Raw genomic sequence first — 113,899 nt, forward strand, 5'->3', positions numbered from 1 at the left:
CACCTCTTCAGCCCATTTGTCCCACTTTCAATGGCCCAAGAGGCTGTGGTGCCAGGTGAGGGATAGGAATGGGCCTGCGGATAGCTTAGAGCCACATGGGGAGCCCAGCTGTGGGCTCATGAGGAATTGGAGAGGCTTTGAGGTAAGGTAAGATCCTATCCAGACTTGAGTTGAGCCATTCCAGTGGCTCTGGGGACATGAGCCTAAGGGGACAAACCCAGCAGGTCACACCCCTGGATATCCCAGGAGTTCTGCTCTAAGAAAAGGAAGACCTGGGCCACAAAGGTGGCTGGACAGAGAGGACTGATTCCGGAAGAAGGTGGTGGTGACTCAGCGGAAGAGGTGATGAGGGGTCCTGAGCCTCTGAGAACAGGAAATATCCCACAGTCCTGACTTCCCGTGCCAGTGTCCAGCCCTCAGAAGAGAGGAGGAGGAGGAGGAAGAAGAAGAGGAGAAGGAGGAGGGACTAAAGAGCATAGAGATGGGGGGAGGGGCTCTGCTGGGGTCAGAAGGGGTCACGGTCCCCAAATGTGGTAATGAGTCACTCAGTTTCTCTGTTGGGGCCTGACTATCTCAGTCATGGATGGGCCAAGAACTGGCTACAGTGGGTGGGAGGGAGGGAGGCTCCATAATTGGGGTGTTGAGTCATTTGTTTGGTGCCTTCAGCTAATGGGAACTGGCCAGGGCAGGATGGGTGTGGTTAAGGAGGAGGGGCTCAGTGAGTGGAAGAGAGGAGGGAGCTGTCTGGTGACCCTTTGGGGATATGGCTGGTTTAAGGACAAGTGGGCTCTCCAGGCTACTAAGCTGAGGGGAGGTTAGCACTGGGTGACTCTGGAAAATGCTCCATGGTGTCTTGGAAGGGACAGTAGTAACTAGAGTCTAAAGGCATCCTTGTAGAGCTTCAGCTGTGAGCTGTCCTCGGACTACAGATGTGAAGCCGTCTTCCCTACTCGTCGATAACCTTCACAACTCAACAACGAGTACACTTAAAGTAACAGAATTGCAAGCAACACCCTGTCAGTGTAACCTTTAATTAAATTACCTCTTCCTGGAATGTGTCAAGTGGAGGGAGCTCAGCCAACAGAGTCTCTTGAGAAAGCTGAAGTTTGGACTAGCAATCCCCCCCCTCCCCAGACTCTATGTAGCCCTGGCATTCGATGTGTAGACCAGGCTGGCCTTAAATTCACAGAACTCCACCTGCCTTTCCTGAGCGCTGGGGATTAAAGGCATGTGCCACCACCATGCCCAACAGCAGTTGTATTTTGCTGACTGTAAGCGTGGATCAGGGTTGTCCAGAGTGACACTCGGAAGGAGAATAAACAGCCCCTAGCAGTTTACTTTGTTCATGTGCTGTGCTTCTTTTATATTTTGTTTTGAGACAAGGTCTTACTGTATAGCCTTGGTTGGTTTAGACCTCATGATGGTTTAGACCTCAGCTTCCCAGGTGTGTACCCCCATGCCTGGCTTACCTTTCAGTTTTTATTTACTATGGGTTAGCTTCTTGGGGCCTACAAGGATCATAACTTTTGGGGCTCTTGTTTCCCCCTCTCCCCCACTCCTGTGGGGCCCTTGAGGAACTGGCAATGTGGCTTCCAGCTCAGGCTGAACTCCTGCCATTTGGTCATAGCTCATGGACACTGTAGGCTCGCCATTCACCGGTGTGATGATGCCTCCTGTTGGTAGCCCGGCTGGATGCTGGGTCACTGGGGAGCACAGGGCAGATGTGGGTGCTGTTAATGTAGAAACACAGCTCTTGGGGCTGAAGAAATGGATTAGCACTTGCTATAAAGCTTGGCAATCTATGTTAGTTATTCACTGATCTCCACATATGCATGCCATGGCAAATACAAAGACACATGTGAGCACATGCGCATATACACACACATACACATGTGTGCATGCACATACATATACACACCAAAACAAAACACCATAGCTCTCACATCAAAGGGAATAAGAGACAGTTTATTTAGGTTACCCCAAATTCCATGGAGTCACATGACGTTTCTATAGTAACAGAACAAAGAAAGTCATGAATGAAGACGTTTTCCAAATCCATTGGTGGGAACATCAGCTAGTGAGGCACAAAGGTGCTTATGTGACTGTTAGGAAGTGGCCTAGATACTGGATGATGAGGCACTGCTGGTCTGCCAAGGGAGGAAGCTGCCTGCCTAGGAGGTGGGCCTGTTATGGGAACAAAAGAGGCTGGGGAAAGCCATGAAGTGTGGGAGGGGCTGAGCTGGGGTTGATTCTGTGGAGCCTGTGAAATCGCCACAGGCTTAAGTAGGGGTGAGAATTCCCTTTCCAGAGCCTGAGGTTGGGCACCTGATGGCTACCATCTGCCAGGGCCAGGGCCAGGGCCAGGGCCAGTCTGGAGGCCGAGCCTGCGAGGCTGGCACTCAGCAGGGTATGGTGACTCAGAAACCAATGCTCCTATGGCTACTTGCCCCCCAAAGAAGAAGGGGGTCCTGCACCACAGACTGTAAAACCTCAAACTCCAGCTGCCTGGGTCTCAGGCCCTGCCTGCCTCTGAGTCACCTAACTCTCGCGGGGCTCTGAGAGGCCCTCAGCCACCCAGCTCCTGACAGGCAGCCATGCAGCTAGCTGCAGATGCCAAAGGGGATAGTTAGAACCTCTTAGGCTCCAAGCTTGTGTTTCTAGGTGCACCCTTCAGGTTCCCCGAACGCTGGCAGGTCCCCTAGCTGTCCAGGAGGGGGCAGACATCTACCACATGAGGGCTGCTTACCGGCATGATCCTTCTGGGCCCAACTTTTCCACCTATACTTTTCTGTCTCTTGAAATTTGAGGGCAAATTTTGAGGAATTTACAGAATTGTGTTTTAATTTAATTCAATGGCATTTACAGAATGTCGTCGCATGCACCAAACTGTTAGAATAACTTTATATAACACTTCTTCAAGCAAACCTCAAACAAGAAAACACCGAAGAGCCCCCAATGCTTGAGTTGTTAATGAACCCCCAGTTTTTCTGGAGCCAAGAGAGGGAGGAACTTGGCACTGGAGGCTGTGACCTCCACCATGTATAAGTGGAGGGGTGGGGGACGACCCAGGGAGCAGCGTGCTACGTCTTTAAATAGTCCACTCCACAAGTGTGGGTGGGTTGGGTGGGGTGAGAAGGGACTGGTGAATGTACCATTAATGAGCCGAATTCCATTTGAAATAATTCTCCCATTGTGTCCCCAGCACCTCCCCATCTGCCGCCCATGCAAGCCTTGCTCCTCCGGCCTCAGAACGTGCAGCCTTAGTTTCCGCCACAGATGGCCATGGAGTAGAAGCCCCCACTGTCTCCTGCCAGCCCCTGGCCAAGGGCATAAACAGGTAATCTACAAGCACTTCTTTCCCCTGTAGCAGCTGCCCAGGAAAACACAAGGCTGGGTGGTCTCTCCCTGTGCCCTGAGGAGAGCTGTGTTTAGGATGTCGCCAGCGAGGCCCTGACGCCATGTCTGTAATCGCCTGGCTTCTAGCTTGTTCTTCTATAGCAGGGGAAACAGTGTGTAAGGCGAGGACTCCCGAAAGACAGAATCAATAGCATGTGAGTGAGAATGTTCCCTCTGCAGGGTCCACTCCTGGGAGACTGTGGGAAAGGCAAAACTAACAAGGACCGGGAAGTATTATGGTAGCCGGGGTGAGAACCGGAAGATCTCTACTATAAGATCATAGCTCGCCCTGCCCTGCATCTCGACTGTGGTCATGCGACTGTGTCGAGTTTATCCAAGGGTGACTGTTTCTGCGTCCCAAGGGATGCCAGTGCTTGCCTCTTGCTTTCTGGGGCCCAGTAAAAGTGAGAGCTGCCCATTTATTCTGCGTCCGAGGCTCCCGGGCCTCTCATGTGAATGGCGCTAAGGTGACTGTGCTGTGCCTTGGCGTGAGTATTTCCTGGAAGCTCCACACCAGCACTTTTTGAGTCTTGTTCATTTGTCCATCCGAGTCCCAGCAGCGTGGGCTTGAGCTACTTTCACCAGGCACCATGCCAGAGACAGAATACAGGTCTAGAACACACAGGCTGCCTGGCCCTCTGGAGCCTTGAGGTCTCTGGAGATGAAGAATGAGCAATTAGATTGTGATGCAACCCCCCTTGCTTCCCCCACTCCCCCCCCCCATTCTCCCCCCCACCTCCCCCCACTTCAGCAGGTTGAATTCTGTGTGAGCTGAGGGCACTGGGGGAAGGAGTAGATATTGCGTCGGGAGTTTCTGCATGTGTGAGGATCCTGGGGTGGTGGAGGCATGCATGGCCAGGGAGCTGAGCTGAAAGGTCTGTAGAGTGTAGAAGCCGGAGCCTGGAGCTGCTCGTGGGGAGTGGACTGTGGCTTAGCCTGCAGGGCTGGGCAGTTACCACAGGCCATAAGAACCAGGGTCTTTATCTTTGTTTCCTTCGGTGACACTTTTATTAATAGTTTTTTTTTTTCCAATACAGTTTTGATTTACAAAAGAATCTAAAAGACATTCCGTTTATCTAACCCAGGCCCATAGTTCCTTCTGCTAAGACCCTAATGGTAGTGTAGTAATGTGGGACTGGGACTGACCCTATTTCTTGTTAACTGCCGTCTCCGTTACTTGGAGTTCTGGAGTTTGTCTTTAGTGTCCTTTCTTGGTCTCAGATATCACTCAGGTGCCCCTTGGTTCTGGCAGTTTTCAGGCCTGTCTTATTTGGAGACTTTGATAATTACAAGAGTTTTGCTTAGAGTGGCACTCAGCTGGAACTTGGCTGGCATCTTTCCTATGGCTGGACTGCAGCTGTGTTTTGGAGGAAGAAGATGAAGGGGTTAAAGTATCTTTTTCTTTAAAAGTAATTTTTTTTTCTTAAACTGAGGCTGGAGAGATGGCTGAGCAGTTAAGAACACAGGCTGCTTCCGCAGAGGCCCCCAGTTCAGTTCCCAGCACCCACATACTGGCTCACAACTGCCTGTAATTCCAGTTCTAAGACATCCTCCACCCCATGTTGGTGTTACATGAACATGGCTCACTTCCATGCAGGCAGAACATTCACAAGCGAAGCAGAGGCAGGTGGATCTCTGAGTTCGAGGCCAGCTTGGTCTACCAAGTGAGTTCAGGCCAACCAAGGCTACACAGAGAAACCCTGTCTCGAAAAAACAAACAAAATAAAAATAAAAATAAAGCCTGGGGCTGGAGAGATGGCTCAGCGGCTAGCAGCAATGACTGTTTTTCCAGAGGACCCAGGTTCAATTCCCAGCAACCACATGGCAGCTCACAACTGTCTGTAATTCCAAGATCTGACACTCTCACATAGAGGCATACATACAGGCAAAAAAACACCAAATGCACATAAAATAAAAATAAGTTAAAAAACAGACAAACAAATAAGGCTTTTGTTTTAAATGTAAAGCATATACCATGGTGTTTATGTGGAGGTCAGAGAACTGTTCCGTGATGCTGTTTTTCTCTTTCCACATTTACATGGGTTCCAGGGATTAAAGTCAGGCCCCCAAGCTTGTGCCATAGGCGCATTTGCCTGATGAGCCAACTCTCTGGCCTAAAGGTATTGTTGTTGTTGTTGTTTTTTATAAAACGGAGGGTCCTGGTGTCAGCACAGTGATGGCTGTTGGTGCTGACTTGGCTGTGTGACTGCATGGCCTGCCTCCCCTGTCCTGTAGCTTCAGGGAGGATGTTACTGTGTGCAGCCCCCATTGAGGGTAGGGAGCCACTCTCCCTTCTGTCAGGGGGAGACCTACATGAATTATTTATGATCCCTTAGCATGGGAGGCTAGCCTCTTCTCCCCCACTTACTAATGTACTTAATCACTTATTTATGTTCAGTGCAGACTCCTGGGTATATATTTTATACTTTGGGCTCCAATCCAAGGCTGCTATATTTTTGTTGCACACAGCTTTAGCCCTGGGCTTCCTTGCCTGTCTTTTTAAGTGTGTTCAGAAGCCCCTGGGCAGGACAGTGATGTGATCAGATTTGCATTTTTAAGAGGCCTTGGGAGCTGCTTGTCAGAGCAGCAGAACACTTGAGGATTGATGGGTGATGTGTCCTGAGGCTCCATCCTTATCCTGCCTCTTGGCTGTACCAGACACGGGCCTGCTGTGCTTCCCTCACCTGTCTAAGTGTGCTCTCCATCGTCTCCTATCTCCATGTTGTTAGTCAAAAAGCCAGGGCCTCCATCCAGCTGTCCATGTAAATCATGCCGTCCCCCTTCCGATGGGTCCTTGGATGGGCCAATTCTGGTTGCAACAATATACAGATTAGCACTTCATCTCACTGAAATGGGAGTCTCGATTCACCAGCCTGGCCAGACTCTGAGGTTCTCTTGGCCACAGGGTGGGGGGAGGGAGGCTATCACCCTGTTCTGTTCCCATTTTCCATGTCGATTCTTCTGCTAGGGCCAGCTGCCTCCTGTGTTCCCATGATCCACAGGCAGCTGCAGGCACCGTGGCTGTGGCTTTGTTTTCCATGTTAGGGCTTGGAGGCAGGAGAGGCAGCAGTGAGACCTGGTGTCCTGGAAAAGGCACAGCTCATGAGCTCTGCGGATGCTCTATTCTTGCAAGCCTGCTGGGTACCTTCTGCAGCCTCTCATGCTTCTGGAGGCTGCTGTGGACATGCTGTCACAACCCCACACTCGAGGCTAAATGGCTTGCTTCCCACTCCCTTGTGCCCACTGGTGAGCATTTGGCCATATGCTCGTGGAGAACAGATGTGCCTGGAAGAGAGAGGAAGGGGAGACCACTTAAGAGAGGGCTCGGTGCTCTGCTGAGCAAACCCTCCTGAAGCCGTGACTGCTACATCTTGCTTCTGGCCACACTCCTGTCTCCTCAGGTATAGCCCTCTTGAGGCCTTTTCCTGACCTTCCAGTGCTGTTGGGAGAGCTATGAGAGGCTGAGGCGAGGCAGGGAGCCCAATCGTCAGAATCTCCAGGAATGCAAGTTGAAAGCCCTTGTTCATGCTAGTGCAGTCTGAGCCAGCCTTGCAGACCTTGGGTCAAGAGCTTGATAGATTGACACGTAGGCCTGACTGAACTTCCCTGACCTCAGACCTGACCATCTCACTGTCCCTTCTGGGGACAGCTATTTCTTAAGAACCAGTGGCTTGGAAACCTGGCCTAGGACTGCCTACCTGAACAGGCCCGGAGAAAGCAGTCGGGAGAAGCAGCTCAGCTCTCTTGGGGACAAGGTTGGTTTCTCGGTGTCAATGCAGGAGGCCCAGAGAGCAACACGCCATGGAAAACGCTGCCCTGAACCATGGCTGTGCGCTTGCCAAGCTTTCTGATAAACTGTTCCCACATGGCCCAAATAGCTTCCATCCCTCAGGAGCTTATCCTGGCCACTAAGCTGAGACTGGAGCTCCTTGGGAACCAGTGTATAGCTTCACGCTCAGCCCCTTTGCCAGCTGCCTACCTCAGCAACTCATTTTGTAGCTAGAGTCTAGATTGGGTTTTGTTGTTGGTTGTTATTATAATGATATAAGGCAGGGTAACTTTATAAAGAAGAGACATCTATTTAATTAACCATTTTAGAGGCTGAGCGGCCAAACAGCAGGGCACGGGTTCTGGAAAGCACATCCCCCAACCCCCTTGGCTGCTATAGCACAGAGCATCACATGCAAAGAGTCTTGTCTGTGTGGTCTCTGCCCCTCTTAGGAAACTACCAAGACTTAATCAGAGGGCTCTCGACACTAATATCTGAGCCTAAGTACACCCCAACGGCCCTACTCTCTAATTCAGCGTCCACTTTCTTCACACTGCTAACTGTGGCTTTGAGGATGAAGCCCGTGTGTGGGTTTGTGGGGACCTCACACAAACCATAGCAGACCCACACGATCCTCTCGTGCCAGGGGAAAGGCTAGGTTGCTGTGGATGAGGGTCTCTGTAGGCTAGAGTCTGTGCCCTCCAGACTGGTAACTACTCCAGTGTGCCATAAGCCAAGTCCTAGCCCATGGCCTGTACTGAGCTCCTCTGTTCCATAGCATCCTGGGCGTGAACATACAGTATAGTCTGTCTGTCTCCCCCCCATCCCCCCGTGTACTCCCCCCACAGAGAGAGAGAAGGGGGTTAGGGTTAGGTTTAGGGTTAGGGTTGGAGTTGGGTGCTGGTTTGGGGTTGGCGTTAGGGTTAGGGGTAGGATTAGGTGTAGGGTTAGGTTTAGGCTTAGGGTCAAGATAAAGGTTAGCATTAAGTTTTGTGTTAGGGTTAGTGTAAGGGTTCGGTTTACGGTTAGGCTTAGGGTTAGGGTTAGAGAAAGAGAGAGAGACAGACAGACAGACAGACAGACAGACAGACAGACAGACAATCCATCCAGGCTCTCTGTCTCCTGCTTGGTCTCCTGTACATGATCAGGGAGACACTAGGTACCTAGTATTTGCTGGGTAAGTCTTCCCTGGCTGGGTAGCTCAGTCTCGCTGGCTTCAGCTGGAGGCTTGGGGCAAAGGGAAGTTTTGCTTCACTCCCTAGAAGAGGTCAAGTTGAAAGCATCTTCTTCTCTCTGGGTGAAAACAGTTATAAGAGAGAGTGGCCTCAGGATCCCTCCCCTGCCACTGTCCCCTTCTTCCGGGAGGAGACAGGAAGCACAGAGACCATGGCACCTCTTGGCCCTGATGGGTAGAGCACAGCTGGAGGAAAAAGTGTTGAACTTCTATTCCATAGTCTTCTGTGCTGGATCCTGAGGTTGTAGAGGAGCCTGGAAGGGAAGTTGCCTCTCTGCAGACTCAGTGAAGAGATGGTGTGATGGGGCTTGGGGGAATCAGGAGGGACAAAACTGGAAGTTCTAGGGGGCAGTGTGGGATCCCTTGTCTTGAGTGGAGGCAGCTGAGGTTCAGAGTCCACCTCCTATTCTGGTATAGCTACTCAGCCATCGCCCTTGTGATGTGTGTTGGAAAGTCATGTTGTTATTCTTCCTCTTCTTCTTCCTCTTTTTTTTTTTTTTTTTAAAGATTTATTTATTTATTATATATACAGTGTATACAGCTGCATGGGTGCCTCCCCACCAGAAGAGGGCACCAGATCTCATCATAGATGGTTGTGAGCCACCATGTGGTTGCTAGGAATTGAACTCTTGACCTTTGGAAGAACAGACAGTGCTCTTAGCCACTGAGCCATCTCTCTAGCCCACTGGAAAGTGCTTTTCTTCTAAGCCAAGTGTGTGCTCTTGAGCCCTCAGACCCAAGTGGGTGGTATGGAAAAGAGGGTCACCAGAAGAGGCCTGTTACAGCCCAAAGGAGGTGAAGAAATAGGCCCCTAAACAAAGGGCAGGGCCTGGACAGAGGCAGGGAGGTAAGGAAGACACGGTGTTCTCTCCAGGTACGCTTGGCCTCACCAGCTAAGTGCTGGTGCTGTATGCTGGCAAATCGGTTTCGGTAGTATCTTGCTGCTTGTGAGGCGGAGTGGTCAGGAGCAGGAAGTGACGAGTGGTTATGTCTAAGTGGGTCCTGCCTTGCTCTGATGGGCTTTCTGGCTTTGGTAGCATCTTTAAAATCCATCTCATTCTCTATATATCCATCCACTGCTTCATCCTTCCATCCTTCTACCTACTTAACATACCCATCTATGTGTGTATCTGCCCATGCATCCAAGCATCACTCCATCTATACATCCCTCTATCAATCTACCATTTCATCCTTTTATCCTTCCATCGACCTACCAACCTACTCCACCACCCATCCACATATGCATCCATCTGTCCATCCATCCACCCGTTTATCCATCCATCCATCCATCCATCCATCCACTCACCCACCCACAGATCAACCTACCCACTGTATCCTACTTGAGTCTGTTCTTTGGTACCAAATTTGAAGGTCACAGCTTGGGCCTTGATCCATGTCCAGCCACCTATCCTCAATAAGCTTACTAAAAGAGCCAAATTAAAAGTGGAAAGTGGGGGGGTGGGGGTGGAGAGGAAGGGTTGTTCATTGTGGCACATTGGGAAGAGAGACAAGATACCCACTGAGCATTTCTACCTCGCCCCAAGTCTGTCTTTGGGCTCCTGGAGTGAGATTGTAGTTTAAATCAAGGGCCTAGGACATGCACATATGAGCCGTCCCAGTCAAGGTTCTGCCCACCACTGACCCATCACCGTGTGGTCTCATCCTGTGTGGCGGTCTGAAAAGTCTACAGAACTGTGTAAGATCTCTTCCTGGGAGGCCACTTCTCTCTCTTCTTTCAGCATGAGATTCCTGGGGGAACATCCTATTTCTTTGGGGCTCTTTGTTTCAATAGCCTGATTCGTAGGTGTGTCTCTTAGAATGCCTTCATTTCTGTCAGGCCAGTTACAACCCTATGCATAAAGCTAGAGGAACATGCCCCTTGGCCTGTTTCTGATCTGTGTGACATTAAACAAGTTACTTGACCACTCTGGGCCTTAGTTTACCTATCCTTTTTTTTTTTTTTTGCGGGCGAGGGGGGGGGGGTTCAAGACAGGGTTTCTCTGTGTTGCCTTGGCTGTCCTAGACTCACTTTGTAGACCAGGCTGCGCCTCGAACTCACAGCAGTCCACCTGCCTCTGCCTCCTGCTGGGATTAAAGGCGTGCGCCACCACGCCTGGCCTAGTTTACCTGTCTTTAACGCGAGGGTAGTAGTAACCAGCTTGGAACAGTTAGTGTGATAAGCGAATATATCAAGGCAAATAGCTTAGAGGGGTTTGCGGTGTGAATAGGATCTGGTGAGGGCAAAGAGTGAAGAGAGGCAATTTGACCAGCAGTGGGGGTATGGAGCAGCCCCAGATCCAGTCAGCAGATCAAGGAGAAGCCAGAGAGGCTTGATCGAGGGTGTAGTTGGCCATGGACAGAGTTGCAGGCTAGTTCTCGAATGGCAGGGGGCTTGCACTTGGGCCTGGGATCACTGGGACCCAAGATGCTGAGAAAGGAATTGCATCTCTTCTCTTCAGTGAAGGGAGACTTGGGATGGGATGTAAAGCGGGGTAATTTCCGCTAGAAGGGGAGGGTAGATGGAAAGGAAAGGCCAGAGGTCAGAGGATCGTTTGGCTGTCACCATGGGCCAGGCAGGAGGCAGTGTCAGCCTGAACTACTGTGGTAGCCATGCTCTAGAGAGGGCCTGAGTCTGTCTTGTGCATCATCTCTTCCTTCATCCAGCCATTCTTACGTCTGTGGAGTGTTTCCTCCAGCCAAGCCTGAAACCAGGTGCTGGTGATGTATGGTGACCCTGCAGATGGTGGCCACATACTGAGACTTAGCTTGGTCATGTCTATGCCTTGGTGGTCTCTCCCAACATTTCCATCAGGTCAGCAAGATAGGGCAAGGCTCTGGTCTGGCTGAGGTCGCAGGACAACTGTCTTCACGGGTACAAATCAATTCCTAAGTATTTAAGGGGGAGCAAAACCGCCTGCATCCCCAGACGAGCAGTTGAGTGCTGGTGCAGCCAGCCATGGGGAAACTGGTATGGAAAGAATTACAGATAGGGCTTCTGGGATTTTTATGGAAAGAAGGTGATATTTTTAGGACTTGGTCACACACACACACACACACACACACACACACACACACACACGCTCACACGCTGACACACTGATTCAGTATCTTCTCATGTCTACTATTTCTGGTCCTGCACTCCAGATTTCTGCTTCTTCTCAAGGAGCCTTGAGTCAGCAGTTCTAAGCCTGGTTTCTCCTGCACTGCTCACCAGGAGGGTGGCAGTCTGCCAGAGTGTGTCGATGGCCTGTGTGGCCGGAAAAGGAATTTACCCCAGAGTGAATATAGGCTCTTTGCTCTCACTGGGGTTTGGGGGCTTCTGGATTTGCTGTTTAGCGTGCTCATCGATTGGGGAGGCCTTTCCATCCTGAGTGGCTTCCCTGCAGTCCCTAAGGACTCGCTGTGCTGGAGGTCGGCAGGTGAGCGTGCTTAGCCTGTTTCTCCAGTCTGGCTGGGGAAACCAGTCTTGCATCCATTCTGGCAGTATCCATTACCCTAATGTTCTTCTTCTAAAAGACCTTTTTATTCCTAGTACAAAGTAGCCTCCAAGACCAGGAGGCTTAAGGGCCAGAGGACCCACACAGCAGCAGTGAAAGCAGACACACTAAGGCTCTCTTGAAAACCCAGGCCTTCTAACTGTGCATATGAAATTTTCCATCCTTACTGTCAAAGGCTACGGAGGAGAAAGATGCTCAGCACTGGTTGTGTTTTTGGACCTAGACAGAAGCCATCACCTGGCCCAGGTGAGTCCACTGGTATAGGAAGAAACTTGATTTTATTTCTAAGTACGAACCTGAACTTAGGAGGGTGGATTTTACTGAGGCAAAAGCTTGTCTTGAGTCACTCTGCTCTTATTTATGATCGGGTCTATAAAGTTAGTTTCAGGAAAGGATGGATGGTAAGGCCTGAGGACAATTAATTACCCGAGAGGAGGCTGTTGAAAGTAAGTCCCCTGAATGAATCCAGACCTGACCCTCTATAGGGGAACGTTTGAGTCTTTACTTCGAAAAAGGAAACGGAAAGAGTGACAGTGACTTGTTTTAACAAGCTGCAGAGCAGTGGTCCTCAAATTTCCTGATGCTGTGACCCTTTAATACAGTTCCTCAAGTTGTGGTGACTCCGCCATCCAACCATAAAATTACTCATTGCTACTTCATTACTATAATTTTGCTACTGTTATGAATCATAGTATAAATCTCTGATATGCAGGACATCTGATGTGTGACACCCCCTTCTCCCCCCCCCCCCAATGGCAATCACGACCCACAGGTTGAGAACTGCTGTAGATTTTGATGAAGTCGATCTGTTAGTGCTTACAATGGACAAGGAATTTGAACCAGATTTTTTTTTTTTTCTGCTAGCTTCAGGGCTGCACATTCCTTACTTTATCCTGACATTTGCTGTGCATGCAGGTGCTTTTCTATAAATTCCACGGAGTTTCTTGGTTCTTGGATGCCTCTGTTTTCTCTCTGAAGTTGCCTTTTGGTCGTCACCCTAGCCAGGTTCCCCTCTTCACACTCAGGCCTGTGTCTGCTTGTTGCTGTTTCTCAGGACTTTGGTGGACACTGACTGAGTCTTTTACCAGGATTTCTTTCCTGCCTCTTGTGCCAGGCTGTGGCTCTCTGTCTTATGATCACTGGCAAAGACCATCTCCCTGCCAGTCAGCAGGAGGCTAACTGAAAGGAATGAGTAGCTGAGACGTGATCTGCTGACAAAAATGTGGCCCTGTTGGTGTCCTTTGCTTCCCTGTATGTAACTGTGTTGCCAGGCAGACATAAGAGGCGGGGCCTTTCGGTCCAGGATGAAGCAACTAGTCAAGCATCATACCTTGTTGCTACGGAGACATAGCCAGAAGGACTCTCAGTACAGGATGGAGCAACTAGACCTACCTCCCTAGGAGACTTCCTAGTTTGTTGATGCGGGTTTGCAGGGGGCAGCTCATTGGCTCCTGGTGTGCCTGATGAACACTGGGTTGGTGGGAGAATATTGCAGAAGTCATCTTTCACTGTATGCCTTCAGTCTCCTGCCAGAGGACTTGGGAGAGAGTGAGTCAGCAATGTCCATAACAAGAAAAGCTGTCCACCTGTGGCATGATTTTGTTGTTACTTTTTAATATTTTTGCTTACTTAGTGTATATGTCTGTGTGTGTGGTATACATGCATGTGAGTGAAGGTACACATTTACCCAGCCTCGGGGGTGGGTTTGAAGCTAACCTTGAGGGTCTTCCCAAGTTACTTTGTACCCCATATATTCAGACCGAGTCTCTTACTGAACCAGGAGCTTACCATTTTGGCTGGTCTGGCCAACTGCTCTGGGAATTCCTGGTCTCTGCCTCCTGGGTGCTGGTGTTACAGATAGGCTGCTGTGCATGCCCAAAATCAACATGGGTTCCAGTGATCTGAAGTCCAGTCCTGAGACTTGTGTGGCAAGTGTTTGGTCCACTGAGACCTCTCACCTATCTCTTTTAAAAAAATGTTTAAAAAAGTTCTTAAGGAAAAGGTTTCAACTGGTGTGGGCTAACCTTGAGCTTGCTATATAGCTGGAGATGACCTTGAACTTCTGACCCTCTTGCCTTTACCCTCAACCAGGGTGCTGGGTTATAGGTATACGCCATGATGAGTATATGAGGTGCTAAGGATTAAAGCCAGGGCTTCAGGCATGCTGTGCAGTCACCTGCACCTGAGCCGCAGCCCTAGTCTCTAACTTTAGTCTCCTAGATTCTTATGAATTGCAGAACTGATGACTCTGTTTGCTTTGCCTGTTGGGAGCTTAGAACCAGCCCTGTAGTTACCTCCAAGGGTTTAGGTGAGTATTTCAGAGCCAGCCTCATCTCCTCTCCCAGCGGCTGCCCACCTTTTCTCCCATGTTCCCTTTCGCTTGGATGGAACATTTATAAGCTTTCCAACATCAGGGAGGCTATATTTTCTAAACAGTTCACTCAAGAAAGCTACCTACCATTTCCTTCTCAAAAGAGCAGAATTGGTTTATACAAAAGAGGATTTGGGGATGTGTAGTTTTCTGTGGTGTTTGTGTTACTGATTTCTTCTTCACATCCGAGTGGCTTAACTTGTTGCTCAGCCCTGTGATTTTTCATGACCAATTTCCGTTCTTCTTTTCTTCTCTTTCCCTTTCTGCTCACTCTCCTGCTCTATAGAAGCTGGTCAACATTGTATTCTGGCTTCTTAATTTTAATTAATTAATTTATTTATTTATTTATTTTGGACTAGCTTTGTAGACCAGACTGGCCTTGAATTCACAGCCATCTGCCTGCCTCTGCCTCCCAAGTGCTGGGATTAAAGGCATGTGTCACCAGTGCCCAGCTTGGCGTCTTAATTTTAAGATAAGAATGAATCTCAGAGCAGGACATGGTGAGTTCGAGGCCAGCCTGGTCTACAAAGTGAGTCCAGGACAGCCAAGGCAACACAGAGAAACCCTGTCTCGAAAAACTTAAAACTCAGGGCTGGACGGATGTCTCAGTGGTTAAGAGCACTGTCCATTCATCTGGAGGTCCTGAGTTCAATTCCCAGCAACCACATGGTGGTTCACAACCACCTGTAATGTGATCTGATGCCCTCTTCTGGCATGCAAGTTACATGCAGATAGAGTACTCATATACATAAAAATAAATATTAAAGCTGGGCGTGGTGGCGCACGCCTTTAATCCCAGCACTCGGGAGGCAGAGGCAGGCCGATCGCTGTGAGTTCAAGGCCAACCTGGTCTACAAAGCAAGTCCAGGGCAGCCAAGGCTACACAGAGAAACGCTGTCTCAAAAAACCAATAAATAAATAAATATTAAAAAAAAAAAAAAAAAAGAATGAATCTCATCTCTCTTTACTGAGTTCTTTGTTAGTGTGTTCTGGTTTCTCTCCCTGGGCCTAACAGTAAGACCTCCAACCCCAGTTTCTGTCACAACTGCATTAAAGTGATGTTTTCTTGGGAAGAGTAGTCTGGCGGGAAATGTGAAAGGTCTCTTGTGGAATTAGGGAACAGGTAGAAAGGGAGACATAATAATCTACTTTTCAAGCAGAGAGCAAGAGAACCCTTGGGAAGTGGTAGAGCATTTGCCTAGAGTACAAGGACCCAGGTGCTGTCCCGAGCATTGGAAACACACACACACACACACACACACACACACACACACACACACACACACACACACACACACATACACACACACACACATGCACACACACACATACACACACACATACACACACACATACACACACACATACACACACACACACACACACACACACACACACACACACACACACACACACACACACACGAGAAGAAAACAAAAAATAAGGAGAAAGCCTTTTGGAAAAACTGCAGACTCACCTAAGCTTGCATTCAACCCCCAGTAGCTACCCACAATCCCCTTGTGAGCTGATACATAAAAGATGAAGGTAACACCTGTGGCCCTGGTGTAAGAGACTCAGTGACCTTCTTTTGTCTCTCTAATCATGGTGATACTGAAGACTCCCGTGACCCCCCCAGGGCTTCCTGCAGCATCTCGCTAGGGGCCTGTGGTATGCAAAGGCATCATGCATTGCTAGAGAGTCACACAGGTAGCTTGTGACTCCTGTGTGAAGTTGTAAAGACACTTGCAAGCTGGGCATGGTGTCGCACACCTTTAATCCCAGCACTCAGGAGGCAGAGGCAGGCGGATTGCTGTGAGTTCGAGGCCAGCCTGGTCTACAAAGTGAGTCCAGGATGGCCAAGGCTACACAGAGAAACCCTGTCTCAGAAAAAAAAGAAAAAAAAAAAAAAAAGACACTTGCTGGTGCAGCCTTCAGGCTGGTGTGGAACAGAGCCTTCCCAGGATCTGCTTGGGGTCAGCCTTGATGCTTCTTGCCAAGAAGGCCACGCTGAAGCCTCTTTGCCCCTACTCAAACACAGGATGGGACAAAGTGATAGATCAAAGCCTGGCGGTAGAATGGGGACTTTGCCTTTAAGGTAGTTGTTGTTTTTAAATTATCAATATGGGCCTAGTAATGTTTATTATCAGGCCTCTAATTATTATTACTTTAGTACAACCCGCTAGCGATCAATCAAGACACCGACACCTGCTATATTTTAAAATAGCCTTAGTTAACCTGGGACAGGGCAGACATTAGTCCTCTAAACTACTTCCCTTAGTGGGGCAGGTATGGATACCGGCCCTAGCTACATGCCATCTGTTTCTAATAATTTCTATCAAGCTACCTCCCATCCATAATCCCAAATACTTGCTAATGTTCTTCATCTGGGCCAAATCCCCATCCACGCCGGCCATGTGCTTCTCTTCCATCTAACCCATGGCGGCCTTCTTCTCCTCCCGTCTCTCTCTTCTTTCTTCTCCTTTCCAGGATCCTCTCTATCTCTCTCTAAGCCTGGGAACCTTAGCCACACCTATCTTGTTTGCCCTACCCAGGTGGGATGGCTTTTTACTAATTATCATAAAAATATATCAGACCAACCCCCAATAGGTAGTGGAAACCTTTTTGGACTTGAGTGAGTGAGGTTGAGTGACAGGAGAGCATCTCTTTCCTGTCCAGGAGCAAGGAACCCAGATCTGTAAAAATCTGTATAGAGAGATCAGCACTGTGCCATTCCTGACCACAGTCAGATGTCCCCAGTTGCTGTGTTGCCTTGCTGGCCTCCTGCTCACATGACTATGGAGTATCAGACTTGGGCTGCACAGCTTCCCAACTCTTAGTTAGGCAAGCCAGTAAGTGTGCTGGGGACAGGGCATGGGCCCCCAAAAGTGTGGGGCACCATGCTGTGTTGTGGAGCTGTATGTGTGGGGCTGCAGGTGGAAGGGCCAGCTGGGAATGGGTAGCCCTGGTGCCATCTGAATGACAGCCTGCATGAAGAGGCCTTCCTGGAGAGAAGGCCCTTGTGGTCTGCCCAGCCACCTCACTGCCTATCATGGTGGAGTAGGTGTCTAGGCTAGGCTAAGAGAAACAGAACCTTACCCAGCCTGCCCACTCTTTAGCTGTATTTACATCCTTAGCATTCTCCCCTGGAGTGTTTGGTGATCTGACCTACTTTCCTTTCCCACATGCTTGGGTAATTAGCGGCTCAGGGGTCCACAGCATTGCTGGGTAAGGAATGCTGTTATGGCAGCTGCAGTCTTCCCTGAAACCTGAAACCAGGACAGGGAACTTAGGTTTGTTTCTTGGAATGTTAGAGGCACTTCAGACATGCTTTTTAAAAAAATGTCCTCTGTAGTCCAGGCTGGCCTTGAACTCCTGATCCTCATGCTGCTGTGATCCTCATACCCGAGTGCTGTGATAATAGGCACAAACCAGCATGCCTGGCTTAGCTCTCATTTAAAACACAACAAAACTATTTTGGGTGTGATAGAGCACGCCTTTAATCCCAGGATTTGGGAGGCAGCGGCTCTGAGTTTGAGGCCAGCCTGGTCTACAGAGTGAGTTCTAGGATAGCCAAGGGCTACACCGAGAGACTCTGTATGGAAACCAGGCCCAATTAAACCAGTGTGTGTGTGTGTGTGTGTGTAACTTATTTATTTATATGTATATGTGTGAGTCTCATGAGTCCATGTATACCACATGTGTGTAGGACCCCAAAGCGGTCAGAAGAGAGGGATTGGTTATGAGCTGCTGTGTGGGTACTGGGAAGCAAACCCCAGTCTTCTGCATGAGAAGGACCACTGAGCCATCTCTGTAGTCCTTAATTGCATCCCAACCTTTGTTCCCTGTGGGATGCGGAGCCTGGATCACACGGTTTCTCTTGTGGTGACAGGGCTTTGCCAGGCTTGCTGCCCATTAGTAACACAAGAACAAATCATCCGAATCCCAGTGCATAGGCCATGCCTGTAATATTATAGGGGTATTAATATACAGTGGACTGCTAGTTACTTTAGAAACAGTGGAGGAGGCATTTCCTGTTGTATCTGTTGCTCTCTTGGAACATCAGTAGCGTTGGTGACAGTGGAGCCTACCTGTGTGGGCGTGGCCTACCTTCAGGGCCCTGGACTGTGCATGTGTACAGGACGCAAAGACCCTCAGAAGGCCTGTCTGAGGTCAGGATCTTACTGGGATTGTGTCTGAAAGTGGTGGGCACCAGTGATGTATTCCTAGAGAGGGCATACTCTGTTGTTCGTCAGCGGGAGGCCAGAGTGGAGACTGGACCAGGAGTGAGGACCGGAAGGATGCAAGGAGGAGCTAGCATGTGAAAGTTGGGAAGTCGGGGGTACTAAGAGCCACCTGTGTGGGCTTTATATGTGACTGGGGGCACAGGAAAGGACAAGGAACTCCACTGCAGCCTCAGCTCTGGTCAGGGCTCGACAAGAGCCATAGTGCGTGTTTGAAAAAGTCGGGGAGCAGATTCACCAGATTCTTGGTGAATCTGGGCTTTCTTGTCATACAGATGGATATGGATCTGTGATTTGAGCTCAGATGGTTTGGGGGCAGGAGGTAGGAAGGGGATCAGGAGTTGAGTATGTACTCATAGCCATTGTGGGAACTGTGCCTGGGTCCAGCCTCTGTGTCTTCAGGCGTCTGGATACCAGTGTCGAGCCATCCCAAGCTGTCACTGTTTGGAGTCTCCTTAGCATGAGTTCAGGTTTTCTGTCTTTGCTCTCCCCCCCCCCCCCCCATTCTTGGTCCAATCAGTGTATCTGAAGCAGCATGCCTTAGTTTGGGCTGCTGTAATAAAGGCAGCAGAGACTCAGGGTGCAACAGCAAACATCTTTTCCTCATAGTTCAGGGAGCTGGGAGTCCCAGGCCAGGGTATGCATATGAACAAACCCTTTGAGGCGGCTTCTGGCTTAGACATAGCTGCCTTCTCTCAGTGTTTTCATGGGGATGTAGGAGATTGCATGACTCTTTTCCTTTTTATAAGCGCACATTATGAGGGGACCCATCATGATGTTCTCTAACCCTTACCATCTACTATAGGCCCGTCGTCGTCTGAATTCCAGCACACCAGGGATTAGGGCTTCCTTAGGAATTTCAAGAGACACGTGGAGGCTGTTGAGCTAGCCTTTCCCTCCCCTACTTTCTTCAGCTTTGCATTTTCTGTGAGCTAAATTACCAAACCTGGTCCAAATCGCGGGCATAGTCAGAATCAGAAAGTATTGATTAAAGGGTCTGAGTGGCTCTTCAATAGAGACTCACACAGTGGAAGTTTAGCCGTCGTCAACTTTAAAGGTGCCCAGCTCTGTCTACCATGATTAGGGGCACAGTTTTAATATCAGTGAGGCGATGTTATCCACCATGCAGTATGCCACTGTATTGTAACTGTGTGGTTGTTGAGGTTCTAATAGAAGCACTTGACTGTGTTACTGTAATGGTCTTCCACCCGGGTAACATGGTCCTTAGAAAGGAGGACCTGGTCCCAAGAGTTCATGGATTGTGTTTAGCTTAATTTCCCAATGCCCTCTCAGAGTATTATGTCCACTTTTCTGTGTCAGGCGGTACTTGCACGCAGCCTGCGGTTACCACCTTCAGTTCAAGAGCATATAGCATATAGCCACTGGGGGCGGGATTTGAACTCTGTTGTCAAAGCCTTCACTTTTGGCAGAAACCCCCTACTCAGGGTCAATTCATTCTGACAGCCCTGTTGTGCCATACACAAACCAACCCCAACAGGTTCTGGTTGTGACCCTGTCACCCTAGCTCTGGGAGTCCCAGCACACCAGTCAGAGACAAGGAGTGGCGAAGGACGGAGTTAATTGACGTGGCGATGTTGGGCAGAGCAGAGCAGATAAAGGATTTGGTATCTCCAAGCCTGTCCTTGTTGGATTGGTGGGGACGTTGATATTTTATAAAGAAACAAAAGGGAGTGGGGAGTGGCCAGGAGAGGAGGGCTGAGTTCCCCTCACTTGTCAGGCCAGGAGGCCATCACCTCAGTTCTTCCTGCCTGGGGCTCTGAAGACCTTGCTATCACTGTTGTCCCTTGAGAGTGACAGTCTGGGTCCCATGAAGTGCTGCCCTCTCCCTTTGAAGGGAACAGTCTGGGTCTCAGGAAATGACCCCCCATTCCCAATGCAAGCTCACCATTGGGGACTGTCCGCTTCTTTAGAGGGAGATGTGTCCGGAAAGCCCCACCCGTGCTTGGGGGTCATTTGTCATGAAGATATCAGTCGATCCAGACTGTAGGGTCTTTGTGGCAGAGTGATTATAGAAGCAGAAAGTCAAAGAGGCAGAATAGAGCCAGCGAGCGACAAAATGGGGTTAGTTCAGCCTGGGGCCTGGTACTCTCTTTCTGCTCTTGTATTTTCCTAGTGTAACCCAACTGAAGTCTGTACACTACATGCCCAGGGAAAGGTCCCTTCCCCAAGAAGACTACATTAGCATTCATGATTTTTTTTTTTTAACTACACACTGTAAGCAGCCGGGTTGAGAGGACCGTGACCTTCTCTCCCTGTCGTGACTTGTGCCTGTCCCCCTCATATCGGTATACTCTGAAAAGGGGGAGTCATCTGGCAAGAATGTCACATTGCCAGCTGTGTTCAACACTCCCATTCAGCCGGATATCGTGAACTTTGTTCACACCAATGTGAGGAAGAGCAACAGACATTCATATGCCTGTCAGTGAACCAGCAGGTCATCAGACCAGTGCTGAGTCTTGGGGTACTGGCAGCGCTGTGGCTCGGATTCCCAGAGTTCGAGGTGGTGGGACCCACCGTTCTGGCCAGGGTGCCTTTGGAAATGTGTTGTGGGGGCTGCATGTTCGTGCCAACCAAAACCTGAAAACCTGGCGTTGTTGGCACCGCAGAGTGGACACAACCCAAAAACGATAGGCCATCTGTTCTGCTCTGGCTGCCTCAGCCTTACCACCTTTGGTAATGTCTAAAAGCATTGAGGAAGTTCCTGAGCTACCTATGGTGGTTGAAGATGAGGTTGAAGATTACAAGAAGGACCGAGGAGGCTGTTCAGCTTCTTAAGAAGCTTGGAACGAAGCCGGGCGTGGTGGCTCACGCCTTTAATCCCAGCACTCGGGAGGCAGAGGCAGGCGGATCGCTGTGAGTTCAAGGCCAGCCTGGTCTACAAAGCGAGTCCAGGACAGCCAAGGCTACACAGAGAAACCCTGTCTCGAAAAACCAAAAAAAAAAAAAAAAAAAAAAAAGAAAAAAAAAAAGAAGCTTGGAACGACATCAAAAAGGTCTATGCCTCTCAGAGAATGAGAGCTGGCAGGGGCAAAATGAGGAACCAATGATGAATCCAGCGCAGGGGCCCCTGCATCATCTATAATGAAGCTAATGGTGTCGTCAAGGCCTTCAGGAGCATCCCTGGCATTACTCTGCTTAACGTGACCAAGCCCAACATTCTGAAACTGGCTCCTGGTGGCCATGTGGGGCGTTTCTGCATTTGGACTGAGACTGCTTTCTGGAAGTTGGGTGAGTCGTACGGCACTTGGCGTAAGGCTGCTTCCCTCGAGGGTAACTCTAACCTTCCTGTGCCCAGGATGATGAACGCAGACCTTAGCAGAATCTTGAAAAGCCCAGAGATCCAAAGAGCCCTCCGAGCACCACGCAAGAAGATTCAGAGTAGAGTTTTGAAGAAGAATCCACTGAAGAACCTGAGACTCACGTTGAGGCTGAACCCTTACACAAAGACCGTGCACAGGAATAGCACTCTTCACCAGGCCAGAAATCACACACTCCGAGTGAAGAAACTGGAAGCAACAGCACGGGCAGCCACGTCTGAGAAGTTTGCTTCAGAGAAGGGGACTGCAGACAAGACGGCTGCCCCTGCTAAGAAACCAGCAGCTGAGAAGAAACCAGCAGAAAAGAAACCTGCCACAGAAGAAAAAAAAGCCTGCTGCATAAACTATTAAAATTTGTTTCATTCCATAAAGAAAATAGAGGCAAGCCTATTTGAATAAAGACCTAATCAAAGATGCAGTGGAGAACAACAAACAAACAAACACCTTTGGACACTAGGATAAGACTCACTAGGATAGATAGTGGAATAATTTCTCCAAGATTTCCAAATACAAATGGACTGGTCCTTGTAAGTGTGACTTTTACTGGTTAATTCTCTCATAATTATTGTATATTGTTTATTATATTTAATAGAAAGGGGGAGATGTACGGAGATAAACCTGTTTTTGTTTTGATCCCAAGTATGGGATGGGGGAAGAGAGCAGGATGTTTACTACTTAGATGTGAGAGAGCAGGATGTTTGGAGCTTGGTTGTTGCCAGCTGAAAAACATCCTTGAACAGACTGAGAGGGTACAGGAGCCTGGGTGCTTTGTTGGGGCTTGGTATCGTCTGACTGACCATCACTCCACTTCGGGGCTCCTAAAGAGAACTGCTCCAGGGAAGGCTTCATGGCTTTGGGCTCCGGCTGAGGCTCCAGGTTCCGGTTGCTCCACGTTCCAGCAGCAGCTTTGGTGGGACTTGCTGGTCTGCTGAAATCCTGTTGACTACACCAGGAGAATTGTTCCTAGGAACTGACACCCAGGTTTCACTCTTGTTTTCCTTGATCTCCTGTTCCTCTTATTTATGCTAGTTGGGTTATAAGGGAGGTACGCTCGTTTAGTAAGTTCGTAATAAAGTAAACTTGTTGAGGTAATTGAGCCTACACCACTACAGATGTGGGGGTGGCGGTTGGGATCTGTTTCAATAATACAGAGCCCCTCCTCCTCCTTAATATTGGATAATTAAGTTGCAGGATCCTTGCCACCAGATTGACGCCAGGGAGGCAGGTTGTGGGGGTGCTGCCTTGCAGACAGTCACCTTCCCCACAAGACTGGCAGTATCTTTTGCTACTTTCATTTAAATACAGACGAAACCTTAGTGTTTCTGGGGATCTCATGTCACTGATTTCTGGGAAGCCGTTTTGATAGGGTAGTGTTTTGACACAGAGAAGAAAGGTGAGCCCAGGAAACTCAGCTGGCCCTCGGGCTTTTTACAGCTTGTCATGAGCAAGCAGGACCTCTAGCTGTGCTGGCCTGGGCAGACGTCCTTAGCCACACTTTTAGAAAACAGGCAGCATATTGCATGGCATCTTAAAATGTGTTGAGCCGCTTGATTTTGATTTTCTTGGGTGTGTTGATCAGTTTTTCTTTGCTCTTATTCTGGACCAAAATGTACACATTTGCTTGTTATGAGCTAAGTGGTACGGGCAGAGGAATTATAAAACAGAAGAATCCTTCCACTTTCCCATAGGCAGTTGTGTTGGAATTTGGTTGCAGTTGTTTAGGGCTCAGAAAGCTGTCCCACCAAACGGAAGGCGGAGTTTGCCGGGTGCTGGTGGTGGTGGTGGTGGGTGGCTGCTGGAGGTGGTGGTAGGTGATGGATGTTCCCAAATCGCCAGCACCAGCAGGTACAGGAAGTTGGAGTGCTTTTCTACTAGTCTCCAGTGAGAAGGTTCAAAGCTCAACTGTGGAGACTTTCAGAGCTGGAGCCGGGCCTGGCTAGGTCCCAACAGGGAAATGGGGTCTGGCTCCGGGTGTCCCCAGCATTTATTTATTTATTTTTGCTTTTTTTGTTTTTATTTTTCGAGACAGGGTTTCTCTGTGTAGCCTTGGCCATCCTGGACTCACTTTGTAGACCAGGCTGGCCTCGAACTTACAGGGATCCGCCTGCCTCTGCCTCCCGAGTGCTGGGATTAAAGGCGTGCGCCACCACGCCCGGCCCCCAGCATTTAAACCAGCCTGTGTTTAGGATCAGAGACAAACCTTTTATATGTTTCTCGCAGCTACCTTGCCCCTGTACATTCTTATTATATGAGGGGCCTGACTCAGTAGTGCCGCCTGCAGAGTGCAGGGCATGTCTTTGTAGAAAATTCTTCTGGGGCCAAAGTGTGCAGATGCAGCCCTGAAGGTGGCCCTGCCTTTTTTTTTTCTATCCAGCTTTCCGAACCTCCGCAGACGTTGTCAAACTATGAAGGTATCCTAGGAGGCCTGGCTTCGATGGGTTGGATCATGCCAGGTCACTGCTCCTGGGACAGACTTTGGTCCTTTCCCTGATCTGTGGTCTGAAGAAAGTTTAGGTGTGTGGTCCTCAATTTTCACTGCATCCTGTGCTACTAGTTCTTGCGTCCCTCCTACAGTGGTGGTTGGGGCGGGGGGGGGGGGGGGGGGAGGTAGGAGGGAGGGAACAAGAAGGGACCTGTTTCCAACTCGGTCAATTGCTAGACCACCTTGCCCCGCCCTTTAGGGGCCTCATTTAGTCCTCGAGCAGTGCATTTACATCTCAAAAGACACACTACACTCGCCTGCAGTCTGGGCTTAGCGGGGACGCTTGCAGCTTAGTGTGTGAGCAGAGGGAGGGTCTTCACCCTCCTCTCAGCAGTTTCTGGAGCTTTGTGGAGATGCGGGCGTCAGGCCGCTTGGTGGTGGTGACATCATCAAGTCCCAACACACAGGCTGAGCAAGGGGCTTTAAGAGAAAATCCTTTCCGACCACGCCAGTGCTTGGGCTCACACTCCCTCCTTTCAGGCAGCTCCACGAGCATCGGCCACACTCACGCGCACACCTAGGCGCGCGCCCGCCCGCTGTACTCGCGCGTGCACACTTCCTTGGTGCTCGCCCTCCCAGGGCCGGCTCCGGCCTCTAGCCGCAGCTCCCAGTCGCCGCCACCACGGATGCCAGCAGCTGCTCCCATCTGCAGTGCAGCAGCCCCGGCCGCTGGCCGGCCCGCCCCGGGCTGGAGGAACCGCACCAGGACGCTGGCCCTGCTCGCGGCTAGTCTGCACGCCAGGGCTCAGCGAGGATGGGAGGGTCGCAGTCCCTGCAGCCAGCCCCAGCCAGTGACCTGAACCTGGAGGTTTCCGAGGCCATGTAAGTGCAGTGCTCTGCCTCCCGGAGCCCCCGGGGGGAGGAGAGGCTGCCCGGCTTTGTTAGTGCTTTTCTTCCCCCATGCGGTACAGCATGAAGCCTAGGCTGGCCTGGGAAGCCTTGCAAGGCTTTACCTGGTGGCTGCTGCTTGTAGTGTTTTGTGTCTTAGCTGGACTTGAGTATCTTATAGTCCCAGGATACTCCTGGAGCAAAGATAGCCCCCTGGAATTCGGGTTTGGTTGTTAAACAGCAGGGTGCATGGTGGGGGCTTGCGCGTTGTCAGCATCTTCCTCTTCACTAGCTCCCCCTCCCCCTGGTATTTCCTGCTAGGGGACCGGAGGCATTAAGGAGAGAAGGCCTCCAAGGAGGAGTATTGTGCATCCCGGAAACAGCGCTGGGTTAGCTACTGGCATGGCAGGACAGATGGCATGGAGCTCAGAGTGTGTGTGCAGCCGGGCTAGCCCAAGCATCACCCCTGTACTCTCCTGCTGACACTGAGGACAAGGCCGCTTGCTATTATTAGTAAAGGCAGCCAAACAGCCTTGTCATTGGTGGAGGCAGTGCCTGACTATGCATCGATCCAGGAATCCGATCTTTGCTCTAAACCACAGTGCTAATGCGCTCAGAAGTGGGTTTTTATCCTGATGAGTGTGTGTTACAGTTGGTGTTTTTGTTATGGTCGTCTGCATTATGAACGTAGGCTTCCTTGGGGGATGGGGCTTATTGACTAGGTCTGCCTACCAGGTCACAATTCAGCAAGTAAGGCTGCTGTCCAAAGTGGGCCTGCTAGTCACCTCCGAGGTCTGCCCCCCCTCCCCTTTCCAAAGAGGAGACTATTTCTGGAGACTTGAGGGGTGAGGGTAGCAGAGCAGTGTGGGTTCTTGTGAGTATTAGATTTGTAGATGAAAAGAGAGCAAGGACTGGTCTGTGTGTTGGAGAAGGGTTTGGGTCGCATGGGAGGCGGGGGATGGGGGGGCGTCCACCCTTCACTGGGCTTCAGTGAGAAGCTGGACCCATGTGGTGATGTAATGCTGGGCTGAGTCTCCTGGTTTCTCAGGCTCCGGCTTTTGAACAGCCAGTCTTTCTGTGGAGCAGGTGTGCATCGTCCATTCTTTGTCTTCATCCCCGTAACTCGAGCATGTACTATCTTACAATGGAGGAGCTTTGTGTTTGGGAGTTTTACGGTGCGAGCCTTGCGCTGCACTGGCCTGTCCGTTCAGGTGCAGTATTGTTAATGCGTGGAAGACTCGTACTTCCTTGTAGGACTCGAGAAAAGAAAATTTCAGCCTTGTTTCCCCCCCTCCCCCGCCCCAATCTCTGAATTGGAAATCAGTGACAGACACCGCTCTGTAGCAAGCACAGCTGACACCTCCCCAAGCACTGGAGGGACCAGAAAGGATAATGTGTCCCCAGCCTTGGGAAAAGGTGCTCTTCAGCGTAGGGAATGAAGCTCCCTGGTCCCTAAGGCTGAGTCTGGAGAGACTGTTAGGTAGATGTTCTTTTAGTTAAGTGTCTTTAGGGGTCTGTTCTGTGGGGACAGTGGCAGTAAAGTAAAAGTTCAGGCCCAGAGGCTACCTGGGGAGGGAAGCTCTCATCCAATATTTTCGTGGTCCACTTGTTTCCATTTTTACCACTTGAGGTTTTTGAAATGTCTTGGAGTACAGAAATTAAGATGGTATATTTACTTCACAAAAATCCCACCCTCTGTTACCCAACATAGTAGAAAAGCAGAGAGAGGGAAATAGTTTGGGAGACAGTGTTCCTAGTAGCTAGAACCTTCGCAGCCCCTCTGAGTAATGGGGACACTTGTTTCCACTACAGATGCACTCTGTCCAACCTTGAAGTTAGAAAACTACCTTAAGAAAGCAGCTCTTCCCTGTGCAGGCGTGGCATTTTCATAGCAGTGTGTATGAAAATGCATGCCCACCAATGAGACAGGAGCACCACAGGCTTCCTGACAGAGAAGTGCCTCCACCATCGTAAGATGATGTCAAGGGTTCAAGGTCGAAGGTGAGGTGCGCTCACCTACTGCGAACAGGTTCTTTTTCTTGGGTGAAAGCCTGCATTACAGAGGACCACACGTAAAGGTGAAACCGAAAGAGGACCGGGAAGTGACCGGAAGGACTTTGTTTGAAGCTTCTCTCTTAGATTTCAAGTTCGGGTGTTAGTAGTTTTTGTAGTCCCAGTCAACAGATTTGTCCACCTCAGTGAGCCCTGGGATGAGGGAAGTGAGGTAGAGGGTGAAGGTTTGAGGTAGCCGGTCCCTTGCAACCCCAACGTGGTTAAGCAGCAGCCTCTGACAGAAGTGCAGTCTCTCAGGCTCTTGGGCTCCATTGCAGATTCAGATCTTCTTTTTGACCAGTGCTCATTAAAGACTCCTGTGTGGCTTGGGGTAGGGCTTGAGAAGGCCTGGGCCTGCTGTATCCCCTCTGTCCAGGTCTTTGTGAAATCCCTGGCTGCTGTTCTAGCTGCTCCTTTTCTGTCTGGGAAGGAAGTTCTCACCGCAGCAATAACCACTTCCAAATGGAAAAAAAGGGAGTGCAGAGTTGGGGCAGGCGGGGGTGGGGGGGAAATGCCACCCTAAAACACTTCTCATGGAGGATGAATGAGGTCTGTTGATGAGCCTCATATTCGTCCTTCTTTCTAGAGGGAGCCCCTGGGAATGCAGCTTTCTCCACGTGAAGCAGCAGCAGGCACTTTGTCATCAGTTCCAGGGACTTCACCACCTTCTCCTAACCCGCCTCCCCTCACCCCTCCCAAAGGCAACCATGGCAGCCAGTGCAGCCTGAGACAAAGCTCGCAGGGGTTAGCTTACAGGGCGGGCCCCTGGTAGACTCTCAGAAACAATTTGCAAACATGGAAAGCCACAGGACTGTGGTCCCTGGAGGAGCCAGAGAGACTGGAAGGTTGAGCATCAGCAGAGAGGGAGTAAAGACAGGCAAATAGAGAGTAGAGGTTTAGGGGCTGCCAAAATGGCTCACCTGGAGAGGTGCTTTCCACCAAACCCGAGGACTTGAGCTGGCTCCTTAGAGTCTACATGTTGAAGAGAGCTGACTCTACAGAGTTGTCCTCTGACCTCCACATGTGTGCATGACACACACACACACACACACACACACACACACACACAGAGAGAGAGAGAGAGAGAGAGAGAGAGAGAGAGAGAGAGAGAGAGAGGTAAATAGAGTAAAAGTTTGAAATGACAGTGTTTTACTATGGATTCCAGACAGTCTAAGTTTCAGAAAGTATTTTTTACTTCGGATATTATTCCTGTGCTTACCTAGTAGTCCCCCCTCCCCCATAAGCTGCAAAGTTGTCTATTGAACAGAGTGGGTGCAATCTTGAGTCCCAAAGTCTCCTTGTAGGTGTCGTTTCTTCTGCCATTGTTCCTAGATAGCTGCACCCTGGCTCTGTGGCCCAGTGCCCAGATTCACAGAGTTCTGGTCCTTTACCATCTTGGAGGCTTCCTCTATGGGGGCACCGAAGGGCAGTAACATCCCAAGGCCTTCCCAGCAACTCCTAGGCATGCAAGGAGTCACACAGAGACCCCCTTTCTGCTGGGGTCTTGGATATGGGGGCGGAACCTGTTACCGTAGTGTTTGTTGGTTTGGGTTTTAATCAAGTATGAATGACTCTGCAGGTGAGTGTTACATCAAAGCCAGGAGAGTATGGGTCAGTGCCTCTCCTCCCTAGCCCTGTTTCTACTAAATACAGTCTGTTTCTATGACTATATTATTGGTTGCCTAGGAAACTACATTAGCCTAAAATATGATTGGCTCCTCTTGTCAGGTGGATTACTGGAGCTAGGGCAGTACTTTGGGTCAGCAAAGGGTGCAGACAGTTCCTTTCTTACCCCTTAAGCTTAACAGCGTGGAATTGGCATTGAGAGCAATTGTCCCCCGAAAACCAATTGTTCACAGACCTCCTGCTTTTGTTTCAGCAAGGGGAGACCCACTGAACACAAAGACCTGACTAAGTCAGACCTGCCCTCACACGCCCATCCTGTATTGGCTGCTCTTGCTCAGATGACTTTACACTGTTTATATTTATGAATTCTCTTAGCAGTTGTTTCTGCAGGGCAGGTGGGTGCAGTTTGTCAGCGCCAGACGTGGGAACAGAGCTGGCTGAGGCAGACTCCGTGCCATGAGGGACACGTTCTTTACTTAGTCTTGCTGAGGAGACTCAGATTCAGCGGAAACTTTTGTGCAGTCTCTGTCAAGCGTTTTCTTTTCTTTTCTTTTTTTTTTAAGACCGTGTCTCGTGTATCCAGCCTGGCCTCAACCCTGCTGAGTAGCTAAGGATGACTTTGAACTTTTGCTCTTTCTGCCTCCACTTCAGTAATGCTGGGATTGCACCATACCTCGCTTATGGAGTGCTGGCTATGTGGTCCTCTTGCATGCTAGGCCGGCACTCTCCCAGCTGGGGTATATCACTAGTCTCTGCAGGGCTTTTTGTTGTATTTTGTTTTTCTAGACAGAGTTTCTCTCTGTAGCCCTGGCTGGTCTGGAACTCCCTCTGTAGACCAGGCTGGCCTCTCTGTAGGCCTTCTTTGGTATAGAAATATTACATTCATTAACCTTGCAGGCAAATTTTATAGACGAGGAAACTGAATCTTCTGTATCGTTTAGTGACAGGGTTAGAAAACTAAAAAGGGTCAAGTGGTAAGTGACTCTGCTCTTACAGTGCAAAAACTGCTATAGAGAATACATAACTTACTGTTCCAATAAGACTTTATTCATAAAAAGCAGCCTTTGGGCTATAGTTTGCTAATGTCTATAAAGATGATTGATACAGAGCTCAGGCCTGTGTGTCCTGCCTCTGCCTAGTCTTTGAGACATCAGTCTATTATGTGCTGGAAGCTCCCTCATGCGTGCCTTTCCCCCTGGGCCAGCATCCTTGCCCAGCTTCACGCCTCGTCTCCTCTTGGACTTCGTATGGAGATCTCAGGCTTACTAGGTCCAAGAACTTTGATGCCTTCTTCCTCTCAAGAGCAAGACAAGGCTGGGTGCCTACTGCTCAGAGATTGGGGTCCTGCCTAGCCTGAGAACCTCCAAACAAGCAGAGATAAAGAGACTGGAAGAAGGTTCGGTAGGTGAGAGCTTGTAGAAGTCTTAGTCTCCTCACAGTGGGGTCAGGTGGAGCCTTTGGGAGCCAATAAGGACCTGGGGGACTTGCATTCTTAGGAAAGAACCCCTCCCTTTTGTATCTGTGAAGCCCATCAAGACATGCCCACCTATGGGGCAGGAAGAGAACCGACCCTCACTTGTACTGCTGAGGCTTGGCTTTTCCAGGCCCCAAGGCCACGAGAAATAACTTTGTTATTTTGAACCACTCATCTTGTGATGCTTTGCTTTAGCATCAAACAGACTAAGACAGACAGACATTCTGAGATCTTCCACATCCCATAACCATGTGTCAGTGCTGTCTACCTTGGAGCTTCCTGTCACCAGGGCTCACAGCAAATGAGGAGTTTGGGGGGCATCTCCAAGACAGGGAAGACCCCTCTTTCACCTGTTCAGTCTCTGGGGTTCCCTTCTTCCCAGAGTCTGGAGCTTTCAGGTGGTTTTGGAAGACCATGCCTGATTCTGGCCCTTGAGTGCCTTTTAATTCCACAGTCTAGACTCTTCCTGAGGTATCTGCCCTATGTTGTCAGCCCCATCACAGTTCCTTTGGCCAGGCCTCATTGCTTCCCCACTCACTGGGTCACCATTATAAACTTTAGGAGGCACTGTGCACCACCACACCTGCCCCTTCCAGCTGCAGCTCCCACAGTGGGTACCTCCCCCTCTGCCCCCTTGCCTCTCTCCCCAGCTTCTTCTAGAAGGAGGCGGCTTTCTTTTCTTAAAGCTCTGAAGTTCTGCTTGCTAACTTGCATATTTAGCAATCTAGGTCACTCTGGTCCTTTGGTTTTTAATATATCTCTGTCTCTCCCACACTGTGTGTGTGTGTGTGTGTGTGTGTGTGCGCACGCTCATATATATGTGTGTATGTGTAAAAATGAGTGAAGATCAGAGGACATGTGGGACTCAGGTCTCTTCTTTCACTAAATGGAATCAAAGGATCAAACTGAAGTTGCCAGTTTGGGTGGCAAACATCTTTACCAGCTGAGCCATGTTTCTGGGTCTTAGTATGTTTGCAGGCAATTGGGACACGCAGCAGCACGATGCTATCATTTCTTCCTGAGTAGGAATGAGCTGTAAGCTTGCCATAGGTCCTTGAATGCCCTCGAGAGCCACAGCCCAGCCTGTTTCAGCAAGTCTTTTGTTAGGAGCCATCTTCTACACCCAACCACTGTCTGCTCTGAAGTGTAGTTTCTACCTTGTTCACCAGGGAGGCCCTCAAGGAAATGCAGGAGTGCCACACAATTATTAAAGGCACAAACAGTTCTCAGGTTTGTTTTTGTTGTTGTTTTGTTTTTTTAAAGATTTATTTATTTGTTATGTATACAGTGTTCTACCTGCATGTACACCTGCAGGCCAGAAGAGGGCACCAGATCTCATTAAAGATGGTTGTGAGCCACGGTGGCTGAGAATTGAGCTCTGGTCCTCTGGAAGAGCAGCCAGTGCTCTTAACCTCTGAGGCATCTCTCCAGCCTCAGCTCTCAGTTCTAAGGCCACCCAGATCTCCCCATGTAATGGGTGTGGAACTTCAAATGACACAAAGGCCACTCAGTGACACTCTGCAAGGCAAGAAACACATGTGAACTCTTCCTTGCCTTTTCTTCTTTTTTCTTTTTAATCTTGACATGAACCTAGATCTCGCCCCATGCCTCACATTGGACTCGCTCTACCCCCTGCTACTCCTCATCCTAATACACAGATCCTGACTTCCCAGTGCTTGAGCCAGGCTCAGTGCTCATCCACTTCACTGGCCCTCCAGGCACCTTCAGGGCCCTATCCTTACTCCTTCTGCCTGCTGCATCTCTCATGGCCAGCAGGGTCTGTGGAAGCATTACTTCTTCCACACTGCCCTCCTGTGCTGCTCTCTAATCTGCTCACTGACTGAAGACTCCATGGTACTCACAGCCCATGTACACAGAGTAGGAGTCCGCCAAACAAACAGTATCTAAGAACTGCGGAGTTGGAGCCGTCAGCCTGAACTGGGAGGTGTAATATGCAAACCCAGACGAGACAGGAAGGGCAGACAGACGGCACCCTGAATGGAAGGTCTGTGTAGGCAGGTTTATAGGGCTCAGTGCCGTCCTCTCCATCCTCACTGAGAAGCCCTGTTCTTAAAAACAGCTCAGAAGAGGAACTCCAATGGCATCTTCCGGCAGTCCATCAGCAAGTCAGTGCTTTTCTCTCTTTCTGCTCTTTTAAAAATCACCGTTGCCCAGGATCTCACTCCCATTCACAAGATAAAAATACCAAGGTCCTTCTAGACTGGAAAGTGGAAGCAGGACAATACAAGTGTACCAAATGATTAGCAGCTTTGCCTTTTATATCTGTATGAATTTGGTGATTTGTTGTCCATTACTGCACTGAACTTGTGGGGCTGTGTGTGAGGAAGCGCTTGAGCTGCCAAGGGCCTTCCTTGAGTTCCTAATGTACCACTGCAGCTTTAGGCTCTACTTCATAGATACTTAGTATGCCTTCTCTGCAAGTAAGTAGTTAAGTACTGGAGAAAAAGAGATTAGAAATATGGCTGCCAAGGACTAAGACAAAGAGGACGGGAGATGCTGCTCAGACTTGCAATTAGACTGGGGGATTGCATTGAGGGCATCTGTTCAGTGTAGTGACTGTAGACTTCTCAACCTCTGGGCCAGGACAACCCTTTCACAGGGGTCTCACGAGATACCCTGTATTTATCAGATAGTTTATACTATGATTCATATCGAATTTACATTGCAATTCCTAACAGTAACAAAATTATAGTTATGAAGTAGCAACAAAGTAATCTTATGGTATGTGTAGGGGGCAGCACCACAACATGAGGAACTCTATTAAAGGGTCGCAGCATTCGGGAAGCTTGAGAAGCACTGCTCTTGCAACTTGCCAAGAATAGGGGCTAGAGAGATGCTCAGCAGTTAAGGGCACTTGTTGCTTTTGCAGAAGACTCACGTTTGGTTCCCAGCGCCCTCATGGCAGCTCAGAACCATCTGTAATTCCAATATAGACAAAGATGATATTGATATAAATGATGCAGATACAGAGAGAGAGATAGAATTTTAGCTGTCCAAAAGAAGACAAGAAAAACCGCCACCAGGGTAAGATTTCACAAGTAATTTTACCTTCACGGTCCTCAGACAGGCCAGTGCAATTCTCTCCCTTATTTTCAACAAAGGCAAAAGGGAAGGGATGCCAACCCCACTAGCCCATTGTCATAACTGAAGTTGGCAGCCCACACTGAATGGCACTGCCACATGCTTATGGACAATCGGCTTGAGGCCAATGTCCCTATCTACTGGACAGCAGTAACGCTGACGGGGGACAGGCTTGTCTGTGTTCTTTGGGTGTGCTCTCCACACTCCTTATCTTTGGAGCAGTGGGTCAGACTGTCTGAACACTCTGGGCTCCATGCCACCTGCCCTGCTGACCCAGGAGCCCACAGGTCACAGGTATGACCTGCAGTGACACTTAATTGGAGAAACAAAGAGGAAACTCAGACCTTCAGTTAGGAGAAAAGGGTGCGTGTGCTGTCCACTCTCACACAAACATGGCTGACAACAGCGACATGGCGTCGCACTGTGAGTAAGGCCAGAGAGAAAATTCACTGACTGTGGCCACTACCTGGCCATGGCTTCTGTCCTGTCTGTGGAAGCAGGCAGCTGGCAGCCCCAGGGCCTTGGAGTTTGGGGGCAGCTCCAGACTGTGTAGTCATCTGGAGAACGAGAGCTTTGGAAGTGGTCAGCACTCAAGGTATGTCAGGCAAGAGCAACACAGCCATGCCCCGCCCCCTCCTTTTCTTTCTTGAATGTCTGGGCAGGAGAGATATGGAGAGCTATTACATCTAGCCTTTATACTGCCTCTCCTCATCTATCAGCAGCTGAGCACTGAGGTGGCCAGCTTTCACGCATGGCCTTTATTTCTTCTTTTATTTCTTACCCATAGAAAGCCCTACTGAACCAAGGACTAAAAGGCTGTGGGGAACTGCTAGAAGCCCCCAGCATCCCTAAACCATCCATTGCCTTTCCCTGCCCTTTGTTTACTTCCCTCAAGCTTTTCTCTGGCACCCAGAGATGCTTGCTCTGGCAGTTGGTGCCAGGCTGGCTTCCTGTGGTTCTCCAGTTAGGGCAGGAGACAGGTAGTGGGCTGTAGACTGGCTTTTGTGGACCAAGCAGAGGCCCAAGACCTGATGCCTCCTCTTCTATCTCCTATCTGGTCTCAAGGTCAGAAGCTGGGGCTCAAAACACCCCCAGCAGCTGTTAGAGGGGTGACGGGCTTAGAGAGCCAGAGAAGCAACTCAGAGGCTCCATATACAAAGGCGGCGATGTTAACCACAGAAGCCTGAGGCTTGAGTGTTTGGTGTTTCTCTGTGGGAGATCCAGTTTTCTAAAACCACGGTGGCAGTTACTCTGGTGAAATCCCACTCAGCAATCACAGGAGACTTAATTTCTTTTGCTTCTTTTCTTTAAGTCCCTTTGATTTCATTTCCTACTTGCGACCAAGGCCACGGCCATAGGCAAAGCCCAGATATCCCTCTTTAGACACTGCCACACCGTGGCCACACCTAGGCTCCTGGTCACGTGGCCAGCCTTGCTTAGAGCACACAACTCAAGCACTGGAACTGGTGGCTAAAGGTAGGAGTGCCCCCCAAATATAAAGAGGCGCCTCACATCCACCCCAGGTGGCCTCTGCTTAACCTCTGTGCACTTCTGACCCTACACAGCTCCCCAAGAGACTATGCATACTCTCCCAGCAGCCCTGTACCCCAAGAAAGCCATAGGGCCACTCATGCAAATAAATGCGTCTTCAAGGAGTCTCTCTTAAAAGAATCTGGCATGACTGACCAGTGTGTACATGGTTTCCCTAAAGCAAAGCTAGCCTCTAGAGGGAAAATACTTCCAGACCACTCCAGGCACCTCCCTGGAATGTGGAACAAGGAACAATTAGCCGTTTCCACCATGGCTCCCACAGATGACCATGGTAGGGTGCAGTCTTTGAGCTGGTTGCTTCTGAAGCTGCCGCATCTGAACCACATTTGAGGAGACTCTGCTGATGACTGGGTTCCTCTTAGTGGCCAGTAGGAGCAGAGAGCAACCCGTGTGGTCGCCTCCTGCTGGATGTTCTCCGCCAGCAGTGACAAGGCTCAGCCTGCAACCCCACCCATTGACACATGTCTGCCTCCCTTAGAACCAAACTCCAATATCCTCAAAGAGACAAAAAGAGGGAGAGAGAGAGTCAGCAACAACTCAAGCTAAGACTCAGTGGTGGAGGGCCCGAACCCAAGCTTGTCATTTTTAGCCCCAAATAAACTACCCACTCAGCCATTTCTTGCATGGGAAAGATGTCTGCTTTAAGCTTGCCAAAGATACAGTGTGTCTAAGACTGTGGTTTTTAGCAGATTGTATGTTACAGGGAGACAATTGAAGTCACTACCTGGTTCCCTGTGAATCATGGTCAGAAACCTAGGAGGGTTTTAAAGACAAATGCTGCGTTTCTTGTGAGGTGAAAACAACTTAATGCTTTTAAAAAAAGGAGGGGGGGGTAGAAGGAAAAAGTCTGTAGGAGTGGGATGTAGCTGGGTGTCGGTGTCCTCCTAACACGCTGGCATGACCTACAGGGTTGTCCAAAGCTAGCCCTGGAGGGAAGACACTTCTGGACCATTCCAGGCACCTCCCTGTAATGCAGAGCAGGACAGTTTTAGCAATCTTGGGAACACAAGAGGGAGAGCCCCTGCATCTCACGGAGTGTGCAGCTGTCAGCACTTTGATTGCACTCGGCTGATTATAGGCAGGCTGGTGACATCGCTCAATGGGTAAAGGTGCCCACCCCTAAGACAGAGAGACCCATGTGGTGGAAAAATAACTCCTTCAAGTTGTTCTGTGACCTTTCTGTGTGCACCATGGTGTGTGCCCCATACCTCACTCACGAATAAATAAATGCAAAGCAAAACAAACTAACCAAATAGTTAAAACATGTGTTTTGCCAGTCTACAAACAGTGTCTTTGAACAATAAGAAGACGTGGGCCTTAAATCCTTTGTCCTTTCCTTCCAGTTTTTTCATATAATGAGAATGAAGAGATGGCTTGCAAACAGCACACTGAAGTGAGGCAGCTTGGAATTGTACATTTTTATGGGGCATTGTGCACCATGGTGTACTTTCACATTCTTTTCTCATATATAATACAGTTTAGTCAGCTCAACCTCTGGCTCCTTATTACAAATTCTGAACTGATAATGGATAAATTAAGTTACTTTCTTACATATATTACATGAGTTAGTCCTGACAGCTTATGGAAGACAGCTACAATGGTTATTAATTATAGAATTGAGCACCTACAGATTTGTCTCCAAATGTGGACAGGCTACTACCAGCCTTGGGCCTTAGTTTCCAGGTCTAGATCAGGAGCGAAAGTAATCAGTTTCTTGGGATGCCCATGGGATCTGTGTAGCTGTAGGGTGAAGAATCATAGAACTGAGCACCCCATTTCATTTGGATACTTAGTAAGAACTGTAATCAGACAGGAAGTGCCTGGCATTGTATACACTTCTTGAGAGGCAAGGGTTTTTCCTCTTGGGTTCCCAAGATGAGGCGGCCCACTGAAGCTAAGACCCAAAGAGCAAAAGAATGGATCGTCAGAGCTAGGAGCTAAGGTGCCAGGCTGAGGGGAGCTATAAAGAGCCAGGATGAGCTGCGGGTGGGATGGAGGCTGGTGGAGGGCACACACTGGTTTCTTCTCCTTGGGAAAAACGCATAGACAGAGAGGTTGAAGTCTACCAGGAGGCCTGGCATGTAGGCAGTGGTAATAATGACTGTTGGGACAAGTGAGGAATTATGAAGCTACTGAGTTCAAACAGTAAACTCCATTTGCTCTGAGATTATCAGCTGGAGACAAGATGCTGGTGTGAGGACAAGGACAGACAGTGGGACCAGTGACTGAAGGTGAGAAAATGACTGGATTTCAGACACATGTAGGCAGTGAAGGTAACAGGTGTCGGGCGGGGGGCGGGGGGCAGTAATCTCAGGTTATACTTCGGGTGAGTTTTGACTAAAATAATTTACTTTTATTTGCCATATAATTGACACAGGAAAGAAAATACTTGCATAATTCTAAGAGAGTCTCAGTTCCTTATATTGCCAGTTTGTTTAATAGCAAGTAAAACACCAGAGCCATATTCAGTGGTTTAAATATAATGACTGATAAGTCTCCTTGGATTTCAAGTGCATGTAACAAACTCCAGTGAACAGATGCAATTCCCCGTTGTCTCAAGGTTAAGGGCTTCATGACAATAATCCGAATGAGTGGGTAACAGACACTCCTAGCTGACCTGCCAGCAAACTACTCAGCTGCATTTGAGAAGTGTAAATCTGACAGTATGCACCTGGCCACTGCTCTCGTCAGGCTTCTGGCTCTACAGGCGCCAGGCATCTTGTTGGTTCCTATGACAGACCTTAAAGGCCAGCTCTGTGTTTTCAGGTTCTCTGTTCCTTGCATCCAGGGTAGGAAGTGTCCATCCCCCACAGTGCGCATGCTATTTCAGGGTGATGCTTCTGGCTTTAGCAGAAAGTCCATGCAAGTTGAGTTAAATAATAAGAGGTTACTTTTTTTTTTGTCTTGGGGGAGGGGGGCCGGGTGGAGTGGGCGAGCATAGGCATACTCATTTGTGTGTGCGCATGGGCACATTTTATTTATTTATTCTTTTATTATGGGGAAGTACACATCCCGTGACACCCATGTGGAGGTCTGATGACAAGCTGCAGTTGTCAATTCTGTCCTACCGGTGTGGATCCCAGGCCATCAGGCTTGGCAGCAGACACCTTTACCTGCAGAACCATTCCCTGGGCCCCTTTCATTTACCTACATGTTTATTCACTGAGCTCCTTGCTTCTGAGGTGGAGAAACACTATCTCCCCAGTGCTGGCAGTACAGATTTGTGGGTACTGGCAGTCTTTCCAGGTCCTTTTTTTTTTTTTTTTTTTTTTTAATTTAATTTTACTTTATTTTTCTGAGTTCATTACAGGCTATGTTGAACAGTCATGAGGATCGGGAAAAGGAAAGCATCAAGTTTTGGTTCCCCTAGCTAGGTGAAAGGTGTCCTTGTTCTAGCATGGACTGAGAAAGCAACAAATGTTAGCCAAAACAAAGTCGGAAGTCTCCAGCTCTTGCCATTTTCATGGGTAGATCTGGGTACAGGTTCTTAATGTAACTCTGTAGGGAGTGCAGGAAGCCCTAAAAGAACAAAATCCTGTGTGTGTTTTGACACAGGCACAGCCATGCTGTGGACTGCAAAGCCAGCCAATTGACCTAGGAGATAGTGGCAAAGCCGTTCCCCATATGGGTTAGGCTCAGGAGACTAGCATAGCCTTTCTCCAGAGTCTAAGTGCTAATGGATGACTGAGCCAGGACTAGCAACTGCAGTTTTCCCCTTGGGATGAGCAGCCTGAGACCGCTGGCCTACAGAGACCTCCTTCTGAGACTAGCCAACTCCTTCCCTTTTCTGTACCTAATAAATATGCTGAAGTTCCCCCTGCAGTATTAGGAACTCTGATCCCAGCTTCACTGTACAGGTGTCTGTATGTCTGTCTTTTCTTTATTCCCTCTGTCTTAGTTTTGGTTTTAATGCTGTGAAGGGACACTATGACCAAGGCAACTCTTATAAAGGAAAACATTTCACTGGGGCTGGCTTACAGTTTCAGAGCTTTAGTCCATTATCATCATGGCGGGAAGCATGGCGGCACGCAGGCAGACATGGTGCTGGAGAAGGAGCTGAGAGTTCTAGATCTGGATCTGAAGGCAGCAGAAGGGGACTGTGTGCCACACTGGGTGTAGCTTAAGCATAGGGGACCTCAAAGCCAGGCCCCAGTGACACACTTTCTCCAACGGAGCCACAGCTATTCCAACAAGGCCACACCTCCTAAGAGTGCCACTCCCTATGGGCCGATCATTCAAACACAAGAGTGTGGGGGGGCCATGCCTATTCGAACCACCACACCATCCCAGACCCAAGCAGTAAGGACCTCAGCACAACTCCTTGAAACAGCTCCACCCAGTCACTCTCCCACTTAAAGCAGACAGGATGAACTAATCAAAGAAGTGCAAAAGGACGCGAAAGAATCAGAAGCTAGAGAAATTCTCAGAACTGCAAGACCCAAAGTAGTTCGAGCTGTGTGGAGATGGGCAGAGGGGGGAGGAGGACAGGTACCCGACTACACGAGGGGGGGGGGGGCAAACAGTTGATTCTGTTGATGTGGACCGTGACTGTGAGTCTCCGTAGGGTACAACTCATCCCCTCCTGCAGAGGTGAGGTGAGAATGCTTTTGGAAACTGAGGGCACCAGGGGGACCATGGAATAGTTTACAGTTGGCAACTGTGTGCTCTTAATGTACAGAGCCTCTGTCATGCGCTTTGTTTTTGTTTTTGTTTTTTGTTTGTTTGGTTTGGTTTTTACAATGCTAGGAATCAAGGCTTCAGCAATGCTAGGCAGATGTTTTACCACTGAACTACTCTTCATCCCTTTTTCTTTTATTTTTAGATAGGTTCTCACTAAGTTAGCTCAGACTTGGCCTCAGACTTCGCAATCCTCCTGTAGTAGCCGCCTGAGTAACTGGAATTACAGAAGTGTACCACTGCATTCAGTCAGCTATGAGCTTTTGTTTTGTCTTCAAATTCTTGTTCTGGGATACTGGGAGGACTCAAGCTTCTTGGGAATGGGGATCGATCCATCTGGGTCACCGCTGTACCCTGGTTCCTTAGTTCGTGCAGTAGGCATGGGGCATCACCTGCGTACCTCACCCGTTGCGAAGGTGAGGTAAGAAGATGAATGCAGAAGCCCTGTGAGGAAATGAAAGACGTCAGATGAGGCGAGCAGGTTGCTCCTCTTTCTTACATGTCTACAGCCCGCTGGCTGGGCACTCCCATCCTAAGTTCTGTGGACAGTTGATGCCTGTGGACCATGAACTACAGGTGTGGGTGAATGCTTCTCTCTGGCTGGACCCCAGGACATCCCCATGGGTAGTGTAGGGTGAGTAACTGGCCCTGGTGGGTGTGTCTGCCCTAGAATGTTCCGGGCGGGTGGGGGGGGACCGGAGGGGTGGGGGGCGGGCTTTACTCTCGCGGTTTTGCTTTTCTACACTTGTTCTTCTACACCTGTCCTCCTGGCTTTTTTCCTTAACCGATATTACTTTGGACATAATCCAGCTGTGTGGGTAGACCCAGGTGGAGTCCTGTTCATCGTGTCCAGGACTTAGATGAGATTTGAAAGAGCTTCCTGAACAACCCAGGTGGGTCCGAGAAGCGCCCAGCAGTATGGGAGGCTTTCCCCATCGGAGTCAGCACCTTCCTCTATGCCAAGGCAGCCTGCTGGTTCTGATATCTGAGGTTCAGTACATTTATTTTTCCTGAATTACAAAAGCGACACTTACATACCGCCTCTGTGTGTGTATATTTATCTTTTATCACTAAATCTAAACCATACCTATGGTCCTCAGTTGGCTGGGCTTTTCCTTACTCAGCACTTAACATGGAGCTCGCCCTGCTGCTGTATGTGTAATGCACCCACATCCCTCCCAGTCAGGAGTGCTGAGGGCGGGGTGTTGTAGAAAATATAAAAGTACCCAATAAAGCTTATTACTAAATTAGCCTATAATTATTACAGCGATATTTTCTAACCCGCTATCAAAATTAGTAAAGACACAGACATCTGTTGTATTTTAGAATAGCCTCATGTTACCTGGGACTGGGCAGATATTAACCCTCTAAACTATCCTTATCACGTCCAGCCCCCATCCCAGGCTGTCTGTTTTAGTCGTTTCTATCTGGGCTACCTCCCTCCATCCACGCTGATCCAGCCATGTGCATTTCTCCACGTTAACCCATCTTGACCTCTTCTTCCTCCTCCTCCTGCCCTTGTCTACTCTCTCTCTCTCTGCCTCGTGGTCCCCAGACTCCGGGGCCTTTGAACTTCCAACTCCACCTCTCTCTCTTCTGCCAAACCCCAAGCTTCACCATTTTTAAAATTAACCAATCAACTTGAAACAGGTAGAGTAGGGTTTACACAACATGGACAGGGGTACGAGAGAATGTGGCGGTCTGGGTGGCAACCAGATCTTGAGGGCCAGTAGTCAGCGTCAGAATTTATGGCACCAGACCAACCCTCCACAGAGGAGCTATTGATTGACAGGTGCTTGGGGAAGCCCCAGCTGCCGGGCCAGCCTTACTTGAGTTCTTACCTCGTCTTTTGTGTTTCCTATCTCATCCATCACATACTCTTCCTGAGCTCTATCGTGTGCTGGTCACCAGCAGGACCTTGCCTCTTTTCATTTGGTTTGAGTTCAGGATCTAGATACTTTTAACCTTTTATAACCAATGTGTAAGAAAGCTCAGTGTTTTCCCAGAGCCCAGGAGAGCCTGTGAGACCAGAGGACTTTCCGTGTGAACTCCAAGCCTGGCTTGGCTAAGCAGATCTTTTTTTCTGGGTCCAGTTGTGTTGTGGGTGGGTGAGAACACCTGTCTGCTTATTAGGTAGCTTCTGACTAGGCACTGTGACTGTTAGTGTCAGCCTGTGAGAAGCCTCTAGTTTTCCTGCTTTCAGCATGAGATACACATTTTTTTTTTTGCCGGTGTTCATAAATGTCTTGTTTCCAGTTGGTTCTTTATTCTCTCTCTCTCTCTCTCTCTCTCTCTCTCTCTCTCTCTCTCTCTCTCTCTCTCTCTCTCTCTGTCTCTCTCTCTCTCTCTCTCTCTCTCTCTCTCTCTCTCTCTCTCTCTCTCTGTGTGTGTGTGTGTGTGTGTGTAAGAATTCACAGTGCATGATGTGTGGAGATCAGAGGACTAAGAGTCCATTTTCTCCTTCCACCGAGTGCGTTTCAGGGATCGAACGCAGGTCTCCAGGCTTGGTAGTGAGCAAACACCTTTACCTGCTGAGCCATCTGACAGCCCTACTTCTCCCAAGGCTTGACTGGCCTATCTTTTCTGCCAGGAAATCTTAACAAGGTACAGCTACCAAGGATGGGATCATTTGTGTGTCTCCAATCCTGGGGCCACCAGCGTGCTGCTAGTCTTCTGAGAGGCTCCTAGAAATGATAACAAAGGAGCCAGTTGAAAAACCGAGCTTCTGAGAAGGGTGTTTGAGCAAGCACACACGTACATGCCCACACGTGCCCATTACCACACGGAGCTTCCTCCATTCTGGAAACACCGCCTGCCCTTGGAGGCTGAGTTGGGTCTGTCTACTTCTCAGTGATACGATTCGGCTTCACACACGTTTTACACAGGGCATTCTCTGCAGTTGTCCTGGCAAAGCACTGACCACACTTTCTGTGGCCTCCGGATTCCCTTTCATGACCAGCTGAGTAGCTTTAGCCAAATTAAATAGAATATGTGCCCAGCTGGCTTGCACAGTAAATTCCCCTACAGATTCAGAGTTAGAGAGACATTGCAGGGGCCTCTTGGTTACTGTCTTCTCGAAGGAACTAATCCAGTTGAGAGACAGCCCGGTCAAGCACACATTTATTTAGCAAAGGATGGACTGCGGCAAAGGAGGGCAGCAGCGTGGTGGCTTCTTCACTGTAGATGTTAGCAAGTTTTTAACGAATGTTTGAGTTGAGTGGCATGCTCATGGGGTACCTTAAACACCTCCTGAATCACAGTTGGCTGTCCCTCCCCTAAAGCACACAGGGTAAGGCATGTGTGTCAAAGTCCCAGTGTAAGTGATCGCACGGAGATGCTTGCAGAAGCAGATCTGCGTTCTGGTGCGTATGGCGGGGGGGGGGGGCGTGGGGGGGTGTTGCTCTAGTGCCTTCGCTTCCGGTGTAGCGGGAACTTGTCTGCAGCTGCCAGAATATTTCAGTGCAGAGGAGCAGTCTGACCTCAGGAGACACAGCTACCAAATGCAGCTGGAGATGTTGCCTACCTGTTTTCCAAGGCCTTTGTGGGTGCGTTCAGAGCCCCAGGATTGATCCCTTGGCTGTGGGTTGCGGTGTTTCCCCTTCAGTGCTGAAATGTTCCACTATACTTTAGCATGAGACTTTATCATGAAAGTTATGGCTAGAGTTTTACGACAGTATGTCAAACTACACAAGCAGGGGCAGGGCTTTTAGGGCCACCTCCTCAAACTCTCTGCTAGCTCTCCCACTCATATCAATCCTCTAAGTAGTAATTGTGGGGAGAAGTTTCCTTATTTTTTTTAAAGACTTACTTATTTATTATTATGTTTTATTGTTACTATTATACAGCGCTCTGTCTGCCTGTATGCTTGCAGGCCAGAAGAGGGCAGCAGATTCCATTACAGATGGTTGCGAGCCACCATGTGGTTGCTGGGAATTAAACTTAGAACCTCTGGATGTACAGTGGTGCTCTTAACCGCTGAGCCATCTCTCCAGCCCCCTTATAGTTATTACATTCTTCATTTGCTGAACAAACAACCCAGAGCTTGAGTTGGTCACGTGGTTTATTGAATTAAGGCCACACAGTTGCTCGGTGGTGTGCTTGGGAGTGGCTGTGTGTGTATATTGGCAGTCTGTGTTTGAAATATCAGGTATTCATGCTCCTTTCTGAGTGGTTTTTGTGGGATTCTATCTGCCTCATCGCTTGGGATTGTTTACTAAGGCCCACTGCTCTCTATTAGCTAAGACGTGGGCATAGGACCCAAGGTGGACCAGTCGGAGCCACCTTCCGGCAATTTAAGCCACGAACTGAGGGCTGAGACATCCAATAAATGGCTGGAGCTCACAATTCTCTCTCCATATCAGAGTCCTCAGTTCCATGGCTTTGTTATAAATTCTTTTTTTTTTTTTTTTTTTTTTGCCTTGGCCATCCAGAATCAGATTCTGTCTCTCTCAGCTACGTTCATCACTGGCTGGAGCTGAGGGACGCCCCACACCCACACCATCTGTGCTATCTCCCTTGGTCACTTGCTTCTCTTACTATTGAACCCTCCCGACCTCTACGTATAGCAGCTTGCATCTGAAAATAGGACTCACTTCATAAGCCCAGCAGGTTCCGGGTGTTGGGGATCTTGAGCAAAATATGCCACCATCTGTATGATTTTACTCATAGGTGTCTGCCCAGAACATTCTGGCAGTCTTGCTTGTCAGTGCCAGCTCTGTGTTCATGGACCACGGCTCCCGACCGTCTGTCCCTTAATCACCTCACTGTCTATGATGAATCTAGGTATTTGGTTATGCTGGAATCCATCTTTACTTTGCTTGCAGAATGATTGGCAGAGCAAATGACTTGTCCAAACCCAGCATGGGTGGATTAAAGTGAAATTTCCTGTCAGTCATTCCCTCGAAAGTTACCCATCTAGCTGAGTTGTTGTCTTGGGCAGAAGGAAAGAGGACCCCTTTGTGTGTGTGTGTATGTGTGTGTGTGTGTGTGTACGCGTGCATGTGTGCATGTGCTCTCATGTGTGTGGGTGGGTGTTGGCCAGGATGGCTTTTGTTGACAAGGCTGTCTGAATTTGTCATTCAGTGGAGTATTTCAGTGAACAGAAATCCAGTATGCGGCATTTTTTAAAAATACACACAAATTCATCAAAGCCTTACTCACATGAGATGCAAACAAATGAGACTGGTCTGCTGAGAGCTCAGTTTTGTTTCTGGAAGGGTTCCCTCTCTCTCTGGGGACAGCAGATGGTCTTTTGGACTAGACACACGAGGCTAATCTTGCCTGAAGTAGGGCTTTTGGCTAAAGCCATGGTCTTAACTTTCACTTGGTCTTGAGGGACTAGGAGGGATAAAAGGCAGACTGTGGGGAGCTCCTGGGCTCCACGCTCATGGGGAATACGGCAGTGAAAAGCTAAGGCTTATGTCATGGCGAATCTCCCATTTCTAGCAGAAGGTGGGGCAACTGTGCAAATCCTGCACCCTCGCCCCATGTTCTTTTATTGTGGACATGTGTTCCCAAGGTCCTGGTCACTGGCACATTGGGAACTGAAAAACTAGTATTCTAAGGAGTCTAGACTAGATAGGTACAGATGAATCCCCTTCCTAGTTAGCAGTGCTTATGAACCAACTCCTTTTTTTTTTTTGGTAAAGTTTAAAAAAATTATTTATTTATTGTTTATGAGCGCTTTATTTGCAGAAGAGAGTATCAGATCACATAATAGATGGTTGCGAGCCACCATGTGGTTGCTGTGAATTGAACTCTAGAAAAGCAGTCAGCACTCTTAACCACTGAGCCATCTCTCCAGCCCTATGAACCAACTCTTAATAGTCCGGTAGGGGAACCTTAGGTATCCAGGGCCAGGTGTTTGAGTCTCTTGGCTGAGGGCAGTGCTTAAAGAAGGCAAGCCCAGGCATTTCGTTGCTGCTGTGAGAATGGCTAGTGGCTGGGTTAAGCAACTTAGGCTCCCTGCTGAAGATGAAGTACTGTGTTCTCTAATTTTTCATCCAGATTCAGATCAGAGCATTGTATGGTCCCTGTAGGAAATGTCAATTAGATGTGCCATCTTTTCTATCAAAGGGCTAAATGAGACAATTAGTAGGGCTGGGCATGGTGGTGCACGCTTTTAATCCCACCTCTCAGAGGTAGAGGCAGGCAGATCTCTTGAGTTGAGGCCAGCCTGGCCTTAAGCAACAACAAAAGAAATTAATAAAGGCATCACCTTGTTGCTGTTAATTTAAAGGTAGGGTCTAATTAATGTTTATTATTAGCCCTGTAATTATTATGATGGTCTTTTCTAACCCGCTATCAATCAATAAAAACACAGACACTTGTTATATTTTTAAAATAGCCTTGCTTCACCTGCGGCAGGGCAGATATTAATCCCTTAAACTACCTTCCATATCTCCCTGCCCCTATTCCATGCCATCTGTTTCTAATAATTTCTGTCAAGCTGCCTCCCATCCATAATCCCAAATACTTGCTAATGTTCTTCATCTGGGCCGAATCCTCCATCCATGCCGGCTGTGTGCTTCTTTCTCCACCTCACCCATGGCGGCGGCCTCCTTCCTTCTCTTTGCTGTCTCTCCCAAGAGCCTCTCTGTCCTCAAAGCCCAGGAACCTTAGCCCCGCCTATCCCATTTGCCCTGTCCAAGTATGTTCGCTTTTTATTGGTCTTAACAGGAGTAAGTTTTTAGGCAAAGTTATAAACACCATTTCGGGATATGTGAGTCTGTTCATTTGGGCAACAACCAGACCAATACCCAACATCACCTGCTAAAAATCCCTCTTCGGTCAACAGTTTTATAAGATAGAAGTGTGCGCTCCATGTTGCTAATGCGCTCAGAAGTTATGGCTTGTCTGCTAGGCTTAGAGTTAGCCAGGAGCAGGATGTGAGGCCAGATGTGTGCCTACCCAGAGTGAAGCGTAGGACCCATTTGCACTAGGAGTAGAAGCCCAGCAGGACGCAGGGTGTGCTCAGGTATGCTTGCCTGGTGGATTTAAAGCAGCTGTGCAGCCCTCTGCATAAATAAAATACTCTGTGCCGCTGAAACACTTTGCATTGTATGGCAGTTTTCTTGGGACCCCAGGCCCCTGTCTAACAAAGCCCCTTGGATTCTTACCAGTAAATCTGAGCAAAATGTAGCCAGTTATTGGTACATTGGAAAACCCTTTGTTTAATAAAAACACCATATTTCAGTTATATGCAAACACACTGACATGTGTGTTTTAATATGTATTTAATATGTATGTGTTTCACGTCGTATTGGTGTGGCTCCGGATCATAGATTATTTTGTTAAATTTAACAAGTAAAACTAAGCCACAAATGTAGGGAAACAAGCCCTTAGAGTTTATGGTTTTCCCTTTACCTGACTCTTGTCTGGGGACAGTTCCTGAAGCATGTCACTGGAGTTACTTACTTCATACTGTGTCGGGACAGTTATTTGTAGATTGTGCGTGCTTAGAGTTTAGAGCATTGTAGAGGTGTGTGTGTGTGTGTGTGTGTGTGTGTGTGTGTGTGTGTGTGTGTGTGTGTGTGTGTGTCTGGGACTTGAACCCCAAGCCTTGAGCATGCCAGGTAAGTAAAGGCTTTACAACTGAGCCACATCCCCAACTCTAAGAAATGTTTTAAAGCTGTACTAAGACAGCCGGGGAGCCCTGCAGGCCCGGGATTCCATGGGGTTCCATGGGGTTCCATGGCTAGGGCAGTGTGTCATTTCCGTCTTTCTTCTCATCCACATGCCCCACTGTGATACTGAGTATTCTCCAAATATTGCCTTGCTCTGGTGGATGAATTGTCTTGTGCAGTTAGATGGTTGCCCTGCCTTGCTTGCCTGGTAGAGAACCCCATGATCACAGGACAGACCGTTAGAAAGACAGGGCTGTTAGTAATCATTCCTTTGGACTTTTCCTGATACTGTACAAATGAGAGAGCTCAGCAAGGATAGTACTGTGGCTGGCATTCCCCAAACCCCAATGTCACATTTACAAGTTCACCTAAACCGCTTAATTGTTCTCCATGACAGACTTTCTATAATAAGAACATAAAGTTCACAAGGTGACAATTTGGGATTTGAGCTTTGATCTTCTTGTTGCCTAGCTCATAGCCTTGCAAAATAGCTTACTCTGGTCCAGCTGTGTCTGCTGGGAGTTGGTCTGGTGTGCTGAGCATCCAGATGCTGAATTCTGTGCCCTGAGACCTGGCTATAGACATGGGCTTTGTAATGAAAAATCCCCGGTGTCAGTGTTGTGTAAAGAATGCTGCCCCAAATCTCTGATTGGTGGGTAAAGAAGCTGTTCAGCCTGTAGCTGGGTGAGAGGGGACAGGAGGCGAGACTTCTGTTCCCAGTCAAGGAGTCTCAGGTAGGGACTATGAGCTAGGGAGGGAGGACAAGGACGAAGAGGGAGAGAAAGGATGCTGCCAGGTCAGGCCTGGCCTGATGGAGCAGAAGCATCCCAGGCTGGACCAGTATGGCAAGTAATTTGGGACGCGTGGCTGGGAAGTAGCCAGACTAGCATGGAGAGTATCTGCCCAGTTCTGGTGCTTGAAGCTTAATAATAAAGCTATAGGTCTCTGTCTCATTATTTGGGAGCTGGAACAAGTGATTAGAAAAGCCACCCCCCCCCCCTTTATACCGTAGTATCTTTACATGTGTCATCTGTGAAACAGGCCTGTTCTCCACCAGGCAGGCTAGTTGTGGATTGTTGTAGCCGTTTTGGTTTGGTTTTTGTACACTCCCTGCCTAATTTATGCAGTGCTGGGGATTGAACCCAGGGCTCTGTGCATGCTAGGCAAGCACTCTACCAACTGAGCTACATCCTCAGCCCATAGTTCTGAAGATGAAAGATAAATGTACATGGACCTAGGCTGGTGTCTGACACATAACCGAGTGTTCCACAAATGCTGGCTGTTGTACTTTCCATATAGAAGCATATGTTTGCATGTGTGTCCACATGCATGCTAGCATGCACATGTGTGTGTATATATGTGTCTGTTATACTTAATGTGTTCAATTTCTTGTATTTTTGTATATGTATACATACATACATGCACACACATATATTATACTTTTGTGTTTACCCACATGGTAAATACAACGTGTGCATATCCTGGTAAACATATGTCCTGAAATTCGATGGGGTTTTAGCAAAATGCAGCATCATTTCTCTTTCTGATACATATTTATGACATATTAATTTTCTCCCTTTTTCTATTCTGAAGTGTGTGGAGTCTCAGCTGTGTAATTATTTGTGCTCTGCTAGTAGAAAACACCCACCCCGCCATGGGACTCCAGCAGTGGGACTTGAGCGGGCACCCCACCCAGCTGCTTTATTCTTGGGCACAGACTCTTGGCAGGCAGACTGCAGAAATTCTCACTCTTAGATATGTTTTTAAGCCCCTGGGAAACTGAACAGGGAGGAAAGAGCGAATTTTCAAAGCTGCTATCAGCCTCCTCTGATTAACTTGCTCTCTGCTCCTGGGAGACAGAGTGGAAATGTGCAAACAAGGCTAGCAGCTCCAGCAGTGTCATTCTAGTGGCCCACAGTGGCCTGCAGCGTTGTGATGCACACAGTTCCTCGTAAAGACCATGAGGCCCAATGAGCATGGTGTCCTCAAGCCCTGCCCACCCCAGACTGCCTCCCTTCTGGGCCCTGGGTGGTCCTCTGAGCAGGTGTGCAGGCTGGCAGCTGTTGCAGTAGAAACCTCATTAGAATGCACAGCTAGGATGCAAGAGCGACGGGCGCTCCTTGTTACTTGTGCTATTGAGAAAGACCGGGCCCTTTGTGTTCCAAAGCCTTGAGTTGCCCGTAGTGCCCAGGGTTGCAGAAGCAACAGGACAAGCTTTTCATCCCCCTCTCTCTGCATCTTGGCTTTAGTAGGCATCCTGGGGCCTCTGAGCACAAGGAGATGCTCACAGCATTTCTTGCGGGGGGTGGGGAGGGCTGTGGAAACTTCCTTTCTGGGTGGTGGCATGAAAGAAGCTTAGATGTTGAGAGATACTAGCAAAAATGGTAGAGTTCAGTGTTAGGGCTGTTTTTTCTATGGAGATGGCTTTTGGCTTCTGGTAGATTCTAGATTCCCAGTAGAATTGGCCCATTGGATGTAAGCAGTGGTAAGCAACAGTGGGGACCTCAGGTTGCTGGGTACCTAGGGATACTTCAGAAAGAGGCAAGTTGATTCTTGTGTCTTGTCATGGTTGTCCCTGATGCTTTTGATATGGCAAGGAAGATGGTTCCTAGCGCTACATCCCAGACCTAGCAAGATGATCCAAACATTCATTCCTCTTTCCTGTTTTCATCTGTGTGACCTCCCTGTGTTTTCAACTCTTTTTTATTTTTTATTTTTTTGAGAGAGGGTTTGACTGTGTATCCTTGACTGTCCTAGGCTCCCTTTGTAGACTAGGCTGGCCTTGAACTCACAGCCATCTGCCTGCCTCTGCCTCCCGAGTGCTGGGATTAAAGGTGTGCGCCACCATGCCTGGTGTGTTTTCAACTCTTAAACTTCACTTACCAAGTTACTTCCAAGTACGAAACGTAAATCTTTCCCATAGACAAAAGCTAAGGCTTTTAACATTAATATGTGAGGATAGCAGCAGCAGCAGCAGCGTTTTCCCTATTGAGTTTCTGAGGATTAAGTATTTACGAGTGAAATCTAATACAAAGTTGGTCTTAGCTTGTTGGGTCCCCTCAAAAGCAGCTCTGATGTTTTGTTGATTTCTTTGAGGCCCTTCAGGGCCCTAGCATTGTAGGTGACAAGGTCCTAGGGGGAATGTGGACAATCTTTGGCACTGATAAAATGAGTCTCTCACACAAGGAAGTTGTTTTTATTGATCTAAGTAACTTTTGAGGCAGGGTCTCAAGTAGTTCAGGTTGGCTCCAAACACAGTACACAGTTGACGATGACCTTGAACTTCTGATCATCCTGCCTTGACCTCTTAAGTGCTGGGACTGTAAGCTCAGACCACTATGCCTGGTTTATGTAATGTTGAACCTGTGGTTCCCTGCGTGTTAGACAATAACTCGGCCGAGTGTACTGTGTCTCTAGCCCTTGATGTAGACGTTCTAAAGGGAACTCATCAAATGGCTTCTTTCCTCAGTTCTAGTGGATGGCAGTGTTGCTTGCTGGTACTCGGCTGGCCAGCTGATAGTCTTTAGAAGAGGTGACGTCTTCCAGGGTCACTGGTCCCGTGACCCTGTGGAGCATCTCACAGTGTTGGAGGAGCCTAATGTTTAGTGACACCCGTGTGATCCGGTACACCGAATCCTGACATGGCATGTTCTGTTTCCTCCTGATTGTAAATCTTCAGTTGTCCTGATCTGTAGTCCTGTGTGTCCACTCTCTTGGTAGCTAGCCTTTTCCTTCCTTGCCAGTGCTCAGTTGGCATTTGGGTGCATTGAAATTAATTGTTCGGAGGTGGGAGCCAGCATGATGCTGCTCTCCATAGTGAGTGCCCTCACAGGTAAGGTTCGCCTTGGTTCCATGGTCACCTTGAGCCAGTGAACTGCTGCCCTCTGTTTGGTAGGCAGCAGGAGAACTTACAACTGGCATCCCCATGCCTCTGGCTGAGATCAAGGAGCTTGGGGGCCGTTGGCAGAGTTTCTGGTGCCCAGGCAGGGCCTGTCCACTGACTTCTTGTCACTAAGAGAAACTTGTCGCAGTAGGCTTTTGGCCCAGGTCTCTGTGAGAAGGGGCTTCCTTGCAGGTAGACTTCCTAGGGACCACCGAGGGCCATCGCTGCCCCACTGAGGAGTGGGGCTGGCCACACCCTCCACTGGCAGGCTTTCTGGCTCTCCCTCATTCACGCTGCAGATGGTCATTCACTGCCTTCCATTTTAGGCTCCTGGGGATTGTGGAAAAAACAAGGCCAGTCACCTGCATGGTAATTTCAGCCCACCAGAAGAGACCAGTAAACATCTAGATGCACAGGGATGGCAGGGGGTGGAGAGACCAGCAGGCTGGGGTGGGGAGAGAGTGAACGCAGATTGAGTTGCTGAGGTGAGGATGGTGAACGAAAAAAAACTGTCTCTCTTATCTGTTAGACTGAGTCCATGCCTGATAGTGTGCACCAGCTTTTATCCAAAGAGCTCACTGCGCGTCAGTTTGTCACTAAGGTAGACACGTGTCTTTCCGAGTAGGGCTGCGTTCAAAGAGTATGTCATTTGATCTCAATGCCGGTGTCCAGATTCACCCCAGTTCCTGGGGTTATGCTTTGAGGTGACCTTCACCGCTAGCTTCCAACGGTTGAATTGCGTGTACGCCCCCCCCCCCCCGCCCCAAATCTGCTTGTTGCAGAGTCAGAAGGCCACCCACCCATGCCTTCTCAGCAGAGTCTGCTCAGCACTGTCTCACCTATATGCCTTACCTCTCTCCGCCAGGAGTTCCGACTCTGAGGAAGCCTTTGAGACACCGGAGTCAACGACCCCTGTCAAAGCTCCACCAGCCCCTCCCCCACCACCCCCTGAAGTCACCCCAGAGCCTGAGGTCATCGCTCCACCTGTCCCAGAAGAAACAGGTAACAAAGTCTCATGGCCACTGGCTCCAGGGGGCAGAGTTGGCTCTTGGGCAGTCCACAGCCCATAGTCACCGGGGGTGGGCAGGGCTTTCTCTTGGCTGTGCTTTGTGCTTCACTGGTTTCTATGAAGTCTGTGAGTAGACAGGTGAGGTGGGTTGTGTGTGCTATGTGTGTCCTAGAAACGCTTCTGTAGCTTTGAGTTCTCTGGTCACTTTATTTGCAGGCTTGGGGTAGGGTCAGCTTGTTTCACTCTGCACTTGTGTCCTAAGGGGCTGGGGGAATGATGTCAGCACAGTCGGTGCCTGGTGACCCCTTGGCACTTCCGGCTAGTAGGAGAGAAGAGCACCTTCAAGAGCAGTTTAGATGTGGTGATTGGTAAGCGGGGGAGGGTCAGAACAGATCCCAGGCCACCGCCCACATGGATAGTGTTCTGTCTGCTTCGCTGTTACACCAGAGGAGACGGAACCACCTCTAATGGGAGGTTTAACATAAAGCCCACAAAGAGACACAGCCTGCTAGAGATGGCCCCACAGGAACCCTATGGTTTCATCCTCAGAGCTGGATAGCACTAACCGCACTCTGGCCTTCTTAAGGAGGCCTCAGCCCTCCCCAGTGGCAAGTATACAGAGCCAGTACCCTCTAGACCAGGCTCTCGACCTTCCTGATGCTGCAGTCCTTTGCTACAGTTCCTCATGTTGTGGTGACCTTCCAACCATAGAATTATTTTCATTGCTACTTTGTAACTGTCATTTTGCTGCTGTTAGGAATCGTAATGTACATATCTGACATGTGACCCCTGTGAAAATGTTCTTTGACCCCCACCCCACCCCAAACGGGTCATAACACACAGGTTGAGGACTGCTGCTCTGGACTAGGTGCTAGATGCTGTGGGCTGTCGCTCCCATGGTCCACCTCTTCTGTCCTAGCCTGTCCTGTCCCAATGGCTGGCTTTGTCTAAAGAGGGACCAAGAGTAGACTTGGGGCCCGCGGGTGGGCTGAGCATCCATAGCTTGGCTGGAGGCATCCTCAGCAGCGATGGAGCTGAGCTTGGAGGAAGGCAGGGCTAGGGCTGGGCTTACCTTGCCCTGGCCAGGAAGTAAGTGCCTTGTAACTTAAAGTAACATTTTGGTCCTGATGTTGTGGACATTTTGGTCCTGATGTTGTGGTCCTTCGCCGAGGGCTGACCTGTACTGCCTCTACTGTGTTCCTCCTTTTCTGCACTCCTCCAGAGAGCAGTTTGCAGTTCTGAGACTCTCATGCCCCTTCCTTCTTTGTTTTGTGTCATAATGAACAGGAAAAAAAAGGTACTTTCCGTGTCACTTTTACAAACTCATCCCTTGTTTTTAATGGAAAGTAGCTGAACCACAACACTTTGCAGGTTCATAGCTCAAACATGTCATTAAGGCAGGCACAGAGAAGGTTGCTTTTGTGATCCTTGGTGCATCTTCCAGGGTCCTGTGCCTGGTGCTCTAACTGCTCCAGGGAATCGTTACCACCACTAAGCCATCTGTCCCGCCCCATGTTAAGCTTTAGACAGTTGCATAGTTATGCCACGTAAAAATGGGACAGAACCTCCGCTCTCTCGGCTTGGAATCAGGTGCTCAGTGATCCATATCTGGCCAGTGGAGGCAACAGGCGGTTACTTGGGAGGACACTGGACACCATGATCCGGAAGGATGTTATAGTGCCCCCTGCCCCCCCCCCCCCCCCGCCTCCGTTTCATCATATACAGCTTCCTCAAGATAGTCTCACATCCTAGAATGGCTGTCGCAGCTGATAGAAAATACAGACAGGTGACAGCGCATCTGTTCTGTAGAGTGCCTGACTGGTGCTGTGGATTTACTTTTTATGATTATCTTTGTGTTTTAGGTTGTGTGGCCTCATTAATTTTGTACTTTGCCATTGCTTCTTTCCTGGCTTGCTAAGATCCAAAAGTGACTCAGGTAGCAGCTAAGGCCCGCTTGGTCTCTCATATACAGTTTTTCCCATGACGGAAAGAATGCTGTAAGTCATTATTGGGATAAGTGGAGACACTTGCTGTTTTCATCCTTTGAAACTTATCCAAGCCTTGACTCTCCTCCTTCAGGCTTTCACCCAGTTACTCTGTTCATTCTCCCATGAACACAAAGCTGTCTTCAGAGCAGCCAAAGTCAGACCCGTTTTCTTCTGTGCCGTGCTTGAGGCGAGCAGACAGAGAGCGCCACGAAGCATCAAGTGGTTCAGATGGTCCCCATCAGGACAGACGTGGGGTTTCTCTGCTGTGGAGAATGACTTCAGAAAGCTCCGAAGTCCGTAAGATATTCTGAATTGGCGCCTGGGTCAGACACACTAGACCCAGCATATTCCAGTGCAGCCACTGGGCTGGGAAAATCCGCAGTTCTGGCCGTGATGCCCAGTCTTAAAAAATGAAGCAGTAGAGTAAGATGGAAGCCCGGCACACTGGCGGCCAGATGTAAACAAAAAGCCAGACTCCAGCCTCTCGGTCTTCCTCATGGTGGGGTGCAGACTGTAAAGGAGTAGCAGTTGCCTCAGGACAGTGATGGCAGCGCCAGCCACACCCTGACTTCTTTTTCAGCAAAGCAGAGGGTCACCTCCATTCTTAAAAGTGAACACACACAACCCTGCCTCTTACTTAAGTGACAGTTCACAAAAGAATGAACATTACAGAGGCTTAGGAGATGATAACCTGTGTTTTGAGGGGTGGAGATGTTAATTGCCACTGAGTCACAGGCCCTCAGAACCCTTGATTACGCCCCTTGGGAGTCTTTGATCAGGGACTTTACACAGCTTCTTTGAAAATCACAGTGAGCCTGTCAGTGTGAAGATTACAGTCAGGAGACCAGAGCTGGCGACTGTGTCTGCGTAATGCATCCACCTCCTTGGCTTGGGCTGTGTAAAAGACCATCTGACTGGAAGATTGGAAGATGTTGGAAGATTAGGAACATTCCCCCCACCCCCATCTTCCATCCATTCTGCAGACCCACAGAGGCCCTGTAAAGACATGAGAAGGCACTGTGCTCCTTGCGTGGGTCATCCTGGGAAGAGAAGGGTTTGTTCTGAAAACCATGGGAAAGAAAGGGCAAGAGAGGAAAATCTATTGTTTATAGTTTTCCTCTACAGAGTGCCTGGAATGTCACTAAAGGAGCCCCGGGGACCACAGGAAATAATAGACAGGCCCTTTGACTGTGAGTACGAACATGACTTTTCCTCCTGGAAACCTATTTTTACAAAACAGTCACTTGCTGAATGCTGGGTCCTCTGAGCGTGTTTGTGTTCCATGGCACATCAGGACAGGATGCTGAGTGCCCGCCTTGTATCAGTCCCCATCCAAGGAGCTCAGTTTCCCTGTGTATAAACGAAGGCAGCAGCCTGTAAGCTTGGAAATCACTGTCCTCTAGCCTCTGTGGAACACTTGACCACATTATCACTGCGGGATGTAATTAACTTTCACCTGATTAAATAATAGCCTTGGCTTATGTACCTTCCCTGTGTTAGGCTTGTAGTAAGGCCTTTGTCTGCTTCATGTCCCTCTTGGATGAGAGCGAATCATCCCTTATTTGAACAGCTTCCTCTTCCTTTGAGGTCACAGACCTTCCCTGTCCTGCAGCATATGAGGGACTCTGGGATAGGAGCTGTAGTTTCCGGCTCTCCTGTGCAGCTTGTCTGTGTAGGGCCTACCGCGTTTGAACTCCTAGGCTGCTGCTGTGCTTCTTGCCGCAGAGGTGTTGAGTCGTTGCCGTGCCCGCTGGCACTCAGCCTCGGGGCCAAGCAGCTCTGTCAGCAGGTCCCTGAGAGATGTAGCCTGAGCTGAGCCCTGCAGGATGGTCAGGTGGCAGGAAGTAGATGGCCAGCCAGGTACACACAGTGGGAGAACTGAGGTGAGTTCCTTGCCTGTCCTTTCTGGGACATCCTTCTCATGGTGACAAAGCTTGTCTACTCATTCTTGCTGGGGCCTTCATAGCCTGGAGAAGGGCACTGTGAGGTGATTGGAGCTGCCCAGTGCCCTGTGTGCCTGTACATTTCGTCCTGCTTGGGAGAGGTGGCCGGTGGGTCTCTGGTTTTGGACTATACATCTCTCTAAGCTGCCAGCAATGCTCCTGTCATCACTGGGTCCACCACAGAAGGTTTGTTTCTATACATACTAGCATTTGCTTTCCCTTCCTCTGGAAAAAAAAAAAAAACCCAAGCATGACTCGAAGCTCCCTGGTACTGAGGTGTCCCTCTTGGAGTGCAGAACTGGGGGCAAGTGTCACGGGCAGGCTCTGAGGGGCTGTGGCTGTTATTTCCTGGCACTGCCTGTGCTCTATGATGGACACTCACGTGGCTTTCCATTCCATCCTCAAGAGAACTCTCGCTTACAGCGGCAGCAGATTCATGGACTAACCTTCCCAGAATGCTCAACCTCAGACAGCCTACCTACAGACAGAGTAGCTGGGGACAGCTCTGGTTCTGGACGCTGATGTTGAGATTTAGCGTCTGGAGGTCGGGTTTACAAGCAGCACCATGCTGTGTCCTCACGTGGCACACGGGACAGACAGTCTCCCCCTAGCTCTCCATCCCATTCCTGAACATTCTGCTGTAACTTAATTACCTCCCAGACATTATGCCTTGAGGGTGAGATTCCTGCATGAGAATTTCAAAGGTCAAAGGTGTTTAGGCTGAGGACACAAGTTGAGGACCAGGGCTTTTCAGAGCTGGGCCTGGCTTCTACAGGCACTGGGCCAGCTGGCTTTCCTGCTCTTCCTGCTGTGATCACTCCAGGTTTCTGGAACAGGTGAAGCTGTTGGGGGACTCTGATGTGTCAGCGCACACACACACACACACACACACACACACACACACACACACACACACACACTGCCCGTATTTAAGGAGAAGGACTCACGTGAGGGCCATGTTCACACTGCCCTTGGAAACTTGGGTGGGAGTACCAAGGATCTGGCCACGCCCTGGTGCTCTAGACACCTATTTACTTCTCTTTGCGACCCTAGTGGAGAGTCATGAAGCAGCTCCTTACCCACAGTCATCCTATCAACTCTGGCATCTCCACGAGGGGTGCCCTGGTCTCCCAGGTAGGCACTCAGCCCACGGTGCCACAGGAAGGGCGGGCAGTGTTGTCCTGTTACAACGTTTGCTCACTGTCTTAGTTAGGGTTTCTGTTGCTATGATCATGAATGGAAGTCAGAGCAGGAACCTGGGACTGCAGGAGCTGAAGCAGAGGCTGTGGAGGAATCCTGGTCACTGGGTTGCTCCTTGTGGCTCGCTAGGCCATTTTCATACAGGGCCCCAGGACCAGCAGCCCAGGGGTGGTACTGGCCACAGTGACCTGGGCTCTCCAATGTCAATCATCAATTGAGAAAATGCCCCCCATAGCGCGCCAGTCTTATGGAGACATTTTCTCAGCTAAGATTGCCTCTTCCCAGATATGTCTAGGGTGTGTGTCAGGTGGACAGACACCAAGCCATCATCCTAACAGTGGGACGGTAGTGGTGTCTTGAGAGGTGTCCTGGGATGTATTACAGTAAGCAAGGCTCAGGAGCTTTGCTGAAGGACACTGAGCCAATACGTTACAGTCTTTCAATCACTTCTCCAATCCTGAACCCTGGCACTGCCTTCTCTGAGCTGAGTCATCCTGGTGGCCTGTCACCTTGCTGCTATCTTCAGCTTATCAATGGGGCACTTTTAAAAATATATACATTTCTTTAGATGTTCTTGTTGGTTTTTTTTATAATTATTTTGCGTGTGTGTGTGTGTGTGTGTGTGTGTGTCCTCGCACATGCACACGTGTGTACTCGTGCACCGTGTGCTTGCCTAGTGTCCAAGGAGGTTAGAAGAGGGGGTCAGATCCCCCTAGAACTGGAGTTATGGATGATTGTGAGGCACCTTGTAGGTGCTAGGAACCAATCTTGGGTCCTCTGCAGGAGCAATATGTACTCTTAACCACCCTGTTATCTCTCTGGCTTTTGAAGGAAGTACTTCTTTGCAGTTTCGTTTCCTGCTCATAGTAACATTTGAAGGAGAAGGATGGAAGGTACTAACATCTTTGAAATGATAACAGAATCTAGAAGGGAGGATGAGCTAGTGGCTCCGCCTAGAGCCTACCAGTGTAGACCATGGCATACTGGGCAGGCAGCCCCTGGGTGAAGAGACCAAACAGGATGTTCGTTGTGTGCCTGCAGTAGAGCTGGGACCCAGCCTGAGCTGCCCATGTCCCAGCTCAGTGACCACCTTCTAGTAGGACCTTCACCACAGAAGCGCTCCCGGATTCCTGTAGGTAATGCCATTTGTACAACGCTGTCACCTTCCCGCGTGCCATGTTGCTTAGCTTCACACAGAGTGGACACTAATGAGAAAAGTCTGTTTTTCATAGAATTTCTCACACTTCATTGTCATTAGTACCAAAGCCTTGATCTCTGGTAAACCTCTGGGACTCGAGGGAGTTCTGGGATGTGACCTGCTAGAGCAAGATGGACCCCTGGGAGCAGTGCCCGGAGCCCTTTCCCTCAGGTCGGGGTTCTTAAGACTCAGCCAGGTTTTCCAGAAAGAAGGTGCCTAGCCAGGGGCCTCTGCCACTCTTGCTTGGCCCATTTCGGGTTTGGTTTCTTCAGCCTTGTGTTTTGGGCCTCATTGAAGGAGGGCAGTGGACACTATAGACCTCCCCTGTGTGAGCAGCCTCACCCTCCAAGGGAGATCTCCACAGGGAGTTGATCAACCTTAATACTTATTCTGTCCGGGCTGAGTTCACCTGCAACCCTGAGGCCATTGCACGGCCGGATGCTAAAGGATTGCCTTACAGGATGAAACAGGGGTGTTAAGATTAAAAAGTGGGGGCTAGAGAGATGGCTCAGAGGTTAAGGGCACCGGCTGCTCTTGCAGAGGACCTGAGTTCTATTCTCAGCACCCACATGGGAGCGTACAACTGTCTGTAGCTTCAGTCCCAGGGAACCCATACATGCAGGCAAAATATTCCGCCCCCCTTTTTGTTTCAAGACAGGGTTTCTCTGTGTAGCCTTAGCTGTCCTAGACTTGCTTTGTAGACCAGGCTGGACTTGAATTCACAGTGATCCACCTGCCTCTGCCTCCTGAGTGCTGGGATTAAAGGCGTGCATCGCCACGCCCGGCTGACACTGCTATTTTTTATGATGATGATGATGATGATGATGATGAAGAAGAAGAAGAAGAAGAACAAGAAGAAGAAGAAGAAGAAGAAGAAGAAGAGAGAGAGAAAAGAAGAGAAAAAGAAGAAGAAGAAGAGAAAGAAGAAGAAGAAGAGACGAAGAAGAGAAGAAGAAGAAGAAGAAGAAGAACAAGAAGAAGAAGAAGAAGAAGAAGAAAGAAGAAGAAGAAGAAGAAGAAGAAGAAGACCTGTTAAAATGGACATTCAAAGCCTTGCCTCTGCCGATCTATTTAGAAGCGGTGGACTGATCAGTGGGTGGATAAATGGGAAATCTAGGTTTTGATGAGAGTCCCAGATGTGTCTTAGGCTAGACAAGTTTGAGAAGCCTTGAATTCATCATAAGCTTGCAGTGGGTCACCTGCAACTATTGGTACAATGCCACAAGAGGACCAAGTAATGCGCTATTGATCTCCATTAGCCTGCCTAAAAAGGAGACCGTCCCGTCTCCGCGTACTTAGATGGTCAGCTGTGCCTCCTGGGGGCTTGATTTATTGATCAGCTGAGAATCTGAGCATGCAGGGATGTCAAGGCTTCATCTAGCCTTTGCATCTCTGCCGGGAGAGAACCCACGGTACTGGAGGCCATCTCAAGTGTCACTTGGGAAACACTCCGGCAAGGCTAAGAAATGTGGCCTCTGTTGAAGGTAGGGAGACAGACAGGTGGGTGACGTCACTTGTCAGGGCACTGTCTCTCTCCTCTAATCCCCTCTTGTTTCTGAATACATCTGCTTAGCTTAGGCTATGGTGCCCAGCTCTGATGTTACAGACTGAATTGCATACCTGTTACATCTGCACGCTGGAGTCCTCACTCCTGATATGTGATGTGTTGGAGATACAGGGCCTTTCAGGTGGCAACTAAGGTTCTGTGGGGTCTTAGGGTGGGGCCCCGTGACACGAGGAGACCTCAAGGATACATTTGCTCAGAGGAAATGTCATGTGAGGACACGCCAGACCTGACCACCTGGAAGAAGGTCCCAGGAGAGGCCAGACTGGCTGACACCTCCATTGTGAACTTCCAGCCTTGGAACACAGAGCAGCAGGAAACACATTTCCGCTGTTGAAGCCGCCCAGTCTTGGCTTTTGGCGAGGGCAGCAGAGCTGATTAGCATAGCTGGGAAACCTCTGGTGACTCTTCATAGGCGCACAGATGCTGACTTGCCCCAGGATTGAGCTAGAATCTAGAGCAAGGGCTGCAGTGCAGAGGTCATGCTGATGTGGGTGGAATGGTTTGTGGTCCCATCTTTCCCTGCCTCTGTATCCAAGGTATACTCCATAGTGACCGACATCGGGGGCACCCCAGGTTTGGGATGAATGAAGTCTTTATGCAGATCAATGGGGCTATGCAGAAATCTAGTGGGAGCCTAGTAAGACATGCTTGCTTTGTAAATCATGGCTTGCCCATGGCAATGACATGGAGAGGCCATCACAACCTTATGATGGACCATAGGGAGCCATCTGCTCTGAGAACCACCCTGTAGAATAGCAGCTCCCAAACATGGACAGTGTTAGTCTAGGGGACAGGAGGCAGCGTCTGGAGAAATTTTGTCACAACTTGGATCGAAGGTGTTACTGGCATCTAGTGGGACAATGCTGAGAATGAGACAAAACATCTTTGGCTGATACACCGAACAAGATGTCCCCAAGCATCCTTTGGGCTGACAATAGGAAACTGCAGTAAGACTGGGTTTTTTTGCCCATGCTTTAAGTAGGGAAAGCCAGGCTAAGTAGACAGGAGAACAAAGCAGATGTTAAGCTGAATATCTGCTGACTGTTGCGTGATGCCAGGAAAACTGCTGACATTTGAAGGCAGCCAAGGCGGGGAACAGCTCGGAAAAGAAGGTTGGCAATGGAGGGTCTGTTGACAGAAGTGAGGAAATGGCTGAACCCCCGCCCCCTGCACCCCCTGCACCCCCGGCACCCCCTGCACCCCCATGCACCCCCCTGCCCCGCTGCCAAAGCCCATGTGACAGTACCTGGGAGCCCCTCAGTATCTGGTCTTGTGCCTTCTGAATTGAGTCAAGTACCTAGGAGCAACCACAAGGCCAGAAGACCAGGTTGCTGCTGACCGGAAAAGAAGCTATTCTTGAAGGCCCAGGGGACTCAGAAAAGAAGGGAAGTGATCTCAGAAGGAAAAAAGGCCAGACACCTGTTCTGAGATGAGACGGAAGCAATTCTGTTGGGTGGTAATAGGAAATAATTTGGGGCAAAGAGCTAGGACCAGAGGCTGCAAATGCTTAGGACGTGTATGCTTAGTGGAGTAAGAGTTAGGGGGGAGAGGGAAAGGCCTGGACCCAGCACTGGCTCCTAGACTTACAGGTAGGCTTCCCCAGTGTGCTTGCAGTACAAGGGATGTTTATTAAGCTTCAAAAAAAAAAAACTTTAGCCGGCTGGAAACAGAGCTAAGCAAGCCCCTTTCTGAACCTGAGGCTTGTCATCTTGTGCTGTTCTCTTTCACTTTATCAGCCCGGGGACCCCCCCCCCCCCAGGCCCATCCCCATCCCCACCCCCACCCTATCCTCAACAGCAGAGAGCACGGGCAACTCAGAATGCGGGGAATGGGCTGTTTCTACAGAAAACAGAGTCGCCTGTTAGAGTCTGCCTTTCCCACTCAAAGGACAGGACAGCCAATTGGGAAGTAAAAATGCAGGATACCCTGGTCATTTGAATCTCATGTGACACCTAACCTTAGAAGCCTTTCATTTATCTGGAATGCAAGTATAGTGGCTTCCTGGACTTCCTGGACTTCAGACCGCCTGGTGAGAAGGGGTTAATGCATCATAACACCTGCCAGCCCATCAGTTCTGTGCAGCCTTTTCTGGTTCATGTTCTGCCTTCTGCAGATCACAGTCCGGAGGTTTCCATTTGCTAGCCCAACATCTAGGAACCCAGAAATCCATGAAAGGGCTGGTAGGGTTCTTGGAAGCAGTGGGGCAGTGAGGTCACTGGGCATCCTTAGGCTGACATTTGGAGTCCCTGAGCGTGTTGGAAGATAGGGAGCAGTCTCATTGGCTGGCAGCGTGGGAGGAGCTAAAGAGCTGGGAGAAGAGGACTGAGACCGGACAAGAGGCATGGTGGTAGGAGAGGAGGGTCTAGGTCGTGTCTGGAGGGGCAAATGGTGACCGGCAAGCTCAGTCCTGCTCAGCTATTTGAGCTCCTTACCCTAAAGCCTTGCACATTCTTCCCCGTATCTAAGCAGATACCACGTTTAATTTCTACACCAAAGGTTTGCTTTTTTCTTTTTTTTGCTTGGCTTCAGCCACATCAGCCTCATTATTGTTTTTATAATACCCCAGGGGTACTCCTACCCCAGGGCCTTGGCACATATGCCCCGTTCTTTCTTGGATGATTTCTCTCTGTTTTGTGAACTTCCTGGTGAGATACGAACAAACTAATGACAGAGTAAAAGTACCATTCCACCAGAGTCCAGCCTGGCCTTACTTACCGAGAGCAGGTAACCCCCAAAACAGCCAGGCCACAGAGAGTCACCTCAGCACTGGATGACACTTTCTCCATAGCTACAAAGATAGAGTCGTCCCTTCAGCTCACATCCCACACTCTACCGTGAGCCCACGCGTAGTTGGGTAGGCGTAGGAAAGGCGTGATGGGACTCTCAGGTGTGAGATCTGGTGACCCTCCCCAACCCCTTCCTTCAGACCCCTTCGAGGTCTGGTGACCCTCCCCAATCCCTTCAGCATGAGGGACTGTCATCAGGCCTGATCTTGAGAGTCTCTTGCAAGTAAGTACTCAAGGATGCTTTGGTGGCCGTGCTAATTAATGGCTGCCAGGCTGGGAGGACAAGCCCCTTTACCTATTTCTGTTTGTTGCTCAGATTCCCAGCATGACTCCCTGGTCAGGGTGAGGCACTTGGTAAAAGTGCTTTCGAATGAACCGTGGGGCTTTTCCTTAATCAGCTATCTGCCTCCCATTATGCTGATGAGGTAACCGAGGGCAAACCTATCCAGGGTCTGGAGCCAGTGATGTAATGAAACCAGGATCTGTGGGGCGCCCTCTTTGGACTTCATCAGCCTCTGCTCTGTAGAGTGGGGATCTGGCGCGGCAGAAGTGTTCCCCAGGTCTTTAGGTGACGCCCTTGTCTCTGTTCCCCCTCAGGATGCAGTGCTGAGCCGGTTGTGGTCCCTGATGGCCCTCGCAGCGACTCCGTGGAAGGAAGCCCATTCCGTCCTTCACACTCCTCCTCGGCAGTGTTCGATGAAGACAAGCCGATAGCCAGCAGTGGGACTTACAACTTAGACTTCGACAGCATTGAGTTGGTGGATAACGTTCAGAGCTTGGAGCCGTGCTCTGCTGACTATAAGGGTCAGGAGGGTAAGGTGAACGCACGGAGAAAATCCACCGAGTCCGTGCCGCCCTCCAAGTCCACGCTATCCCGCTCGCTCAGCCTGCAGGCCGGTGACTTTGACGGGGCATCTTGCCCAGGCAGCCCTGAAGCCGGAGCCCTTGGCACAGATGCGTGCAGCACAGGATCCAGCAGTGCTTCCAGCACTCTTAAGCGAACTAAAAAAACGAGGCCACCTTCCTTAAAAAAGAAACAGGCCACCAAGAAACCCACAGAAACCCCCCCAGTGAAGGAGACACAGCAGGAGCCAGGTGAAGAGAGCCCAGTTCCCAGTGAGGAGCACTTAGTGGTGCCAGAGACAAAGACGGAGTTGGCCACACCTGAGGGCGCTGGTTGCACCTTGTCAGAGGAGACGCCCCTGGAATCCGCTGCTGTGCCCACAGCCACCTGTCCTCTGACTTTGGAGAGTGCAGAAGACATTAGCCCTCTGGTTTCTGGAGGTGGCCCAGTGCAGAACTCACCCCCTGTGGGGAGGAAATCAGTGCCTCTTACCACAGCCCCCGAGGCAGTGGAGGTGACCTTATCGGAGAGTGGGGGGCAAGAGGACCTGCCTGCCAAAGGGCTCTCCGTGAGGCTGGAGTTTGACTACTCTGAGGACAAGGGTAATTGGGACAGTCAGCAGGACAGCGCCCCTCCCACCAAAAAGATAGGCAAGAAGCCAGTTGCCAAAATGCCCCTAAGGAGGCCAAAGATGAAAAAGACGCCCGAGAAACTCGACAACACCCCTGCCTCACCTCCAAGGTCCCCTACTGAACCCAATGACATCCCTATTGCTAAAGGTACCTACACCTTTGATATAGACAAGTGGGATGACCCCAATTTTAACCCCTTTTCCTCCACCTCAAAAATGCAAGAGTCTCCCAAGCTGCCCCAACAATCGTACAGCTTTGATCCCGAGGCCTGTGAAGAGTCCCTTGACCCCTTTAAGACATCCTCTAAGACCCCCAGCTCACCTTCTAAATCCCCAGCCTCTTTTGAGATCCCAGCCAGCACCATCGAAGTGGACGGGGATGGGTTGAATAAACCCGCCAAGAAGAAGAAGACCCCCCTGAAGACGTAAGTTTTCAAGGAGGGAGGTGGCGAGGATTCAGAGTGGGTGTACGTGGCTGTGACCCTTTAGTCCTGTGCCTGGAAAATCCCCAGCTGCCCTGCATCCTGCCCCCTGTTGCAGTACTGACACCATCCTTGTGGCTGTTTCTCCAAGCAGGCAGAATATACATTCCTTTCTCTATGCAGCCTGGGTGGTATCATCTTCCCATCCTGGAATCCACAAAGTCCTTCATGTTTTGTCTTAAAAAGTCAGTGGCTTAAAGCTTTATGCCTAGCCAGTGGTGACCTTTCAACTGCAGGGGAGTGTGGAAAGTTCCATAGAAAAGGAGCAGGCCTGGCCACCTTCCTGTTGGTGGCTGACCTCTTTCTTGCCTGCTTAGCATATGGAAGTCTCTATAGTTGCAGACAAGATTGGTGCAACCTGGATGGGGAAACAGATGCCACAGTCCCTAGGAAGAATGACTTTTGTCCACAAACAGTTGCCCAAGACGTTGCCCCTAGACACTTTGTGTTGGAGCCCTGGCACTCACCCTGAGTAGCCTAACTTTGTCAGCCCTAAGTCCATTCCTATAACCTGAGGACCATGTGCAGGGTTGCTTCAGACATCCTGCCTCTCTTGGCAAGTGCTAACTGTAATTTAATCAGGGGCCCAGGGCAGTGGACTGAGCTCTGGGTCGGCTTGACTTGGATAAGACAGGGAGACACATCTGCATCAAATATTTGAGAGTCACTCAGGTTCCCTGGGAGGTGTTCTTTGGCAAGCAGACCTTGGCCTTGGCTTGCTCTACCACCAACTTAAAACAGTTGAGTGTCAGTCTGTCTCCATGTAATTTTTAGAGCTCTGTTCCTCAATCAGACCCTTCTTAGAGATTCTATAAGACCATATTAGAAATATAAATACATATATAATTTTTATTGAGAATAGATTTTTTTCATACAATATATTCTGATCATAGCTTCCTCTCTCCCAGATCCTCCCTACCTCCCCACTCACCTTAATCCACATAGAACTTTATATTTTAAAGTAGAATAATAATAATAATACACAGAAATGCCTGCACTTCAAAGCCATCACTTCTCGTTCTCGGAAAGTGAGTCACCGGGTAGCCACTCCCTTCTTCTGTACACCCCCAGTCTCGCTCTCTCCTTGGAAGGTTGGGGAAGCTGACCCTGCATCCTGGTCTCATCCTTTGTACGTATGGTTCTACTGATTTGGAAGACTCTACTGTGCAGAGGCTCTTAGGTGCCGGCCCTCCTGGTGGCCAGAAGCTGGAGAGGAAGCTGTATCCCAGCAACCCCTTCCCAGAAGGCTACGTACACTGTTGCATCCTGGAGCAGAATCCTCTTTGGATGGCTGCCACCTCCTAACCCACTAGTGCCCAGTGTCTGCAGATGTATCTTTTTGTCAGTTCCTCTGTCTGTCTCTCTTCTTTGTCTTCTTGTCTTAGGATGGTTGAAGATGTGATGTCTGTGTGTTCTCTGTTGTAAGTAAATTTAATGTAATCTGCCTCTTGCACCCAGTAGCGGGCCTTCTGCCTTGTTCCTGCTTGAGACCCCCTTTCCCTTCCTTCTCTGTGGTGGCTGCTGCGTTTCTGTGTAGAGTTTGGGAATGACGGGTGTAGCCACCCCCCCCCTTGATACCCCCCTCCACCCCCCGCCCCCCCCCCCCCCCCCCCCCCCCCCCCCCCCCCCCCCCCCCCCCCACCCCCCCCCCCCCCCCCCCCCCCCCCCCCCCCCCCCCCCCCCCCCCCCCCCCCCCCCCCGGCTGCTTGGCTGTGAGAACAGGATCAGCCAACAGCTGCTTGCTTGTTGAGAATGGAACCCTTCCCTTGCTTTTTTTTTTTTTTTCCTTCACATCTTCGTCTAAAAATCCATACATTGCTTTTTAGCTTCTCATTCCCTTGTTTTGTTTTAAGTTGGGCTGGTGGGTGATTGCTTGTTTGCGGTAGCAGGACACTTCCTTATCAGTCACTGCAGGAAGCCTGGCCAGAGACCGCTAAGGCTGGCTGCCTCTTGTTTCATTGTGAAGCATCACCATCCTGGAGGCCAGGCTGTGGTCCATTGCCAGAGGGCCTTGGGTCACATTCCTGGCCACTTAGGTCTAGGCTGGATGTTAACATGCCTAACCTATGCTTTTTCAGGCATCAATGTAACTGGCCACCTATATGCCTCTGTTCCTCTGTATCTAGGGCCCAGGCAGGGCTCAGGGCTCTGAATCTATGTGCCTTCTCCCTGCCCTTACAGGGGAAGCTGACCTGGACCCAGGCTTCTGGCAGCACCCGCCTCCCCTCCCCCCAGTAGCATGGGGTCTCCCAATTCTGTCCTATCCAAGCAGTTTCTTTAGTATTTTCAAGTCATGTAGCAACTACAAAAACATTATATATTTATATGCATGAATAAATATATGCCTTATGTTGGGGCTGGACTGTTGGTTTTTGTTTTTGTTTTTGTTTTTGCAAATGCCATAAATGCTATAAATAATCATTTATGGTTTATATATATATTTTTTTTTAATGATCAAATGCCATTGTTGGAGTGTTTTATTTGAGAGTACGCAGGAAGGAACTCGGGTGCCAGATTTCTCTATCCATGTAGCTAATATGGAAAACAGAGGAGTATGATGGGTTTAAAGGGAGGCCCCCCCCCCCCCGCCTCCTCTACACCTAAGATCTAGTTTTGCCTGGTCCTAAAACCATCCTGGGGAGGGGTGGAAACCAGGAAGGAAGGGCCTAGTTTTCAGATTGGGTCATTTCTGACTCTAGGAATGACCCCAAGAGCATGGTGACTAATGGACCGAATAGTTCTATTTATGCTAAAACCCATCCCTTCCTCCTGGGGCCCTCCAGTGGATGCCCCACCTCCATTACCTTGTATTAAGAAAGAAGAGGAAAGGGAGAAAGGAGTGTGGAACCTTGTCTGTTAACCACAGCTAGGGACAGACATAAAATACCGTCTTCCTGGACTCTGTCTTTCATCAGCCTACCCAGTCTTCCGGAGCAGAAGAACGCTTTGTGCTATGTGTTCCTGTGCCTACAAGGGGCTCATAGGATCCCCACAGGAGCCAGGACATGTCTGTTTCTGAGTGGCCTCCTCTGGCTATTCATTAAGAGCTTCGTCCCCTTACCCATGAGAAAATTGGATCCTGTTAATTAGTGTCATGAGCCTCTAGCCCCTCCCCCAGCCTCTGTTGGCTCACAGATTAGTCTCCCCACCACAACTTCACTTTATAAAAGTAAGAACAGTTAGTTAAATTTAGCTGCATTTTTTTTTTTTTTTCTGGGTCAGCTCTCCAAAATGGCTGTCTTGAAAGGCTTTCAGCTTGATGGGTCTTTCCCTTGGGGGCAAAAATATTATCAGTTTAAAAGTTGGAATAAGCTGCTGCCACGGACCCCGTTAGCTGCCTGGATCCCTTTAGCTGCCATGGACCCCTTTAGCTGGGGTTTGGTAGGTGGGAGGCATGGGAAGGCACCTGGTGCTTGGGAATGATCTGTGACCCTATGTTTACATTTCCCGTTTTATCTACAGTGACACATTTAGGGTGAAGAAGTCGCCAAAGCGGTCTCCTCTGTCTGATCCGCCTTCTCAGGTATGGTACTCTCTCGATTCCTTGAGTAACACACTGCTGAGCAGGGAGCGAATGCTGCTTTCTTTGCACCTACACACACCATGTACATGCACATACATACACACGCCGTGCATGAGTGCATATACACACTCGCACATATGACATGCACACATGCATGCACACACACGGAAAACTGGCCAGAACTCACTTTGGCAGAGATCAAGGCGTGTGCCGAGGGGAAGTAGCTGAGAAATTGGTTGAGAGCTGGGTTTACGGTAGGAATTCCTCTGGTCTATTCTGGCCATTTAACCATGGATGCAGTGAGGAAATAGGGGGAAACTGAATGCGTATCAGGAATAACATAAGGCTGTCATCAGACTTAGAGTGGGACAGTGAGAGAAGCTTACCCTTAAGAAGTGGCGGCTTGGGGCTGGAGAGATGGCTCAGTGGTTAAAAGCACTTGCTGCTCTTGCTGAGGATCCAAGTTCTGATCCTATATGCACTGGATGGTTCACAACTGTCTGCGTCAGGGTTCTAACACCCTCTTCTGGCCTCTGTGCATACTGCACGTACGTGTGTGTGTGTGTGTGTGTGTGTGTGTGTGTGTGTGTGTACATACATATATATGTATGTGTGTAGTATGTGTGTGTATATATACATACATAATACACACATGTATACACACACAGGCAAAACACTCATACACATAAATCTTTTGGGTTTTTGTTTTTTTGTTTGTTTGTTTTTTTGTTTTTTTTTTTCGAGACAGAGTCTCTCTGTGTAGCCTTGGCTGTCCTGGAATTCACTGTATAGACCAAGTTGACCTTGAACTCAGAGATCTGCCTGTCTCAACCTCCAAAGGGCCGAGATTAAAGGCGTGTGCCACCACTGCCCAGCCATAAAATCTTTAGGAAAAAGAAGTGGGGGCTTTCCCTCTTAGCAGTATTTCTAACAAGCTCATGCTATGTCTCCTACCCTCCTTATAGGCAAGGCGATCCTCAGGCAGCCTTGCTGTCCTCCTGGGTTGTAAGACAAATTGATCTTCAAGTCTGAACCAGCTTCAGTTGCTGGACCTTAGCTCCAGGCATAGGAGACCTCAGGCCCAATTGTAGCTCTCCCGGCTTGGTTCTTGCTGTCCTGTACAATGGCAGTAAAACCCCCTTCTCTCCTCTGAAGGACTGGCGTGAGGATGGTTAGACAGCGTTGCTGACAGAGACTTACTTACTGTTTCATTTTAAGACCGGGTCTCACATTAGCTCAGGTTGGCCTGGTACTTACTACTTTTAGCCCTGGCTAGCCTCAGTCTCTTGAGTGTTGGGATCACAGGTGTGAACCACTATACCGAGAGGCTTTTTGTTGTTTGCAGTGCTGGGGACTGAACCCAGGGCTGTGCATGCAAGGTAAGCACCGTACCATGGAGCCACATCTCCAGTCCTTGGAGAAAGGATCGTACACTATAGCCCAGACTAGTTTCACGGTCCCAGCAGTCCTCCTACCTCAGCCTGTCAAATACTAGAATTGCAGGCAGGAGTCACCATGTCCAGCTTTTAAAATTTTTAATGAACTCATTTTGATTAAGCCCACGGTCACTCCTTGAAATCAACCATCAGTAAAGGAGATCCATAGGGAAGGAAGGTATTTCCTTGAGGGGCTCTGTGGGTCAGAGTCCCAGGGGAGCAGATGGAGGGGTTTCCCTGGCTTGAGGGGGCGTGGCTCTGGGCCAGAGACTGGGTGAATGAAGAGGCTGTCCCTTCTCCTCACAGGACACCACTCCAGCTGCCACTCCGGAAGCGCCCCCAGCAATCTCTGCAGTAGTCCATGCCACGGATGAGGAGAAGCTGGCTGTCACCAGCCAGAAGTGGACGTGTATGACAGTGGACCTGGAGGCTGACAAACAGGACTTCCCACAGCCCTCGGACCTTTCTAACTTTGTAAATGAGACCAAATTCAATTCACCCTCAGAGGGTAAGCAACTCGGTGGCCAGCCGGACTCACACCTTGCCTTGGAGAATACTGTCTCTAGGGGCCAAAGAGCCAGAAAAGATACCTGTCAGCCAGGTAACCATTACCCGTGTGACGGTCTGCACACCTCCCACTGTATGCAAAGCTAAGGCTTGAGAGCAGCTGCCCCCTGATCCCATGATGCCTGCTGAGAACCAGATTAGAACCTTGTAACCCAGACCCTGAAACCTTACTTGCTTCTTCTTGGCTGTATGGCTTATGGTATCTTCTATAGTTCTGAAAGACACAGCTCCAAAGGAATGTCATTCACACTGAACTTGAACCGTAGGTCAACCCACCTATGGGTCTTTCGGTGCTCTCATTGTTCATGTCCCCTATAGGCTGGTCAGACAATATGGCCACACATTTTAATCAAGCCTGGAGCCGGAGATTTACCCCCCTGGCTTGCTGATGAGGACTCGGTTTCTTTGGGACGGTCCCTTGCACGTGTCTTATCTTGGTGTCTTCCTTTGTGCTGTGTATTCAGTTTCTGCTTTCTCTCTGGTAGTTGGGTGGGAGTAAGTCATGTATCTAGGGCTGGGGTGTGCGCAGTTGGTACAGGGTATGCATGAAGCTCATTCTCCACTACATGAACATTAGGTGTAGTGGTGCACATCTATACTCCCGGCAGCCTGGAAAGTAGAGGCAGGAGAACCAGAAGCTCACTCTCCCTTCCCCTCCTCTGCCTGCCTCACTCAGCCTTTGCCTGGCTATCCACTGCTTCCCTTTAATGCTTGATCTGGGGGCTGGTGACGCCGTGAGGAGGATGCGTGTGCACTTCTTGTTCACTGCTGGGCTGCTTGTTCACTGGAGGCAACAACTCTGATTCCTTTCCACATCCTCACACTTTGTGAACATCACAGGTTTGCGATAAAAGAAATGCAAGGCCAGGGCAGGTAATTACCTGAGTACCCGCTCAGTCAATTTGATCCTTGTGACAGCCATCATCTGCATGACGTATAGGGGCCTGAGTAAGGAGAGGAGCCTAAGGTCCCAGAAGCAGTGGGGACATCTGGCCACAAGCATCCTACTTGCCACTTTGATAGCACCTCCAGTTCTCCACTAGCTTACCTCTCTTAAGCTAGATAAGAAACGTCTAAGGGTCTGGAGAGATGGCTCAGCAGTTAAGGGCACTGACTGCTTTTCTAGAGGACTGGGGTTCAATTCCCAGCACCCACCATGGCAGCTCATAACTATCTGTAATTCCAAGATCTGACACCCTCACTCAGACATACATGCAGGCAAAACACCAATGCACATAAAATAAATTAAATAATTTAAAAAGAAAGAAAGAAAGAAAGAAAGAAACTTCTAAACAGCAGAGAAAAGCATTTAGAAACCAGCCTGGGCTTGGTATTGAGAATTAAAACACACTGGATCTGGCAGTGTGTTGGTTGTGTACTAAAATAGTTCACTAAACGTTTTTGACAATTGTCTCTTCAAAAATCAGCAAACAGGGAAGGCTTAAGGAGATGGCTCAGTGGGTAAAAAGTAGGTGCTGTGCAGATGTGAGGACCTGGGGTCAGATTTCAAGAACCCCTGTAAACACCTGGTGCACAGTACAAGTGTCTGTAACTGCAGCACTCTGACAGGGAGGTGGGGGCAGGGACAGGAGAATCTCTAGAAGCATAGTGGTCATCTGAAAGAACCAAACAAAACAAGAAAAGTCACCTTAAGCAAGTGAAAGGCAGAGAATGACAACCGAGGTCATTTGACATCCATGCATGCACTGTGGTGTGCACACACCCACAGAGAGAGAGACAGAGAGAGAGGGAGAGAGGGAGAGAGAGACAGAGACAGACAGAGATACAGAAGCAGGGGGGGGGGGGTGAGAGAGAGGGAGGGGAAAAGAGAATTCAGCAAATAGGCACATATTTAACTTTGAAACAAAACTCTTGTTAAACCTGTCTCCTCAGAAAATATCAGTAAAGATTTGGCAAGGGCTAATCAGTTTTAGCTGTTGGGTGGTAGAATCCGTCCACGGGAAGACACTGTGGCCTTGGAGCGTTGGAAGCGCTGGCCTTGCTGTGTCTGTCTCTGTAACACCCCCTGGATGTAGAACCCTCTCATCAGATTTTCCCTCTTGTTCTGCATATCAGACATCTGGGGGTGCCTATGTGATCCCCAGAATGAATCAGTTCAGGGCTGCAGCTGTGGTCTGAGGCTTCATCGTCCGGAAGTCACCAACCTCAGGAAATGGAAACACTGGGTTAGACATCATAATTACTATTTGAACACCCCTTTGCAGCAGTGCTAATTCTACAGGAGAGAGGAGTAAAGCAGAGACTGCCAATTCTGCACACAGGGCTTCGTTTCCTCCAAGCTTTGTGTTGGACCTATAGCTTCCCACGTCAAGACTGAGGGAACAGAAGCTCAGTTAGCGCGGGGAGGGCCTGGGGTGATCTGAGCATGCCAGGTCTGCCTGGCTTTGCGGTTCTATCCTGCTGTAGAGGTGAGGCTAGGTCAGGCTTCCTGCCTTCATCTGTAAGACAAGGGAGTGAGCTAGTCCTGTTCCCGACCTCCCTGGGCACACAAGCAGTGCTGAAGAGCTGCACATTGTCTTTGCTAGTTCAGAATCCCAGAGGACAGTAGTTTCGCGGTTACCTGCCAGGAGTTGCAGTGCCCTGTTTGGGTTGAGCGTCACCTTACTGTGTTGCCTCCAGAATCTCCCGGTGCTCCCACACGCTGAGATGGTTATGTGTGCTTTGCCCTTCTCTTCTGCACCGATTCCAGATGTGGTGGCGTGGAACCAAATCTGCTCTCTTAAGGAGAAGCTGAGGCAACATCAGGCAAGCCTGTCTCTGGGACCTCACCTGCCTTGGGAACCAGGAGACCCTGATAGCAGTTGCTTTCATTTTATTTTGTTTTCAGTTTATTTATTTTTATTTGCGTATGAATATGTGCTTACATGAGCTCATGTGCATCGTGTGCACGCGTGCCCTTGGAGTCCAGAGGAAGAGCTGGAGTTACAGGCCATTGTGAGCCAACCAAAGTGGGTGTTGGGAACCGAACCCCATCCCTCTGGAAGAACAGTGCGTATTTTTAACCACTGAGCCATCTCTGCAGACCTGAGCAGTTGCTTTAGACCCACAGAGCTGCATGGCCGTTTGGTGGCACCACCTCCCTGTGTACAACCACTTCAACCCCTTCTCTCACATCCAGCCGAGGGCAAGCTGTCCATCCGGGTGGGCCCCATGATTGTCTCATAACAGAGTCTAAGAAGGGACAGGGCTCTCTGTCCATCTCGCCCCCCCCCCCTTAATAAAAAACAATATGGGCTTAAAGAGAAATGTTAGGATGAGCAACCGTTAATTAAGGCTGGTCATAATCCTTCACATTTGTGCAATTCACTGTAGGACTTTTGTGTTATACCTTGTTTTTTTGTTCGTTTGTTTGTTTGAGACAGGATTTTTTTTTTTTTATGTAACCCTGGCTTTCCTAAAACTAGCTCTGTAGACCAGGCTGGCCTCGAACTCCTGCCTCCCGAGTACTGGGACTAAAGGCGTGCGCCGCCACTACCTTGTCATTTTATCCGGGACAGCGTGGCACTTTGGGTTTCATTTTTGTTGTTGAGTCAGTAGGTTCAGAGAAGTCAGCTCAGTTGACTTCGCTGGTCCTAGAAATGATGACCTTTCACCTCCTGCCCAGGACACTTGCCTAGCAAAGCTCTAGCCATTAGATTCAGGAAAACACTTAAGTCCTTTTTGTTGCTCAGTGTCCCAGTGTGAGGTAATTCTCCAAAGTGGTCCTTGGCTATGAGAGGGCTCTTTTAAAATAACTATGGACCTCTTCGGTATGAAATAGCTCCATCCTTCAGTGACTTAGCCATCCCTGAAGTTGTAAAAACAGGTACCACTTGGAGCGAGTGGTGGAACCCTTCCTAGCCTGGTGTGGCCTGGGCTGAAAAGGGGGGCTAATTGACTTGAATTACCTTGAGGCCTACTCTGTGAGGTTTAGAATTGAGAGCAAATGAGATTTCTATGTGTAGCCCTTAATAGTTAGGAAGAAGAAGAAAAAAAAAAAAAGACTCCAAAGCACATGTGCCTTCCAGTCCGAACATGGCAGAAGCATTTGGGTCGGCCCATGGCTGACCTGTGTGTGGACACACAGCTTCGTTTCCTTGGGACTCAGTCACATGTCTAAGGGCCCACACTCCTACCAGCAGGAAGCTTACAGGCTGAAGGTAGCTGAGTTGTGCCTCTCTGGATCCGAAGAGTGTGTCAGTGATGGTCCCCAAAAGCTCAGTGCGCCCACTGCTGGGCTGGGCCTTTCTGTCTTCCCTTTGCGCTCATCTTGCCTGTTTGTTTTCAGAGCTGGATTACCGAAACTCCTACGAAATTGAATACATGGAAAAACTCGGCTCCTCCTTACCTGTGAGTTCCTCCTATGCACTGGCCTGGCAGGGGCTTCTGTGGGGTCTCCATCAGGGCTTCTCGGGGTCCTTCAGGGTTGTCTCATTACATAGAGATGCCAGACCCTAATCCTAGGCTCATTGCTCCAGGCCTTGGGTTATGAGTCTGACCACCTTATTGGTAACGCCTTGTCCTCTCTCTTAGCTTCACACTGTAGGTCAGTGCCCGGATCCACCCGAGCTCTCTTTTAGGCCTTGAGCGTGGATAGACTCCAGGGTTCTGAGCCGTAGCCCCTGTTCTGGTGTCTGCTCATGTCCCTCCTGCCCAGCCAAGGAGAAAAAGGCCTTGCCATTTCTGTCTCTCTCTTTGAGAGTCTGCCTCAGTTACTTTCCTGTTTCTGTGATACAACGCTATGACCAAGGCCACTCACAGAAGGGTTAATTTGGGGGTTACGAATCCATGATAGCAGAGCAGAGGCACATCTTGAACCTCAAGCAGGAAGCGGTCTTTAAACCCTCAGAGCCCGCCTCCGGTAACTAACCTTCCTCCAGCAAGGCCACGCCTCCGAAACCTCCCAGACCCCATCATTTGAGGACCAAGTGTTCAGATGCCCAAGACTGTGGGGGACATCTCATTTCAACCCCCACAGTGCTCATCACTGCGGTCAGCGTGTTGCCAATCCTCGCCCCCCCCCCCCAGCCCCTCAGTTCCATTGTGAAGACTGAGAGCTTGGCTGACTGGCTCTGCATCCTTAGTACTGGGGTTTGTCACCATGAGCACTGAGGGCTGAACAGGGCACAGAGTAGTGCCAGCAGGTTATTCCCACCTTGGGTCTCCACAGGCTCTCCTCACCCACCCTCCTGCCTCTCTCCTAGTGGCCTCAAGCGTTCTCTTCCGGGAACTTGAGAACTGAAGTTGTTCCTTGTGAGGAGTGCTTTCTTCATGTAGGTGGCATACTCAGGCCACTGTACCCAGCTAATGTATGTGTGACTTTGATTCCTGCAGCAGGACGATGACGCTCCGAAGAAGCAGGCCTTGTACCTTATGTTTGACACCTCTCAGGAGAGCCCCGTCAAGTCTCCGGTCCGGATGTCGGATTCCCCAACTCCGTGTTCAGGGTATGACTTCTATGATGTGGCTTCGGCCAGAGGCCCCCAAGTCCTTTTATACCTTTCTGCTGTTTCTCTGCCTTCATTCCATTGCATGTCTGCGGGTAGCCCATAATTTAGTGTGTCCATAAGGCACAGGCATGTCACTTCTATTCCCCAGGGCCCTCTGTATGAAATAGCTGACTGGCAGCACCCTGTAGCAGACACACACACACACACAGACACACACACACACACAGACACACACACACAGAGAGAGAGAGAGAGAGAGAGAGAGAGAGAGAGAGAGAGAGAGAGAGAGAGAGTGTTCCAGCTCTGTATCTGGTAAGAGTTACTTGGGTGCCCTATGCCTCAATTTCCCTAAGTGTAAAATGAGAGGAATAAAGTGACCTCTAGGGGTTTAGGGAGATTAAAGGAGACTATCGGTCCCCAGAGCAGCCGCGTGGTGCACACAGGTCACCTGGCTTCCAGTTGATGTGTGAAAAGCCCGTATCAGAGTGCGTGGCACATGTGAAGTACGTGACAGACTTTTCTTATTAATCTGGTCATTAGTATTTGCATGCACACGTTCTAAATGAGGCCCTTTGTGATCGGGCGAGTATGAGGCGCAGCTCCGTTACCTGGGTCGTCACACCCCCCACTGGATGCCTGCCCTGTACTGAGCGGGATTCGAAGCTCTTGCTTTGGTTTCTCAGACTTAACCTGTGGACCCTGCCGACCAGAATCTGTCCAGATGGTTAGGTGTTAGTGATGCTGAGGGCAGTGATGTCGTCTCTCCAGGAATGGCCCCAGAGGGCGGGCACCATGCTGAGTGCATCTTATTTCATCTTCTCAAAGGTGCATATCTTCATATTCGAAAAGCAAAGTGGGTGTGATGCATAACCTCTTCTCCCAGAGTAGACAAGCAAGCTGCTGGCTGGTCCCTAAACTCTAGAGCTCAGTCCCCTTGACAAAGGCATCTGTAGTCTGTTCTTCCCTTGTCAGTTAGCCCTTAAATATAGCTGGACAATCACCTGCCTCTAGATGGGTAGCCACTGAAGATGTGGCCTTAGTCTCTCCTTGGATGCAGACTTGGAAGTCCTGGTTCTGATGGGGCGTTGTCTCTTTAATCAGGGCTTTCTAACAGACTTCAGTGAGTCTCCAAGGAGAGGACCCTCATGTTTTTGACTTTGTTTCCTCAGGTCAAGTTTTGAGGAGACGGAAGCCCTTGTAAATGCTGCAACGAAACTCCAGCATCCTGTCGCACGGGGGCTGGCCTCCAACCAGGAGCCTCTCTTGCAGGCGCCAGAGAAATCCTCCCAGAAGGAGCCAGAGGCCATGACCTTGGGCACCCCCGCAGAGGCGATTGAAATCGTAAGTGATGCCTGAGGGGTTTGGTGGCTTGGGCCCTCTAACGTGCTCACCTGGCTGTAGGGCTTACTCTGGCCCTAGACCACAGCAGTCAGCCCAGGAGACCCCACATCTCCCAGTGAGGGAAAGGCCTCTCGTTGCTCCCACAGTGACTGCCATTCTCAGCCACTGGCTTTATCCAGCTCAGGCTCGTTTTCCATTTTTCTCTCCTTGAAACTGAACCAGAAGAACAAGCGGGAGCTGTGACCCGCCAGCCCCCGCCCCTCTAGCCTATACAGCAAGGCAAAGAAGGGCGTGGAGAGGCACACCCTCCTTTGGGGGATCAGCTGTGTTTCTCCGGGTCTCAGAAATGGGAGATTTCTCTTGTTCACACTCCCAAGTGTGACGTCATGTTTCTCCCAAGGCCTCCTGAAGCCTTGCAGGGTCCCCAGCCCTGAGCTGAGGGCCTCACTGTCCTTACTCCCTGCTTGTAACATGTGGTCTCCCCAGAGTGTGTCATGTCCACAGGAGGGTCTGCCAAGCCAATTTGGGTCAATTATATTTTTCTTTCTTTTGCCTCCCTCCCTAGCAGTCTTAATAGAGGTTTGAAACTATCACTTTAGTGTGCTGCTTTTGTTCTCTCTCAGGCAGTTTGATCTGCCTTGTGCTGCAGATATTTAGAGAGCACCTGCTATGTCTGTATGTGGCAGTTGGATGCTGGGCTGTATCCTGGAAACACAATTAGCGAACAGTAAAAGGCGTAGATGTCAGATCAGTCTTGCATATAAATACTGTGGCAGACTTGGGGTGGTTCGTCTCCTGCCCAGTTGCCCTTGGAAGTCTTTCTAATCTACTAGGAGTTACCTTCTTGTATGAAGTCATCTTTTCACTGCAGAAAATGCCCCTTACTCAAACCTTGATATTTATCCTTGGTGCCGATTCTTTGATGAATTATGTTGGCATTCTGAAAACCCATCAGCTAGCTTGCCTCCCACCCATGGGTGGCTTGGGAGGGGGTGGGGAGGGCACCCGAGGCCCTGCTTTTGGGAGAGGGGGCTGGGCCCACCAGTCTCGGTCCAAATGGCGGTACGAGCATTGGCTGCTAATCGATGTTCTCTTTAGCCGTAATGCAGCGGTGGGCTCTGTGTGAATGTGTGCTCCTCGCTTGAAATCAATCTCTTCCTACTCTCCTCTATTTCCCGTTTTCCTTTCTGCCGCCTTCAGACCGCTCCAGAGGGGGCCTTTGCCTCTGCGGATGCCCTCCTCACCAGGCTGGCCCATCCTGCCTCTCTCTGTGGTGCACTTGACTATCTGGAGCCTGACTTAGCAGAAAAGAACCCCCCAGTATTTGCTCAGAAACTTCAGGTTTGTAGCCCACGTGTGACCTTTTGGGAGTTTGTCGAAACCTCAGTAGAAAATGAACCCTTGAGCCAAATTGAGCTGAGGCAGGACTTAACAAGGCAGTCCTGGAATGTTCCAGATGAAGTGTTTTCTTCCCAGACACTGACATATGTATGTGCTAGATCCAGGATGCCAGAATTATAAAAATAATGTGATTACTAAATGGACTGTTTCTATTTCTATTGCGAAATTGGTCCCAATAGTCATTTTTTCAGATGTATTGATAGCCCCAGAGAAAGTGTTTTTTTGGTTTTTTTTTTTTTATGATTTATTTACTAAATCAGAGGTATCAGGTCAAGCCAAGCTGTTTAAATACACAAGACGATCCCAGATTCCCATAGATATACCATCTGGACTCAGTCATACATCTGGAACCAAAACACATATCTCCATAGTGGAAATTTGACAGCTTACTTTGCTCTCCCCTTTACCAGGAAGTGAGGCAGACCTAGAGAGACTGTTAACTGACATCTGAGAGATGCATGGCCATTTATGGCAAGTGCCGGCCAAGTTTCAAAATATAAATGGAAAGAAACCAAGGAATACGATAGAGTAAAAATTGCCATCCTATTTTGAAAATTAGTTCACGTTTGACTGCATGATATTTCTTGACAGGCCTTCAAAGAGGTGATTTTTTTTTTTTTCAAAAAGGAATTTAAACCCCTGTTTCATGATCTGCTGAGGTGTTGGTTGTGAGAGAAAGCTGAGCGTATGTTTCCCACAAGTACCTGTCATGATGCATTTATGTGGCACATTCATTCCTGGATGTGGAAAACCTTCTGTCTGTCTTGATGCATTTCCCTACGGTTTGCTCACCCCTACCCCTTGGGCAGGAGGAATTAGAGTTTGCCATCATGCGGATAGAAGCCCTGAAGCTGGCCAGGCAGATCGCCCTGGCTTCCCGTAGCCGCCAGGATACCAAGGTACCTGTTTGCTGCTTCAGTGAGCTGCCTTACGGGAATGCTGTGTGTGCGCCCTGGGGCCCAGGGGCTGCTTTGCTAACCATTGGCCAGGCGAGCATTGTGGGTGTCCCGTGAAGTGTGATTTCTGTGAAGCTGAAAGTGTGGCTCTTGCAAAAACACACACTGAGGCACACGTGTCGGGGATGAGGTAATGCGGCCAGATGGAGCAGGAAAAGCCCAGGGGCTTATAGAGGCTTTGAGTAAGGTGGTAGACTAGTTATGTGTAAAACTGGTTGTACTGGTTCACCAGGACATAAAAAGAATCCCCCTGGGGCTATCTTCCTTTCCTACAGATACCCTTTGTCCCTCTATGGGACAAAGTAATTTGTAACTTTGCTATTTCCTAGAAGGTTGCATACAACTTTATTCAGGGTCAACAGTAAGTAGGAAGTGATAACAAGACTTGGTCCCAGGCATTGGATGGTGATCCACACAAGGGTAAAGAGCCGCAGTAGACATCTTAGATTGCAGGGCATACCCCCTCTGTCACAGCTGCTCTCCTTTGTCACTGAGTTACCAATACAGACTGGCAGTATACAGAAAAGTGACCTATCCCACGGAAATATTTTTTTTCCGCAGAAGGGGTAGCAGCCCATTTGGTTCACAGACCAGAGTGTGCCTGCCCTTGATTTGTGAGTGGAGTGTGAAAGAGTCTCCCCACCTGGCTTCTAGGTTTAGGGCAATAATTCCGCTGTTGTTGCTTTTGTTTTCAAGGCAGGGTTTCCTGGCCTCAAACTCACAGAGATCCGCCAGCCTCTGCCTCCCTGAGCACTGGGATTAAAGGCGTGCTCCACAGTGCCTTGCTGGGGTAATAATTCTTATTATATGAGAATGACATGTAGATGGCATCTTACCCTTCAACTGCCAGTGAGCTGTGGCCGCAGTCCACTCTCTGCCCCACCCTGAGTTTGGCCAGCCCAGTGAACTATGTGCCGGATAGGGCTGGACCCTGCTTTGCCCTGTAGTTTGAGCTTCAGATGAATTCGTGAATTTTGCTGAGCCTTGGATTTTCACTCTCTGAGATAGGGCCCATCCGAGTCAGCAGCTTTGTGCTGGTGCTATTAGCCAGCACTTTGGTTTTGATGATCAACAGGATTCCCACAGCTCCTTTCCTGGGAAAGCAGAGCTAAGTCTCACTTTACAGATTGGGAAACAGGACCGCATATTGAGAGTCCCCCAGCCTGTGGGGACTAGAACAGGGGTCACCAATGGACCTGCCTGTCTATCTCCACCTCATACTGTGGGTCATTTGCAGAGACCCTCCCAGCTGTGAACTAGGAACAGAAATCCTAGCTTCTGCTCTGTCCCAAGAGACCACACATGGGGTCTCCCTATTTATAATGTAAACCTAGTGCTTTCCTGGAGACGGGAGGTGACCATAATGTGGGTGTCCAGACTGGGAAAAGTGGGACACAGGGCAGGGGTAAGAATGTAAACAAACTAGACACATCTTCGTTCATGTTGCTAAACTTGAGTTGAGTTTGCCACGAAAGGGGGGCTTTCAGAAAGAAAAGCAATGAGGACCCCGCTTCCTCTGCCCTACTGGATTTCTTTCTTGAATCTTTGCAGAATAACATTAAGACAAAGTGAACTGCCTAAAGTATGGCCACTGTACACCTGGTGTATCCTGTCCTGCAGAGTATTGAAGTAGACTTGGGCACGTTCTGTTAAGTAGTTTAGGCTGGGTGCAAAGCCTCCTGGGAGGCGGGTACCGTGTCTCCTAAGAATATGCTGGAGTTGACGTCCTATCTGCAGCAGTCTCAGAACAAGTGTTCCGGTTTTGATTTAGACAGCAACACCACACAGACTCACAACAGAGGATAGGCTGAGAGAAAGCTGTAGTCGCCCCCTGCTGCGCTTCAGAAGTGTGTGCGGAGGAATATTCTGTCGAGGTAGAGCTGGAACCATCTTGGGCTAGGAGGAACATTTACTGTAGCAACTTCTATCACTTTTGGAAAATACCTGGCAGTCCTGGTGTGTGGAAAATAGATGCTCCTGCTATAGCCAGCCTGCCCCTGAGGATCCACCGACCTCACTGCGGGGCGTCCCCTTGTGGGCTTCTCTCCTGTGTCTGTGCTAGGTGGCCCCTCTCTGCCCCAGAGACAATGAGCGTACAGATACAAAGCAGTGGCTGTGGGGCCAGCTTGCCCTTTCTGCCGTGGGATCTCAGATGCGTATGATGTAGCACACTTTTCTGGGCAGCATCACTTTAAATTGTGGATCAAACACACACACACACACACACACACACACACACACGCGCGCGCGCGCACACACACACACACACACGCACACACGCACACGCACACGCACACACATGCATGCGCGCGCGCACACACACACACACGCACGCATGCACACACACACACGCATGCACGTACGCACGCACACATACACGCACGCGCGCGCGCGCACACACACACACACGCGCGCGTGCACACACACACACACACACACACACGCAAATCACTTAAGAAGAAGGATATAATTTCGAGGGGATGAAGCATGAGCAGGAAATGGGAGGCAGGGAGTCCCAGCTGTTCCCTAGAGCAGCTCTGAGGTGGACGGAGCTGGGTCAGCCTCCACAGAACTGCAGTGAGAAGCTCTGTGCCCTCTTGCTCAGAATCAGTTAGAAAGAGAATTAAAGCGTCCCTAGGAGCTGGAGCTCTGGTATCCGGCTGTGGCTTGCTTTCTTTTGATTTTATGATTGTTATTTTTAAACTTTATTTTTTTGAGACCGTCAAATGTGCGTACTGTGTCCTTTGATCATGTTCACTCTTTGGCCACCTCATGGATTGCCCCTTCCCCATTCCCAAGGTCATGTTCACCACCCCCATCCCCTCTTTATTACTGAAAAAAACATTTTTCATACAGTAGCTCCCACTCCCTCCAGGCTGTGGCTTTCTTGTTCCATTTCTCACACTTGCTTTGTCTGAGCCTGAGTATCATTTGTCCCCTAAGGAGTGAGTCTGAGTAAAGCCCTCAATATACAGTGCAGCAGTCTTGAGTTCATCCTCAGTGGTCCTATCTCTGTCCTTCCAAGGTCTGGGTAGAAGGGTATGTTGGCAAATTCTGCGTGCTTGACAAACAGATTTTGATACCTCAGAGAGACCTGGCTTAGACGGTTAGCAGGTTGTCATTGATGAGAGTTGACGTGAGCTGGAGCAAGAATGGGGCCAAGGGGGTCAGGGGTCAGGGGTCAGGAGCAGTATGTATGTGTATTGTTGTCAAGCATGTCAGGGACAGTGTGTATTACGGACAAGAAACCAGCACTGTTGACATTGGGCTCTCATGAACCTCTCTCAGCAGTCCCTTCTTCCTCTACCACTTGGTGCTCCGTCCACAGTTGAGGCGCATCCCTGGAAGCCACAAGAGCTGTCTAGGGAGAGTGATGGAGGGCGGGTGGTGGGCTTTGTTTGCTCTCCAGCTTTGGAGTCAGTGGCTGGGCCTTGTGTTTTACAGACTGGGAGGCCAGGCCTTGATGGTGGGCAGGCCCAGCTGGCGGATCATCTGGTGATGACCCATGGAGTGGGACCGAGGTGTGGGGCCAGGGGCCTCGCCTGACCTTGCAATCCCTGGGTTTGGGAACTGCTGTCAGATTGGATGTGTCCTCCTTCTCCCAGGATGCTGCACATGGCCCAGATACCTCAGGAGGCCTCGAGCCTTAGCTTTGTTTTTCTGGTCCATGGCCTTACCTTATGGCTCCCCAAGCTTCAGATCTGTTTGCTCTCAACTGAGTTTGCCTCTAACTACTCTGGGGGACAGTGATCTGCCATGATCATGTTGTCCTGCCTCTGTCCCCCAAGACCTAGCAATAAGGAAGGGTCACAAGAACCATGGGCCTGAGTTTATGACAGGGACTCCTACCTTCAAGGCCAGCAGGAGGCACATTGCCCAAGGACCTGAGAGGGAGGCAGTGGCCTGAGGAACTCCACAATTTGCAGCGTGTTAGAAACCCGTGGAGGGTGGCAGGTGTCAGGTGTCAGCAAAGCTCTGCCTGTGCCTTTGGAACTGTGACCATTTCATATTTTAGCAAGTAGGATTCTGGCGGCCTTTTGGCCTGAGCGAAGCAGCAAGTCCAGATTGTAAAATAAAGCTGGGTTTAAAAATAAGTGATCTCAAAAACAGCAGCGAGAGACACGCATGGCTGAAAGGAGGAGGAGCCAAGGTGCGAATCCTGAAGTTCATTGCCCTGATGCTAACTGCAGGGGGCAGGGAGTCCTCAGCCGCATGGTCCTGAGCTGAAAATGCCAAGTGGGGCTGTGGGTGAAGGATGACGCCGTAGCCTCTGGCTCCTTCGCATCCATTCAGAAACCTGCGTTTACTTTTCCATCCTTCCCTTCTTGTTTTACGAAGGACGCCAAGCGGATTAACAATCTCTGATGCGTTTGTTCCTTGCCGTGTTTGCTCCTGCCCTACCTGACAGGAAGCTCATCTTCTTATTACATGCTTTTTTCCTCTTGCACTGTAAGGAGCTGCTTTACTCTGAGGCAGAACTGAATCTCACTCAGAAGAACTTTTAGACCCAGCCTCTCACACCCTGCATCTGTCTTCAGAAGCACCAGACGGACTTTAGCAGCTCCAATTTCCTAGTCATTTTGAAATTTTACTTTATTTTTTTTCTAAGATTTTTAAAATTTTACTTGATATGTATGGGTGTCTAACCTACATGCCTGTATGTGCACCATGTGTATGCCTGGTGCCCACAGAGGCCAGCAGAGAGCAATGGATGCTCTGGGACAGGAATTAAGAAGTGAGCCAACATGTAGGTGCTAGGAATTGAACCTGAGTCCTCTGGAAGATCAGCCAGTGCTCTTAACTACTGAGCCATCTCGTAACTGCCCCCCCCCACCCTCCACCCCTTTTGAAGGAACACATTTAAAAAGTGAAAAGAATAAGGTTTGCTTGTTTTTTCCTTTTTATTTTGTCTTTTGTGTCTGTGAGCTTTTCTTAACTACAGTTGTTGAGTGGTGACAATCTGGCTATAATATTCCTGTTACTTCTGGAGTAGCTTCCCTCAGAGAAGTAGCACTGCAAACCACTGCCCAGAGCAGAACTAAGGCCTCTATGCAGAGCCTCTACCTTGCCGCCAGGGGGCGCTTCTTCTGAGGGCTCTGGCTGCCCTGCTGCCAGAGGCTGGTAGCTTGTGCTCTAGGAAGATGTCTGTTGGAGAAATAGAGACTTTGCCAAGACTAAAAGCTGAGAAAGACATTCAGGATACTGCCTCTGACGTGTGACTGGAATCCATACTCAGATTGAGCAGGCCTGTGTGCTCCTGGCCCTGACAGCTGATTATGTGGCTCACTTGACGGTGAGCCCAGGAATTTCAGGGCAGGCCTGGACAATGAGATTCAGGTGACACACAAGAGCCATTTGAGGGTGAGCCTGAAGTCTTGAGGGTAAGCAGGGGACAGTGGGCTGGGGGGAGGCAGGGACAGTGAGTGTCGGTGATGTGTGGCTGTCACTTGAGGGATAACTCAAAGTCTCAAGGTCAGGCAGGGACAGCGAGGTACAGGTCACAGTAATTTTCTTCCAGGACGACTAAACTGTTGTGTGCACCTTGCATGTGAACACTAATGGTCCTAAATTGTCACCTCCAGTCCTATCCATTGCCAATTCTGCCTACATTTTCTAGGTGCTTCTCTCCCTTAGGCCCTTAGAACCCTGGTGCTTATGGTGAGGTAAGGTATGGCTGGCTGTTCTGTAGTATAAGCTTTCTGTTCTTGAGCTTTAAGCTCCGGCCCTTCCCATGACCACTGAAGCGTTCATCTTACCTCTGCATTTCCCAACCTCCCGTCTCCTCTCCTCTTTCTATGAAACTGGGGTGTTCTGTTCAGTGCTCAGACGCTCCTCCCAGTTCTCCGAGGATGGAGCAGTCCCGCTCTGCCCATCAGGCCACCATCACCTCACACTGTAGCATAGACTTGGGCTTTGACGAGGGCGGGAGCTTCCTTGGCAGCCGTGACAGCCCTGTGAGGTTAATGCATAGGATGGAGAGTAACGGTTGAGCAGATGCTTCTGTTGCTGTGGAAGAGGCCTGACAAGCCTGGCCGTGCTGCCTGACCGTGCTCCTAACACATCGTTTTAGCTGGTGTTGCAAGTTGCTTAATGTTCTGTATGACGGGAGGATCATCAGGTACCCCTCCTCGCCTCTCTGAGGCTGGTGACTAAACCCTACAGAATGAGAGAAACAGGCGACGGTTACAGTGGGGAAGGACAGCACAGTGCTCATCGCTCGCTTCCTCAGGCAGTGTAGACAGATACTGTTGTTGACCCCTGGCTTTCCTCTTTGCTGTCATAGAGCAGACCTGATGGCATCACGCTCTCACAATTCAGACGGAACCAACCAACAAGGGTGACAATAATAAGCTTCAAATTCTGTGCAGACCACATCCTTTCAAACTGAGCCACGTGAGCTCAACCAAATTTAGAAGTGGTCGGTTGTATAGAAGCTGTCTAATTTTCAGCTGCTCAAAAGCAGGCAGCGTAGACCAGCATTCAGTAAAGTATCAGTCCTCAGCAAGACTTTGTTTGGGAAGTGGGGCCAACAGAATGGTGACTGGCCTTCACTTACAGGGCCTAGTTGGCTCCCATGCTTGATAAATGGCAGCGACATGCTGGGCCCACAGGGTTTCTAGTTACAAAGGCTGCCTTCTCATTAGCCCGTTTGTGTGCCTGCACGTGTGTAACGTGAAGGCTTTCCATCCCCTGAACCTGGCATTACCCCCATCCATGAGTCCTTGCATTTTCTCATACTTCCCATGGTTTTTTTTAACTCTATTTTTTGTTTGTTTGTTTTTGTTAAACACCGTGCAGCTGAGCGGGTGGATGCAGTTCTTGAGGCAAAGTGTGCAACCCTTCTCGTCCTGTCATTAGTAGTAACTATTTTCTGTTTCCTTCTCTCTTTAATGGAAAAAAAAAAAACAAAACATTCCACAGAGGGAAGCTGCTCACCCAGCAGATGTCTCCATCTCCAAAACTGCCTTGTACTCCCGCATCGGGCCCACCGAGGTGGAGAAACCGCCGGGGCTTCTGTTCCAGCAGCCAGACCTGGACTCTGCACTCCAAGTTGCCAGGGCGGAGGTAGGAGACCTGTGGTGACACCAGGATAGGATCCCAGTCTGCTGGTTGTCAGTAACTATGTTTACCCATGAAGCTGGTGTTTTTGGAGACAGACTATCTTCTAAACACTGCAGGCTAGATGGGTGTCACACCATGGGTTCTGATCTGCCTAGTTACCATGCTGACAGGCATAACACATATGCTATAGAAGAGACACTTTGTCACAGTTGCTTTCCAGTGGTCTTCAGGGGAGTCTTGTTTTGCTTTGTTTTGTTTTGAGACAGGGTTTCTCTGTGTAGCCTTGGCTGACCTGGACTTGCTTTGTAGATCAGGCTGGCCTCGAACTCACAGTGATCTGCCTTCCTCTGCCTCCCCCAAGTGCTGGGATTACAGGCATGCGCCATCATGCCTGGCTTTTCAGGGAAGTGTTGATTCCTCCTACTTGGAGGGGATTGTCTGAATGGAGTCCTGGTTTTGTGTGAGAAGTTTTTAATCCCGTGTGTATATGGTGCATCCTGTACTTGGTCAGAATGGAGCGCACTCATTCCGGATCTACCTCTCTTCTCTTCCTGACCCTAGGTGATCTCCAAGGAGAGAGAAGTCTCAGAGTGGAGGGACAAATATGAAGAAAGCAGGCGGGAAGTAATGGAAATGAGGTCAGTGGGGCTCAGCTTCCTGCTGCCTGGAAGCACTGCTCTGTGGCTTCCTAACGCCTCCTGCCAGGTGCGCCCACCCAAGTAGCGTCTTTAGTACAAGAAGTTCATTTTTCCTTATTAATCAAGAGGCTAGTACTTTTACCAAGGTGGTTTTTTTAAAAAAGAGATTTTCTTTTTTAAGTTTGGTTTTTGTTTTTTGAGACAGGGTTTCTCTCTGTAGCCTTGACTGTCCTGGAGCTCACTCTGTACACCAGGCTGTCCTCGAACTCACAAAGATCTGCCTGCCTCTGCCTCCCAAGTGCTCAGATTAAAGGTGCGAGTCACCGCGGCTGCCACCACCACCACCTGGCTTCTTTTTTTTTTTTTAATTTTTAAAAAGTGTTTTTGTTATCCTTTATTTGTATGTCTGTGCGTGGGGTTTGTACACATGAATGCAAATGCTTTTGGAAGCCAGAGGCATCAGATCCCCCAGAGCTGGAACCTGGCTGAGAACCATCTACCATAGGTTCTGGGTCTTCTGGAATAACACAGGCTCCTAACTGCTGAGCTGTCTCCTCAGCTCCTACAAGTGGTTCAGAAGAACTCTATGTGTGAGTTAAAGAATCCAGTCAAGATACATGTGATGTGTGCGCCCTCACCCCCACCCACCCCCCAGCTCCATCCAGCTTGCATTCCTGTATACGGTTCCAGTAGCAAGCAAAACACCCAGGTGATCACAGCCTCCTGTTCTCCAGCCGCCATCATGTCTTCTGAAAGCTCCATTCTAGTTCATCTTGTTCCTTTCTCTTATTTCCTGCTGCTGCTGCTACTTCCTGCTGCCGCATTCCAGATGGCTAGATTAAATAGGCGGACGCTGCCATCTTTAGAGAACTGCTCTCGTAGAGGGATGCTTGACTTCTTCATATTTTCATCTGAGGGAGTTGCCAGACGGTGACGGTGGTACACACCTTTAATCCCAGCGCTTGGAAGGCAAACACATCTCCATGAGTTCAGGGCTAGCCTGGTTTATATAGCAAGTTCCAGGCCAGCCAGAGTTACAGAGTGAGACCCTGTCTCACCAACCCACCCCCCCATACACACACAAAATTTTTTTTCATTTAAAAATGCAAGGGAACAAGAAGTAAGCCTTGGACTTTGAGGAGCATCTTCTCCATCGGGAGATGAGCTTGTGCTGTCCGAGGCTTTGGAGGAAGTTACAGAGAGAATGTTAGGGAACTAACTCCAAGAGCAGTCGATAAAGGCTTCCTGGAGAGGAAAACGTTTGAATTCGACCTTGAGAAACAGATTCCGAGTGGTAGAAATAGAAGGAGGAAGTAAACAGACAGCCTGGGCTGCACTTGCAATGAGAAAGCCTGGATCAAGAAGGAAATTGTCGGGCTGGAGAGAGGGCTTAGTGGTTAAGAGCACTGCTTGCTCTTCCAAAGGACCCGGGTTCAATTCCCAGCACCTACATGGCTGCTCACAACTGTCTGTAACTCCAAAATTTGACACCCACACACCAGCGCACATGAATTAAAATTAAATAAAATATTTTTTAAAAAAAGAAGGAAATTGTCTATGCACATTGAGCCACCATGACCGTGAGCTGCCTACAAGGTGGTAAGCTTGTGAAAGCAATGGCACGTGGCTGTGCAAAGCTTCAGCCATCAGGTGGAAGGTCTGGGGCTGCCGCAGGGTTTGAACAGTGCTGGACTTAAGGGTTACAGCCACGAGAAGGAGCCTGTCCATGGATGCAGAGGGTGTGAGCCCAACACTGACCACCCGGATTGTCCTGTTGCTCAGTGGTTGTTACAGTGTCCAGCTGTGGGCTGGAGATTTAACGCCATCCTGTTACCGTTGCTCAGTGTGCCTTTCTTTGCCTTTCTTTCAGGAAAATCGTGGCTGAATATGAGAAGACCATCGCACAGATGATCGGTGGGTGTCGTGACTGGCGTGCTCAGGCCCACACTGTGGGGAGCAGGGAGTGGAACTGGGGTGGGGCTTGAGCAACAAGGCCCAGACGCAGCCCCTCTAAGAGTAGGGTGTTCCTGGGCAGCTGCATTTGTAGCGTGTGCTACACACTACCCACTGTCTCTATAGTCCTCATTTGCCCAGCCAGGGGCAACCCTACCATGTTAGGAAGTAATCTTAGTTTGGCCCTTGGGTTGTGTGAGGCCTTTGGATTTTGCTTGCAGAAGAGTATACAATTAAACCCCCTAAACCCTAATTTCGTTTAGAGTCAAATGGTGAAGTACCCATATAGCTTTAACACGTTGATTTAGGGCCAACAGGGAAAGGTGGCAACTCCCTACCCCAATGTCCTTCCTCTTGTGGCTGTCAGGCCCTGCTAGCCGATCCCTGGATGGGACAGGTCCATTGGAACACTGCATCCCCATCTCCGACAGCCATTGCTTAGGCCTGGAATGAAAGGAGGCCTCACCTTAGCAAGTGACAGAGTGACTTCCTTCCTTCTTTCCTTTCTCCTTTCCTTCCTGTCTTCCTTTCTCCCTTCCTTCCTTCCTGTCTTTCCTCTCTATAGTAAGAAACAGTCCTGGAGACATTGCGAAACCCAGTTTTTCTAGTAATAGTCTTGGGAGACTGGTCTTCATACTGATTTATGTCTAACTATCTATTTGCTTAGGTTTGTGATCATCAGCTTTTTTAAAAAATAATTTTACCCATATGAGGATTTGTAGGGTAACTATACAGGTTTATGGAGCTCAGGTTGGACCTGCAATAGCACAAGAGGCCTCTGAAAGACCCCTGAAGGGAGACCCTCACTCAATCCTCGGGATGGCGCGCACCCAAAAACACACAAACGACTGTCTTGCTGTAAACACATGAGGCAGTTTATTGGCGGAACTCCGGGTCGACACGTATCTCACGCAGGAGACAGAGGGGTTGACCCAGAAGCCCAGGGGTTTGGGGTTTATGTGGACAAAGGTCGGGGGGGGGGGGGGGGAGAGCGGGAAGTTTTGGCGCGGCCACACACAATTGGTTGTTTCAAACATTTGAACATCAGCAAATTGCATAGGCAGATCTGGGGTAAGGTCAGACTTAATCACACGGGAACAGTCCTTGGTTCCTGTTTTTCTCGGAACCTGAGGGTAGATGTTTATGTGAGCTAACGACACATTTGGTTAAACTCAAACCTGGAACATTGTGTGCGGGCCTCAAGGAGGATTAAGCAAACACCATTAAGATTGGATGAGGGGTCTTGGCTTATTACTCAGTCGACCATGTCCGGTACCTGTTTCTCTCAGGAATTTGTCCTTGTGTATCCTCCCTATCTTTTACGGCCAGCCGGTCCCTGGAACACTCAATAGGCCTTTGTCTCCTAGCTCCGCATTCTTTGTGACTTATCATCTGGGACCTTGGGCTAGCATACCTGCCGACCTGCACTTATGAGTTAGAGAGCTCTGCTGTTCGAGTTGCTTTAATGCTAATTAAAACTTCTCTTTCACCTCTAGCGAGTGTTTGGGTTTTTCAGTCTCACCCTCCTGTAGCTTATCCCTGTAGCCTTTTGTGTAGCAAGAGGGCCAATGGAGGTTAACCGTGGCTTGTGAAAGCAATGGGACGTGGCCCATTCACCTCCAGCTCCTAAGGCACGTGCAGCCACATTGATTCCATAGAAAAAGCATCACATCAGAACAAAATTTATGAGCTTATGGATGAGATAAAAATGTTAACACTCAGACTGGCTGTTGTGGTGCACACCTTTAACCCCAACACTCAGGAGGCAGAGGCAGGTGGATCTCTGTGAGTTCGAGACCAACCTGGTCTATAGAGTGAGTTCTTGAAGGGGAAAAAAAATTTAAAAAACTGCAAACCAAAAATTAATACTCTGGGAATTGTAAGTGCACTGGGGACCTTTGGGCCTCCTGGGATGTGTGCTTGAGATGACACTGGTAGATACTGGTTATGATATTGACAGGGATTGGCCTGAGTATTGGATCCCGAGGCTGGCTACAGCCAGCTTGTAGCACACCACTGGGGACTTTAAGAGCAGCGGGGGAGTTCCCCCTGGAGGCCCTCTCTGGTTGAGCACTCAGGGTAGCCTGCTGTTAGGGTGACAGAGGGCCTACTAGGTGCTGACCCTGCTTCTCGGCTATAAATTGCAGCTGGCAGCAGTTTGAACATTTTCTCTGGCACAGTCAGAGGAGGGGGTGTCAGAGGTGTGGTGTATTTCCTACTTGGAGTCTTTGAACAGTTTCCTGTTCTCACGAGAACCCCCAGAATGTCTCAGTGAGAACACTACAACATCCCCAGCTGGGAGAGTCGTCGTCATCGTAGTCACCAGGATAGCATCCCTACTGTGTGTGGGCACTAGCCCTACTGTGTGTGGGCACTAGCCCTACTCCATAGCCTCTTCCTCATCTACATTTCCGAAGCTTTCCTAGTCCAGAAACCTTGTATGTCAGTCGCTGTGGAGAGTCACTGGGTGAGGCCACCAGACATTTCAGGGTCCCTGTAGAGAGCCTGAGGCCGACTGGGAGGGTGTGTGGACCCGCCTGCCTTCTAGGAAAGTGAATCTCTTCACTGACAGAAACACAGGCCTCACATCTGGATCCAGGGTTTCCCTCCCATTCATCCCACCTGCCCAGCAGGGGGGAACCTAGGCCTGCCCAGCTTAGAACCAGAGTAAATGGAGAAGTGTTTTGAAGTCGGTAGACCCTGTTTCATCTGACCCATGCTAGCCCTCCTTCCAGGTAGCGTCCAGGCGCTACGCACCTCACCGTCCCTTCCCCCTAGCTCCTCTGAAGAAAGCGTGCCTTGTTAAACCTCGGTACTGGCTCCTTAGGACAAAAAGGAACCTCTGTGCTTTCCGCATTCCAGATTGTTGCAATTTTTTTGTTTCTGCTTCTCTAACAACTGCCCTGATTATCTGTTTTGCTTCCATTTTCTGTTGCTTCTTGCCCTTTGCTTGCAAAACAAACAGGCAAACCTGGTAAGTAAATGCTCCCCGCCCCCACTCCGTCTGACACCCACCCATCTCAACCCTTTGTTGTTCGTGTTTTGGTTTTTCTGCCTCGGTTATTTTTGCTTTCCTGTACTTGCTGCGTTCACCATCTGATTTACTAGTGGTTTGCCTGCAAACGCCAGAAAACCCCCATCAGAACTCAGAGTCCGGTGTGCCGTGTCTCTGGGCAGGGGCTAGTTTCCTGACTTTAAGAGCCTAACTGCCTTGGTTACGTATAAGAGGATTTGTGCTGCGTTGCCATTGCCTGGCTCTCCTGGGAACTGGGAAATTCTATTTTTAAAAGTGACAAAAGGAAAGCTGAGGCTAGGCGACATCTTAGATGCAGGAAATCAGATGGACTCCTGTTTGATAAATGGCTCCTTCAGCCCGTCTGGTGAAATGTATCCGTAACCACAAATCAGCCCAGAATGACACGGTACGACTTCTGGGAGTAAAGAAAATGGCTAAAATCCGGGTAATAATGACTAGTGAAACCATTCTCTTTTTTTAAAAAACATCTCCTCAAATGCTACGGCCTAGAAACACTGCCATCTTCTGGTTCTGGTGAGGAGACTGGGTGAGTTTAGAAACCCTGCCCAAGGTCACACAGCAGAGAAGTAGCAAAGTTGGGATTCCAAGCTTTCCGTCAGACTCTAGAGCCACTGGCCTTGGCAGCTTCTGGCTGCTGCTGAGAACACTAGGAACCCTGGGATCATAGAGGCAGGATGGAGAGACGTCAGGCATCTCCTAGGCCAGTTGTTTTCCAGGCAGGGCCCTGGGCCAGCTGCATCTGATCTGCACGGAGCTTGAGATTTATGCAGATTCCCAGCCCCACCGGACCCTGCTGAGTCAAAAAGTAGTCTGAACTCGTGTCTGTTTGAGTGGCCTTCTAGTTGGTTTTAGTGCATGCTCCTGTCTGACAGCCGCCTTGGTTTGTAGACAAGGCCATGGGACCACAAAATTTCTGGGCTTTCCAACATGTTTCTGTCAGGCTTGGAGTTAAAATTTAGCCTGTGACCCTACCATGCCACCCAGCAATAATATTCTAAAGGTGACACAGCAAGATGGCGGTCTATGGGAAAATGGGTCCTTGGGTGTGAGCCTGGCCTATGCTGCTCCCTCAGAGGACCAATGACTTTGCTCTTCAAACCCTCTTTCTTTCACCTTCTGTGAGATGGCGGCAAGAAAACCTTGTACGGATCACTCTCTGCATGGGTCACGTGGCAGCATTGCTTGCGTGGAGGTGTTCTGTGTGCCCGGAGCAGAGCAGTGAGCTAGACAGACCCACCATCAGCCCCTGAGGAGAGCGGCCTGGTTACTTTTAGGGACCGTGTTACTTTTGTCTTCCCTTTTTCCCAAACACCAGACAGGCTCAACCGAAGGGGAGAGTTCGATGCTTGCCCAACAGTTCAGAACAGTCTGTCCGTCATGGTAGTAAGGGTGTGCAGTTCACATAATGACAGACAGAAAGCAAAGAAAAGCCATACAGGAAGAAGCTAGGGCAAGAGAAGCCAGGAAGAACTTGTCCCCAGTGACCTACTTCCTCCAGCCAAACCCCACCACCTTCTTTCTGCCACCTCTCAGTAACACCCATCATATTATGAACAAGTTTACGAGGTCACAGACCTCATGTTCTAAGTGCCCTGAAGATGCACTCACACGTACACCCAATGTATACTGTACTAACCTACACATTTCTCAGTCGGGTCAACCAACAAAATTACCGACGTAGAAATGGCACGGCAGCAGGAAGCTCTGTGTTCCAAGCCTGGGTGTGTGGGGATAGTTGGAGCATAACAGAACCAGAATCCACAGTTGGCCCACACAGGCATGTTTTTTTTTTTCCCCACATGACAAACAGAAAATAAATGATAAGGAATTAGTGACACGTGAATCGGGGAGCCTTGGGAGTTTCCCATCTCCTGAGTGCTGGGGCAGGAGCTGTCTGTGGTAGTGGAGCTGTGAGGGCGTGAGCACGGGTGTGAGGTGCAGTTTGGGTTTTATTTTCAGTACAAGAGGAGGCCTCTGCAGGCAGACTCTGAGCGGAGTGAGATAGCCTCCTTGTTTGCAGTTGAGGCTGGCGGCTGCCACTGCTGTCGCCGCTAGCAGTTCCAGACGTGATTTCCCTCATAGCAGGCAGCTCTAAGCCAGTCCTGGGCAATAGATAGCACCCTCCCAGGTGACATGGGAGTGACAAAGATCTGCTGGGCAGCTTGCTTCCCCGGAGCTCTTAGTACTGGGGATGGGAGCTAGGGCGTGGTATCATTAGGTCAGCTGTCACCAGGAAAGCGAAGAGTCCCTTGCCTATTCTGTTGGCACCCAGGCGCACAGGTTGGAAGCTGTAGTCATGTCAGAGGCTGTTTGTCCTATAGTACAGAGACTTCTGAGGTCAGTGTGGGATGGTGAGCAGAGTAGAGCTGTTACTCGGGCTCCTACCAACGCTCTGAACTGGGCCCAACCGGAACTGCACTGCCTGACTGAACATGAACGTTAGAGAGACTGTCTCAGTTTGCCCGGAGTGTGGTACTTTCAACAGCAAGTCAGTGTTATTGTGGACAGAATTTCAGGGCTATTTCAAGGGATAAAGAAACCTCTTTCTCCCAGCGAGGGCAGTCTGTCTTGATAGCATTTCGGCAGAGTCTCCAGGACCCTGGCCACAGCATCCGTTAATCTCATCTTCCCAGAAGATAGAGTAGTAATTCCTTTTTCTGACCCAGTATGGATCCTACTTAGAGAAGGAAAAGTAGGCCCACGGGGTCTCCAGCATAGATGTGTAAGGGCTGCATCGATCAGGTTAAAGGTTGACGTCTCTCCCGCATGATGTGTCATGGCCCCAGGTCTGTGGTATCAAGGTCTGTGAGTTCTGTCCCTTCGTCAGCACCCAGGAGGAAGGGCCCATGGGTTCATTCCAAGGAAACCCTTGAGTTGCGCTCAAGGCCCAGGCTGCCCCCCCATCCCCCGTGGACCTAGTGTGGATGGACCGTGCTCCATTGGCTGACTCCCTTCTCTCCTGCCAGAGGACGAGCAGAGAGAGAAGTCGGTCTCCCACCAAACTGTACAGCAGCTGGTCCTGGAGAAGGAGCAAGCCCTGGCGGACCTGAACTCTGTGGAGAAGTCCCTGGCTGACCTCTTCAGAAGATACGAGAAGATGAAGGAGGTCCTGGAAGGCTTCCGCAAGGTGTGTCTGCTGAGCCAGGAGTCCAGGTTGGGGGCGGAGAAGCAACGGCAGCCTTTGCGGGAGGGGAGGAGAGGGCCCCGAGTGTGGGGACCGAGTGTCCAGGAAGTCCACCCTGAGAAGGAGCCCTTCTGTGGCCTGGGGAGTCAGAGTTGGCAGTTTGGGATGCTCTGTCTGTGCTCGTCAGTATCTCTTTCTGTGGCCCTGTCCCCCCCCAGAATGAAGAGGTGCTGAAGAAGTGTGCCCAGGAGTACCTGTCCCGAGTAAAGAAGGAAGAACAGAGGTACCAGGCCCTGAAGGTGCACGCGGAGGAGAAACTGGACCGGTAAGTCACCACTCACTCAGGCCAGGAGCTGCTCTGCCGGCACGCTGGCATCGCCTCGCAAAGGGTGGCCAATCTCTATGACTCGGGCCAGGATGCCATTTAACCGCCACCCACTGAGATAAGTGGAAGGATTATGGTTATAATTGTTGGAGCACCCAAAGCCCTTTCATATCACAACAGGGATGGGGTTCTTCGCATTCCTGTGTTCAGGCTCCGGTTAGTGGGGCTGGATCCAGACCAATGTCCCTTTTCAGAGATGGGAGGAGGGAGGGGTCCGTGCAGCCACCTACAGTACTGCCTGTTCCAACAGAGCCAATGCGGAGATTGCCCAGGTTCGAGGCAAGGCCCAGCAGGAGCAAGCAGCCTACCAGGCTAGCCTGCGGAAGGAGCAACTGCGAGTGGACGCTCTAGAAAGAACGCTGGAGCAGAAGGTAAGGGGGTCAGGCACCTGGGCCTGTGGAGTCACTCTCTGGTTCTTGCCAGTCCATCTGGTAATGGCTGGGAGCCTGGGAGGGGAGCTCCAGAACAAAGCTAGAGCAGCTTCCGTGTCTCATGACCACACCCACGTTAGGTCCAGTTTTGTTTTGTTTTGTATCTGCTTCTCCCGGAATGGTATCTTGCATGGTGTTTTTCCATTTTTCATTCCTCCACAACATCATTTGTCAAATTTTTGTTAAACACTAGCGACATACCAGACATTGTCCTTGAATCTTTTCAACTGTCGTTCTTACTGGAGAGTGTGTGGGGAGCTCAGCGGTCCTCTATCAGGATGGGCAGTGGCAGAGCCAAGCACCTTCAGATGACCTCCGGGTGTATGGTCAGTGGGTGGCCTCCCTGAGGTCACACAGCCTGTGCTATGTTTCCTGATTTCCAGTGTGGCTTTATCCTACGCTATACACTGTTTCCCTGGATGCTGTGGTGAAGACATCTGCCATCCCAGAAATGCTCCAGGGGGCAGGTCTCTAGGCTGAGTCTCTGTAACCTTTCCCCTGGCGTGTGCTAGCTCTCCTGCTAGGTGCTCTCAGAGAAAAGCCTGGCAACCAAGCAGGTCAGCTGCTCACACACTCCACCAGTCATATGGCCCTGATGAGCCATGACTGCCATCTTGTGTCCTGGCCCCCCCTGTAGCCTTGGAAGTATTTTAGATAAGATAATGTCCCTGATGTCAAGTGTGTTACTCACCCCACCCGCTTCCAAAGAAACCCTGGCAAATCGTATTTAGGCCCGTAATGGCTGCTGGTCTGTCGGGCCACAAGTTATGGTTTAGAAAGAAAAGGCTAGACCTGTCCCCTGTGCCATGCGCCAGCTACGGCAGCCACCAGTGGTTCCTGGGCTCTGCTGATTGTTCACCATAGCAGTCGCCATAGAGACAAGACGCACAGCTGCAAACCCAGGCATTTGCGCTCTCGTTGATAATTACCCAGCGTCATTATGGGGTTACTGTTGAGTCTGTACATACTTTTTATAGAAATGGAATGTTCCATTAAAATAAAGACTTGATTCCCTAGTCATTTTGTATGTCTGGGAAATCGTCGGTGTTTCTGCTACATAGAATTCATTTGAGATGTGTTTAAATCGCAACGCAGTGTTAGTTTCCTAAAGCAGGAGCCAGAACTGCTATTTCCAAGATCCTTGGCCCAGTCAGAACTGCAGGCGAAGGGGATGCTGTGGTTTCTGGTAGATTAAAACGCGTAGATGCCAACAAGTTGGGCCGCGTGGTTTTGGATAATAGCAAAGATCAGAACGCATCTGCAAACCTTTCCTTTCCAACTAAGCTTCCAGAGGAATGAATTCATCGTGGTGTTCAGCCCTGGAGCGTAGTAAAGGACATGTAACAAACAAGGCTTGTCTTAAGGAGACAGCAATGCGTTCGCCAGGGCAGGCCCCTGTGAAGATGCTGGGCTCCACAGCTGGGCAGCCTGCCCAGTGGGGTCTCCCTCTAGATGTGGATCCCCAGTGGGTCTGTGGTGCTTCCACCATGAGCCACTGCGCAGGAAGTTTAATGGACATAAGTACCAAGCTGTGTAGTTGCAAACACAACTTGAATTTGTGTTCTGGTGGACACGTCAGCTCCTGTTTGACTGGCTGTGTACTCTGCGCAGCTCTCAACCTCTACCAGCCTCAGTTTCCTCACTGAAAAGTTGGATAACAATAGCTTCCTTTAAAGGGCTGGAATGAGAGCTGGGGGAGGGCATAGTGTCTGGGATGGCTTTAGCTTGTTGATTGGCATGTGGTATTCGAAAGAAGATGAAGACTAGCATTCATGACCAGCAGGGGGCAGTAGTGGTGGTGGGAGTAACTTTAGGATTAGTGGTGAGGGCTTTCAGCACCTGTGTGGGCAGGAGGTGGGCCCTGGCTCTTCCCCATGACAGCACAGGTTCCTCTTCCATGTGGGTCCCATGGTATGGAGTCGTGGAGACCCAACCCAGGGACGCTATGGACTGAGCTGGCACATGTTGCGGAAGGTTCCAGAAAAGGGGTTGATGGAGGCCAGCCTTCCTCAGCATCTCAAAGGGAAACTAGCTGGAAGTGTATACGAGGGGCAGGTCTTCTGTCCTCGGGGTGAGCTGCTGGCCACTGGTGCATGACCTAAAGCAGCCTTGGCCTCTTGGCATCTCAGCCATCAGAGAGCAGAGCCAGGAGCTGCCGCCCAGTTATCTGTGCTGTGGTGTGTGTGTGTGTGTGTGTGTGTGTGTGTGTGTGTGTGTGTGTGTGTGTGTGTGTGTGTGTGCGTGCGTGCGTGCGCGCGCGCGCCATTGATTGGGTTTCAGAGGTGGACAAAGGGTGCCTTAAGCATGAGAGGGACCCCTTGAAGTTGCCCCCCTCTGCTTTGCCTCCTGTGCCTTTATTCACTGCGCCACCTACTGGGCATCTTCTAAATAATGCTAACAAGTCTCTAAACCCTCCCTGGCCTTTGTCAGGAAAGCCAAGGGAGAGAGCTTAGCCCTGGGACAGAAGCTTTAGGAGGCGGCCCTCCGCTGCGGTCTGCTCACCGTGTCTTCACATTGACACAACTTCGAATTTCATACCTTACTTCACTGTCACCTACGTTTCACAGATAAGGGAGCCGAGGTTCAGAGTGGCCGTGCAACTTGCCTGTGCTCACCCAGCCGTAGCTAGGATGTAAACTTTGTTTGTGTCCAGTTGTTTCCTCTAATTACTGTAGATAACTTTAGGGGAGACCAAGAGACTGGGTGGACTCTTGTCTTCCTGCAGTGGAAGCCAGTGTTGCTTCTAGTAGTCTTCGTCGTCATCATCATTGTCGTCGTCATCACGGTCTAGCTTCCACGGCACCAGAAAGTGCTATGCAAAGGGAGAGAAGAGAAGAGTAACTGCAGTCAGGATGCAGTATATGAGAGAAGAATAAAAAAGAAAAAGGAAAATTTAATTTTCTGGTCCCGTGGAAGCTAGACCAGCAGAAAGGAGGCTCTCAAGTTAGACCACCTCCAGTCTTCCAGGACGTGTTTCCAAAATGCGTGGTGTCTTCAGCCGTCGGGACTTGAACTTCAGTCTCTGAGAGACCGCTGTCAGCCGTAGGGACTTACCTTCAGCCCCCGAGAGACCGTTGTGCTCTGCCGTTTCCCCTCCCTAGTCCGCCCTCCTGATAGTATCTCTCTCCTTTCCTGGCGTCTGCAGTTACTTTCGGAGACAGGGTCAGGTCAGACACTGGTAGGCTAGCCAAGGACTCTCCTCTGTCTACCTCTCCTGTGCTGGGCTCACAGGAGAGCACTGCCGTGTCTGGCTTGCTAAGAAAGAAGGGAGGGAGGGAGGAAAAGAAAAAGAAAAAGAAAGGATGTGTTCTGGGGGTTGAGTTCGGTTCCCCCAGGTGGCAACACCGTCACTTGCTGGCCGAGTCACTGCACCGGCCCCGTGACTGGCTTGATTTCAAGTACCAGGAGCACCTCTCTTGTCTTTCGTCTTTTTCAGAATAAAGAGATAGAAGAACTCACTAAGATTTGTGATGAACTGATTGCCAAAATGGGGAAGAGCTAACTTTGGACCGAGCGCTCGGACTTGGCCGTTGCGTGCAATACGACCGTCGGCACACTGTTGTCCTTCCAGCTCCGTGGACAGGCTCTCTCTTCACTTCCGTATGCACTACTGTGTTCCCTTTCTAAACAAGGTCGGTTTGACCGTATGCAGTGCCGAGACCTACCAGGATTCCTTGCTATCCGTTTGCATTTTCTAGTATAATTCATAGCAAGTTGACCTTGGAGTTCCTGTATCAGGGAGATTGTCAGATTCTCTAATAAAACACAAATTGCTGACCTTGGCTTTGCCCTTTGGTGAGCAGTATCTGATGTGATATGAACATATGCAGCCTGCATAGGGACTCTTGCCTTAAAGAGTGTACAATTGATCCACATTTGCTGGTTTGTTTGTTTTTTTAAATGCATGTTTCAAATAAAATTCTCTATTGTAAATAAATTTTTTTCTTTGAGTCTTGGCAGCGAGTGTGGCTGTGAATTATTTTCCAGGACTGGCCGAGCCCTTTCTTGCCTTCGTTATATCACATGGGCTTTGGTCTCTGCCTCTTTGTCTGGACCCTTTATCTATTGATTTAAATAGCATTTCCTTCATTATCGTGTCTGGGTTTGTAAGAGGAAGCAAATGAGAAATATTGACTTGGGCTTAAATAATTAAGTGGATATATTGGATTAGCTTAGGTTTCATTTTTACAAAGCCTTGGCCCTTAGGCGGAAAAAAAAAAATCCATTTCCTTTTATTATTGTGTGAAGGAAGTAGCAAGCTGTGAGTCTTTCCGTCCCACCCCTTGGTGCCTGACCAGCCACAAAATGCTGCCTACTCCTCTTAAGTGGTCAGGAAAGGTCCTGATGGGAGGCAGGTAGTTAGACGCTTAGCAACATGACCGCAGCCAGGCTCCCTCATGCCCTGACCTACACATGTGACCTGCGACCTTCAACCTGTGACCTTTGAGGGGACCTAGGATAAAGAATGAGATGGGGAAATGAGGAGGAGGTAGAAGGTAGGCTGGTTGTGGGGGCAGGGGGAGGGTGGCTGCTGTCACAAATGCCCACAAACAGAAACTGAGAACTGCAAGTGTTCAAAGTCAAAGAGTTGCCAGTGAGGTTGGGGCACTCAAGGAGAATCCGGTCAGCCCTCTCTCCCAGCTTGCAGTATCCTTGGCAACCCTCCAGCCCTGCCTCTCAGTTCATAGGACCATCTCACCGTTCTGTGTTTCTGTCTCAAATGCCCCCTTGTGGTAGATGCTCTTGCCTCTGGCTGAGCTGTATCTCTAGGCCTCTTTCTATTTCCTTATTTTGAGAGACAAAGTTGCTCAAACTGGCCTTGGGCTCACTCATTCTGTAGTCCCGACAGCCCTTTCAATTCACACCCGTCCTGCCTCCCAAGAACCTGCGTTTATAAGTCGGTGCCGCCACATCCAGACCTTCTGTTTATAAGAATACAATTTTTGGACTTAGAGCCTCTACTGCAAATCCACAGTTCCACCAGCGAAGGCCATTTCCAGGCACAGCCATGTTCACAGGGAGCAGGGCCAGGGGCATGGACCTGTATTTAATTTTGTCCATGTATTTCAACGTGAGCGAGGTGAGAAGACACCTTCTCGGTGCACACTGTGGTGCGCCTGGGGAGGCCTAGGGATGACTTGCTGGTGTCTGTTCCCCCCTTCCACCACGTGGGGCCTGGGGTAACTGGCACAGGTGTCCCGGCAGAATGTGTGGTATGCTCCAGTGTCTCAGCTTAACTTGTCCCCTTTTCTGCCCCAGGCACAGGGGCTGTGAGTCACTTGCTGTAGCGGTACCCACCCTTATCAGGGCAGGTTTTAGGCAACCTTATCTGGGGGGGGGGGGGGGACAGGGTGGAAGACCCTAACGTGATTCACAAGGTAGATGAGACTCGGCTATCCAGTCTGCACAAAGGCACAAAGGGAGGTAGATGCACTCTCGTGGGCTCAGGTGGTGGGCTGCGTCTTTGGGTCACTGAGAATTTTTGCTTTACCTCTTCCGTATGTGAACTCCACTGGCAGAGCACTGGCCACACTGCTATCCTCGCCTGACAATGCGAACACCCAGGACAGGGAAGTACCTCCCTCCCAGGGTCCAGCCAGTACCCCTGACCTAGGAGTCCTCACTCACCCTGGCTACATGGTGGGGTGGCTACAAGCCGTTCTTCCCAGGACTCTCACCTCTATTGCTTTCTCTTTTATTTTCACCATGTGACAGAAACTCTTTTCATTTCTAAAGAGATTTTTAATATAGGTAAAGAAAACATCCCAATCCCCAAACCAAAAAAAAAAAAAAAAAAACTACAGATGTCCTAAAATATGTCTTTTTTTCTTGGCATATGAAATACTTAACTCGTTTTTTCACCGTGCTACTTTTAAAATACTTGTTATGTGTTTGCTTATGTGTCTATCCACCCAGCCTCAGGGTCCTACACCCATTCTGCTAACTCCCTCTCCCTCCACCTAATATAGTAATGTTACCATCATATAAACATTTTTTCCCTTAGAATAATTAAAATACTTTTTTTTAAATGCCAAGCTGGCCAGATAGTTGTGGTGCACGCCATTAATCCCAGCACTCGGGAGGTAGAGGCAGGCAGATCGCTGTGAGTTGGAGTCCAGCCTGGTCTATAAGGTGAGTCCAGGACAGCCAAGGCTACACAGAGAAATACTGTCTTAAAAAAACAAAACGGGCTGGAGAGATGGCTCAGTGGTTAAGAGCACTGACTGCACTTCCAGAGGTCCTGAGTTCAATTCCCAGTAACCACATGGTGGCTCACAACCATCTATAATGTATACATAATAATAAATAAATCTTTAAAAAAACAAAACATAAAGACAAGCTGTCTAGAATGTCATCAAGACAGTTGCCATCCTTATTTTGAGTGATTGCAAGGTGGTATTTAAGTCTCAGAATGGTTATTCCATAGAAGCTTCGGAAGAGATGACTGACGAAGCTGCTGAGTACAGACAACAGCTTACTGGGACCTTCACAGGGTGTGTGAGCCTACACTGGAGACACAGTTAGTGGCTGTTGAGTAGACTGTCAGGACGAGAGTCTGGGAAGGCACGTTCAGTGGTGTGGTGTTAAATCGAGAACTGTGCCCCATAAGCTCAGGCACTTGAGCACTTGGTCCCCTGTTGGTGGAGCTGTTAGGAGAGGTCGTGCAGCCTTCATGAAAGAACTACGTCACTGGGGCTGAGCCTTTACGTCACTTCAGTTTGCTCTCTGCTTTGTGCTTGTGGTTGAAGAGATGATCTCTCAGCTCCCTGTTCTGCTGCCGTGTCTGCTGCTTGTGGCCAGGCCTCCCCACCATGACGGGTTCATCCCAATGCAATGGTAGGGTCAGAATAAACCCCAAAATGGCCATTGGTCGTGGTGTTTTATCGCAGCAGCAGCAAAGCAACTAGTACAAGTAATGTGCTCCTGACAGCCTTAGTTTTTTTTTTTTTTTTCTCTCTCCATAAAGGACACAACGTATGCAAGGGGACTAATATATTTTACAGGTAAGATAAAGACATTTCAGTGGAATCGACTTCCTCTCCTGCCCCTTTGTCTTCTTCATTCTTTCCTTTCCTCGGTTGGGTGTGGCTTAGATGCATCAGGTTTCCCTGTAGCTGTGGGCTGCATATCCTCCTGATATTCCTAGGGTAGCTTGTCATCTGTGCAGGCTTGGTCCATATCTCTCCTCGGGGCCCTCGGAGCCCAGTGACGAACACCACGATGACCTTTGCTTTGGACTTGGAACAGGAAGACAAGGTTGATCCTGGAACTTGCCTTTTGTTTCCCCGATAGATGGGATCTGTGTGTTCTTTTTCCCAGAAGGCCCTTATTTGCTTTGCCACCTCTTATTTGCCTGATTGAGGCAGGGTTTTATAAAGCTCTGGCTAGCCTCTCACTGGCCATGACCTTGAACTCCTGACCCTTCTGTCCTCAACCTCCCAAGTGCTAGGATCGTTGGTGAGTGTGGTCTTCCTGCCCACACCTGGCTGCCTGCGTCTTTGTGTTTCCTTTTCTCTTCAATAGAGCTGGTCTGCTTTCGAGTCCTGCTTTGAAACCCTGAGAAGCTGATGGAGACCCCTGCGTTCTTCCAGACAAGCTTGCACAGGGAGTCTACAGTGGTGTGCTTGTTAGAATGAAAATGGCCCTCAAAAGCCCTTAGAGGGAGGGGCTGTTAGGAGGTGTGGTCTTGTTGGAGTAGGTGTGGCTTTGTTGGAGGAAGTGTGTCACTGGGGGTGGGTTTTGAGGTCTCAGATGATCAAGTCAGGGCCTGTGTGGCACTCTCTTCCTGCTGTCTGCTAGTCTGATGTAGAACTCTCAGCTCCTTCTCCAGCACCATGTCTGTCTGCATGCTGCCATGCTTCCCACCATGACGATAATGAACTAAAGCTCTGAACTATAAGCCAGCCCCAGTTAAATGCTTTTCTTTATAAGGGTTGTGGTGGTCAGGCAGGCACAGTGCCGCACAGCTGTAATCCCAGAACTCAGGGAGGCAGAGGCAGGCAGATCTCTGTGAGTTCGAGGCCAGCCTGGTTTACAAAGCAAGTCCAGGACAGCCAAGGCTATACAGAGAAACCCTGTCTCAGGGGCGTTGGGGGAAGGGGGGGGGGAGGGGGAGAAATAGTTGCTGTGGTCATGGTGTCTCTTCATAGCAATAGAAACCGTAAGGCAACTTCAAATCAAGCCACTGTGTCATGGTGTTATGTAGTCAAAGTTTGGTCCTCAGCGGGTCTTCTATTTTGAGAGGTTCTGTAAACGTTTTTTAGGAGGTGGAGCCTAACTGCAGGTCACTGGGAGGTGTCCCTTTGAAGATTATTCCTGGTCCTAGGTCCCCATTCTTTTTCTTTGCTTCCTGTCTGCCCTGAGCTTAAGTGACCTTTGTCACATGCTCCCAGCACTGCCATCTTCCTCAACACAGGTCGGGAAGAGGGGAGCTGCCCCGGACAGACTAAATCTCTGCAAACATGACGTAAAAAGTTCATCTGAGGATACTTTGTTTCTAAGCATCTCTTTTTGTTGTAAGAACCTCCGGCCACATTCGGTTACTTTTCCCTGGGAGCTCTGTGCCCATTGACTCATTGGCTTGAGCACTCTCTGTGGACTTCAATGAGCTGCAATCTGGCAAATTTTATATCAATAAATACAGCTATTTGTTCCTTTGAGTGCCCACATAGCATTTCCCAAACAGACAACTGTTCTGGGGATGGTAGGCATTTAAATTCTGTTCAGCATTTGCTACTGTTCTGCACTACCTGAGAGGCCTTACCTTACCTCTGTGAACATACTCCTTTAAGCTCGATCGTTTTTGTTGGTTGTTTTTGAGACAGAGTCTTACCATGTAGCTCTGGCTGGCCTGGAATTCACTATGTAGACCAGGCTAGCCTCAAAGTCACAGATCCACCCACCTCTGCCTTCTGGGTGCTGAGATTAAAGGCATATGCCACCACACCCAGCCCTTATTTTTTTCTTTTATTTTCTATGTGTATTATTGTTTTGCCGTCATGTATGTAAATGCGCCATGTGCATGTGTGTGGTATCCATGGGAGGCCAGAAGGCAGCATCAGATCGGGAACTAGAGTTACAGACAATTGCGAGCCACCCTGTGGGTGCTGGGAGCTAAACACCAGTCCTCTGCAAGAGCCGCAAGTGCTCTTAATTGCTGATCCTCCAGACCCCAGCTTCTTAAATTGGGTCATAATACCATGTGGTTTGTATAACTGGATGTAGGGATTGAGAAAAACTTGGCAATAGTAAAAAATTTCTGACTCTGCAGTGCTCAAAAAAAATTAATTAAAAATAAAATGCACGATGAGTCCAAGGTGTCTCTGGATGTTTTGTTACGTATTTCACAACTGCACTGCAGCCTGGAGTGTGAGCACACAAGGTGAGCCATTTGTACTGTGCAGGCCACCACACCACACAAAGCCAGCAGCACCTCCTGAGACACCTGGCTTCCGTCTGAGGCTGTCGTGCGTTACAGACGGCAGTGCTCTGGCGATGCAGGCAAAGTTTTCTGCTCTGATACTTTCACTAAGGAACACGAATGGCTTTTATTATCTCCTGCGGTCCTTTCTCAGAAGCCATGTATCCAGTTAGCACTTGGGAGGTTGTGTAATTAGGATGCTTGATTTTAAATGAAAACTGAGTTGTTATCTGAATGGATTTTGGGCATGGGACTAGGACAGGGCTTCCAACTCTTTCTTCAATGGCCATTTGTCATTTTGTACTGTGTTTTCACACGGAGGTATGTTCTTAGCACTGATGATTATAAAATCCGAATATTGACCAACTCTGAAAAACATTAAAGATACTCTATATCCTGCAGTATCAAATATTGAACACAATCTCATTCTTTTGTGAAAATATATATGCATACCTTCTCATTAGTGTGCAAATTTGCTTTCACCTTTAATAAATGATAAACTATGTCTACAAAATTTGTCTCACAATAAACTTCTTCATGATTTATTACTGGTAAATGTTTGATTTTTTGCCATTTATATGCCCATATACACAGGTCAGATAACAAGAACCCCCTGCTCTAGCCAAATACTAGGAACACTGATTAGAATCGGGCTGGTTGACTGTGGGTGCAGTGCAGCAGGAATTCCACCAGGGGGAGCTGTCCCAAAAAGCATAGCAAGAGGGAGGCAGCTGTTTAGAAGCTGGGACTGAGAGACACTTTATCCTTGCTGTGATTCAAATCAGGTTCAAGTTTATCTGTGTCTGACATGCTTACAGAGTGATCTGTCACAATACAGGTGGCCTGCCCAATACTGATGTCCTGTGACCTTTTTTATGGCCAAAGCCATATGAGGTCCAGGCTAGCTCCAGGGTTTCAGGGTCTGCACTGTTCCTTCTCCCAAACAGCCAAGAAGCCACCTTGAGATGTATTCTCTCTCTCTCTCTCTCTCTCTCTCTCTCTCTCTCTCTCTCTCTCTCTCTCTCTCTCTCTCTCCTCTCCTCTCTCTCTCTCTCTCTCTCTTCGCTCTCTCTCCTCTCTCTCTCTCTCTCTCTCTCTCTCTCTCTCTCTCTCTCTCTCTCTCTCTCTCTCTCTCTCTGTCTCTCTCTCTGTCTCTGTCTCTCTGTCTCTGTCTCTCTGTCTCTGTCTCTGTCTCTCTTTCTCCTTTTTGAGACAGTTTTATATAGCCCAGGCTAGCCTCAAATTCTTTATGTAGCTGAGGATGACCTTGAATTTCCAATCTTCCTGTTTCTACCTGCCAAGTGCTGGCGTTACATGTGCCACAGTGTCCTGTTCTGTGTAGTATTGGAGACTGAACTTTAGGAAGCTTATTGCTTAGAAGCTTTCCAGAGTTGTTACCTGTGCTGGCTAGTTTCATGTCAACTTGACACAAGCTAAAGTCATTTGAAAGGAGGGATCCTGAATTAAGAAAATGCCTCCAGGAGATCTATCTGCCAGTAGGCAAACCTATAGGGCATTTTCTTAATTAGTGATGGGGATGGGCCAGCCCATTGTGAGTGGAGCCATCTCTGGTCTGGGCTCAGTTAGAAAGCAGGCTGAGCAAGCCTTGGGAAACAAGCCTTGATAGTTTCTGCACCAGCTCCAGCCTCCAGCCTTGTTTGAGTTCCTGCCCTGACTCCCTTCAGTGAGCGGCTATGGTGTGGCAGTGCAAGCCAGGTAACCCCTTTCCTCCTCAACTTGCTTTGCTTTTGGTGTTTACCACCACAATGGAAACCCTGACTAGGATAATATATATGTGTATTTGCATATATGTATATGTGCATATGCATGTGTACGTGTGTATATGTACACCCTATGGGGCATGTGGGCCAAACCTGGACTGTTCTCTGCCATTCAGCCAGCTTGGCCTGGCTTCAGGCCTGTTCTGTGCTTGCTCACCTCTCTTCCGGCATTGCCTGCTAGAGACGCTTGCTGTCGGAGAGGCTGTGGGGGAACAGCTGTGTTGGCTTCTCCACTGTGTCCCTTATTGAGCGACCGAGCAGGGTGTGTTTGCAGTTGTCTGGCTTCTCCTTTGAAACCCTAGGGACAATGTTGAGACAACACAGAAGTGTGAGACCAATGTAGACCTCCACAGGGGACATAGGGGCAAAGATGCCCACTGCCTTCTTCCTTCTCTGCTCCCTGGAGGGAACTTATGATCCCCCTGCCTCAGCGTGTCTCCCATAAGCTGTTCCGCAAGCCCAGACGTCTGTGTTCTCTTGAAGCATGCTGGGCTTCTGTAAGATTCTTTCACTTGTTTGCGTTATGATAGATTCGCCTCAAACTCCCCATGTGGCCAAGGGTGGCCTTGAACTCCTGCCTCTATTTCCCAGTATTGGGGGTACAGGTGTGCACCCCACAACCTACTCTAAGAAGATTATTTTTAATTTCTTGTGAGATAATTCACCTATCTGGTTGGAGGTTCATTTATTGTTTTGCCTGGGCTATACTTCCCTTTTCACATTATAGTTTTAGGTGTGAGTGTGTGTGTGTGTGTGTGTGTGTGTGTGTGTGTGTGTGTGTGGTCACCCACATAAACAGCCACCTCCCTGTCTTCACAGACAGCTTTATATGGGGACATCCTTTGCCGACAAGCCTCAGCCGTGATTCTGTGGCCTCACAACACATCTCTGGAGCTGCTTCTTTGCCTGAGCATGCGCACATGGCCTCCCCCATCAGAGGAGTGGCCATGTTCTCTGTAGGAGCTTGCTCACCTGCGGCTCTACGGCACAGCAGGTGCTCTGCCATTCATATTCTCACCAACCCTTCACGAGCAAGAACATGCCAGGTGAGACAGAGAGCAGCCGCCTGGTCATCTGCCCAGAGCTGGAATAGTGGGCATGCGTCCAGCTTTCCTTTTCTCCTCCCATAGGCTGAGTCCAGCAAGTGGACGCCACCAAGTAGAACGTTCGTGGAGAATGGCTGGAGCTATTTACATTTATGTGCATTTTTCTTTGACTTTGGCTTAAACCTCAGCTTCTGAGAGGCCCATGGAGTGTACATGCTGACGACTCTAGGGGTGCACCGAAGACTCTTGAGTCCTTGAGTTTAATTGCTACAGAAAGTGATCAACACAGCCAGAGCCAAAGGCTGGCCTCAGTTAAGTGAGGATTGTGGCACCCAGGGACCCTTCCCCCAGAGCGGCCACTAGGAGGCGACCTGGGGCTTTCTCTTAACCAGTAGCTCCAGAAGTGGTACCCAGCAAAATGTCCTAGGGTTTTTATTGCTGCTACAAAACAGCATGACCAAAAAGCAAGCTACGGAGGAAAGGCTTCATTTGCCTTACAATTACACAGGCCTGTGTTCATCAACAACGAAAATAGGGCAGGACCCTGGAGGCTGGAGCTGCTGCAGAGGCCATGGAGGGGTGCTATGCACTGACTGGCTTTCCCGTGGCTAGCTCAGCCTGCTTTCTTATAGAACCTAGGACCACCAGCTCAGGGATGGCCCCACCCACCATGGGCTGGACCCTCCCCCATTGATCACTAATTGAGAAAATGCCCTGCTGCCGCATCTCATGAAGAGAGATTTCCTCAACCGAGGCTCCTTCCTTTCTGATTACTCTAACCCGGGTTGGATTGACAAACAAAATCAGCCAGCACAGGAAAGCTTGGGGTGAAGGGAAGAAAACAACAGAGGGGGCAGAGCTGTCCTGGGGTGCTTTTGGTGAGGCTCCTCCTTACATGGTCGCCATCACTCCGTCACAGCATGGTCTTGGCTCTGGATAGGAGGGGAGCAGCAAGGTCAGAGAGCAGACTGTGCGTGTGTGTGTGTGTGTGTGTGTGTGTGTGTGTGTGTGTGTGTGCGTGTGCGCGCGCGCGCGCGCGCGCGCGTTGGGGGTGGGGACAAATGCTCTCGAAGAGTGTGAGGAGCTCATTTCCCTGCAAAGGAACACAGCCTGGCTGCAGGTCTTGTACTTTGAGACACTAGTGTCTGTCAGAGTGTCTGGTTACCCTACCCATCACCTTCTCCACAGCGTCACCCTTATCAACAGCACAGAGGAATGTGGGGAGAAATGCGTGTATACATGCACAAATGTTGGTGTAGTGTCGATGGAGATTAATTTGGGTCATGGAATTCAAATTGCTTTTATTGTCAAGATATTTTTGGCAGCCAGGCATGGTGGCAGGGCTTAGAACCCGCCCGGTGCTTGGATGGTGGGAGCAGGGGACCTGCTGCAGGTCTAGGCCTAGCTGAGCTTCGCAGCGAGTGTCAGGCTGGCTAGGGCTACAGAGTGAGCTCTCTTCTCAATTCCTTTCCCTCCAAGTTTTCTTGCCTCTGAATTTGTCTCCTCTGCGTGTTGAAATTATAAAAGAAATCTTAATGCAACAATCTTTTCTTCCTGTGTGTAGAGGAGGCTCACATCCTGGCCAGGAGACTAGGCTCCCCTTTGACCCCTGTATGCCCTGTGGCATCCCACGTGAGCCTGCTTTCAGCCTGGCGAAACTCTAGGAGTGTGGGCCGACCCCGAGCTGGGCTCCTGACCCTTCCTTCTGCAAAACCAAGTCAGAGCCCTCAGTCCGTGTTCTCTGTCACCAAGTTCTACTACCCCTGAGCACCCTTGCCTGCCCTCTCCCCCCATTCTGGCTTGAGAAAAAAAGCAACAGAAGATTTGTGGGCCCCACCTCAAATCTGTGCTTTAATGCTGTGAACCTGAGCACGCTGGTGTCCTCTGTGAGTTTGCCTGCATCCTCTATCCCCACCCTCTGGGTTCTGCCTACATTTGTCTCCTCAGAGCAGTTGGCTCTACAGAGGGTTCCGTGAGTGGCTTTACCCATCCACAAAGCACAAACTGTTGAGCAGCAGCTGACAGGATCAGTGTGAGCTGCCACGAACCCTCTTTTACTGAACCTCCAGTCTCCCAATCCAACGAAGACCCTGGGAGCTATTCAAGCAACTAAGACGCTCCTGGGACACAAACATGAATGCAACTCTAAACATGTACACAGCAGTCAGGTACAAGCACCAGGTCCGTGAACACACAGACACACATACATGATAAGGCATGCAATGCATGTAATGTCCATGTGTACGTAAAAGCAGGGCTGTATATCCAATACACCAATTCTAGAGATTTTTTTTTAACATGTTCTAGAGGTCATGTGTGGATGTCAGGCTCTTGGGATGGTAAAGCCACACACAGACCCCTCCATATAACCGGCTACTCTGCAAAGGGCATGGAGGCACAACCCGGAGGGTGGGAGTTGAGCAGGCAGGCAAATTCTGAGCTGTCTCCAGTGTAGTCGCTGTTCTATTTCCTGGAACCCAGTTACAGGTGGGAGAGCATCTGCCTTCCTGCTCCCCTTTATAGCTTACCTGCCTTCCTCAGGAAAGCTCTGAACGAAGCTCATGAGAGAACCAGTTGTTGGTCTCACAAGCTGCCTAACTAACTGTCTTCAGTTTCCTGTCCTACGACTAGAGTTCTCTGTGGCTTCTGGGGTAATAGTTCAGTCTTCCTAGTCTAAGTTTCCCAGGGGACATGACTGAGGAGTCTTTTACCTTCCTCCCTGGTCCCTGATATAAAAAATAAAACTTGGTCACATCCTTGGCTTTTGGGCAATTCTTAGAGAAAACAGATTAAAAGTCGCCCATTAATAAGTAAGTCCTTGGAATAGTTTCAATAATGTAAAATGTGATTTTTTAAAAAATTGAAATAGTGTTTGTTTTATCAAAACATTTCTGGATGCAGAAAGCTAGACACAGCGTACCCCAAATGCCAAAGCTGGTTAGGACCTAAAGTGTTTCCGGTGGAAGGGCTGAAGGATTGGAGTGTGGATCCTCTTGGTGGCCCAGAGGCTATAAGGATATTTAAGTGGTCCCCCTGACCAACAAGTACAGCACTGGTGCCTCCAGAGGGAGGCTGGAGGATGCACACATGGCACCCACTGGTCTCTGTGAGGAGCTGTCACTAACAGTCTGCTTTATGACAGCCTGAAGCCTAAAGCTGAGGCTAACACCAGAACCTGGAACAGGAAGTCCTTGGAATCTGATTGCTGTTACCATGGTGTCCACAACTACCCCTAGGAAGCCAAAGGCAGGCTTCCCCCCAGCAAAGCCTCTCATCCCATAGGATAACGGGGTGAGCCCCAGGTGTCATGAGAGCGATCAAGATTCAGGCTCAGAAGGTGCCCAGCCTCCAGCTCCCCCTTAATTCAGAGACCAGTGCCACGAGCGCTCCTCCACTCCACACGAAACCTCTGTGAACAGCCCCCTGCCCCCTGGGCAACAGGACTTCAGAACTGTAAGTGGGCCTAATACCTCACCCGCAGCAGAGACCAAGGGGTCACCTAGTGGTGGCAGATGCTTGCATCATATAGCTCCTTCAGGGACGGGAGGCACTTCAGAGGTTCCTGGCTGGGAGCTGAAGGAAGGGTTGCCGCAGACAGCTTCCTCAACAGAGGACCCAGGAGGCAGCAACTAAAAAGCTCACCAAGGGCACAGCTCCCGGTGGGGCATAAAGAATAAAAACACATTTCAATGTTGTTGAGATGCTCCTGGGGTTCAAGGCCAGCTAGTAATACTCTTGAGTAAAAAAACAAAAACAAACAATGACAAAACAAAACAAAAAAACAGAAGCTGGGCCTCAACCACTGAACTGCAGCAAGCCTTCTGGATGCAGGGCCCTGGCAGGAGCATTTCTTCATGTGCTGACCGGCTCTGCGTGAAGTCCACATGGATCCTTCTCCTCTCCCCTTAGATGCCTCTGGGCCACACTGAAGACTCAAGAGTAGTGGAAAATAGCCAAGGGCTTTAGCTAGACAGGTGGAGGCCATTCTGACTTTTGTATGAAAAACAGGCCAGAGAAGCAGCTATGTATTCTGTGGGGGCAGGACAGACACGTGGAAATGTGTGTGTGTGTGTGTGTGTGTGTGGTATGTGGTGTCTTCTAGAAGTATTTTGGGCATACCATTAATCAGATTGTAAACAAATTGCCCTAATTGCGTTCAGAACCAGAAAGAGAATGGCTGCTTTTATCAGTCTTCTTTCATAGCCTTTGAGCCAGGTAACTATAAACCTACTGGGCCCTGGTACAGCACTGGCTCTACCTATTGTTGGGGGCCAATTGGTAAAGTCACCCCTTTAGTCTCCTGATCCAATAAAGAATTACATGCACACTGTACTTGCAGCCATCCATTGGTCTTCATCCTCTTGACAGTGTGATTTACAGCTTCCTCTGAGCTGCTGTCTAACATGGTAGCACAGACCTATCCACAGTCGCACCTTTTAGACCCCAGGCTTTTCTGTGATATGAGGCCCTGTATCCAAGCACAGAACAAACTAACAAAACACCTGGAGACCTTCTGGCTTGGATACATCACCCATGTTTGAGGCAGTCTCATGATCCCTTTGTGGTAAAGTACGGATTCTTTAAGTCAGTCTCTTCTACCATACTCGGATGCGATGCTTCGGAGACATATTAAAACATCCAGCTTATATCTTTGTCCTCCAGGTGCTCATCTCTTTCCTTCTGTGTCATCTCCACCACAATTCATGAAAATGTTGAACACGGTAAGTTGATCCCCTCTCAAGAAGGCGGGTAATGGCAGGGCCGGGGAGATGGTTGTTCATGCAAACCCCACAATTCCCACCCCAAAGAGGGAAAGGGATAGTTTATTCTGTAGCCAAATAGAAGTGATCCTGGCTCAGGAACACAGATTTAGGGTTCCTGTGAGTTCCATTTTCTAACATGGTAACGCCTTCATGACATCTTAACACTAACAGAACACAGAACACAGTTATAAACCAACTCACTGTCGAGTACATTAGTGAAAACATCAGGTAGATGGGTTACAAAAACGTGGGGGAATTTTCTGCAATGAGTTGGGGTGTTACCTGATGACATTTTGAGTTTTTAGGTTGTTAATACATTGCAAAACCGTTTCAACTGACAGTCACAAGGCTGTGTCACCCAGGGAGGCAGGCGAGGAGTGCCTAGCAGGAGCACTGGAGGTGGCCCAAGATAAATTGTAATTATGTTCTGCACCTGAAACATCCGAGTCATTGAAGTCCTCACCAGCTAATCAGCCTCGTAGAAGTTTCTGTCTAGGGAAACGTGCACATGGCTCAGTCAATAGAATGCTGGGCACCTGAGACTGAGGACGACTTCGATCCTGAATCACCTATGGAAAACCTGAGTGAAACCCCAGTGCTGAGGTGGGAAAAGACAGGAGAATCCTGAGGCTTGCTAGATAGCCCTTCTTGCTGGATTGTCTGGCTCTGGGTTCAGTGAGAGCTTTAATTCAAAAGCTAAAAGGACTATGAAGAAAGCTATCCAACGTCAACCTCTGACCGCACACACGTGCTCATGTACACAAGCACTCACCCATGGGCACACACACAC

At 49.5% G+C, this 113,899-nt stretch overlaps 1 protein-coding gene and 1 pseudogene across 3 annotated transcripts; both read left to right on the forward strand.

The window, feature by feature from the left end:
* The first annotated feature begins 20,790 nt into the window (after nucleotides 1-20,790).
* Nucleotides 20,791-22,197, forward strand: LOC127188787 (60S ribosomal protein L4-like; annotated as a pseudogene).
* A 2,464-nt stretch (nucleotides 22,198-24,661) lies between these two features.
* On the forward strand, nucleotides 24,662-100,074 carry Tacc2 (transforming acidic coiled-coil containing protein 2). 3 transcript variants are annotated; one of them, XM_051145425.1, is made up of 17 exons: nucleotides 24,662-25,150; nucleotides 52,012-52,148; nucleotides 63,435-64,737; nucleotides 68,257-68,317; nucleotides 70,060-70,261; nucleotides 74,609-74,670; nucleotides 75,655-75,767; nucleotides 76,940-77,111; nucleotides 78,312-78,452; nucleotides 79,322-79,411; nucleotides 86,390-86,533; nucleotides 87,092-87,168; nucleotides 89,039-89,082; nucleotides 95,125-95,285; nucleotides 95,501-95,607; nucleotides 95,918-96,038; nucleotides 99,535-100,074. In XM_051145425.1, the coding sequence occupies exons 1-17, from the start codon at nucleotides 25,083-25,085 to the stop codon at nucleotides 99,598-99,600; spliced, it is 3,069 nt and encodes a 1,022-aa protein (XP_051001382.1). In that variant the 5' UTR covers nucleotides 24,662-25,082; the 3' UTR covers nucleotides 99,601-100,074. The 3 variants fall into 3 exon arrangements, with proteins under 3 accessions (XP_051001382.1, XP_051001383.1, XP_051001384.1); XM_051145426.1 differs by lacking the exon at nucleotides 79,322-79,411 and having other exon boundaries at nucleotides 24,664-25,150; XM_051145427.1 differs by lacking the exons at nucleotides 78,312-78,452; nucleotides 79,322-79,411 and having other exon boundaries at nucleotides 24,668-25,150.
* The last annotated feature ends 13,825 nt before the right edge of the window (nucleotides 100,075-113,899 follow it).

This window comes from Acomys russatus, chromosome 5 (assembly GCF_903995435.1).
Source record: "Acomys russatus chromosome 5, mAcoRus1.1, whole genome shotgun sequence".
In the NCBI taxonomy this organism is placed as follows: domain Eukaryota; kingdom Metazoa; phylum Chordata; class Mammalia; order Rodentia; family Muridae; genus Acomys; species Acomys russatus.

What these genes read in the sequence shown, in the direction of transcription:
- Tacc2 (XM_051145425.1), top strand. Translation starts at nt 25,083, where the DNA reads ATGGGAGGGTCGCAGTCCCTGCAGCCAGCCCCAGCCAGTGACCTGAAC. An exon ending in TGTCTGATCCGCCTTCTCAG is followed by an intron (nt 68,318 to 70,059) that starts GTATGGTACTCT and finishes TTCTCCTCACAG; the next exon opens with GACACCACTCCAGCTGCCAC. An exon ending in AAAGAACGCTGGAGCAGAAG is followed by an intron (nt 96,039 to 99,534) that starts GTAAGGGGGTCA and finishes CGTCTTTTTCAG; the next exon opens with AATAAAGAGATAGAAGAACT.